Source organism: Cajanus cajan, chromosome 2 (genome assembly GCF_000230855.2).
Source record: "Cajanus cajan strain Asha chromosome 2, NIPB_CcT2T_4, whole genome shotgun sequence".
NCBI lineage: Eukaryota > Viridiplantae > Streptophyta > Magnoliopsida > Fabales > Fabaceae > Cajanus > Cajanus cajan.
This window is the reverse complement of record NC_138518.1, coordinates 74,379,231-74,523,409: the sequence shown is the minus strand read 5'-3', so window position 1 is coordinate 74,523,409 and position 144,179 is coordinate 74,379,231. Positions and strand designations below refer to the sequence as shown.

General features: G+C 30.2%; 15 protein-coding genes across 20 annotated transcripts; 7 read left to right on the top strand and 8 right to left on the bottom strand.

The window, feature by feature from the left end:
- Nucleotides 1–5,536: 5,536 nt before the first annotated feature.
- Nucleotides 5,537–10,623, top strand: HXK1 (hexokinase 1). 2 transcript variants are annotated; one of them, XM_020360075.3, is made up of 9 exons: nt 5,540–5,985; nt 6,804–6,954; nt 7,038–7,220; nt 7,525–7,599; nt 7,788–7,943; nt 8,074–8,172; nt 8,253–8,383; nt 9,609–9,690; nt 9,775–10,623. In XM_020360075.3, exons 1-9 carry the CDS (start codon nt 5,714–5,716, stop codon nt 10,120–10,122), a joined length of 1,497 nt encoding a protein of 498 aa, XP_020215664.1. In that variant the 5' UTR covers nt 5,540–5,713; the 3' UTR covers nt 10,123–10,623. The 2 variants fall into 2 exon arrangements, with proteins under 2 accessions (XP_082925169.1, XP_020215664.1); XM_083069043.1 differs by lacking the exon at nt 9,775–10,623 and having other exon boundaries at nt 5,537–5,985; nt 9,581–9,624.
- A 1,678-nt stretch (nt 10,624–12,301) lies between these two features.
- Nucleotides 12,302–13,486, bottom strand: LOC109799608 (6-phosphogluconate dehydrogenase family protein). The gene has a single exon (XM_020360197.3). The coding sequence runs from the start codon at nt 13,408–13,410 to the stop codon at nt 12,421–12,423; it is 990 nt and encodes a 329-aa protein (XP_020215786.1). The 5' UTR covers nt 13,411–13,486; the 3' UTR covers nt 12,302–12,420.
- Nucleotides 13,487–16,567: 3,081 nt separating this feature from the next.
- Nucleotides 16,568–18,717, top strand: LOC109799469 (tRNA/rRNA methyltransferase (SpoU) family protein). The gene has a single exon (XM_020360041.3). The coding sequence runs from the start codon at nt 16,789–16,791 to the stop codon at nt 18,472–18,474; it is 1,686 nt and encodes a 561-aa protein (XP_020215630.1). The 5' UTR covers nt 16,568–16,788; the 3' UTR covers nt 18,475–18,717.
- Nucleotides 18,718–30,465: 11,748 nt separating this feature from the next.
- On the top strand, nt 30,466–37,395 carry LOC109799647 (Nucleotide-diphospho-sugar transferases superfamily protein). Of its 3 annotated transcripts, XM_020360248.3 has the most exons (14): nt 30,476–30,687; nt 31,681–31,736; nt 31,817–31,991; nt 32,369–32,470; nt 32,710–32,781; nt 33,129–33,245; nt 33,360–33,437; nt 33,710–33,772; nt 33,879–33,975; nt 34,954–35,032; nt 35,107–35,318; nt 36,068–36,213; nt 36,699–36,821; nt 36,958–37,395. In XM_020360248.3, the coding sequence occupies exons 1-14, from the start codon at nt 30,604–30,606 to the stop codon at nt 37,117–37,119; spliced, it is 1,566 nt and encodes a 521-aa protein (XP_020215837.1). In that variant the 5' UTR covers nt 30,476–30,603; the 3' UTR covers nt 37,120–37,395. The 3 variants fall into 3 exon arrangements, with proteins under 3 accessions (XP_082925168.1, XP_020215837.1, XP_082925167.1); XM_083069042.1 differs by lacking the exons at nt 36,699–36,821; nt 36,958–37,395 and adding an exon at nt 36,305–36,692 and having other exon boundaries at nt 30,466–30,687; XM_083069041.1 differs by lacking the exon at nt 31,681–31,736 and having other exon boundaries at nt 30,529–30,687.
- A 932-nt stretch (nt 37,396–38,327) lies between these two features.
- On the top strand, nt 38,328–40,655 carry LOC109799641 (senescence/dehydration-associated protein At3g51250). Its single transcript, XM_020360241.3, has 5 exons — nt 38,328–38,891; nt 39,326–39,456; nt 39,554–39,720; nt 39,818–39,902; nt 40,361–40,655. Exons 1-5 carry the CDS (start codon nt 38,328–38,330, stop codon nt 40,527–40,529), a joined length of 1,116 nt encoding a protein of 371 aa, XP_020215830.1. The 3' UTR covers nt 40,530–40,655.
- A 583-nt stretch (nt 40,656–41,238) lies between these two features.
- Nucleotides 41,239–45,390, top strand: LOC109799736 (initiator tRNA phosphoribosyl transferase family protein). Of its 2 annotated transcripts, none has more exons than XM_020360359.3 (7): nt 41,239–41,653; nt 41,731–41,852; nt 42,453–43,116; nt 43,380–43,474; nt 43,568–43,676; nt 44,276–44,335; nt 44,974–45,390. In XM_020360359.3, exons 1-7 carry the CDS (start codon nt 41,362–41,364, stop codon nt 45,195–45,197), a joined length of 1,566 nt encoding a protein of 521 aa, XP_020215948.1. In that variant the 5' UTR covers nt 41,239–41,361; the 3' UTR covers nt 45,198–45,390. The 2 variants fall into 2 exon arrangements, with proteins under 2 accessions (XP_020215948.1, XP_020215947.1); XM_020360358.3 differs by having other exon boundaries at nt 41,244–41,653; nt 43,374–43,474.
- Nucleotides 45,391–47,314: 1,924 nt separating this feature from the next.
- Nucleotides 47,315–56,493, bottom strand: LOC109799395 (putative protein phosphatase 2C 6). The gene is made up of 4 exons (XM_020359941.3): nt 55,564–56,493; nt 52,937–53,224; nt 52,336–52,441; nt 47,315–47,916 (listed from the first exon to the last, which is right to left on the bottom strand). Exons 1-4 carry the CDS (start codon nt 56,173–56,175, stop codon nt 47,594–47,596), a joined length of 1,329 nt encoding a protein of 442 aa, XP_020215530.1. The 5' UTR covers nt 56,176–56,493; the 3' UTR covers nt 47,315–47,593.
- Nucleotides 56,494–64,147: 7,654 nt separating this feature from the next.
- On the bottom strand, nt 64,148–66,471 carry LOC145955189 (uncharacterized). Its single transcript, XM_083069897.1, has 3 exons — nt 65,018–66,471; nt 64,643–64,814; nt 64,148–64,543 (listed from the first exon to the last, which is right to left on the bottom strand). Exons 1-3 carry the CDS (start codon nt 66,469–66,471, stop codon nt 64,148–64,150), a joined length of 2,022 nt encoding a protein of 673 aa, XP_082926023.1.
- Nucleotides 66,472–66,474: 3 nt separating this feature from the next.
- On the bottom strand, nt 66,475–68,670 carry LOC145955188 (uncharacterized). Its single transcript, XM_083069896.1, has one exon. It carries the CDS (start codon nt 68,668–68,670, stop codon nt 66,475–66,477), a length of 2,196 nt encoding a protein of 731 aa, XP_082926022.1.
- A 12,607-nt stretch (nt 68,671–81,277) lies between these two features.
- On the top strand, nt 81,278–82,582 carry LOC109804468 (agamous-like MADS-box protein AGL29). The gene has a single exon (XM_020366298.3). It carries the CDS (start codon nt 81,462–81,464, stop codon nt 82,002–82,004), a length of 543 nt encoding a protein of 180 aa, XP_020221887.1. The 5' UTR covers nt 81,278–81,461; the 3' UTR covers nt 82,005–82,582.
- Nucleotides 82,583–89,799: 7,217 nt separating this feature from the next.
- Nucleotides 89,800–90,933, top strand: LOC109804492 (agamous-like MADS-box protein AGL29). The gene has a single exon (XM_020366328.3). It carries the CDS (start codon nt 90,213–90,215, stop codon nt 90,747–90,749), a length of 537 nt encoding a protein of 178 aa, XP_020221917.1. The 5' UTR covers nt 89,800–90,212; the 3' UTR covers nt 90,750–90,933.
- A 20,614-nt stretch (nt 90,934–111,547) lies between these two features.
- LOC109804603 (agamous-like MADS-box protein AGL29) lies at nt 111,548–112,375 on the bottom strand. Its single transcript, XM_020366456.3, has one exon. It carries the CDS (start codon nt 112,251–112,253, stop codon nt 111,720–111,722), a length of 534 nt encoding a protein of 177 aa, XP_020222045.1. The 5' UTR covers nt 112,254–112,375; the 3' UTR covers nt 111,548–111,719.
- Nucleotides 112,376–116,712: 4,337 nt separating this feature from the next.
- On the bottom strand, nt 116,713–118,329 carry LOC109803123 (agamous-like MADS-box protein AGL29). The gene has a single exon (XM_020364572.3). The coding sequence runs from the start codon at nt 117,436–117,438 to the stop codon at nt 116,926–116,928; it is 513 nt and encodes a 170-aa protein (XP_020220161.1). The 5' UTR covers nt 117,439–118,329; the 3' UTR covers nt 116,713–116,925.
- Nucleotides 118,330–120,579: 2,250 nt separating this feature from the next.
- On the bottom strand, nt 120,580–126,072 carry LOC109803677 (NADP-dependent malic enzyme). 2 transcript variants are annotated; one of them, XM_083069039.1, is made up of 20 exons: nt 126,056–126,072; nt 125,633–125,868; nt 125,057–125,177; nt 124,901–124,975; nt 124,387–124,538; nt 124,197–124,302; nt 124,024–124,089; nt 123,489–123,584; nt 123,305–123,376; nt 123,131–123,214; nt 122,956–123,054; nt 122,704–122,751; nt 122,543–122,596; nt 122,358–122,456; nt 122,178–122,267; nt 122,002–122,079; nt 121,582–121,656; nt 121,394–121,484; nt 120,994–121,122; nt 120,580–120,902 (listed from the first exon to the last, which is right to left on the bottom strand). In XM_083069039.1, the coding sequence occupies exons 2-20, from the start codon at nt 125,782–125,784 to the stop codon at nt 120,814–120,816; spliced, it is 1,776 nt and encodes a 591-aa protein (XP_082925165.1). In that variant the 5' UTR covers nt 125,785–125,868; nt 126,056–126,072; the 3' UTR covers nt 120,580–120,813. The 2 variants fall into 2 exon arrangements, with proteins under 2 accessions (XP_082925165.1, XP_020220950.1); XM_020365361.3 differs by lacking the exon at nt 126,056–126,072 and having other exon boundaries at nt 125,633–125,951.
- A 6,462-nt stretch (nt 126,073–132,534) lies between these two features.
- LOC109804287 (uncharacterized) lies at nt 132,535–133,477 on the bottom strand. Its single transcript, XM_020366092.3, has one exon. The coding sequence runs from the start codon at nt 133,432–133,434 to the stop codon at nt 132,907–132,909; it is 528 nt and encodes a 175-aa protein (XP_020221681.1). The 5' UTR covers nt 133,435–133,477; the 3' UTR covers nt 132,535–132,906.
- Nucleotides 133,478–144,179: the final 10,702 nt, after the last annotated feature.

Sequence of the window (144,179 nt, the reverse complement as noted above, 5' to 3'; positions counted from 1 at the left end):
GGAATATAAAGATAGGTGCAGCATAAGTTAATTAATTGGGTTTGGGTATGAGAAGGTGTTTACTATCCTCCATTTAGGTTAATTCCAAGCGTATAGTTTAGTGATAGGGGTTAATCTACGTTTAAGTAAGGTTAGAAATTGTAGTTGCGTTAAATCTTGGGGTCAACTATCCTACTCTTTGAGGTGTCTTCAATGTAGCGAGGAGATTAATCACTGTTATCAATTAATGGATACTCCAAGAATCAAATAAAAAATAAAAAATCCTCCATTTGGGTTGATAATTCTATCCTAACTAGTGGTGTTAAGACGCGTTAGGAACTTTATGTAATAAAATATCAGACCACTAAAACTAATCACAATATAGCCTATTTTACCTTTTCATACCAACAAAGACCTACGTCCTACCCTCATTGAAAACGATCTCTCTGTTATATTATAATAATAATAGATATCCCTCTTAATAATAATATTAATAATGATTTAATTTCATCACTGCACATATAAAAATGAATATCGACAGAGGGATATCATTGGTTGATGTAAAGAAGATATACCAAAAAAGAAATATTTCTTAAACATGTTGTTAAAGACTTGATCTATAAATTTGTATGTATGTATGAAAATATTATATGTTATGAGATATAATTTCTTAAATAAAATTTAATCTGAGAAATTAATTTATAATTCTCGATTAAGAAAACACTGAATTAATTATAAAAAAAAATGAAAGGATATCACCGAATTTTTTGACGTGTCTTGGTGGATTCAAATGATTTGGTTACACGTTTTTTTATACATGAATTGGTTACACTTCCCAATCAAAACCTGGTTGCACCCAACATGCGGAGAATGAAACCTAACGATAGATAACCTACTCTGTAATCTGTATGTAACAATGGATCTTTTTTATTATTTCAATTTCATCCACGACTTTTTTTATATTTCTTTTATACACAAATTATTATTAGATAATTAGATTTTCTCCCGCCCAATCTCATAAGAGCTCGGCCAACCTGAACAGAGAAAAATATTATATTTTTTCACGCTCATAGACTTATGTACTACCAATTCGGAACTCATAAACTGTTAATTAGTTGTTTACAAGGGTTTATATATATATATGTGCTTAAAGATAATCACCTAAGAGATAATCTAATTTATGGATAAATTTCATCATTTATATAAGGGGTAACTAAAACACTTTTAATTAAATTTAACTCTTCTAAAATGAGGGAATGCATTTTAAAAAATAAAGTGCAATCACAATTATTAATTATAAAATTAACAATTAAGATTTAAAAGAAATATCTTATAAAATAAAATCTAAAATTTATTATAATATTAATCTTTAATTTTTTTAATTAATGGTCATTATTGTACTTTGTTTTATAAAGTATAATTTTCTTGTTTTAGAAGAGTTAATCTCTTTTAATTTAATCATTTTTTTTAGAATTTTGTGTATTTTTTTATTAAATTATATTTTTAGTCTCTTTATTTTTATTGATTCACAATTTTATAGAGACATTTAATCCCTGTGTTTTTTAAAATATGAAGTTATAGTCTTACCGTTAATTTAATGTTCATTTTAGTTATTAAATTTTAACGTTATTTGTTGACATGTCACCATTTAAGTAATGTAATATTTAGTGACTTGAAATATAAATGACATTTGTAATGACATGTTATCTTTATTACACTTAACGGACTAACTATTAGTAGCGAAAAAAAAATACTATAACTACTTGGGATTAATATATTCACATCACCTATTTATGTATGATAATTTATATATATATATATAACAACCAAAAAAATTAAAGCAACTATACAAATATGTGTGTGCAGTAATCCATTCATTGTGAAATAAAAATCATAAGTTGTTAGTTAAGTAACTACAACAAAACTCCATATTATCACCAATAGTAGCATTTCGCCAATAACATGACTCAAAAAGTCATCGGCATCTAGCCTATCCCTATCTTGCTTTCATGTAAATACAATTGTTGCAGTTGAATTGCTAGGAAAACATATATACAAGGGTAAACTATATTTCAAAAGAAACAACATATAACAAGTATAAAAGAAAAATGCATCTATATTGTTAGCAACCTGAAGATGTAAACTATCTAACATGCACCTCATGGCTTACATCATACAACACTCAATATGACGTCAACACATCTGAAAAGCAAACAACTTAAGAAAATCAAACTTACACCACAACCACACCACACCACACAACCATGTAATCACCAAAGCATATGAACAACACCAAGTAACATCACATCACATGCATACACCTCAACTAATACATTGTCACACATTCACTTATGAATATCTCCTACAATACTTGAGCAACCTAAGTAGCTTGACCCCACCAAACCAACCACTCACTTCCATGTCTTACACACTTGCTAGATCGACAACTAAATTAGAATACTAATCTCCTATCATATGATTTCTCGAATGTCTCCACTTAGACTAGAAAAGTCCAGTACCATCATTAAGTGTAGCATAACTTGGGTATGAGCTTACCACGATATTAACATGCATTAATTAGACCCTTATGAATTATAGCCCAATTAACTATCATCGCGATATCATGCACCTCTCCAATAATTGGTTAAGAGTTGTCGCTCTTAACTTCATACATTACTCCAACATTAACTAAGGATCTAAAAAAGGCTCAACAATCCACTCCAAGTGTTAACGCATACTCATGAGGATTTTTCAACAACTAGTCTCCTAAAGTGCCACACCAATATTCACACTATGGAATATCCAACTTTTGAAAATAATTTTTTCTCTATTCCTAAGTCAATCAACATGCCTAATGCTTATAACACTTTCAATATCAACACCTCAATGAGTCCACAAATCATGATTGAATGCCTAAATGCCTTAAGGCGTTCTCAGCATCACACCTCAACAACATACATCTATATGCATTATCCTAGTTCAATGGATATAAATCTAACAACATTAATCAACTTGTAACATACCAATACATCTCAACACATTCAACCATAGAACCATTTATATGTATTACCTCGTATCAATATACATATCATAAACAACACCTTTCAGTATACAACATGAAATAGATTCATCTAACCTATTCATGATCACCAATTAATCAGATAAACAATATATTATTATAAGGCAACCCTTGCTCAACGCTATCTACCTTACGCTTGGAGCCATTGAGACATGGAGCCCTCTATCTTTCCCACACCTAGTGTTATTCAACTCACGTCGAGCATGGCTAAGGTAGAAAACCTCTAGACTTTCACACTTGGTGTGACAAAGTCCTATACTTGGTCCCAAACTAGATAGAGATGAGTTTCTCCCCTCACATATGATGCATCTCATTTGGCGCTTGGTACCAATTCAAGCAGAGTCAATTTCTTACCTCACACCCGACGCCATTCAAACCATGTTCTGCGTGACCAAGTCTGAAACTATTCTCTCTCCTCACACTCGACGTTACTAATCTTGTACTTGACGTGAGCAAGATAGAGACCCCTAATTTGAGCCACACTTGGTGTCATAAAGGCACACTCAATGCTACAATTAGTTTTGCTCTTAATAGACCTCGAATTTGGCTCAAAACACCCAAAGAATAGGAGATTCCAAGTATGCAAAGCAATATAACACCTATATACATCATTCGTATCTCAAGTTGCACCAAAATGAATGCATGCAATAACAACTCCAAGAAATCACCAATATTCATATTCATGAACTTAAACCACCCAAGTTTCACAAATAACAATCCACACCTCCAAATCATTCATACAATCATGCATTAATTGAATTCAAGGCACATACAACTCATCAATACATTAAAAATATAAGTTATAGCTTCCTTTATGCCTCAACTCCAAGCGAGGAGATGAAGAAGGAAAAAAAAGATCAGTCTCGAGCTTTGAGTGAATACAAGCCTCACGCCTACACCACCTTGATTTTTAGCTATTCGACTTCGAATCAACAATTAACAACAATCCTTACTCACTCGGGAGACCTAAAAAATAGAAAAGGAAGGATCAAATTTCATTTTTTTTCCTTTAGTTTATTTTTTTTATGATTCTCAAGAGCTGAACTTATAAAGTTTAACTTAAAAAAAAAATCTTATATACTTTTTCCATCAATTTCAAATTGAACCTCTCTTAAGAGAAACATTCTAAAGATTCAAAAACTCTCTAGGAATTTCTTAACTCTTAGAACCCCTCAACAATAGACTCCAAAACAACACATAACACATACTTGTTGATAAAATAAAATAATTAAGAATAATGTACGATATTACAACATTGATGATATTTAAAAATGAAAAAAGATATAAAATAATTTTGTATGTATTTATTTTATTAATAAAATTTTATTTGTATTTTAAAAAAATATTATTTTATTAAGTAATAAGTAAATATTAAAACATAATGATTAGTAAAAATAAATTTGATGGAATGACTAAAATTTCATATTTATAAAATTAGATAAACTAAATGTTCATATTTTAAAACAGAGAGAACAAAATTGCAAGTTAATCAAAATAGAAGAATCAAAAACATGATTTAACATTATTTCATATATCTATACCTATTATAAAATGGATATATTTTAATAACTACTATTTTGGTCTCCACTTTTTAGTGGACTTGAATGTAAAAAAAAAAAAGATTTCTTATATATTATACAATTTTTAATATTTGTCTGTATATAATTATTAGAGGCACGAAGTGCCTTAACCCTTCTAGTAATATATAAAAGGATTTGAATCATGTAAAATGAAAAAAAATCACTTTAAATAATAAAGTGTATTAATAACTATTAATTAAAAACTAATAATAAATATTATAATTAATTTTAAATTTTATTATATATATAATTTTATCACACTCCTCAATCAATTTTTAATTAATTATATCAAATATACTTTATTATGAAGTTAACCCATTTACTTTAAAGGAAATAAATCCCGTATGAAATTATTAAAAGTTTAGCCGCTTGAAAAAGAAAAAGAAAAAACAAACAAACAAACATGCGAGGTATGATCAATAATAATGTAACGTGGTTTCATTTCGTTTTTTTTTTCTTCTCATATCTCACGTTATTTATTTATTTTTTTAAAATGAGAGACTTTTATAGTTTTATGAAGCTGTTCTCATTTAAAAATTTTAAAGTGATGAAGTAGTTACACTTACATTATTGCTTGAATCCTTGAACAAAACAAGGATTTTTCACAAAAACTAAAGAATCAAGCCAATTATTTATTAAGAAGTATAAAAATACTATTATTCATAAAGAAGTATAAAAATTCTCATTCGATATTTTTTAAAAAAATCTTATTTTTAATTCATATATAAATTAATTTTAATTTTTTAAAAATACTTGTCCAAACAATTCTATATTTAATTTGCATATAAAAGGGAAGAGAGACAGATCTACAAATATTTTATCCGATATTTCGTGCGTTTAAATATTATTATATTATTAATTGGTGTATCTGATATAGTAAATGTGTGTGTCTGTCTGATTTCATTTCACCTCTCTTTCCTAACCCCAAACGCCACGCCACTGTCATTTTCTCACAAATCAGAATGTGTTATGTGCATGTGCACCAATAAGATCGAGAATCTCTCACTTCCCCCATTAAAATCCAATCTGGGTCTCTCCCCTCTCAGGACAAAGCTTCCGACTTTGCGGGATTCGGATGGGGAAGGTCGCCGTCGGAGCTGCGGTTGTATGCGCCGCCGCCGTTTGCGCCGCCGCGGCGCTCGTCGTGCGCCACCGCATGATTAGTTCCCGTAAGTGGGCCCGCGCCGTGGCGATACTGAAGGAGTTTGAGGAGAAGTGTGGGACCCCAATTTTGAAGCTCAGACAAGTGGCTGATGCCATGGATGTTGAGATGCATGCGGGTCTCGCATCTGAAGGTGGTAGCAAGCTCAACATGTTGATCAGTTTCGTCGATAATCTCCCAACTGGGTTCGTAGATTTATCTCATCTCATCTCTTTTTCATCATTGGTTAGCTTTGTAATGTTAATATTAATAAAAAATGCATTTTTTTCTCCTAATTTGGCGTTTTTCAAAATTTTATATTTTTAAAAAGAGAGATAACTGTTAGAGACACTCCGGAGGGCTGAGATGTCCCGGATTTGTGGACTGTATGTTTGTCCTGCTCCTTGCAACGTTGATCTAGTTATTTTATTTTACATGAATTTCTATTTGACTTTTTTTTTTTTAATCTGATAGTTCAGTAGTAGTTGGTTTGTTTATACTTTTTGGCCCCATTCTCAAACTGAATTTTGTATGTAATTCAGTAAATATATGTAAATTACCTTCACTGTGATCATATTTTGGTATTGGCATATATAAAAAAAAAAAGATAGATGATTAGAGTTATTTTATTTTATTTTATTTTTAAATCTGGGGTTTTGAAAATGAAGCGTGATTTGTATATTATGATGGTTCAGATGATACTGAAACTAGCACTTCAGAATTTACATCATTAAAACGGGATAATTTACTAGGAAATTAGTCATGGTAATGAAACTACCCACTTGTTATTGGTTCTGTCGGCTGGATGGATGATAATGGTTCATTCCTAAAGCATTTGATTGTTTATATTGTGTTTTGAAGAGTCTGCAGTCAAGATGCAGAGAGAAAGAGAGTGTGTATGATTAAGTGTTACACTGTGATTGTCTTCACATAGATAACAAAATTATATATATATATTTTTATTAATTTGAAGTTGTTATTCTTAAAGCTCGAGTCATTCTTTACCTTGTTCCATTATTTACAGGGATGAGGAAGGACTCTATTATGCACTGGATCTTGGTGGCACAAACTTCCGGGTCCTTCGAGTACATTTAGGTGGGAAAGATAATGGTGTTATTGGCCAGGAGTTTGAAGAAGTATCAATTCCTCCACATTTGATGACTGGTTCTTCAGATGTAAGTGTGTTGTGGTTATGAGAAAATCTGTCAGAGTATTAAGCTTGCCTACACTTTGATGCATGTTCATTATGTTGCTACAGGCATTATTTGATTTTATAGCAGCAGCTCTTGCCAAGTTTGTTGGTTCAGAACCAGAAGGTTTTCATCCTCCCCCTGGCAGACAAAGAGAACTGGGTTTTACATTCTCATTCCCAGTGAGGCAAACATCAATTGCATCTGGGACTCTAATAAAGTGGACTAAAGGTTTCAATATTGAAGATGCGGTAAGTCTTGTTACCTTGATTATATTATATTCAGTATTATTTGTGCTGCTATTTTTCTTGTCATTTATTTATACTTTTAGGTATAGTACAGAAACTTGCACGAGTCTCTCATTTTGACACACCAACTGCCTCCCTACTATTGTATTAATTTTTGTGAGTCCATGTACAATATTTACCTCATTATAGCCATAAGATCTCTTTCTGTTTTCAGAGAGAACTCTCTTCTCTTCTACTTGGTTTCTCTTTGTTTGTCAGATATTCTCTGACCGAGCTTGATAATCTGACAGTTATTCCATGGTTGTAGGTTGGTGAAGATGTGGTGGGAGAACTAACCAAGTCCTTGGAAAAAATTGGCCTGGACATGCGGGTTGCTGCTCTAGTCAGTCTCACTCTCCTCTCTTTAGGATTTCTTTATTTTTTTGTAGCCAGGATTGAGCATGATGATTGTGTCTGACAGAATTTTGGGTTATAAGGTTATGTGGTGTCAGTTTTTGTTTATTTCAAGTAATTCTTGATTGCTTTATATCTTAAACTGGAAATGAAACATAACTTGGTGATTTGATGTAGGTTAATGATACCATTGGAACATTAGCTGGAGGCAGATTCTACAATCAGGATGTCATTGCTGCTGTGATTCTTGGTACTGGGACAAATGCAGCATATGTAGAACGTGCACATGCTATTCCAAAATGGCATGGCCTTATACCAAAATCAGGAGATATGGTAAGTAGGTTATGAATATATATGAGACTTAATTTATTGCGTGATAGTGTTGTTTACTGTGATACTGAGTGGCAGGTAATGAAATAATTAGTCATTGACAAAGCATGCTGATTACTTTTAAATATTATAGGTTATAAACATGGAGTGGGGTAATTTCCGATCATCACATCTTCCTCTAACAGAATATGATCAAGCTCTGGATGCTGAGAGCTTAAACCCTGGAGAACAGGTAATAATCATCTACTATATTCATTTGTTCAATTGACCAATGTAACTCTAATTCTAACATTATTCCACTACTATTCACAGATTTTTGAGAAATTGATTTCTGGCATGTATTTGGGGGAAATTGTAAGGAGAGCTTTGTTGAGGATGGCTGAAGAAGCTGACTTTTTTGGAGATACAGTTCCCCCCAAATTGAAAGTTCCGTTCATACTTAGGTAATATAATTTATACCACCAAACATAGTTGTTAATAGCTGCTGATGTAGCGGAGTGGAGCAGCCAGAGGCTGCTATTCCAGGCTGCATTCTTGTGTAGCAGGAGTCACAACTGTGAATAAGGGCCGTTATCCCAAAATTCATGGTCATTGTGGCTACTGGCTACTAGTGTTGACTGTTGATGTGTGTGCATATCTACCTTGCCAATAATGTGTTTGGATAATCATTTACAAAATTGATTGTAGTCAAAATTGATTTTGAAGTGAGTAACTTTTTCTTTTTATTCTAAAAGCTGGTTAGTAGTAAAATTCTATATAAATTTTTTATCCAATCCAAAAGTTACCTAAAGTTGTTTTAACTTAAAATGAATTTTGATCTCGATCAAATTTTAAGGTGTGGCCAAACATTTGAGCATTTACGTAAAATCACATTAGCCGGTAGTTTAATGTGATTGTGGATGATCTAATGTGAATCCAAACACACACTTAGCATGGTTGTTTAATTGGATGAATTGCACAGAAATCTGAGCAAATTAAGATTCATGCACTATTTAGACTTCACGTGGACCGATTCAGTATCATTTATTTAATTTTTTTATAAAGTGCTGTTCCCCTTTTTTCTATTTCAATCTCATTTCCCAGGATTGCTTGATAAATTCTTTTAATCGTAGCCACACCATTAGCCAATTCGTGAATCCTTTTTCTTTTCTAATTTTTGAAACTTGTAAATCAAGACAATAATGTTGCAAAACAAGATGGGGTTGTCATTGCCTCTTTTAGGATCTGCTTGGTTGTTGGAAGGAGAAGTGGGGATGGGAGAAAAAGTGAAAATGGAGGACAAAAAGGTTTACTGGTTTTTAATTCTGCGTAAATCATGGGGGAAATGGTATGATTAAAATATTTCCATCCTCATTTATTTTAGGTAAAAGCATGGATATATGAAAATAAGCAAAACATAGGTTTGGAATGCAAATAGTGAGTGACCTATGGATGATAGTTTCTGCTAAGAGTGGAATGCAAATAGTGACCTTTTCATTTTCAGTTCTTTCTTTGAAATCTCATACCAATCAATTTTAAAAATGGTATTCACTCTTCGTTTTCATTTTCATCCCCTTGTTTACACCATGCTAAGGCTACCTGTTACTCCTTGTTGGGTTGTATAAAGCTTCATTGCAGCACATCATTTTTGTGAATTACAGCCTTGAGTTTTGACGTCATTTTTATTAGGACGCCTGACATGTCAGCCATGCACCATGACACAACATCTGATCTGAGAGTGGTTGGAAACAAATTAAAGGATATATTAGAGGTATGCATTCTGATTATGTTAAGGGCATTACAGCAATCCCAAAAGGAAATATATTGGTTTTCTTACAACCATCCTTTTTGTCAGATCTCTAATACATCCTTAAAAATGAGGAAGATTGTTGTGGAGCTCTGTGACATTGTTGCTACACGCGGCGCTCGCCTTGCTGCTGCTGGTATTTTGGGCATCCTTAAGAAAATAGGAAGAGACACAGTTAAGGTTGGGGAGAAGCAAAATTCAGTGATAGCATTGGATGGAGGATTGTTTGAGCACTACACTAAATTCAGAGTTTGCTTGGAGAGTACACTGAAGGAATTGCTGGGAGATGAGGCAGCTGAGACCATTGTCATTGAGCATGCTAATGATGGCTCTGGCATTGGAGCAGCCCTCCTAGCAGCTTCTCACTCTCAATATTTAGGAGTGGAAGAGTCATGAATTTATTGGCAAGTGAAAGACGTGTAATACTAGTTTCATTTTTTGCATAGGTAATAGATCAACACATTGAAGCAATGATGCCTTGGTTACTGGTCCTACAGACCATAAAAGGATCTGGGGCATTCATTATTTTGGTTGCGGCTTTATTTCTCCTTCATTAAGGAATAATATCAAAGACAAAACTTAGGTACTATTTTTATATGTGGTTGATGTTGTTTTTCAATCTGAATTAAAGTTTTATTTCGATAATATGCATAAATGTATGTTAATGAAATCTACATTAAATACAATTGCATATTATTAAGATAAAACTTCAATTCTAAACCACACTTAAAGTACTATACTTACGTTTTGTCTTAAACTTAATTTGTGAGTGACTAGTCACCTTTTGCGGAATGTAGCCAATGAGAATAAATCAGGACTTACTGTATTGACAAGCCTAAATATTCTTAATTTGAAGCTTTTCTGAGTTATCAATGAAAAGTAAAGATATTTCTGACAGAGCATCTTGGAATGTAGCCAATGAGAATAAATTAGGGTTTAAGCTTTTCTGACAGAGCATCTTGGATTTTTTTTTCGTTGTTCACCCGATAAAAGTAAAGATATTTCTTTTTATCATAAGCGTGTCTGTTGGTTCATGTCTGGAGAAGAAATAAGAGTGCTCACGAAATAATAGCTGCATTATTGGAGATGCATTTGACAAATTACTAACGGTAAGAACATTGCTGTATGTCTTCTATAAAAATCAGCTAACGGTATTTTTTGTCTCAATTTAATTCCAACAAAGAAATCAAGACAAAACTTTGGGTGGCAAATTCCTTTGTCATCATTCTATATATCGGACACTTGGATGCAAGAGGAGCCTATATCTACCTAGTCTTAATGGTCCTTATCAACAATCCTTTCTTTAATTCCAATTTTTGGAACGCAAGTTATTGTAAATAATAAATATACAGGCAAGTTAGGCCAATGAATCAAAAAAGTACTGGTAAATTAGGAACGAAGACTCAGATCTCTCTTTAATTTCAACCTGTGTCCACTTTCAGAATTCCCCATTAAATTTTGGATTAGCTTTTATGTTCTTGTGAGCGAATTTGATGGAGGCTTTAGGTTTGGTTCATGCAGAAGTGGTTCTTCACTCCTTGTTTTTACTTCTCGCTCATAGAGTGATAGTCATAGGTTAAGGTCATTGTAATACTAGCACTCTCGTAAACGTCATTTTATTGGAAATGTTGAAGAAACATTTTCTCATTGCAAAGCATGACAATAATGGTGTAAATTATGAAGGAGAAGGTGAAAAAAAATAAAATTAATAGAGAAGACAATGAGATAAATGGTCAATTTCATCAAAATTGTTCATTCGATCTTCATTCATTTTATCTGTCTACATACACACGTGTCTAATGTTTTCCTTGGGAGAGGGACAAGAATCGACTAAATTAAAGATAATAGATAAGAATTAATTTAATAAAAAATAAAGCAAAATTTATAATTATTTAATAAAGTAAAATTAAGTAAAAAATAGAAAAAAAGTGATATTTTAAAAATATATTTTATATAAAAATAAATTATTTAAACAACTACATTTTTATTCTTTATTAACTTTTTTTAAATATGCATTTAGCCAATAATATCTTCAAACATATTTTTGTGAAAAATTAGACATAATTCAACTTATAAAATAGTAAAATTAAATCTATATAGACTTCATCACAATATCTTCTCCAATCCACTTAAATTTTCTCCTCAAAACACAATTTTTTTTAAAAATTATTTAATAATTCCTCTCCTTTTTTCCCATTCCCTATTAAATATCCTCCTTCAATCACAACATAATTGAATGACGTAGGTTAAACTTGTCAAGTCAGTTCTTCAAAAGGTGACATCATATTATGAGCTTCAAATGAAAAAACAATTAATTTGTAATTTCACATACCATTTTAGTTTTTTTTTTTCTTTTTTAACAACACATTTCATTTCGTCAAGGTTAACCAACCCCTACAATTTGATCAACCAAATTGGTGCTTCACTATCGCATTCATTATATTTCCTTTATTCTACCCCATACCGCATCCTCAAATTGTAGACTTTCTTTCAGACAAGAAACTGGCGAAGGTCAAATGAGTTTCAGTTTTGCAACATTTTGAATAGCCGAAAGCTTAAAGAGTATTAGTAGACATTAAAAAGACAAGAGTGTGAGTTGAATTAAACAAGCATAGGGTTCAAATAAAAGCATTGTACGTGAGTAAAAATACAGAATAGGAATAGATAGATAGATAGATGGTTGTTGTCGAGTTTTCAGGCATTGGAGGGAGAAGGAAGAGACAGGGAGAGATTGTTGAGACGCTCAAGGACCAAAATAAGAGCCTGAGTGCCCAAATTACCTTCACCATGAGCCTTAAGCGAAACGTAAAGCTGTTGCGCCAGAGCCAAGCCAGGCAAAGCAATCCCCATATTCTCACACTCCTTCAGACAAATCCCTAAATCTTTCACAAAGTGGTTCACATAGAACCCCGCTTGCAAATCCCTCTTCAGAATCCTCTTCCCGTACAAATCAAGCGACCGGGAACCGGCAGCGCCGGTTGAAATGGCCTCCAGGTACAGCCCCACATCGAGCCCCGCCTTGTGCGCGTACACCATCCCCTCCACCAACCCCACCATCGTCGACGCTATCGTCACCTGATTCGCCAGTTTCGAGAATTGCCCCTTCCCACTCCCTCCCATGTAGTTAACCTTCCCAAGAACCGAAAACAACGGTTTCAGATTCTCCACCGTCGACTCTTCGCCGCCGGCGAAGATCGCTAGGGTTCCGTTCCTCGCGCCGAGGTCGCCGCCGGACACCGGGGCATCCACGGAGTGGCAGCCCTTGGCGGCCGCGGCGGCCGCGATTTCGACGGCGAGGGAGGGCTCCGAGGTGGTCATGTCGACGAGGACGCCGCCGGGGCGGAGGGCGGCGAGGGCGCCGGTGGCGGGGTCGAGGAGGACGGAGCGTACGTCGGAGGGGTAGCCGACGATGGAGAAGACGACGTCGGAGCGGGCGGCAACGGCGTTGGGAGAGGCGGCGAGGTGGGCGCCGAGGTCGACGAGGGGCTGGGCCTTGGCGAGGGTGCGATTGAAGACAGTGAGGGAGTAGCCGGCCCGGATGAGGTGGGCGCACATGGAGTGGCCCATGACGCCGGTGCCGATCCAGCCCAGGCGCGTGTTTGATGGGCTTATGGGCTCGGAGGGTGCCATGAAGCGGCGGATGATGGAAGTGTGAGAGTGGCGGATTCGGCGTAGTAGTGACATGTTTCTTGTTTTGTGTGCCACATATATATATAACTATTATTTTCGCCTTCCATTATCCTGTTCTCATGTTAACCTTCGCCCTTGCCAAATTTTCTATATCCAACTAAATGAATTCTATACTCTTTTAAATCAATCAATTTGTATCTAAGTTAAATAAATTTTATAAATTGTGCTATATTATATTTTTAGTATTTATATTTTATTTTATATTTATTTTAATTTTATATTATTTAAAATATTTATTTTAATATATATATATATATATTTATATTTGGATCAATTTTAATTTTTTTCTAAAATAATAGTAATTATTAATTTTACGACATGATTTTAAAATAATTTTTACTAATTTAAAATGTAAAATTTATAATATTAAATTTAATTATATAAAATTGTGAAACTTAATTGATGTTTGAATTAATATAATGAAAGTCGTGTAAAAACATATCCTACAAACAACTTAAAAATAATATGAAGTTATATTTTTAAAATTTTTGATTTATTTTTATATAATTTTTATTATGTTTGAAATATTTATTTTATTCAAATCAAAATTGTATTAAATATTTTTTTTATATAAGTGATAAGTTTCAAGTATCGAATTAATAAAAAATAATTCAAAATCATATCTTAAAATTGAAAATAATTATTATTTTAAAAAATTAAATTGGTTTAAATTTAAGTGATAAAAGATTAAAATAAATATTTTAAAAAATAAAAGATTAAAATAAATCTAATAAATATGATAAAAGATCAAATGTATAATTTAGTCTAAAATTTTAAAAATTTATTTAAGTTCTAACAATTATTGTTTTTAATTTTTGGTTCTTTAACATTTATTATTGTTACTACTTAAATCTTTGAAACTAAAAGGGAAAAAAATGTTAATTTTAGATACTGAAATGAAATCATTAAAAAATTTAAAGATTTATTTTAATTATAATTATTAATATAATAAAGAGGTACAATTCTGAATTAAATTATTTGTTTTTATATATATTTTTAGAGATTTTTTTTACAAGTCTTATATTTAATATTTTTAAAGTTAGATTAGTCATCAAATTGATGAAAATACTATTTCAAAGTTTAATTATCTAATTGTGATTAAATCATGATGAAATTGATATATAATTTAATAATAATGTTTAAAAATGTACTCCCTCCGTTTTTTTTTCATAGTCGTTTTGTCAGAGTTTGTTGTTTTTTTTTCATTGTCCTATTACTAAAATCAATGAGTTATTAATTTTTTTCTTCTATTTTTACCCTTGATAATTAATATATGTTTCCTGAACAATGTGTGTATTTATTTTTAATGTCTACCTAATTTTTCTCCAACTACTCATATAAAGTTAATGTACATTTATAAGAGCAATATGTTCCCAACAAAATACTATAAAAAAACAAAAAAAAATGGACAACTATTTAATGGAGTAGTTCAACAGTCTAAAAAATGCAAAAAAAAATAAAGGATAAAAGAAAATAAGTAATAAACATTTTTGAAAACTAAAATATCAATAATTTCCTTAAATCTCGTACAAAACCTTAAACGACTATAAAAAAAACGGAGAGAGTATTATAGTATATAATGTTAAAAGGAACATGATATTCAAAACTTTATAACATTGTACTGACTTCATAACTTTAAAAAGACATGGCAAAAAAAGTGAAAGCAATGTATTCACTTTCAATTTTTTAATTTTGGCACGTGATTTTAATTGAATAAACCTAGACAAATTAGAATTAGAATTATAATTACTGCAGTGGCATATCGAAATTAGAAATATATATAGCTAAAGTGCAGTGCTAAACAATATAGATAAATCGGTCGTGTGTGACTATTTTTGAGCAATTCACTCAAGATATTTTTATAAAAAGAAAACATAAATTTCTATGGTTTTAAAAATTAATATGCAGCAACATGATACATTGTAAAACAAGAAAAAAAAACAGAAGGTACCAATAGTTTGATACAATGTAAAATACAGAAGAAAAAAACTGAGCTGTAAGAACATATTGGACTATAGCCAGATCAATGTAGAAAGTAATATTTGAATTTCACTCATGTGAAAAGTAATATTTTTTTATTAAAATTAAAGTTTTATCATTGATTTTTAAGTTATTCATGTTTCATACCCAATTTAAATTTTATTAGCATTTTCACTCTATTTTTTTTATAAGAGAAATTTTATTTATTACTTATTTTTATTATATTTAGCTTATCAACTCTATTTAGCTTATTAAAAAAGTCACTTGAGCTAAGCCATAAGCTCCACTGGGAGCTTTTGACTTTTTTAAAAGATTAAAAAAATTTGACATGTAAACACCATTTTTGAATAGCAAATAACTGCTGTGTTGATAAATAAATTTTCAAAAAGTCTTTTTAACATGTACTCAAGAAGAAGGAAGTTAAACAATATGAACAATAATTATTTTTATTATTTTAGAAATATAAGGTTGACAAACTATTAATAAAAGGTAATAATTATATATATCTATGGAATGTATTTTCCAAGAAAATGAATGAGTGTATTAAAAATAATTTATTGAGAAAGTCAGGAGAATAAGAGTTTCATTATATAAGTTGGAGATATAATAATATATACTTATTTCAATTTAATTAAAAAAATAATACAAATAATATTGAAAAATTATTGAACAACATTAGCTATATACTTATAGCTATATATATATATATATAAATTCTAGTTATATTATACCGATAAAATAATATAACATTACATTAGCTATATAATGTAAAATATTAAATTATATCTTATTACTAATTAAAATGATATAATTATATTAATATTTTTTAAGAATTATATTAAGATTTAAAAATATATTTTTACCAAATATAAATTTACCATAATTAACATTAAAATTTAATAATTAATTATTTTGATAAAAGTTATCTATATATATGTATATAAATATTATTTTATTTATTTATTTCCTTGTTATCTATGATAGATTTATAGAGAACAGGAGTATTAAATTATTAACGTGAACATATTAAAGGAATCAAAATCCGTAATGTTAAAATATCTTTAGTGCATGTAAGGTCCCAAGAAAAGATCATTAGAGTTATAAAAAAATAAAAGAAGATCATCAGAGGTATAGTCATAGACGAATTGTAGCAAAAAGCAAAACGATGTCGTATAATCGCTGCCTTGCCTATAGTCTCTGTCTGCCCTAATTTATGAATGCACATGAATGTGATGAGGATAAGGCATTTTCATTTTTGAAGACTTCATAGTTCTTGTCCCTTAATCCAATTCACATGCTTGCTCCTTCCTTAATCCATTGCATCGAGACTTTAGATTCTTCTCTGGGTTTTACACTTTGAAGATTCATAGTTCTTGTGTTGCCACAACAACAATGTACACCAACATCTCCAAAACCCAGGCATTTCCTCTCGCCGCTAAAATCTCTTCGCAGCCCAAATGCTTCGCTTCACCCTTCGCCTTAAAGCCCCAATCTTTGCCACTTTCTTTTCATCAAAACCCCATCTTAAGGAACCCCACTTCGCATAAATTTGGAACCTTGGAAATGGGGAAATTAGCAAATTCACACGGGTTAATGCTACAAATTGCTAGAAGATATTATAGTGCAAGAAGTGCTGAAAAGCATCTTCCTTGGTTAGAAGTAGCTAGTGAGGTTAAGGAAGAAGGTAAGGTGATGGAGAAAGCAAATATGACTAGGATCAGTGGCGGCTCTATTCGGGAGGGATCAGCAAAAAAGGTGAGTAGTAAGTCTTCTTGGGAGCAATCCATTGAAAGATTAGATAAAACAACAGTTCCAGAATCTAAGCCTAGACCAGCAGCAGCAACAAAAAGAACATCATTTTCTACGAAAGGTGGTGTTTCAGCTGCTGTTACTAAGGAAAAGAAGAGTGGATTGGTTGAGAGTGTGGGAGAGCATAGAAGTGATAATGGTAAAAGGTATGTGAAGTTTGATGATAATGACGAAGTAGGAGATGATGATGATGGAATGGGAGAGGAGGAGATTGATGATCCAAGGTGGGATAACATAAGGAATAGGTTCAAGGGGGTGGTGGGGGCAACAGTTGGATCAGAGAGACCTGAGTTTCGAAGATGGAATAAGCAAGAGAATTGGGGTAGGAAGACATGGAAAGAGGCTTCTGAATCCACTGTGCCTAAGATTGTTGGCGAGGGAATCTATGGGGTTGGTCCAGTTTTGGCTGCATTGTCAGCTGGTCGAAGGGAAATGTATGCATTGTATGTGCAAGAAGGGTTGGATTTGAGTAGCAACAATAGGAAGAAGAAGGACAAGAAAGGATTTGAGAGAGTTTTGAAACTTGCTGAAAAGCTTGGTTTGAGTGTAAAAGAAGCTTCAAAACATGATCTGAATATGGTGGTTGATAACCGTCCCCATCAGGGTTTGGTTTTAGATGCTTCACCACTAGAGATGGTGAAAATAATGGAACTGGACCCTGTTTCTATTGTTGAAGGGAAGGGTTCCCTTTGGATTGCCTTGGATGAGGTTACTGATCCTCAGAATTTGGGGGCAATAATTAGGTCTGCATACTTCTTTGGAGCTTCTGGGGTGGTGTTATGTGCCAAGAATTCAGCTCCATTGAGTGGTGTTGTAAGCAAAGCAAGTGCGGGCTCTCTTGAATTAATGGAACTGAGATATTGCAAGAATATGATGCAATTCTTAGTGTCTTCAGCTGAAAATGGTTGGCGAGTTCTTGGGGGCTCTGTCTCCTCCAAAGCTATTTCTTTGAACGAGGTTGTGCCTGGTCTGCCAACTATTCTTGTTTTGGGCAGCGAGGGCACTGGTTTGAGACCACTGGTGGAGAGATCATGTACTCAGTTAGTTAGGATTCCTGGGAACATTCCTTTTGACTCGAGCAATAATGAATTGGATGGTGAAAATGGTGGTTTAAATTCTCAGAGCTCTGGTAAAGAGTTCCTGTCATTTTTGGCTGTGGAAAGCTTAAATGTTAGTGTTGCAGCAGGCGTGCTTCTTCACCACTTAATTGGGAAAACGTTAGTAGATTCATTGCCAGAGGAGCATAAACAGATTGACATGTCTGAGTGAGAATGCATCACCTCACTTTATTTAGTCAGATCTCACTTAGTGTTTGTTGATGAAGCACAGTTTTTATTTGTTTGAATACATTGTAGTTCCTCCTTTATCATTTGATCATGTAATCATATTACAATCATGTTATCAAGTTGGTCTGTTCAGCACCGGAGTCAGTTCGCAATTTTGACTGCAATATAATTTGAAGGCAAATAAATGTTACACTATTATTCAAATGAAAGAGAATTGATTAAATTAGATGTTAATGCTCTTTTTGTTATCATATTTAAGTTGTATTAGTTTATGGATTTATATTATTTTTAACTTAAATTGTATTGTTTAAAGTTTCAACGTTAATTTTTCATTATTTCAGCCTTTATAACATTTGAAAATCGAAAGTCATCATTGCTTTTTTTATAGTTATTTTTTTTTATTGTGGTTACCGAATCTATGTGCTTAAGTTTATGAGATGGTTGTTTCTTGTCATGAAATTTGTCCATTGCCTCCATATAACATTAAATTGATGTCTGCCTTATTGTCCTAACTTTGCTTTTGCTGAATCCTTGTGACTCCATGACAAGTGGCAACATTTAACGGGGTCTAATTGCATTTTACCTTTTCAGCTTTTGTTTGTCAAATATACATCAGCCCTCTTGTTTCTGCTTCAGGTTTGAAGTTCTGAAGGACTTTATGGCTTTGGCTTAGACATGTTATTCTTTCTGCATCGGGTGCTTTCTTCATATTGGTTCCAAAATTTATCTCTCATTTTTTATTTAATGCTGCAAAATAGGGTGACAGTTAGTAAAAGTGGCTTACAGATTAAAGTTTTAGACACATCCCCACCTATTGTTAGGCTCCTGGGATATTCATAACCAGAGTTATAGAGAACAGAGATACCATTCCCCACTGTTTCTAGTGATTCCTGGGCTCAATCCACCCAGTACCAGAGCCATGTGGCTTCAAGATCTTGTTTGGTGTCTGTTAGGTTAGGACTGGGAAAGGGGTAGTTAATTAGGATAGTAAGGGTAGTTAGAAATTTAGAATATTTGTTAGTTAAAGAATGTTAGTGACATAAATAAATAGGACTGGAGGGAAGGAAATCTATTCAGATCTGTTATCATTTGTAAGTTGAGCATTAACTCTTTGTGAAGTGGAAACCCTTGAAAGAAAGTTCTCTTTCGTTTGTTCTGTTCTGTTGCAATCAATCAACAAATACAATATTTCGTCCCTTTTATCTATTTTCTGTTCCAGGTTCCTAACAGTCTCATTTGTGAATGTTGAGGTATCTGAATATGGTGGTTGATAATTGTTGCCATGCAGTTGTTGTTCCAGCAGATTCTTTAGGATACACACTAAGTCAGGCGTTTCAACTTTCAAGGTCCTTCAAGAGATGGACCATTGTATAAATTACCTGATAAATTTCAATGCTTAGGTTTGTGGTTTATCCTGAATCTTCTGAAGTATATAATTTCAACATAATATTTGAGCAGTGTCATCCTTCGTGACCTTTGAGTTACACTTTCATTATTACGTTCTTAAAACTATGAAATTATTTTGTTTTGTATAACTTTTTCCTTAATTACAATTAGTGTTTGTTGTGTTGTATCTTCATTTCGCAAAGTTTAGATCTCCCTTTTTCATCACGGCTAATGATGTTTTTGTCTTTATTCCACTCTACCACGAACTTTTGGTTGTGCCCTTAGTTTTTACTTTATTGGTGTTTGACTTAATCTAGTGTTTGCTTTGATGCTGGTGTCTACAGTGGCACCAAGAACGACCCGATTGTAAGAGACGTTCAAAACAAAATTTAAGAGAGAATTTTTATTTTCAATGTACGAAACTCTTTTGTAAGGGCGATCATGGGTTGATTTGAGTTGTGTTACATTAACAATAGGTTGGTTGAGTTGTGTTAGGTTATTGAGTACGAAAAATTAAAAACAAATTATAACATTCTTTCATTATTGAAGAGTAACATAGATGAGAAAGAATTAAGTTCTTGAAGTGAGATAAATTACTGAATTGTGAAGTCTAAAATCTAAATGTTAGTTGTGAGTTTTCAACACTAGAGTTCAACATCCAAACTAAAGCACGTTGAATTTAATTAAATTGAATTTTATCCAACACTAAAACACCCGATCCAAACTATTTGGATTAAGTTGAGTACATGGCTACTCATATTCGAAAACACTCCTATTCTTTTGTAATATATGTAACCTTTTTATTTTATAAAAACTAAAAATAAATAATTTTTTTTAGTTAGTAAAAAGACATAACAAACTAAATCCTAAATCCTTGTTATTCGGTGGTTGCACTTGGTTTGTTCCGCCCCTCTTCTTGTTTGGCCATTGATCTAAGTTTGCCGCATTTCTCTTCTTTGTTTTGTTATGTCTTTCTAGTTGCTTCGTAGCTGTGCTCGGATTTTGGATTGTTCTTGCCCTAACCTTTATGTTTAGGACTTGTTTGTTTTCTATTAAAAGAAAGGCTTAGTAAGCTTTAACGGGAGGGAGTCCTATGTGTTAGAATATATGAAAATATCTTATCATTTATTAGAATGTTTTAGATTATCCTTTAGGATTATTTTTTCTATTTCCACCTGATATCTTATGACTAATTACCATATATCTTTATCTTTTCACATTTGCTTGCCTATTTACTTAGGAATATGATTAATATAAATAATGGTTAGTACTATATGCTTTATGAATAAATCAAATATATCTATATATTACGGTACATCTGAACTAATATCAATAATTCAATGCGAAATTGGGAATCGATGTGAATAAAAAGTTATTGAAAGTTATTGGTTTTAATAATATAATGATTTTAAAAGACATATTTAAGTGTTTTCTAACACCAGTAGTTGATAATACATGAAATTAAATTCTTAATATCAATTTAGCATCTCTTTTTCTCCCTCAATATCCAAAAACAATATAATTTCAACAGTAAACATAAGCTTTCTTTATGAAGGATGAGGGACCAAATTTTTGTTGCACCTGGATGTATTTAAATGTGGGCAGTTATGGCTGTCTATAAGTACCATTTCTCAAGCATGATTGTTTCCAAATACAAAAAAGGTTGATAATAGTGCCCGTCATCCCTGTCCTATCCATTGAGGAAACTATTGCATTTTATACACTATTTTTTATTTTTTCTCTTTTTCTTGAAGCACTTTGAAGGGCTTCTAAATTCTAATTCTTCAATTGGAAGTGACACCATTGTTTCTTGTGCAATTGCCTAATCTCCTAGATGCCCAAAGCCCAATAAGGATTGGACTTGTTTTTGTTTCCTTCCATAAAATTCATTGGCCCTTGCATTTCCTTGTAGGGGTGAGCAACGGGTGGGTTTGGTCGGGTTCGGGTGAAAAATGTCCAACCCGTTGTAAACCAACTTTGAAAAAATGTGACCCATATCCGACCGACTGAGCTTTCGATTTGAGGTGGTTCGGGTTAAAACGGATTCGGATTTAAGCGGGTGGGTATAATCGGGTTTGAATTTTTTTGTAGACCAATTTATCTTAACGAAGGTGAAGCTTAAAACGATAAAAAATATTTTTAAAATAGTGTATAAAAATAGAATGAAGGTAAAAATAGATGGTGTAAATAGATTCGTAGTTGAAACATTTACAAACTAAAGAAGCAAAAATAAAAGATAACAAAATTCATAGTTGTTACATGGAAAAGAAATATAAAGTTAGATTACAAAACCATAAGAAATCACAGTCACACAAAATGTACTCAAAATGGAGATAAGAAGATGGAAAAGAAAGACAAAGAAAGAAGCAAAAAGATAACTCTAAAAATGGACTAGTGTGTTGAGAAGTTGAATGAGGAAGAAGAAGACAAAATAAATATCTAAGTTATGAGAAAAAGGAAAAAAATAAGTTACAAATTGATGGCTATATTATACTTGAAATAAAGACTTTTAAATTTGAGTCATTGTTGTTTAGTTATACAAAAATAATAAAAATTTAAACTTATCTCATTTTCGGTTGGGTTTGGTTTTTAGCGGGTTTAAAAATTCAAAACCGAACCCGCCCAATATAACCCGTATAAAATCAAAATTTTAACCCGATTTACCCATAAAACCCGCCCGAACCCATCCAAAAACAATATTTTTTTTCGGGTTTTTCGGGTTCGGTTCGAGTGTCGGTTTAATGCTCACCCCTATTTCCTTGTGTCCGTTTAATTAAAATAAATAGGATGAATGAAAAATATAGAGATGATTAGAAATAACAAATAAACTAGAAAACAAATTGTTGGATTTAATAGAAATAGAATAAATAAATAAATAAATGAAAGAAAATAGGTGATAAAATATATAGTAGATTCCATACATTTTTTTTTAATCTAATCTCTTCCAAATAAATTCACATTTTTATTTCTTACTTATGTTTTTCTTTCTTTTCTACTCTATTTTTCCTTTAATAAACAAAAGGGTAGTTTTGTCATTATAAGTTTGTAGTAACAAGTGCTAAACTAGTAAGGAGGTGAAGCATATTGTTCCTAATTTTTTGACTACATATTACTTTTAAAGTGAATGGTTTATACCGTCGTTAAATTACAAAGGGCGTATACATAAAAGTTATTGAATTTTATAATAATTACTTTAAAAATAAAATTCACCATAAATTCTAATTAATCAATGATTTAAGAATTACATCAACGGTGTATAAAAATTGAGCTTTTACTTTTTTTTTTTTTTTTAAGTGAAAGTGAATGTCTCCAAACCTGTCACAATCCCACCAGAAAGAAGCTAAAAAACATTGTTCCTACTAAAACCATCGAGGTCACATGGAAGCTGAGTCAACATAATTCTTATATATTATATGTAAATTATAATGAGTGTAAGTTTAAAAATTCACTAAATCATGTATATGTTAATAATTTTTTTATAATATAAATTTAAATGATCTAACCATTGAATTAAGTGATATTATACTTAAAATTATACATATCAAATTTTACATGATTTGAATTTTTTTGATGATTATTTAAAAATAATATTTATACATATTTTAAATAATATATTATACATTAAAATAATATAATATAATAATATAATTAACTACTAAATAATTTTATAATTATATAAAATTTGATACACATAATTTAATTATAATATTATATAATTTAACAATTAAATCGATTTAAATTTATATTATAAATTTTTTTTGAAAATATAATATTAATATAAGTTTTTAGATTTATATTTTGTATTAACGGCATCACACATATATATATATATATATATAATTAAAAACAGAAATTCGAGTTGTAGTATTGACATTTTAAAAATTCAATTACCTAATCCTATTTATGTTTTAGTTTTATCTTTCGTCTATCCTTCTTTTTATACTGCTCTCCATTCAATTTCCTGGATAGATGAATTATCAAATGAATGAATGTGTGCAACTTAATTCTTTACAAAGTGATTCAAATAAATAACCTTCCTTCCCCACGTTTTGAAATCTCCATTTTGGGAAAAAAAATTATCAACTGCATGCATTCCAACTGTACACCAAATAATCTCAAAGACACCATCATTTAATTATATATATATGTATAGTATTATGCTCACCACTCTAAATCCATATTTGTTAATGGAATAGACATTTTGCGTGAAGAGATAGGTTATTAATTAATTGTATGTATGTATAATAGGGGTGTTCACAAAACTATTTAAAACTAAACTTTTTAAATAACTAAACTAAACTAAACTAAAATAAACTAAATTATTTTTTAATAGTTTAAACCAAACTATTACTTTTAGTATAGTTTATAAAACTAAACTATTAAAATTAATAGTTCAGTTTACTAAAACCAAATACAAGCACTGCACATTTACGGAAGCACGGGAGGCTACGGTTCGTCGTTCAAAACTATTAATGTATGTGGTAGAATCATTTTCTCTTAAGCACTGCACATTCACGGAAGCACGGAGGTATTAAAGTCGTAGTGTCATTTTCTCTTTTTTTTTTTTTTAATTTGGGATAAAAAAAGGGGTAAGAATTTGCTACTATTTTTTCCCTTTTTCTTTTTTTGGGTAATTTGGGCCTAGATTTGATGCAATTTATGGTGAAAACCGACGAAAAGGCTTGGTACAAGGTAATTACTTTTTGCACAGCTAATTTTTTCTACATACATAACTTATCTGTCTCATTTTTTTTAAAAGTTAATATGAATTAATTTTAAAATATAGGTAGTTAAAATTTAAGATAAAATGAAGAAAAAAGTAATATAAAAACAATTAATATATGTTTGGATGCAAGCAAAAAGTACTTTTAAACTTAGGTTCAAACAAATCCTTGATGAAAATAATCTTTAACCATATTTTATTTACCTCTAATTTTATTTATTTCTGAACAAACCAAATTAGTTTAAGATAAACAAGAAAGTAGAAGCCAGAATAGCACTGCAGATTCTAACATTGTTTTACAAAAATTATTTTAAATTTAATTTATAATTAATATCAATGATTTGGTAGCTCAATTTAAAAATGTTGATTTTAAATTTATTTTTTTAATATAGTTCAATTTAGTTATAATTAATAATAATTTAATTTATAATTAATAATAATTTAATTTAATTGATATTATAGTTTAGTTCAAACTCCTAAAACTATAGTGCACTAATCTAGATAATAGTTTAGTTTAGTTTAGTCAATATTTATATTAGTTCAATTTAGTTTAGTGAACTATTTATTATAGTTTAGTTTAGTTTTCTTTTAGTTTAGTTTAGTTTAACAATTTGAACACCCCTAATGTATAATAATATTAAACTTTCTTTTTCTTAGCTGAAGGATCAGGCTTATATCTAATTATCTAGAGTCAAGAAGGGTAGGTTAGAATTTTTTATTATTAATCATAAATTGCAAATCACGGTAGAGATAGTTGGCAATAAAATTGAATGGGCCACATGATGAGTAGTATTCCATTAGAATATGGAGAGCAATAGCTGGCAATAGCATGTGATGACAAACCCCATCTCTATCTCTTTCTTGATAGGGAATGCTTCATCTCCCTTCAAAGTTTTTAGAGTTGCAAATGGCTTCAGTTGTGCCACTCTGAATTCAAGGTGCCATTATCATAATCAAACTGGTTATGAATTTATCATTGAACCAACTATTAGGTCACACTGTATTAAAATAATATTTAAATTATGATAATCATATTTGGAATATTGCATGGAATACCACCATGAATTTCAAATATGTCCCATAATATTTAAATTCTAAATTATATTGCCAGACGAGATAAAATTATTATATTATTTTTATTTTTTATATTAAAATATATAATTTAATTTAATATTATTATTGTAAATTTTCTTCTCATAAGAGATATAAGTATTACATTATTTACACTTCACCAATTAAAGAATTATTTAATTGATGTTATTAATACAATATTTTAAATTTAAATTTTTAAATAATATATTTAAATTAAAAATTTATTATTAAATAAATATGATTATTACCAAATTTATACTTATATATAAGTTAATTATATATTGGCGTTTGTTTATAAAAATATACTTATATAAATTGTTTTATAATTTATAATTTATTTAATATTTTAATAATAATTTAAATTTAATTATGTATTTTATTATTTTTAAGTCAAGTGAATGAATGATAATGAATTAAAGATACTTTGAAATATATTTTAATTAAAACTATATTTTTATAAATAATTAAATTAAAAATATTTTTAAAATTTTATAATTATTATTTAATGATATTAAGTTATTATAACATGAGAGTGATAATATAATACTTATATTTATAAAAGATGAAAGTATAATTTATTTAATATTTTAACATATAGAGAGTTAATGGTGTAATAATTACATTTTTAAAAAAATAAAATATATTTTACATAAAAATGTTAAATTAAATGAACTAAACTATAAATTTTAAAATCCTGTATCTTAAATTTTATATAAAAAGATTATATATTTTAACTAAATATCTCACATAATTCTTTAAAAAAAAAATCTTACATAAAAAAAACTAATCGTTCTGGTTTAGTGACTCTAATACTTTTAGTTTTTCAAAACAATTAGTCTCAACATACTTTGTTTATAATGCAAAATTAGGCAAAAGCTACTAATTTTTCCTCATGATACTTGTTGCATTGTTTGTTTTATTACAATGTCTGGAATAGAAGCATGCTTCACGGATTTCTAAATGGGCATTTCTTACAATCAAATCACGAAATTTCTTCTATTGTTTTCTTGTCAATTTGATATTAAACACCATTGGCATTCTCAAATTGTCGAATTGAAGAACTCTAACAATTTTTTTATCTCTCTTAAAACTAGACTAGACAAACAATTTTGCAAAAGTATAGAACATAGTACATTCGAATGCTGTCTGGTGTGCAAAAGTGATCAACTTTGCACGTTATAAAATAATTTATTTCTTATTGCTAATAACAGTTGCATGGAAGTAATAATAACCAAAAAGTGATGGGAGAAGACATAGCACTGTGAAGTGATTAAGTGAAGGGTTTGTCGCTTTACACTCAGAAAAAAAAGTAACATTTAAAAGCGACCTTAGAAAAAAGATTCGGATCCTAGGAAAGGCACCTTCCTTGGATGAATAACCACATGACACTGCAAGCTGCCATTCTTCTCTATAGCCTATCAATAACCACCAATCCAACGGTCCATCCCTCTTCCCTCACTATTTAACTCTCCAAAACAACAAAGTGTGAAATTAAAAAATAAATAAAAATCCTTTTCTTAACATAAAACAACACAACAAACATATATAAAACAAAATAACATTTTTCATCAAAGAATATTCCTATTAAATGCTTCAATAATGCTTGTATCAAACAAGTTCGGTGAAAATAGCTATATGTTTAAACTTGTTTTTGAATTGGGCTAATACCGAACCCCATCAGTTTTCTTTCTTCAAATAATCCGATTCAATAACTACAAAATTGACAAAATTTAATTTCTATTTATTTTGATTTTTTAGTTGGTATATTCATAAGTTCATTTATATTAGTTTGATTTGATTTAGTTCATGCGGTTAACATCGAGTGAATACAAAATTAAAAATTTCAATAAAACAATTTTGATTGATGGAGTGAATACAAAATTAAAAATTTCATTAAAACAATTTTGATTGAAAAGAAAAGACGATAATATGATTAAAAATAATATAATAATAAGTAAAATAGAAAGTGTGTCAATACCTAAAAATATTATTGTTTATATAGATTTTAAATGTGTGACTTAACGAAGTCAATCTAAATATGAAAAATTGTAAGTTGATCATTTTTTTTGTAATTATCTTAAATAAAGTTTCAACCAAAAAAATCAATACTTATATCAGTTAATCAATTAATTTATTTGGGAGCCAACAATTAAATTTCTTCAAATATTTTAGAAACTTGCAAATGAATCCATGATACGTTGAAATATAGCAAACATCAAGTGTAACTCTACAATTTGAAGGTATTGATATTTGCCTTCATTGGTCAAAACCCATTAGTGGCACATTCAAATTCATTTTGGATGTAACTATCTTCCCTTATATTTAAGTCTTTGATTTTGATATTTGTATTATATATCATTATGAGTAAATCATTTTCGTTGAACTTTATTATAAACATATTTTTTTAGAGTTAATTACTTATAAACTGTTAGTATAAACATATTTACTTTTAATAATGACATGTCACAATTAAAATATATAATTAATTGTCATTATAAAAAAAGTTTACACTAACAATATATAGGTGATTCACTTATTTATTTATTTATTATAGTTGTTTATCTATTTCTTCAAATATATCAGAGTTTGGACAAATTATTTATATATAGAGTAAAGTTACATCATTTTCAAAATGTAATGATTTGTTTTATTTGAAGACAAATTAATTCAGTTGTTTATACATTTTGCTAAGGATGTCTAAAATTACTGACCCCTTTTTTTTTTTAATATGTTTATACATGTCCTGCCAATCTTATTTTAAATAAAATGATATAATTTACTTTTGATAAAAAAAAATAGTTTTTTATTTATACTACTAATAATAAAAATACTGATGTTCAATGTATATATATATTTTTTATAGATAATTTCATCATCTTAAATTATAAGAATTAATTACATCTTTTAACCATTTTATATTTTTAATTTATAAAACTTAACTACATATACAATACTTTAACTATAAGTATATACTTTTGAATATATTTTTTATAATTTATATTAACAATATATTTAAATATATAAATTATATTTTAATTTTATTTATATTAATAAAAAAAGTCTTATTTAATTAATATATACGCGTGCGCGCATATATATATATACTTTATTCTACAACTGATTATGAAAATCACTCCTTAATTATAGCAATTATTTATATCTCCTAACAATTTTATTTTTAATTAAAAAAACTCGTTCACATATACAAGAAACAAGTGTTTATGTTTAAATATTTTTATATAACTAAAATTTACAATAAATATATACTTTAAATATATAAAATTTATTATAATAAAATTTTATAATAGATAATTTTTTAAATAAACAAGTTATATTTTAGATTTAAAATAAATAATTTATATTAATGTCAAGAGAAATGCTATTGTTAAAGAAATTTTTTTAAAATACTCTCAGTATAAATGCTTTTTAAAATTATTATTTTGTAAAGTAATTATTAAAATTATTTGCTCTTTATATATATTTTAATTAATTTTTATCATGCATTTTTTTTTAATTTAATCTTTATTTTTAAAAAGTTGTAATATTTGAAGAATCAAAAAGTTATTTAAAGGAATAAAAAAAAAAAAGTGATAATTAAAACAACGAACTTGCATTAAAAAGGAATTTTCTTTGGACAAGTAGATTACAATCTTTTAAAATGGAAAATATAGTTATATATATATATATTTATACGAATAAAAACATATATTCATACTATTTTTATATCAATCACCTATATATAAAATAAAACATTAATATCTATTTTATATAAAGATAATTTTAAGAATTTTTATTTGATAAAAAATATTTAAGATTTTTTTTAATTTTATACCTAATTTAATTTTTTTTTATCATAATTATTTATAAATTAAATTTTAATATTTTAAAGATAAATAAAAATAATCTCATATTATAATATATTATTTATCATAAATAAAATAAAATAATTTATATATTTAAAATATTTATTTTTAAAAATTTAAATATAATTTATATATTAAAATAAATTTTTATTTATATACATAATTTATTTTAAATTTAATAATATATAATAAATATTTAACGTTTGCACAAGCTATATATATATTTTTTTTTTTATCTTGTTTCTTCTAGATTTTTTTAAATATTTTTAAGATATATATTTTCCGGTGAAAGAAAAGATATTATATATATATATATTAAATTATATTTAATATTTCATTGAATATGTTGACCAAGTGTATTGATTTTTTAAAATTAACTTTTAAGTCTTAAAAGAATTAGTTTTATAATTACTAATTAAGAATGTTAATACTTTTATTTGATTAATAATAATTAATGATAACAACATATTTTAAATTTAAGATGATGTGCATCCTTTAAATGGATTGAAGTTTAACTTCACACTATTAAAATATTTTAATACAAACTAACAATTGTTATATAAGAAAATATAGAATTAATCATGCTAAAAATATCATAATGTTAAATTTAAAATATGTTAAAATAATTTTTTTTATAAGAACAAAAATGAAAATGAAATATTTTTTTATAAATTAAAATTAACTAAATTTAACTTTATTTTTTAGTTAAAAAATAATTTTTTGAAGAAATTAATATAACATAATTTTTATGACTTATACATTAATTAACTCATAAAAAATAATTGTATTTTTATTATTTTTGTTTTATTATAAATATATTTAGAAAAGTTTATGAAGTAAAGAACCCTAAAAATATAATATTTGGACATGAGGATTGAGGAATGATGAGTGATAGCGATGATGGTATTTTGAATTTAAATTAAATTTGAGCTGCTATCCTTGAGAGTTAAGTTTCTTTAGCTCTGTTGTTTTCTTTTCTCTCTCTCTCAATGTTGTAAGTTGTTCATCTCCTCTTGAGGCAAATACGTTTCCTTCAGAGAGAGAGAACATGGCAATGTCTTCCTTCGATTTCTTACTCTTCTCTCTCAGCAGAGCTTTTTGTGCTCCTATTGCCGTTTTCTTTCAGATCCAGGTTTTCTACTTCTCTCTTTTTTATCCACCTTTCAGGGGTATTTTCGTCCAATTCTTCAATTACACCGCCATTGCTCTCAGTTCTCTTTACTTGGTCTTCCCGGTTATTACTTTGTTGCTCTTCGATTCGTCAACATATATTAATGTTTTTTTTTCTTTCCCAGCACAATGTGAACTTGTTGCTTTTCACTTTTCAGTATTCTGTGCCAAAACTTTTTCTGCTTGGTTACGATAGAGAATTATGCCTTTTTGTGTATTGTTTTTCTGTGGTTACGGTGAAAAGGTAGATTAAAGTGGCGATGTCTGAGTCAAGTAGTTCCCGAAAGTGTTTTTGGTTTAGCAAATTGGGGCAATTGGAGTTCTTGAATTTGAATTTCTTTATGTTCTGGGTTGCTGTTGATTCCGTTTTCTGCTTCCCGGGAGAGGGTTGAATGGTTTGGTTTTAGCTTGGAAAAGTGACCTAGTTTAACTTGATAGGATGTGGATGGAATTCAACTATAGTTCTAACTCTAAGCGTGAGATTTATCTGTGCAATCTCTATTTTCTCTGTGGAATATTTTTCACATTTTATTTAGTGGAAATATCAGCTTGTGGAATGCTTCCCACCTGTCATTTTCACAGATTTGACATCCATAGTCCCTTTAGTTGGGATATCCCGGTGTAGGCTTTAAATCCACATGTAGAAAAGTTCTACATTGTTGATAGGGTTTTTTCCTTGAGCTGCATATAAAGCTCTTGTTGTGAAATTCCATGTTTGTTGAATGAAGTGGAATCAATGAAGGGGGTAATGGAACCTTCAGTGTCAGCATATGGTCCGTGAGTATTAGTGGCAGTGTTAAATATGATAATATAGCTCTTGCATTTCATTATTGCAGGATAATTGTTTATATAAGTTTCCTTGCAATGAAATCTTTCTTAGAGTTCCTCCTGAATTTTTAAGGGGAAAATCCTGATACCAATGAATGAAAACCTGAGTTTTATGTTTGCTCTTCAGGGATGTTTAATTTGCTTAATACTTGCTCTTGGGTGGGCTTGTGCTGCTTATGTCAGGTAGTCATTGATGTCAAACAGCTTGGAAATATTTTCATTGTCGCATTTGCAAGAAATTTACAGTTTTTTTCCCCTCACAGGAACAGAGAGATCAAACAAATGAAGGATTGTATGAAGATGGGCAATAGCTTTTCTTTCCTTTGTCATGACATTAATGAACTTGAGCACTCCTATCAGGTCAATCTTCCAAGAGTAACAGTGATTATGCCCCTAAAAGGGTTTGGAGAACATAATCTCCATAACTGGAGGAGTCAGGTGAGAACTTGTGGAACACATGCCCCTGGAATTTATTTAAGGTTTTTTTTTTTTTTTTGGTTTCTCTGTGTTGCTTTTTTAGTTTTTTCTTGAATGATATGCTATAACTAGGAAAATTGAAATTTATTTGAATCTTGTACAATTTTATGCATTTTACATACTTTCTCTTGCATTTTCCTAGATTTGTAATTTAAATTGTATGATTTCTTGGCATTGTGGTTGTACTATTAGTTATTCATTTTTGCTGCATAGTAAATAATATTTGGTTGTAATTTTTAATAACTTTTCAGGAGCACTTGAAGTTTATTTGTTAACTACTAACCATTGTTGCTCAATTTTATGTTATTTTTATGTGATTCTGTTCTTTTTAAACGCAGATAACATCTCTATATGGTGGCCCTATAGAATTTCTTTTTGTGGTAGAAAGTACAGATGATCCTGCTTACCATGCTGTATCACGGCTTATAGAAGAATTTGAGGTATAAATAAGCCCACAAGTTCTCTCTCATGTTTATGTTTTTCTTTTCTTTTCCTTTCCACATTCATGTCTGTAATTATTTGATATTAAGTTTTACTGCCTTAAACTCCATAGTCCTTTCAATTATTGCTTTCGACCTGCTGCCCTGTTGGAGCTAGTTGTTCTGTGTTTTGGGCTTTATTCGTTAATGCTGTCTGCACCTCATTCACACTAAATTTGATGTCTGTTTGTTATATGCAGGATGATGTTGAGGCTAAGGTTGTTGTAGCTGGTTTGTCAACAACTTGCAGTCAAAAAATTCACAATCAATTGGTACGGAATTTGGTTGACATATATTTTGATAGTTTTTTTTATTTTTTTTTCAAATACAAAATTTAGCTTTAGGCCATGCTATACTCAGAACTTATCCTTATCTTCCTTATATTTATTTGAAGTCAGTCTAAGTCTATGTTGAAAATGGTGATGTTTCTAGTTGTTGGAAAGCATCTCCTCTACATAACACTTGCTAGGCAAATAGTAATACATTTGTGAAAGACTTGTGTTAACTTATGGACATCAAAATTTTGGGTCATTTTCATCCTTGTTGATTTCCTAGATTGTCCTTGCTAGATGTATTTCACAAATTTCACAAGTGTTACATAGCATTAACATCTGGGCAGGTTGGAGTGGAGACAATGCATAAAGATAGCAAATATGTATTGTTTTTGGATGATGATGTTAGGCTACATCCTGGATCAATTGGAGCACTCACTCGTGAGATGGAAAAGAACCCCGAGGTCTAACTTAAAATTTGTTTATTGTTATTCTTTTTAAGTGTTTAATTAGAATAATTATGATTTCACTTCTCTGAATTATTTTATTAGGGTCTTAACTGCTTTGATGCTTAACAGATATTTATTCAAACCGGATATCCTCTTGATCTGCCATCTGGAAGCCTGGGGAGTTATTGCATCTATGAATACCATATGGTACACAAGCTCCTCTGGCTTTATACCTTCAATCTCTGCACCACATGTTTGTTATAAAATTGTGTTTTCTTTTATTTTCCATTTGGTACAAAATATATAAAACCTTCAAATGAAACTTTGCTAATTGATTTTACTTTAATTTAAGAATTTATTAAATAACTCTTCATTTAGGTTTTTCTTAAATCATAATATATGACAAGATTTAATTATAACAGTTTAATATTATTTTTACTTTTATAATTAATAATAATATTATTATTATTATTTCACAGCCTTGTTCAATGGGCTTTGCAACTGGTGGAAAAACATTTTTTCTGTGGGGAGGGTGCATGATGGTAAGTAGCTTTTACCTTTTATTTATTTATTTTTATTATTTTTTTTTTCCCCCTTAGTTGATGCTTTGAGGAAAACTTATGTTTTAACTATTTATCTTTTCTCCAGATGCATGCTGATGACTTTAGGCAAGATCGTTATGGTGTAGTCTCAGGACTTAAAGATGGTGGATATTCTGATGACATGACACTTGCAGCCATATCAGGTACATTGTTGGTTCTCTTATCAAATGATTTTTATATACCCTTCGTCATCATATATAACAACTTTATCTGTATTGGTCATTGAAAATTATGATTAATTGAAAATTGATCCATGGAGGAGCTAATTCTTTGTCTTCATATACAACAACTTTATCTGTATTGGACATTTGACAAATGTAAGAGTAGTTTCTTGTACTTTTTTGATGCTCGTTTATGCCCAATTTGCAGAAAACTTACGTCGTGTGGAAGTATTTTACTTTTGGGTAATATTTTCTTAATTAAATTCATTGTGCAAGAGACTGCTCCACTCACACATGTGTTTGTGTATATATATATATATATATATATATAGGATTTGACTCTTCTAAAGTGAGGGTGTGCACTTTAGAAGATAAAGGGCACTCTTACAATTGTTGATTATAAAATCAACTATTATGATTTCTGATAAAATTAAATTCTTGCAAAATAAAATTTAAAATTAATTATAATATCAAACTTTGTTTTTTTAATCAATGGTTATTATTGCACTTTATTCTCTCACTTTAGAGGAGCTAGATCCATATTCATGAAAAAATTTCTCAATAAAATTTTCTTCTTTGATTTTTTTGACTTTTTAAGGAAAGGCAATGGGCTTCTAGTAATTCAACTAGGACAGACTATTTTTTTTCCTTAATGGTTTTCTACTTTTCCCCGTAGCATTTCGTTCCTATTTTTTGTGTTTGTTCATTGCTATTGAAATTATAAGGAGAAGTTGGAAAAGAATGAAAAAAGAGAATGTGTGTGTGTATTTCATTAATAAGATTGTGAAGTTTTCTATTAACTACTAACTATTAACATTCCTATTTATAATAATAATATAGGCCAAATAGTACTGTTGTGAATTTTATTACTAGCCCAGCTAAATAAGACTACTAAACAAGAAGTCTCCTAAAAGAATAAGAATCCTAATATTCTAACAACTATTATAATGTATCATACAGGGGCTCACAAAAGGCTCATTACTTCTCCTCCAGTTGCCGTATTTCCTCACCCCCTTGCAAGTGATCTTAATTTTGGAAGGTTTGTGATTATTTCTCATCTTAAATTTTCTTTGCATATTTGATGCTTTAATTTTTTTTTTTTAACATGTGTAGATATTGGAATTACTTGAGGAAACAAACATTTGTTTTGGAGTCATATACAACAAGTGTTAATTGGGTGATGAATCGTGCATTGTTTACTACCCACTGCTATTTGTCATGGGGATTTGTAGCCCCATATCTTATGGCGATGATTCATGTTGCTGCAGCATTAAGATTTTACAGTAAAGAGTTCTCACCTGAAGAAATGACATACACTTCTGGTGGTGAGCACACTACTTTTCTTTTCTAGGTAGGTTGTTAGTGTGTTGATTCATGGATAAAAATTGGCAGGGTTCTGATGCTGAATCAGGGTTATTGTTCAACTTATTTGCAGTGTTAGAAGCCCTCTACTCATCAGCATGTGTGAAATTTATTCATGTTATATAGAATTTAAAATACTTATTATATAAGCACTTTATAAGAACCAGAGGGAAAAAGGTACTGTGTGCTTCTATATATTTTTTGAAAATAAAATTATTTTTCCGAGGGAGAGAAAAAAGTAACTGCAAGCTGTTTAAAAAACAATAGCGAGTGAATTGTGGGGAGAATCAGAGAAGGTTTGTATAAACTGGGGTTAAAATTCTCTAATAGAAAAATGGGCACCAAAAGGGGATATCCCTTTTATTATTAGTATAGATGCTATTTATTTTATGATTTCATTATCTTCTAACTTCTGTGGGATATTATATAAACATACAAACCAGGCTTGTATGTTTACTGCTATCTTATGGTATGGATTATCTTTTTCAATAATGCAATGGGATGATATGAAATTTAAATCCAACCATAACATTCTTTTTCCCATTGTTATATGTTGCATTTTCGCTGGTGACATTTCCATATTTACAATGAATAGACAAGACTTGTCAAAAAGTAAACACAAACGGGTGAACTGCATTATTGATTGAGATGATTTTTTCCATTAAGCTTTACATTATTAGTTCTTGCATTTTGATAAGTGGCTTTTTTCCAGGGTTATCATTGGTGACCTTCCTAGCCATATGCACTCTTGTTGAACTTCTTTCAATGTGGAACTTGACACGGATAGAAGTCCAACTGTGCAATATGTTGTCTCCAGAGGCACCACAACTCTCTCTTGCTTCCTATAATTGGTGTCTTGTAAGTATTTTTCGGTTTTTTTTTTTTTAATGTTTTGGAAAGACTTGAGAGGTATTGTTTATCCTGAATGTCTTGTACATTTTTACTGTAGAGTTGAGTTCCTTTGAGTAAATCTTTATCCACCAGCCTGGTATGCCAATTAAATTGTGTAGGTAATGATGATAATTCAAGGGAAACAATGTAGTATTTTATGACTCAACAAATTCTAAAAATTGATAAAAAGAACAAGTATAATTTTAAGTTGAATCAAACTTAAAGCATGAATAATTGATGTAGGTCTGCCGCATAAAGAATTGACATAAACATGTTGAACATTAAGATCGAGTATAAAATAGAAAGTAATGCATGGTTTTGCGACTTGCAACTATATGTTAGAAAAATTTATACTTGGGGATATGAATGTAATATTATGATATTCAGGATGTGAAATATTAAACAGGCTTGCTACTAGTCGGTAAAGTTAGAAAGTGACTTCTTTTGAACAGGTGTTCATCGCAATGCTGGTGGATAACTTTCTGTACCCTGTTTCTGCATTTCGCTCTCATTTTTCTCAATCTATCAATTGGTCTGGTATTCGGTACTATTTGAAAGATGGAAAAATTAGCAAGGTAAGTTGGTTTAGGCTTTATGTCATCTGTGAGTTCCTTATTGGGGGAGAATCTTGTTTTGTATAAGAAAAGATGAACTTCTGCAGCTGTTTTCTTAACCAGAATATATTCCCATTTCTTTTTAATTGTTTTGCAGATTGAAAGAACTCCAAGAAGCAAGGATATGGGTCCCGTTTTCACAGATTTGGGAGGAAAACATTTATACGGAAAGAAAGGGATGCCTACTAGAGGGTCATTCCTCAGTTCTTTGTCCAGAAGTTTGGCACAATGGCATCAGCCCAAGAAATTTGATAACTAGGAACAAGCTTCATGCAGCCATCAAATTGTCTCGCTCGGGAAGCATGGATGTTGGTAGATCAAATTGATCTCAATTATTGTTTGGTGCATTCATGATTGATTGTTTTAGAGTGTGATAGGAATTGTAGTTCCATTTTTTCATTGCCCATTCAATCCATGAGTTTTCAGCCCAAATCTTTTCCCTTGGGTTGATTTTGTAATTGTAACTGTTCAATGATTTAATTTATGGTATACAGTGATCATGAATTGCAGATTCTACAGGTACCGATTCACATTATTTCCGTCACCTCTTTGAATATAATTCTTTTTACTGAGTCACTTGATTTTATGTTGATACAACATTTAATGATGTATTACTTCGTTAACAATTACATGAAAAGTTACAAAATTATCAAATAAAACTTAAAATAACAGTATATTGAACTGAAATTAAAAGAAACCTCACATTGTGAAATGGTGAAATGTTGAAAGAAAAGAAACAACTAGAACCTTGAACTGCCTAATATTCCTAACAATTAGTGCCTTGCAAAAGGAAAGAAGTGAGGGCAAAATTGCATGGTGAAAATTTCAATGTATACTCAACAAATAAAATATTAAATAATGCACAGGTTATTAAAAAAAAAGTCTTTGATTTCACACTGGGGGCAAGCTGTAACCTGTAATGCTATTGCACGTTTTTCAATAAGGTCTCTATATTTTCCATGAAATATATTCCACCGAAAGTCATATCACCTTAACACCAACTATCTGGAACGATGTTTTTTAAAATGAATTTAGGGTCCTTTTTAAAATTATCAAAACTTTGTAGTTTTGAAATGAGTATTTTTCTATGCAAATAATTTGTATTACTGATAACCTTAATAGCAAGAATTTTATGCATTGATAATATAAAAGTTTTATAGTAATCACAAATTAGTTTATATAATAATTAAATTAATGTTTACAATAATTATTTTGTAAGATACTCCATAACACTACATAAAAATTAAACTCTGATTTTAAATCATCACAATGATTGCAAAAAATAAAGACCTAGTCTACTATTTTTTATCAAAACTACTTAGTTTGATAATGTTAGAGGGAAGCTAAAAGGTCATCAGGAACAGAATAAAGCAACGAACAAAGGAATCCACAGCAACGAAGACTTTCCCCATTGCCTTTATCTCGATTAATATAGCTCCCAAGAAAGACAAAGCACTCAAACCGGTGATGGGGTGCTGCTTCCGTGGCTCCACAACTATGCCATCCATGGAATCCTCCATACCTCTTAGTGTTGGAGAATACTCAGCACTCAAACAAGAAGTTCTCATACAAATACCAACATGTAAAGTTTATCTGATGGATGAAGGAGAAGCTCTTGAACTGGCTCAAGGTCAGTTCATGATCATCAAAACCTTGGAAGAGAATGTGTCTCTGGCTACAATCATAAAAGTAGGAGATGATCTTCAATGGCCTTTGACAAAGGATGAGCCAGTAGTGAAGCTTGATGCTCTCCATTACCTGTTTTCTTTGCCTGTGAAAGATGGTGAGCCTCTCAGCTATGGTGTGACCTTTTCAGAAGCTAGTTTCGGAAGTTTGAGTTTGCTGGACTCTTTTTTAAAGGACCACTCTTGCTTTTCTGGCTTGAAATTGAGCAAGAAGAACAATCTAGATTGGAGGGAGTTTGCTCCAAAGGTTGATGATTACAACCATTTTCTGGCTAAGGCAATTGCTGGAGGGACTGGTCAGATTGTGAAGGGCATCTTCATCTGCAGCAATGCTTACACCAATAAGGTTTTGTTCTCTTGTTAAATTACTAGAGCCATTCAGTGTTTTCCCTATGCTATTTACTTTTTATGGTGTGATGCTCAAACCTTCAAATTTCTTGTGGCTAGAAGTGTCTGACTGTGACAGAAAGACTGATAAAGAGGAGTATTAGCATCGAACTTTTTCAAACATTTATTATTGTTTAAAATTTACTGAAAATTACAAGATCAAAATTGAAACTCTTAAAAAAGATATGAGACTCACAAAATTATGATTTTCAATGAATTTCAAGTACTGATAATGTATTAAAAAAGAGTACGTCACAAATTGTATTACTAGTATTTTCGACCTAATAATGTTGAACAAAATGAAAAAAGAAAGAATGAAAAACAACTAAAAATCTATTTGTAAAGTATACCACTAAATTTTGGCTAAAACTTGATTGGTGGAAAAATCACCAGGTCCAGAAAGGAGGAGAAACGATCCTAAATAGTTCTGCAGGTGAGAAAAATTGTATTGTGGCTAGGGAAAGCATGAGCAACACCACTTCCAGTGCCTCAAAGAAGAACAAGATCAATAAAAACCTCAAACGGTATTCAAAGAGTGACTAGAAACATAAATCACAATTTACTTGGTGCACTTGTGAATGAGTAACTATTAATTGTGTTTTGTATTTGCATATATACTAGAGTGAGGAAGCTGTCCAAGATGACAGAAAAGCTAAGTAAATCTTTGCTTAATGGTGTTGGTATAGTTAGTGGGTCACTAATGGCTCCTGTGGTTAAATCCCAACAAGGAAGGGCATTCCTAAAGATGCTTCCTGGGGAGGTGCTGTTGGCTTCTCTTGATGCAGTCAGTGAGTAAAACCAAGTCAAACAAAACTTTATAACATTGCTTTTGTTTCTAATAACCCGCAACATCATCACTTCTTTGTTTCTTCTCTAATGCTACAGACAAGGTTATCGATGCAGCTGAAGCTGCTGAAAAACAAACTCTTTCTGCCACCTCCAAAGCTGCATCAAGCATGGTATCTAACAGGTAAAGGACGTTTGACTCGCTGAACAATATAGCAGAAATTTATAGTTGGATCTCATTACCACTTGATGCATTAAAATGAACTGCACCTAATTCAAATAATTGATTCCACTTTTCCCTTGAATCCAATCAAATGCAAACTATATATAGGCATTTACTGTGGCATATCCTTTGGTAGTTGGTATAACTCGTGTGTCAGTGTGTCACTAACAGTGCAACATGATTCACAGATAATTTCATCTTTTAAGCATTTGATTAGGAATTTAATTTTCAAACTAGTATATATGAAAAAAAACTCTATTAAAAGATGTCAAATCCTTAAATAAATCTCCATATACCAAAACTCTCATGTGGTCAAAACAAGGGTTAGAAAAAATAAAGTGTTGTTAGTAACAAAATTGCATTATATATTAATATGTAAGTTTTAGAATTTGATTTGATACATGATCCTTGGGCAACAGGTTTGGAGAAAGCGCAGGGGAAGCTACTGAGCATGTGTTTGCAACTGCAGGACATGCTGCTAACACTGCTTGGAATGTCTTTAAGATACGAAAGGCCTTCACTCCAGCTTCTTCAGCAACCAATGGAGTCCTGAAAAATGCTGCCAAGATTCCAAGTTCTAAATATTAAAATCCAATCAAGTTGCTTTGTACTTGTTTCTCAAAGGTGTGGTGTGGACACTATGTTGTGGAGGAATTAGTACCTGTTTTAATCACATCATACTTTTATCTTTAATATCATCAAGCTTTCCTTTCCTGTCTGATGTTTATTAAGTGAAATAGAGATCTCCAATTTTTCTAGAAATGGAGATTTACGCGTGAAAAAATGGATTCTTCTGTTGCATCCTTCCGTTTTAACCCGTTGACTAGCCATAATTGAAGTTTTCAATCGTGTTATCTCGACATGTTTTTATTTATTTATTATTTTTTTATAACTATTTAATTTTATTATATTATGTCATTTTATTTTTGTGTTAGAGTTCATTTTATTATTTAATATACAAGATCTAGATAAGATAGTAATATGAATTTTAATCCTAGACTTATATTTGATATTATTATATATAATTATATATATAAATAGTCACTTTAATTTTTTATATATTAATTAGTATATAAAATAAGTATAAAAATAACTAATAGATATATTATTAAAAATATAAAAATAAAAGGTAAATATTTTAAGGATTTAATGGTAATGCACCTTAGTGTAATTTTTTTTTTCTCAATCAGTAATATATTATTATTTATATAAATTTTAAGATAATTATTATAAAAATTAATAAAATAATAAAAGATGATTTATAATTGAAAACACATTTAAAACTGTTTTACACTGTTAAACGATATTAATTAAGAAAAAGCAACAATGGGTGATGATTTCATTTTTTCCTTTTTGCGAACAAGTGGAGACAAGACAAGATTCGATTGTGTTAGAGGATCCATAGGTGAGAGAAGTAGTTATGGATGCAGAGGAAGAAGGAGCAAAGCAAAGCATTTACAAGGCAGCGAGAAGCATAAAGCGAAGAGACAACAGTTTGTATAACGCACTGAGATCGATATACGAGGACTCGATCTTCGTCTCTGAAATCTCAGAGCTATGGCCGCAGCTCCCTCTCCTCGGCAACCTCCGCTGCGGCCTCTGGTACTCCCGCCGCTTCCACACCACCTGTTACTTCAAATCCACCGACGGCCACACCAACAACTGCTCCTTCACCACCGCACGCCTCAACCTCCACGTCGCCCAACTCGCCGGTACGCTTCCTTTTCATTCACACTCTTCAAAGACGTAACCTTTCTGCTGATTTTTCATCTGGGTCGGTGCTTGCTAGGGCAGAAGGGTGGCTGCATCATCGTTGATTCCACTCGGAGAGGAAAGCGCTTCCCTGATAGCATGTCCAAAACTATACCCATCTGGACCTGTGTTTTCAATCGTGCCATTAGGGACTTTCGTGTGAGTGCATGCCTTTTCACTTTTCATTATTGCTAAGCTAAATACAATTTTCGTCTTTCATCTTATATTAATTGCTACTTTTCTCAGTTAGGGATGTTAGTTTCTTGACAATTGCCTATATGATGAGGCACATCTCACTTTGTTTGTCATATGTCACCCTGTTTAACATGATACAATGGTGAAAAAAAATCAACTTTGTCTAATGGAAACAGACAATTTAATATTTGTTTGGGTAATGTTATTCAAAAGCACTTCTAAGAGAGGAAAAAAAAAAGTTTCACTACAAGTTAAAATCATTAACTTATTCATAAGCTAATTTTTACGAACTCTCCTATAAGTTTTTCCAAAAATCTTACTTTTAACTTGTACATTAGTTGATTTTAACTTTAAAAACTTATTTTGGTTTTCCTTCATATTTTTTTTCTCCCGAAAGTACTTCCAGAACAGTTTATCAAATATGCCCTTAAACTTAACAAACCAAACTGAATAAAAAATAAGATGAGAGATCAAAACTGTTTTTTTAGCCAATATTATTGCTTATATTAAATTGTTAATGTTCCAGCTATGTGATTGATTGATTGCTTTGTCTTCATAAAATAGGATTCTAATGGTTGTCATGAAAGTGCTCTTGATTGGGATTGCTCCTTGCATCTTTCCCTGTGGGTTTCCCAAACCGAAAGAGCTTCCATTGAGGAGCGGTTAGAGGAATGGACTCTGCTACTGAAAGCAAGTGGGGCTGATATTGCTTCCCTTGCTGCTTGCTTGAGGAAACCGTTGCGCCCTCTCTGGATTTCACAGAAGACTGTCATATGGTTAAATGAAGTACCTCACCATGAATCTTGGGACTTCACACCCATCATTCTTGTGTCGGCATCTTCATCAGTTGGCATAAGCCAACACAGGACTACATCTGAGTTCAGCTGGAATTACATACCAGGTGCTGGAGATGACGAAGAAAGCTGGGCTAGGGGCTTATCTCCTGGGCTTTTCTGGAAACATGTATATGATCTTATAAACTCAGGTCCTGATGTGTGTAACCAGAAGGTTGCGGATATGGTTGAAAAGAGTAGAGTATCCCGTGCTTATAGGGGAGAAAATGTGCCACAGGTCACAGTTAAATCCCTTAAGTCAGCCTCTCTTTCACATGAAGAATCATCGGTGACTTATGATGCTTCAAATGTTGTAATTGACAACGAGTCTTCGGAAGATTTTGGAATATCTTGGTTGGGTTCAACTAATTTGGCAGTTGGCACGGCTCAAGCTGGTATGCTTTAGTTAATTGATGGCATCTTATAATCCTTTGGTGCATTTCTTTTGAGGATGCCATGTTGTTTTGAGTTTATAATCACATTTTTTTGAAAGCAGATGGTCTGTAAAATGGAAATAGGTTGGTAAATTTATAGTACATTCATACTTTGGTTGCCTTTTTGTCAAGTCTGTTTTTGATAAGCAGCATCATTGAGCATAGTTTCTTCTACAAAAAAGTTATCTGGCTATGTTCAGCGACCATGTTTGGTGCAGCTGCAGATGCTACTGATGTTGATTGCATATTGAATTGTGATAAGGAGTCCATCTCTGTCTGTCTTCCCAGTGATGACTCATATTTGCATCTTCCAATGGTGGTTAGTATAAGTGAAAGGAACTCTTGCTTTTAGTATTACTGTTATTTTTTTTTTGTGTGGAACTTTTTGCTCATTTTAATCTTTGATGGCCAGACTTCAAAGTTTGATCGATTCTGTTTATTAAATAATCTTCCTAAAGCGGTGAGCTTTGCAAAGTTCAATCTCAGCCGGGGAAAAAGACTTCTAGTTTGTTGTAATAATGGTAATGGCTCTAAACTGAAGTACCCTTTGTCTACTTTGTTTATTTATTAAGTAAGTAGATTATGATTTGTGTGAAACCAAATGACATGTATTCATTCACTTTGGTCTGTTTATAGATTGAAAACAGTTCAATTGTCATTGATAGCACTGTCTCTATAGCAGTCCCATCCCCAGCAGTTTTTAAGCATTTCAATTACTCCCCTTCCCTCATCAAAAGAGAGTAAAAACAAGTTTTGCCATTGTAAATCTTCATCTAGGATTCTTGGAATTCTTTATCCAAATTACCATGTTTGTCTTTTATTTAGTAACTTTCTCCAAACATGAGGATCTTGGACACCCATGTATGGTTTATCTTCTGTTTTCGTGTATCTATGATATTTTCCTGCATACAAAGCACCTTAACAATGTGTTCAGTTATGTTCAGAAGTCACTACCCTTTCAACTTTTATTGTTGTATCCTTATTTCTTCTATCTAACTCTTATCATTTTGAATCTCTGGGGTTCCTTTCCTTAATCCTTCTAAAACATTCTGGTAGTGTAAAAGCAAATTATTGTGTGTTGTACCAAACAACTAATATGTTATTTTTCTTGGCTTTTCAGGGGAAGATATTAGTGTATGTGTTTGTTTAGCAATCTTGATGTCATTATTTGATGAAAAAGGTACGCATATCTATATGTGTATGTGTATATTTCACATTGTTATTGTTACAAAAGATTAATTAAGAAACCCATCTCTGACATACTATAGAATCAACACATCAAAATGTTGCATATTCATCATATCCATTTTCAAGGATACTTGTTAGAATCAATGTAAAATTGATGTTTTTAAACACATCAAATTTGAGAGGAAGAAAGAGAGGAGGAGGAGTTGGAGTTGGGGCGAAGACATTTTCATATTTTTTACTGAAATACTGAAAAATTGACTGTCAAATAGAGTAAATAACCTCATAGGATGTTGAAGTAAATTACGTCATAATTCTACCTCTAATGTAGGCATTCCATTTCTTTATAAAGCATTTTTACTTAATTTTGTTTCCATTACATGTCCATCATGGTGAAACTCGCAAAGTCATTAGGCTTAAATTGGTTCTGGAATAAGTAGGCATGATGTTCCAAGCAATATTTAAGAGAGTATATTTGATAGCAATAGATAAGTCCAGGTGAAGTTAATTGCTCAAAATAGGTTTTTCTGTGCATGTATATTCTTGAATATTGAAAGCTTTGATGCTTTATGAAGATCATGGTTAATTCTATCACTTATCATCTGTCTCTGTTGTTTGCGCCTATTTTTTAAGGTACGTTTGATGATGGAAAATCCTTCAGTGCAACACAAGCCACTAAATGGGATATGAAGCGAAGGCTTGTATATGTATGCAAGTTTGCAACAGATGCTCGACCATCCAGAGGAAATTTGAGGCAAGTTTTTAACTTCCTGATTGGTGGAAAATGCGACCATCATCTGGACACAGTAAGAGACGAGAAATTGGAATTGGAATTGCAAGAACACGTTAATGAATAAATACTTTGGTCATTCCTTAAACTTTTCAAACTTTATACCCTTGATTTCTTTTTTTATAAGTATTTATAAAGAATTTATCTGAACGTGATCTAAAAATGTAACTTTAGCTTTTAGGTTGATGAGTTGATGAACAATGTATTTGGGCAATTGGGCTCATTTATTCTCTGTTGGTATCCGATTCTATTCTTTATTAGTTTTTTTGTGTTTGAGATGTTCAATAAATTAGATGCTTGTTAAACAATTTTGCGTTGGTGTTAGACATCATATAACGATTGTTGAGATCTGTAGTTCACTGTAATCTAACACCTTTGTTTTTTTATTAATTATTTAACAGAGCTAGAGGAGGAGTATAATAGAATTAATCTTTATTTTTCTTTAAATTCTGCAAAAAAAAGTTACAGAAATTAAAGGACGAGCGGGAAATAAAAACAAAATGAAAGAGGCAGATTAAACAAATATAAAAGTACGTAGTACTTCAATCTCACTAGATATTCTTAAATTAAGTATACACAATTTTTAGGCAATTTTATTTTTAAGTTTTTAAATAATAAAAAATAATATTAAAAATTAATTATCCTTATAAATATAAATTTGAGACTTTAAGATTTAAAGATTAAGTATAATATCAGTTAATCTAATTAATATTAATAATTAAATATTTTTATTAAATAAAATATAGAATCATGAAATATTTCGATTCCCTTATAGATAAAAGGGATTGAATTTTTTGGTTTACTCGATTTTTATCCAAATTTATCCTTATAATTACTTTTTTTTACATATTACAAATTTTGTATTCTTTTCTATAAGTTTTATTTTATAATTATCTATATTTTTAATAATTATTTATTATTATATAATTTTATTATTTATCATATTTTAAAAACAATCACAATACACAAATTACGAGATATAATATAGATATGAATTTTTAAAACTTTCTGTCTAGAAATAAATAATGTATATTATAAAGTAGGTGTCTATTGACACCTAAAAAAAAAGTACTATCTATATTATAAGTTGAATGACCTATGTATGTCTTGGTCTTTGCGTGTCTCATGTTTTGATTCTTTTGAAATCTGTATCCCTAAAATAAAAAAATGAAAAAAGAAAAATATGATTACTCTCAAGACCAGATTAATTCATATTTTGACTTATACTAGGCTTCTAATCCCTACTTAATTCTAACATCTGATATAGACATCAATCATGTAAAGATATAAATAATATGATAATCAAATTATATGATGCTTTCATACTAGAGAAGCAATGAATTTTTCCGTTATATTGCAAAACAAACAACATGCATATGATCACTTGATCGGAATAAAGATGACATCAAATCAAATTGTTAAAGTCTCATAATTATATATTTCTTTTGTAATTAACATGTGTTAGAATACAAACAAGTTTTATATCAATAAAATAAGAAAAGAAATAACAATTTATAAAACACATATATACTCGAATAATTAAAAAGTTTTTTAAGTGATGATCAAAAATAAAACCGTAAGAACTTAAATACAAAACAGATAATATCTCATAATTGTAAAATCTTAAAGTACTTTTATCTTATATGTAACAATCCACCATGTGTCCTAAACTTATAACACAAGCAGCAACAAAAAAGAGCAATATCTATCTAAGGGTAACATTAAATAAAAGTTAGGTACTCAATATTTAATATATATATATATATATATATAAAGGAGGATTATGAACTTATGAAATTTATATATATTACTCAGAATTTACTTTGTATATTTCAATCCTCTCTAGACCAACTCTCACACAATTATCACAACTCTAACTTCCACCACAATAAACCTACAACAACAAAATAATGAAAAATACAATACTTAATTATGTTTATAACAATAAACATAATTAAGAAAACATAGTGTGATACCGTATGTTGAAATCAAAGAAAAGAAAAATGAAAGTATTGAATGAATGCAATGAAATGGAATAAAATCCATAATCTTTTATTCCATTTCTTTCAATAAAAACAATTCAAACAATAATAATTTGATGGCATTGCATTTTGTTTTCCGCCGTCTCATCTTTCTTTAATCCACACATAACCGTTCAGGAATCAGGACCAAATGGAAAATAAATAAAATAAAATGAGTACTGATCTAAACTTCATTATAACAAACATGGCCCTAGCTAGTTTCACTTGTCATGAAGCAAATTCTTTTTGCCAATAAACTCTGTACAACAGGTTAGGAGAAACACAAGCTGATGTGATACCATGTAACAATGGGGTCATCAGAAAAAAAAAAAAAAAAAAAAAAAAAAAAAGAAGAAAGGTTTGTTTGTAGATCAACTCTACAACTTGATTATCGTCTCTTTGCCCTTCTCAAGATTGAAAAAAATTTAAGAGAATCAGATTCTTAGGAAATTAAAGAAGGCCTTTGCTGACGTTTTCTCTTTGATTTCAGATCAACAACTATGATTGAAATGTTATCTTTACTATTTCTACCATATGCAATTTCAGTCAGGCTGTCAGCAACAACTTGTGCAGGAGACTTTTCCTCCATTGACAAAGATCTGCGGCGCCTTCTAAGAATGTGGCGTGCCACTTCCCCAACTTCTTCATTGGTCATTACATCCCAAAGTCCATCACTTGCTAAAATTAAGCACTCATCCTCGTCAGTTCTGGCTGTAAAAGTTATCTCTGGCACTGGAATAATCCATGGTCTCAAGTACCGATCACCTGAAACATTATCATTAAGGTAAATACAGGACTAGTTATAGACTTCTTTCAAAGATGTCCAAATCCTAATTCAACTTGGAAGACTGTCTATAGTTTCTACAACAGAAGAAAAGAATAAACACAAAGTTTGCATAGAAACTACACGCATGTAGCCTATATAATCCAGTGTTATGAATACCAAAATACGTTTTTACAATAAATGACCTGAATCTTTGTATGTACACAAACAATTTTAGATCTTGATGTTGCTTCTCTATTTACATATAGAACAAGTTTTCAAAGTAAATGCAAATGTTATCGCTGGAGTTTTTATAATAAAGATAAAATAAGTGATTCATAAGAAATTCAAACTAGGTCAAGCCAACCTGCTTTACAACCATTGACTTCACTCATTTGATAACTCTAACTTCAACAAAGCGCACATATCATAGGAAGAGGACAACACTGATGATTGATGTATTTGATTATGCTTTAAGGGTGATTTATATTAGATTTTGTCTCTTCAAATTATATGGAAGGTTATTGACATTTGTCAGACATATTTTGTATTATATTTTGGATTTTATATTTGTTAGACTTATTTCATAATGATATTTTTAATTGTATAGTTATAAGTATTAATATAGGTATTCATAATGGATGAAAAATGTATTGATATAGGTAAAAATTCAAAATACACAACGAAAATACATTTCTCTTGTGTAATTTGAAGTCATACATAATGAAAAATGTTTTTGTTATGTTTGGAGTTCAACAAAAATGTAATTTCATCAATGATATTTTTAATACATTATTTGTTGTATAAACAGTTTAGAAATTTTCAATTAAGTTTTTAAATTAATTTAATTTATAATTAGGTCCTTCATCTTTTTACATTTTTATAATTTAATCCTCAATGATAGAAATTTATTTACAATCCATGAAATTTCATAAAATGTTCTTGATATATATGGACCATGACACAAAATAATAATCTAATATAGTTGTCCAAATATATATAAATAGATAAAGAACCTAATTACAAATTTCTTTTTAAGTTAAAAATCTAATTGAAATTTTGAAAATAGTTCTGAAAGCAAAGGATATATTAAACCTAAAATAAAATTCCACAAAAAGATAGATTGTGAACTTAACAAACACGAGTGTGAGAACAACTGTTCCGGAATCTGACTCGTTTAACAATGCTCTATTTTATACTAGGCTTACATGAGTCAACTAGGCCCATATGTCAAGCCCTACCTCCAACTCACCTACTTATGTTTAAAGAGAATAGAGTATCATGCTCTTAAAATTCTAATCCTTTAATCATCATATCACACACCCCCCCCCCCCCCCAGCTCCTATGTTTAACAACTCTCGTGCTAGTAAAAGAACTAAATATTAAAGTAAAAGTTTTAAACAATCCAGCCAAAATTTAATATGATTATTGGATGAGTCACGAGAACTATTCATCGATCCAAAAGTCAATAACAATGCCGACTCAACTCAATGTACCTAAAGTTCAGGAAATGTGAAAATAATTCTGACTAACAAGGAATATAGCTACAGTTTGTCCCATTAGAAAGGAAAGTGAACATAATGATTAACTCTATTGCAGCAGTCTGAGGGTAAGCCTCTTGTTGTCTAACTTTCATGCAGCAAATAAGTTTAGCATTAAGAAGCTAATAATATTTATTCTATCAGGTAGATTGGGACAAAACTAATGATAAGAATGTAGGTGCTAGAGTCCCGTTTAGTGTGTGTTTGGTTTAAATTTTTAACGTGATTTATTTTATCACGCCAAAACTACTAGGTGTAGCTTTCGCATCATGATCATTATTTTATGATTCAATTTACGTTTTGGACTTGTGTTCAAACACGTACTTAATAAGCCGGCCTTTTAGATTGGATCTTTCTCGTGAGTACTAACAGTAGGAGAAAACAATGACATTTATATGTCCCAAAACCCAGAACCTAAGAATCAATCATTAGTGTCTAGGTTTAGTCTCTGTAGAATATTGCGAAATGGCAATATATAGACGAGACATTATTGAATTTAGTCAGCAAATTCCAAATTGCGGCAGTTATTATCTTGCGCAATTCAAACTTGTGATGGGGACATCTTCAGGCTAATTGATGATAATTATTTCTAACTCAACCATGGAAGACCATATAATGCAAAGATTTGTGTAAACCAGTTATCCAGTAGAAGAACCCTAACGGGAAAGACCGACAAAAATTGGGAGCTTCTTAATCATAAAATTATTGCTATAATTGAAAATATATTGACAGAATTTTGTTCAAACGTGTATCTACTTATACCAATGCATATGAGTTGTGAATGTAACTTAAATCTTAGATTCAAAAGAAGACTCTCAAGAACAAAGTTTATCTTGTTAGATGATTGGTAAAGTTAGATTATATAAACATTCAAACCATGATCGAACATTTGATTACCTTCAAAGGAATGTTAATCAGCTGACAAAGGTAGAAATGAAAAAAGAAAGGATGATGAATTACAAATTCTTTGGCTACTCACTTCTCTGCCTAATAGTTGGGAGTTGGATAGTTATCATGGATTAACACTATTAGATGAAAGGCTAACATGGATGCTGTAACAGACAGTTTGCTAAATAATGAGTCAAGATGAAAGGAAAAAAGGCTTAATGAATCAATCTAAGCCAATCTTGTTGAAAATTGAGGAAGGGTGAGCAATACAGCCGAGGTCATGGGAAATCGGTTAGGATGATAAATCAATTTGATGCTTGCAAATGCGAACATAGTAGAAGAAGCATGATTGTTGCTAATGGGAAAAAAACACATCATGATGAGAAAGATATGCAAAGGAGAGACAAATGTTACTAAGGATGCAACCAAAGAATTATAACATAGACCATTAATAAGAGAGTGATAATGGTTTGGAAATAACCCCCCCTCTTCCAGCCCCAAAAAAAGACATCATTTTTCAAATGTAAAGGGGTTGCTACTTACATTCTATAAAGACTACCTACCAAGCAAACAACATAGAAGATCCTTCAAAGACCAGAAAGAAGAAACCAAATTTTGGAATTTGTCCATTCAAAGGTTTGCTTAAAGCACGAAAAGTTCTTTGATGGTGCCCACTATTTTGATACCTTAGTTGATAACTAGTCTAAGAAGGTATGTATGTATCCATTAAAGACGGAAATTATTCAAGCTTTCGAAGTTATTTTTGGTTCAACCTTACTTTTTTCTTAGAAGCTTGATCAATTATAGACTACTCATAAAATAGATTAAGTCTGCCAAATTTTACGCAATTAAAAAATTAATACTTCAAACATATGATATAATATTTGAAGTATAAGTAAATAATTGCTATCGAATTACATATCCGAGAATGTCTAAATTATGTAAAATTGTATACATCTCAACACAATGGATCACATGAGTCAATGATTAGATTTATCAAATTCATTTATGATAAAAAAAAATTACTAGAGGTATCATTTATTAAGACAATATTTGATTCAATTTTTTTTTCTTAAAAGTTACCTTAAAAATAAGTTTCAAAATAAGAGCTTTAGAATCAAAGTAGAAGTTGTTTAACCGAGAAAAAAAGGAGAAGACATGAGAAGGAGGAGTGAGAGAGAACAGTAAGAAAGAGAGCGGGAGGAGAGAGAACATAGCAGAGATAGAACAAGGTGAGAAAGTGAGAGAGCTGGGACAGAGAGAAGAAAAGCCAAATGTTATTTTAAAAGTTCCTTTTTCAAAAAGCTACGTTTTTTTTTTTATAAAAGTTATTCTAGTTAATTTTTAAGAAATTTTCAAAAATTGTGTTTACCCAGCATCTCATTTTAAAGATTAAAAAAAAAAGTATAAAAAAACTGAATGAAACACCACCCAAGTTTTAATAGCTGGTGTATAAATAACTTATAGTTTAGATGCCTTTTATTTAATTCTCGATAGATGCATTTTCCCGTTGTCATCACTTACCAGCTTCCTCAATTAGTGTGTTATCTAACGACACGACACCCAACCTCGGACCATTTCCAAGTAACAGGACAAATTAGAAGGTTTTCAACACGTGCTCAGTTCTCCTTATTTAACTCTCTCACATGTCCCTTATCAGGCAGCTAATGCAACGAGTTTCTGTATCTACACGTTTTTTTTCTTTCTTTTAATGACTTATTTATGGTGACACTAGAAAGGAGATTATCATTGTACAGGAGCATAGATTATTACAATAATCACAGGGTTCACATGATCCAAATCATTTTGGGAACAATCCCTAATTACTAGACGATTATAGTCGTTTGCATCGTTTATTGCCTCATAGCAAGAGATTATTGGCCATATTATTGTTGAAAGGAACTTGGTGCCTTAATCAATAGTTCAAAAGAAGAAATCATGTCGCGCAATGTCTTAAAACCTAAGATTGGATATGAAGATAAATCAAGGTACCTATGGCCCTGGACATGGCAAGAACACCAAACACCCTAGCTCCATTCCAGTTTATGACTTTTCCTCCACCTCCTTCAATTCTCAAGAGTTCATCTTGTCTATCCGGCTGTACAAACAAGGACAATGGTATCTCAATTCCGTTAATGAAATTAAAACGAGGGAGTACAAAATACCTTTAATAACATAATTTAATTATAATATTATATATTTTATACAAAAACTTAAAAATCAATATATACAATTTTTTAAAGATGTATTTTAGAGTTACCCTCCTTACATCCGTCCCTTGTTTCGAACATGGCTGCATAGGCGAGTTTTTTCTTTTTTATTTTCAAAGATCCCTTCTCATTAGTTACAATTATCTGAAAATTTCCAAAGCAGTACAGGTGAACTGCTTTTATCTTTTTATTTACGCATTAGTTGACAATAAACTTGTCTTCCATACACATGAAAATTAAAGAATGCATGACAGAAAAAGATAATTTGGCATTATCTGTTGCATAATTTTCCATTTTCAAGAAACCTTAAACGAAACACATGACCATATATGGTCGAAGTTAAATCAAAGTACGAAGATATGTGGGTAATGACTAGACCTTACCTTCTGATCCACTGTTAGGGGGATTGTTTGTGTCCTGCGGCAAAGAACTACCCTTGAGTCGCCGCAGTTGGATGTAATAATTTGGCAACCAGATAGAACCACTACAGAGGCAGTAGATCCTACCATTTCTGGTGCAACTGTGTCAGATAGGATTTCATTGTCAGTCCTGTCAAAACTGTTAGCAAATACGGTTTCCCATCTTCTCTGCCATTCAGCTGCACTTGCCATTTCTCGGTCCCACTCCTCTGCTATAACATCGTGCATTCGCTTGGCACAAAACTTAGCCACCTAGGATGAAATTACCACATATGTTAGGAGTATGGTAAACTACCACGATATGCTCATGGTAAACTACTGATCTTTATTTAACCAAATCAAACGAATCCAGTTGAACAAATTATCACAACATTTTAAGTTTATCCTTATTTAAAGTCAAATTTTACTGTCATATATCAATTGTAGAGATATTAGAAAAGTTTGCTAGTCATGAAGGGTTAAAAAAATAAATACTTAACAATTTGTAATGAGTCCTGTATTAATGACGACGTTCAAATATTTCTAGAAGGGATCTTATAAAAAGGGTATGAGAGAGTGTTAACTTCATCTGGACGGCCAGATACTTCCTGGCTAGATTTTTGTGTTTATGAATACCAAATTTGACATGCGTTCGACTAGAATCAAAGATCACACACAACACAACTCACCTGTTTCCCATACACTTCAAATACAAAATAACGATATGGCTACACCACAGAGTAGCATACAAAGATACTAGAGAATTGTAGAGAATAGAGATGATGCTTTCCGTGATTCAGAGTTTGAAATACATAAAAACGGGTGCAGTTAAATGACCTTTTGTTGACAGTTCCATAGTAGACGTTTACTTTTTTTATTTAAAGATTAGTCCTAAACGTCACATATGATACGATGATCGGCTTCATGTAACTAAACAACACCAAAGGTGTTTCGAGAATGACAATATTCTGGTGAAAAAGAATCCCTAAAATTAAAATGAAAAATTGTTAACTAAAGCATGAATCTTATCTGCAGAGAAGTGTGGATAGCATAAATCTTTCTTCGATAAGAAAGTTCCACATAAACTTTATTTGTTCGGTACCCAACACACAAAATCGTTTTATACATTCGAAGAATAATGTTTTCAACAATTGAGATTAAATCTAGTGACATAAACGATTGTGTTATGCCATTTATTATAATATATATTGGAAATTGGCATTCAGAAGAACATAATATTTTTATGAATAAAGCAGACTAACAACGATCATCATCAGTCAGACCCAACATACTAATATGCCAAAAGTAGTGCCAAGGCGCATAATGAGCGTAGGTCCCACTTACTCACACATGAACAATACACCTTTTCTTTTCGACAAAAAGCTAATCCTTCCATCCTCGTGGCCCAACCTTTCCCCTCCGATCCACCCTCGTTCTCCCTAAGTAGGGTACCGGTGTATGCGAGTTGAATTGGACTCGGTTTAGATGAATTTGCAATCTAATTCATTTAATGAAAATATAAGTAAATTCTAATTAACTTGCCCTTATTTAATATTATAATTTTAAAAGTATTCCTTATATTAAAGTCTAACATACTTTCATTTAATATTTTAGAATGTGTAGAATAAGAGTAATTTCTGAATATAATAATTGTCAATAGTTTTATATGAGAGAAGAAATAAAAGTAATTAAAACTATATCCATTTTCATATACAAGACTCGAGTATTTAATTCATAAGAAGTATAAAAAAAATAATTAATTTAGATGATAATATTAAAATTTTCATATATATATATATATATATATATATATATATATATATATATATATTAAACTTGGTTTTATAAGACTTCTCTTTCTTAATTAATGTGTATATCGTAATCAACTAAAATGCATATTTTTAAAGAATTTATAATTAATATATCATATAATTAATGTTGTCAATATATCTTAGTTAAATTTAATAAATAAATACGTTTAAAAAAAAACTAGAGAAAAATATTAACTAGTGTCTTTAGAGTCTCATCAAAAAAATTAAGCAATAATTTTTTTAATAAAAGCGTAATAGTTCCCTTCACATGATTTTCAATGCATGTTTTAAATAATTTGTTAAAAAAACACCGGACCTTTTTTGTAACAGAATGTTTTTGTTTTCTAGAATCGAATACTCACCCAAACCCAACTCTTTGAAAACCTTGGAATGGCAGCGGCACAAGGTGATGATTTGTCTGTGATAGAAACCACGTCAGATCTCAGTCACGCTAACTAATCCCATTCTTAATTAGTACAAGTATCTGTCCTAGAAGAGAAAAGGGCCACGCCCCTATTATGCACGGTCTATTTACACGTGTCACACCAAAATGAAAAGCACCGTGAATTTATCTCTCTCCGTATGGACCACTCTGCCTATAACACGTGGCCGTTCTAGGCAACGCACCCACCAACCACATTCCCAGTATAATTCATTCCGATACCATTTTTACAGAAAAATAGCAATAAAAACATTCATACTAATTATAAAATTAATCTTTGCGTAGTCACAATCTTTCAAACTTGAGTATATAATTATAATTTATAAATAAATAATTGAAAGAAGGAGATGTAACCGTACCTGAGAGCCACCGTGGCCGTCGTAAACGCCGAAGAAATGAAGTGGAGCGATCTCACAGGAGGATCTGGAGCCGGGAGCCGTACAACCGCCGACATGATAACAGGTGCGAGACATGAATCCCGGAATAACAGCGACGGCGTCCTCCATCTCCTTCCGCCTCCCAATCACCGAAGTGTGTCCCCAACTCACTCCCTTGTTAGTCCTTCCGACGCACTTGTCCCTGGGCGGCGGCGCGAGAGCCGCGACGGGAGGAATCTCGCCGGAGCCGCTGCTGATGGAGGAAATGTCGCCGGAGCTGGTGAGGTTGCGGAAATCGTCGGTGGAGGAAATGGCGGAGCCGGAACTGGTGGAGGCGAACTCGGAGTGGAATCGTTCGAGTTGCTCGTCCTCCTCCATCGCAAACGGTGTCGTGGTTGAGAGAGCAGACAGAGAAGAGGGGGGAAGAAAAAGAAGCGAGGAGGCGATAAAAGGAGCAGAAAGGAGAGGCGAGACAGCGACACGTGTGAGGAAAATGTAAGTTTTGTTGATGGCACACGCATCTATTGTGAATTGTGAGTGGAGAAAGGAAAAAAAGAGAGAGGCACGAACTGCGTCTCCACCTGTCCCCTCCATTGATCTTCCTTCCACACGTTTCTTTTCCTCATCACGCCTCCTTTTTCATCCTCTGCTTCGTGCAGCCCTGCACCCGCTTTCTCAATTACTCCTTTTTCACTCTATGACCTGTGTGATTGGACCGTCCTTATAGTACCACGCTGGATTCGGCTGCACTAGATTCCTCCCCCTCTGTGTATGTGACGTGTAGGAACCTAGGTACGTAAGCAACGGTACTCTGTCTTTTATAGTTTTATTAGAGAAACGCCAGGTGGCGCTTTGTATTAGTTTAGGGGCCTACTCGTTTGGTAAAATTTGACGTGTGAATTAGTTGAACTTAAACGACGATTCCAATTCCTTTTCTTTTTAGAGGTAAATTTTATATGATTTGACTAGCTGCGACAAAGGAATTGGTACCTACAGCCTACAGGTGTTCACTCCTTTCAAGTTAAACCAAAACACCAAGAACGCGTGGATGAATGAATGGCTTTTCATTCAATGTACTATGATGAATCCTTGGATTAGTATTTAATTAAAATTAAGTAGAAAAAGTAATACAGTACTATTGAATATTGATGATGAAAGAGGTTTAAAATTACTTGAAGCCAGGTAGGAGGTATCTGCTTTTGTGATAACACGTGGGTGGAAGGCAGCAACGCCAATGAAGTGCAGTGAATGATTGATTGGTGCTTTCCACGAGTCTTGGGGTGGGAGAGGGAAACCCCCCAAGACAAGGACCTCGAAGGCAGAGATTCCATTCCCTCCCTCTCCAATGACGGATATACCCCTCACCCCTCACCCCTTATCATTTTCTTTTTCAAATAATGCTCCATCATCATATCGTGGGACGACACACAGACCTTGGATCTGTGTCAACCCATGCCTTTTTTAACCCATAATCATTTTCAATATTACTACTTTCTGACCAATATTATCAACTAATAATGTCTCACTCTCACACAACTCAATTACCTTCTTCCATCAATATTTATCAGATTAAATAATTATTACTAGCTAAAACACTAGAGCCTGATTTTCATATATGCAAATAATTTATACAAGTTAATAAAAAAAATTTATCATATTATTCTTTACATTACTAGTAGATATTATTTTCTCAAAAATCAGCATACACTTTTCTTTTTCAAAGCACAAAAAAAAAACTGTATATTTTTTAAATGGATTAATTTGTAACTACTTTTTTATTCATGCAATATTATGGGAAAATATTTTTCGTAATAATGAATATTGTCGCAACATCTGTCGCAACCGAAATCGCGACGGGACGGCGAAAAATAAAATGGAAAAGAGGAGTCGCCACCAATGTTATTTTTATATGGAAAAACATTGGAAAAACCATAAAGTAGAAAACAGTCTACGAAAACCAAATTTTGAGTTCGGGAGTCAATTACGTGTGAGGAAGGTATTAGCACCTCACAACGTTCGTCCTAAGACGATTACCTTTAATTAATTAAACTAATTATTTATAATTTATAAAAATATTTATCTCACTAAAATAATCAAATATATTTTATTTTTTTTGGGCTCGACAAGATTTAATTCTTGCTCCTACGTATCTTCATGTGCAATGAAGAATCAGAGTTACGTAGTTCTTTGTGGAAAATATTTGAGTGTTGACGTTTTTTAATTAAATATTATTTTAGTGAAATATAGGATTCTTGAACCGTCACAGCTCATTCATCCTAAGAATATAGAATTGACTAAAGTGTACACCAAAATCAATTCAATAGAATTATAATTAAAATTATTGTTATAGATGTTATGATCTTAAAATTTCTTGGTAGAACATTTTTTATTTTTACTCTCACTTTTGGAAAAAAATTTAAAGATAAGCTGTCACAACTTACTTTGAATTCCAAAGGTTAAAAAAGATGTCACATCTAATTAACCATTCCTTTAATAAAATTTTGATATAATAACTTCAAATATTTATATTGAATATTGTAATATTATATTTGATTTTTAATCATATTTTAAATTTAGTTTTTTTTTATGATAATAAGTTGTCACAACTTATATCCTTAAGTTCTAGGATTAAATGAATATCACATTCAAATAATCTCTTTTTTATAGATATAATTTATATTATATATTAATAAAATATTACTGTAAATATTATTATTGTTGTTGGTTGTTATAAATATCTAGCACCTTAAAAAAAACTAACTTAATCAATAAAATCAAGTAAACTAATTTTGTTAAAACAAGAAATAGATATTATCATCTAAGATTAAAGGGATACCACATAAAAATAATTTTTTAGAGAAAATAGATATTATTAATTTTTAAAAATAAATTATTATTATTATTATTATTATTATTATTAAAGTAACTATTACTATTATCCAAAGAAAAAAACTAATGTACATAAATAACAAAATAATTTAATCTACCACGATATACTACATTGTTTTCTATGGTTAAAAACCCATTATCATAAAATATTAATATAATGCATACCTTAAAAAATGTGATGTAAAAAGGAGAACATTGAAAAGAATGGAATAAAATAAAATAAAAATGGGCTAAGAACAAAGGAGGTATGATAAGCCTACATGGCTTGATGCAACGTGAGTGGGTGAGAAAAAAAAAGATGGCATTGACCCACTTTGAGCCCACCATGGAACATGAAAACAAGATAGGACAAAAGAATAGGAAAAGAAAGAAAGAAACAAAAGGGGAAAACGAAAAACAAATGGGTCAAGCATTAATTCGTAGCAGCAGGGCAAAAACAGAGAAAAATGAAAAGGAAATCGCCTTCAGTATCGCTGCTGCTGGAAATTGCCTCCGGTGTTGGCATGCGGCAGTGCATGAAGGTTCTCGGGATAACTTATTCAATTGTATTTCCCTACACTATTTTAGTCTCTTGCTTGATCTTCCGCTTGAGTCCTCCGTGCTTCCCCTCGCTCCCTTTTCTCCGTCCTCCCCCTTCATCCTGCCCTCTGTTTTTGTTCTCCTTTTATGGTTCTTCCCCCTCCGCTTTTGGCAACTGCCCTTTTGTTTTTTTTCATTTTTTTTTCTCTCTTTTATCAATTGTTTATAAGCACCGAAAATTTTTTCAAAGCTTCCGTGAAGTCTCCAACTGCTCCCTTTGATCTGTCTCTTTTTTTTGCTACCAGCTTGCTAAGTTTGAAATTTTAAGAATTGTTTTACCGCATGGGGTCCCAAAACCAAGACTTTCTTACTAGTACCAAGACTTTGGCTTCATCTATTTGGCATTTTCTGAGTTTTTTTATAAAAAAAAAAAATTGGTGTTTACAGTTGCCCCTCTTTACTTAACTTTTACCAAATGATATGAGTAACACGAGTTTTCATATCATAGTAGTAAAAGATAAGTAAAGACTTAAACTCCAATTTTGTCTAAAACAAAAGTTGCATGTATTAGAGAAAAGATAATCACGATATTGTAGCATGAACTGGAGAATATAAGATCTAAAAGCAACAAAAATAGTAGACTCATGGTTCCAAACTGTTGGGAGTTAAGATCACGGGGGCTCGAATCACAAAAGAAGGTGAGCGCAGAGCTCGAAACATTAAAAGAATGAGCACCGAGGCTTAAAAGATTGATAGAGTGAGCATAGAGGCTTGAAAATTAAAAGAGTGAGCATAGGGGCTTGAAAGATTGATAGAAGCTTGAAAATTAAAAGAGTGAGCACGGGGCTCGGAAGAACGATAGAGGTTTGAAAATTAAAAGAGTGAGCACGGGGGCTCAAAAGATTGATAGAGGCTTGAAAATTAAAAGAATGAGCACGGGGCTCGAAAGATGGATAGAGGCTTGAAAATTAAAAGAGTGAGCGCGGGGGCTCGAAAGATTGATAGAGTGAGCATAGAGGCTTGAAGATTAAAAGAGTGAGCACAGAGACTCAAAAGATTGGTAGAGGCTTGAAAATTAAAAGAATGAGCACAGAGACTCAAAAGAATGATAGAGTGAGCACAGGGACTTAAGATAGAATGAGCACGGGGGCCCAATCATTGATAAAATGAGCACAGGGGCTCGAAAGATTGAGAGTGAGTGCAAGGACTCAAAATATTGATAGAGGCTTGGAACTTTAAAAGAGTGAACATAGAGGCTTGAAAAGTAAAAGAGTGAGCACGGGGACTCAGACGATTGATAGAAGCTTGAAACATTAAAAGCGTGGACATAGAGGCTTGAAAAGTAAAAAAAAAAGTGAGCACGGGGACTCAGACGATTGATAGAAGCTTGAAAATTAAAGAGTGAGCACGGGAGCTCGAAACATTAAGAATCGGGACAACAACCAAGTAAGTATAGGAAAATTCAAATTTAGAAATTGTAATAAACATTCAATCGGTTCATGATGTATGCATGACATGCAATGAAATGGTTTTAATGGAAAAATAATAACAAGATGAGTTTTGACCTTTCATCCCATTATTATTATTATTATTATTATTATTATTATTATTTTTGCATCATTTTTCCAACCTTTGACCCCCTCACGAGCATGAGTGTTCAGACTGACCTTTTGTCAAATTATTGCGTCGCTAGATAAGCTATCTTGTCTGATAGTACAATTCAAAATTGTCAACATTTGTAATCTTCTCAATAAAGTTAGCTAGGGATCTTTCATTTCTTTGTGACTCTTAGAATCAATCATCGTAATTGAGATATTTTAGCCTATTTTTGACTTTATTTATTGGTTTTTCTTGCATCGCATGTTGCACTTTTAGCATATCATAATGAAATAAACACACAAAAATGACGAATGGTGGGGAATATGGGCTTTTATTGCTTCAAGGAAGAAAGCACAAGTATATGAGAGTGGAGATAAACAAAACAATGGGAGAGTAACATATCATATTTTTGGGGAAAGCAACACTAATTCCCCACATCAACAATTTTGAGAACCCCATTAATTGGCCTCTAAAGGTGTGAAATGCTTGTTGAGCATCTTAATATTGCCTTGGCCTTCCAGTTTGCCCCGGCTTCGCACTTTGGTTGTCATATCTACTTCCTCCTTCTCCGCCTTTCTTTAGAAAAGTTGCATTTGTTAAAGTTGCCCCTTCAGTCTAATGGGTATTTCTTTTATTTTTTTTTTTAGACCTTAACTTTTGCATAGGCCGCTCTTTTCGAGTTTTCAGCCTATCAGGTCACTCTAAATTTTGCCTAAGCTGCCTTTTCAGGTTTTCAGCTTAGCGAGCCTTTTCTTTTTGTTATTATTTTGTGCTCTCCTTTATGCATAGTATTTCTTGATTGCATCAGAGTTTATCGGATTCAACAGATCTTCTCCATCCATATTTGTGAGAATCAAAGCTCCTCCTGAAAAAGCCTTTTTTACCATATAGGGCCCTTCATAATTCGGGGTCCATTTCCCTCTATGATCTCTTTGGGGTGGCAATATCTTTTTTAATACCAAATCTCCTTCTTGAAACTCTCGCGGATGAACCTTTTTGTCAAAAGCTCTCTTGATCCTTTTTTGATATAATTGACCATGACATAAGGCATTCAATCTTTTCTCTTCAATGAGGTTCAACTGATCATAGCGAGCCTGAACCCATTCCGCTTCCTCAAGTTTGGTTTCAGCCAATACTCTTAGAGAAGGTATCTCAACCTCAATGGGAAGTACTGCTTCCATACCATAAACCAGCGAATATGGAGTTGCCCCAGTAGAGGTGCGAACGAAAGTGCGATATCCATGTAGGGCAAAAAAAAGCATTTCGTGCCAATCCCTGTAGGTGACCACCATCTTTTGAATAATCTTTTTAATATTCTTGTTTGCTGCTTCCACTGCCCCATTCATCTTAGGGCGATATGGTGAAGAATTGTGATGTTGAATCTTGAAACTTTCACACAACTCTTTCATCATTTTGTTGTTCAAATTGGTCCCATTGTCAGTAATGATCCGACTTGGCAACCCGTATCTACAAATTAAATCTCTCTTGATGAATTTGACCACCACATTTCTGGTCACACTGGCATAAGAAGCTGCTTCAACCCATTTAGTGAAATAGTCGATAGCAACAAGAATGAATCGATGCCCATTGGATGCTTTTGGTTCTATTGGACCAATCACGTCTATTCCCCACATTGAAAAGGGCCATGGAGCGGCCAATACATTCAAAGATGTTGGGGGAACATGAATATTATCTGCATAAATTTGGCACTTGTGACACTTCCTCACATGACTACAACAATCAGCCTCCATGGTCAACCAATAATAGCCAGATCTTAGGATCTTTCTTGCCATTACATGTCCATTTGCATGTGTTCCAAATGAACCTTCATGGATTTCTTCCATGATTTCCATAGCTTCTTTAGCATCAACGCATCTAAGTAATACCATGTCATGATTTCTTTTATAAAGTACTTCTCCATTTAAGAAGAAACTCATTGCCAACCTCCTTAAAGTTTTCTTGTCATTTTCTGAAGCTCTAGGAGGGTATTCTCTGTCTTTTAGATAGCGTTTGATGTCATAAAACCATGGTTTTCCATCTGGTTCTTCTTCTATTGCTTGACAATATGCTGGTTGACCTTGATTATTTATTCTTATCAGTGGAACCTCTTTTCCTTGACTAATCTTGAACATCGAAGATAATGTAGCCAAGGCGTCAGCCAGTTGATTTTCCTCGCGAGGGATGTGATGGAAAGTTATTTCCTCAAATTGTTCCATTAAATTTTTGATGTATGAGTGGTATGGGATTAATTTAGAATCCCGAGTTTCCCACTCATCTCTGAGTTGATGGACAACCAATGCTGAGTCTCCATAAACTTCTAACACTCTAGCCTTGAACTCCAAAGCTGCTAGAACCCCCATTGCACATGCTTCATACTCTGCCACATTGTTAGTACAATCAAAACCCAACCTTGCAGTGAAAGGGATTAATCGGTCCTCTGGAGTGATCAACACTGCCCCAATTCCATGCCCCAGTGCATTAGAAGCTCCATCAAATAACAACATCCACTTCTTTCTATTTATGGACTCTCCCTCCTCAAACAAAGCCATGATATCTTCATCTGGAAAATCATATTGTATTGATTGATAATCGTCTATGGGTTGATGAGCCAAATACTCAGCCAACGCACTGCCTTTAACAGCCTTTTGGGTTACATACACAATATCATACTCTGATAATAACATTTGCCAGCGAGCGATTCGACCCGTTAAAGCAGGCTTTTCAAATATATACTTGATCGGATCCATCTTGGACACTAACCAAGTAGTGTGACTTAACATGTATTGTCTTAAACGTCGAGTAACCCAAGCCAAAGCACAACAGGTTCGCTCTACCAGAGAGTACCTTCTTTCACAATCTGTAAACTTTTTGCTCAAGTAATAGATTGCTTGTTCTTTTCTTCCATATGCATCATGTTGCCCCAGTGCACAACCCATAGATTCCTCAAGTACCGAGATATACAAAATGAGAGGTCTCCCCGAGGTGGGAGGTACCAAAACTGGAGGGTTTTGTAAATACTGCTTCATCTTCTCAAAAGCTTTTTGACAATCTTCATTCCATATCACTGGTTGACTCTTGCGCAGTAACTTGAAAATCGGATTGCAGGTTGCAGTTAATTGAGATATGAACCTGGCAATATAGTTCAACCTCCCCAAGAAACCACGAACTTCTTTTTCAGTACTTGGAGCTGGCATTTCTAAAATTGCTCTCACTTTGTCAGGATCCACCTCTATACCATTTTCATTAACCACGAATCCCAACAATTTTCCTGACTTCACACCAAAAGTACATTTGGCAGGGTTAAGTCGGAGCTTATACTTCCTTAGCCGCACAAATAGCTTTTGTAGATTTGTGATATGTTCTACCTCCGTCCTGGACTTAGCAATCATATCATCGACATAAACTTCAATCTCTTTATGCATCATATCATGAAACAAAGTCACCATAGCTCGTTGATAGGTTGCTCCAGCATTCTTCAATCCAAAGGGCATCACTTTATAACAAAATGTTCCCCATGATGTAATGAATGTAGTTTTCTCCATATCTTCAGGAGCCAGCCTTATATTTGATTATATCCTGAAAATCCATCCATGAACGAAAAGAAAGCATGTCGGGCAGTGTTATCCACTAGAACATCTATATGTGGCAATGGAAAGTCATCTTTGGGACTAGCTCTGTTAAGGTCTCTATAGTCAACACACATTCGAACTTTTCCATCTTTCTTTGGGACAGGAACTATATTGGCAACCCATTGAGGGTACTTTGCCACTGCAAGGAATCCAACATCAAATTGTTTCTTTACTTCTTCTTTTATCTTTAAAGAGACCTCTGGCTTCATGCGTCTCAATTTTTGCTTAACTGGTGTGCATTCTGGGTTCAATGGCAAGTGATGCTCAACTATGCTAGAATCCAACCCAGGCATGTCTTGGTATGACCACGCGAAGACATCAGCATACTCAAATAACAACTTAAGCAACTTATTTCTTTCTTCCCCTTTTATAGCAACTCCTATTTTTATTTCTTTTTTATCATTTTCATTTCCCAGATTGATTACTTCAAGTTCCTCTTCATGGGGTTGGATCACCCGATCCTCTTGTTCTATCAACCTTTCTATTTCTGGTGGAGTGCTCAGGTCATTGTCATCTTCTTCAGCCTCATTAATGGGGTGATCAAAATCGTGACATGGGATATTAGCGTTATTATTTTTGGCATGGTTATTATTGAATCTGCAATTTAGGGTTGATGAAAGAAAATGAAGGTTGGAGCAATAAATGAGAGAAAAGAAAGATTAAAGGATAGAGAGAACATATGACAAAAAGATCAAAATGCATTTCATTCATATGATATACTGAAAGACAACATGCAAGCCCATTAACAAAAAGTCATACTAAAATCACGGGAATAATTGTAGAGTTTGTGTGACAATTACTTTGAAATTGAATTAAGAGTCACAGGAAATTCAATGATCTTCCAATTATGGAGCTCTTCACATGGATCACACGGACACACAAAGTTGGCGTGATTATCATCATTATCTTCCTTAATCATAGCCACTTGGTCTGCGTGCACCACCCCTCCACTTTGAAAGCTTTGATAAAGATGACAAATGGGAATCCTCTGAACTTTAGGCTCTCGATTCTCTAGACGAGCCAACCTTTTCTCTCTATTTTCTTCTGCCATTCTTCTTTTATCGGCTTGAGTAGGTTTGTACCCTAACCCCCATCGACCCTTGTTTTCTGGCAATTCTATTAATTTCGTGACTCCTTCCAAGCATGTTCCCAACCCAAGTCCTGGCTGATACCCTCCATTCATCATGACCTTTGCAACCATCATGGATGCACTTGATGGTTGTGGACTTCCCATTGGAGATTCAACATAAGCAGTACTAATTATTTCCAATGACTGAAACGAAGTTTCCAAAGCCTCCTCAGCTGCTTCAATATAACGGGTGGGAGCAGGACAACTCACCAACATGTCTTCCTCACCCGAGACAATCACTAGCTTGTCCTCCACAATAAATTTCAGCTTCTGATGTAAAGAAGAGGGAACAACCCCAGCTGAATGGATCCATGGTCTTCCCAATAAACAACTGTATGCAGGTTTAATATCCATGACTTGAAAAGTTATGTTGAAGGTGAATGGGCCAATTTGGACAGGGATTTCGATCTCCCCCATAACTTCCCTTCGTGATCCATCAAAGGCCCTCACAATCATAGAACTGGGTTTCATATGTGTCCCATCACAAGACAATCGATCCAGTGTTGACTTGGGCATCACATTTAATGAGGACCCATTATCGATAAGCACTCTAGCCAAAATGTGATTTGCGCATTTCACAGAGATGTGTAAAGCCTTGTTATGTCCCCTTCCTTCAGCTGGGACTTCATCATCTGTGAAAGTGAGGTGGTTATTGGCTGTAATGTTACCAACAATGCCGCCAAATGTGTCTAATGTGATGTCATTGGACACATGAGCTTCATTCAAGATCTTCATCAATAATTTTCTATGACTTTCAGAATTCATCAGCACTGATAACAAAGATACCCTTGCAGGAGTATGATTTAATTGATCAATGAGCTTGTACTCACTTTGTCGAATAAACTTAAGAAATTCTGAGACTTCTTCATCCGACACTTCCTTTTTCTTTTTCCCCATGACTTTTTCATCATCTCTCCTCTTAACACTTGAAACCTCTTCATTGATAATTGTATTTTCCTTTTGCTTATGGTTTTTTGTCAAGCCTTCTACTCTTAACTCTTCTGGAGTATAGACTCTACCAGTACAGGTCATTCCACCTACTCCTGCGATATTTGTTACGTTGGTTTCTGTAGTGTCAATTCCTTCTTTTTGTTGGGCATTCACATATTCACTTTCTACCTTCATTTCTTAACACCATGGAACCGCCTTAGTGTCCTTGTAATGGAAAGGAGCTGGAATTTGCACAACAAGTGGCTTAAGGGTACTAGGTGTTGACGCGAAAGTGTTTTTTGTGAAAGTGATTACCAGTGGTTTTGGAGTAGTCATGCTGGACTTTTCGTTTGATTGAATCATCAATACATCCTCTTTTGTACGCACCTGGCTCACCTGAACAAAGTTTGAGTTAATCATGCCTTGTAATATTTCCTTGAATTTGCCACATTCCTCAATAGAATGTGTGGTTGTAGGGTGGAAATCGCATACTCCTACTTTGCGAGACTCTCCCTTAATCATCTCATATTTGCACAATTCTGAAAAAATGAATCTCATGGGGGTTCGGATCTTCTCTACTTCTATCACTTGTGGAGTACATTCTTCTTTGATAGCATTAACCGATGAAGTCCCATGACCTGGAAGTGGATTATTTCTTACATTCGGCTCGCTTTCCTTAAAGCTTAATAATCCTGCATCTATCAAGTCTTGTACCTTGTGTTTCAAACCCCAACATTTCTCAGTTGAATGGCCTATTGCCCCAGCATGATATTCACATTTGGCATTTGAATCAAAACCTCTTGGATATGGAGGTTGGACAGGCTTTATAGGAAGAGGCTCAACTAGAGCATTTTGAACCAGATGTGGTAGCAGTTCAGTGTAGGTCATAGGGATCGGAGCTAGAGTCCTTGGTTGATTATTTCCCCTTCTTTGAGCATTATTCACCATGGGAGGCGAAATTGCCGATTGATTTTCTTGGGGTACTTGAAATTGTGGTGGCGCTGTAGGTGGCCGATAAGGCATTCTAGATGGATAAGGTTGCGGGTATGGTGGCAAAGAAACTGCTGCAATTTGTGGGTTATACATATATTGGGGTCTATAATTGGGTATGAAAGAAATAGGATTGTAGTTAGGTCTGACTGGTGTTGTCATCACTGCATTTGTTTCACCTCCTTTCCTCTTATTTGTGGTTTCTAAGGGTTTCTTGATGGTTGTGGATCCTGTTGTCATGTGTGCAATCTTCCCATTTCTAACTCCCATCTCAACCCTATCTCCAATGATGACCAAATCTGAAAAGTTTGATGATACATTTCCAATCATCCTGTCATAAAAGGGGGATTGGAGTGTATCAATGAACATCGTGACCATCTCTTTTTCCAATAATGGAGGTTGTACCTGAGCAGCTACCCCTCTCCATCGTTGGGCATATTCCTTGAAGGTCTCATTCTCTTTCTTTATCATATTTTGTAACTGTGTGCGATCTGGGGCCATGTCCATATTATACTTGTACTGTTTCAAGAAAGCCTCTGCCAAGTCTTTCCATGTGCGTACTCTTCCTCGCTCCAGGCTCATGTACCAACTTAATGCTGCTCCAATAAGGCTTTCTTGGAAGAAGTGAATCAACAATTTGTCATCATGAGCACAGGAGGCCATCTTTCGACAATACATAGTGAGATGATTCCTTGGGCATGTATCTCCCTTGTATTTATCAAGTTCTGGAACTTTAAACTTGGGAGGAATTATAACATCAGGAACCAGACACAAGTCCACAGCATTGAAACCATAATTGTCGAATCCCTCTATGGCCTTTAATCTATCTTCCAACGATTGAAGCTTATCATCATGGGAAATATCTTCCGAATGACGATGGTGTACAATAACAGTTGGTGCAGGAACTAATCCCTGGTTATTAGGAGGCCTTTCGCCATGACTTACATTAGGTGGTGCATGAGCATTTGAGTGGGTTGGAATTTGTGGGTCATTAGCTTCAAGGGTTAGGTTTTGGGTTTGTGTTTGATGTGATGGGTTTAAGGTGGAGGTAGATGGATTACCCTCAGGAATATTAGCCACAGGTGGCGTGTATCCCGGAGGTAAACCATATGGAGGTAATGGAACTTGGCCTTGAAGGTTTGAAGTGGAAACATGATGGTCATTTTCTGAGGTCGTTAGGATGACAGGTGGTGTGTACCTTTGAACATTCGGGTTGGGTTGCGTGCGTGGAGTAAACCCAGGAGGGTAATCAGGTGACTCATGAGGCTGTTTAGACGACTCTCCATTTGCCCCTTTTTTGGATTCCATTGACTGCAACAAGTCCAAAATTTTTCCCATTTGTTCTTTCAACTGATTTACATCTCCTCTCAGCTCCTCATACTGTTGCTCCAAGTCATCTACCATCCCTTCCATGATTTTGGTCTTTGTACGTGTCCCGTAAGGGTGTCGAAGGGATGCTTTCTTTGCCTCAATAATTGATTTCTTTTATAAAACTGTATAAGAAAATTTAATGAGTATGTAATGATATGAAAATGTGACTATGCATCATGTATGTGAAAATGTTAAATTGTTGGAGAGACATAAATCACATGAATCACGTGGATCATCTTTCTTTAATTGTTTCTTAGATCGTCACGTTCTAGATACTAGGTCATGGAATCAGTGGATCTTTGTGATCATTATCAATTAAACTTTTCCTTTAGAATGTCACATTCTAAGTACTAAGCGTAATATGAAACGAGTAGCTTTTGCATGAACATCCTCTCTTAGCTGGCAAATTTTATTAATAACAATAGTATAATACATCATGATAACTTAAATTATTCACCGCTAACAACCATCTCTCTCATTTTTGCTATCATATCTCTACAGTATTCAAGGAAGTCATAAATTTCTTTGGGAGTGGAATGTGGGATTGCCATTCCCTCAGCTCGTTGTAGTAGGTGAGAAGTGTCATGGAGCATGTTTTTAACTTGCTGAACTCGATCCACAAGATTATATGCCCAAATTCTTTGATTTTCTTCATGTATTCCGATGACGTCCCTTAATTGCCTTATTTCTTCCTGTAGGCCCATAACCTGATGATTTTTCTCTCCCAATGTGGCTTGATAGTCCATATTCAGATTGAAATTTAGTCTTTTTTCATCTTGAACTCTACTTTCATACTCAGCCACTACCCTTTTGAGTTGTTCTTTCAAATCCTCCAGTTGTTTTTGTGCTGCTTTTTCAGCTTTTTTGGATGTTTCCCAAGCCTCTCTCCATCGTTCACCATCAACCCTAGCTTGATCACGTTCATTTCTTCGCATCTTTAATTCTGTGGAAGCGGCCTCTAAACAACTGCGGGTATTCAACTTACTTTCTTCTTCAATTCTCGCTCGCTTATTGGCTAGTTCAACACATTGTCTTACTTGGGAAATTTCTCTTTGCATTGCTTGATACTCTTGGCGGGCCTGTATTAACTCCCTCTTCATATCTTCTTTTTCTTTCTCAGATTTAGCCAACTCTTTTTTAAGTTTTTCGACCTCTTCTTGACTCATGGGTTCTTGAATTGGCATTTCTTTAATAACTGGAATAGGACCTTGGAATGGTAATTTAACATGTTGGACTCTCTCATTGAGCCACTGCTGATAACTCAACTCCACATTACAATTTCTTTTTCCCAATTCCCTCCCTTTTTTAATCACTTTATCCCAAGACTGTCTAATCTTGTTAAGCAAATCCAACTCCTTAGTCATATCATAGACCATGAAAGGAGTGATCGAATCTTCAACCGGTGGGCTCCTAATCGGATAACCGAGTTGTCTCAACGCAAGAGAGGGATTGTAGTTTACACATCCTTTTGTACCCATGAGTGGTACGTTTGGGAAATCTCCACATTGACAAATCACTTTATCGATGTTTTGTTCTCGCAAGTACCAAGAAATGGTCTTTTCGCTAAGATTAGCTATGCTGTAAGCCCATTCACTCTTATTTTTAATCTCAATCTGACTTCCTCTCTTGAACATGTAGGATGTGAACCACGAGTATAGTATTGGTATACAACACAAAATTGTCCCACCCTTTTTTTCATGACGCAAGGTAAGAGAATGATATGTATCTGCAAGAATGGCTGGTACAGGACTTCTTTTCTCATGTTTGAAAGCTAAGAAGACATCAATTGCAGCAAAGTCAATAAAGTTTTCAATGTTTGGGAATAAGACAATCCCATAAATAATGAGGGCAAGCACATCCATGAAAGCATCCCATCTCTCATTCTCTGCTAAGCTTAGCGCATGTCGCTCAAGGTTAGTTCGCGAGAAACCTTCAATTCCCCCTTTCGTCTCTTTCTTGCTTGCTAGTTCTCTGACATTAGTCCCTAAGGAGATGGCAACTTTGGCTAATGAAGGATAATGTCCCATGTACATATACGGCTTTTTATTTCCTAAGCCAATACCTAGTATTTGTTCGAATTCCTCAAGTAATGGTGCCAGTTGAAAATCTTGAAAAAGGAAGGATCTCAAGGGAGGATCATAAAATTGGGCTAGGGCAGTGACAGCTCCCTCTTGTACGTCTACTTCCAATAGGTTAAGGATTTTTCCATATCGAACAACAAAAGTTCGTCGCTGACCGCCTTTTAACATGTTACTGAGAGTTCTCAAACTGCTCAAGTTAGTTTGTCTGACCTTTAACTTTAAAGTTTTCCTTAAACCTGATTCCATGACTTCTCGAAAGGTGTTCACAACGACTTAAGTCTTTATGACTCTCCAACAACCTAGAAATGAATGCAGCATGCTATCAATGAAGTTATCTATTTTATTTTATGGGATTCTTTTTGAAATGCATGATAGGATGTAAGAGTTTATTTTTTTAAAATTTTCATGAAATGAAATGCATGATACTTGTTATGAAATGAAAAAAAAAAAAAAAAAATTTATGTTTTATGTAATTTGAAAATAGAGGTAGAATATTGCTCCTGTGATACTTAACAAGGGCATTCCTAAGTTGAAAGCTCTATAGACCCCTAATATGTGTTCCTCTCAAAAGGGTGGGACTATGGTTCTAAAACAGGTTCCTAGAGCCAATAACCCTTCTTAGGATATTAATCACAATAATAGATAAACTATTAGAGATGATAATACCCTAGAAAGGATCAAACTCTAGGTGAGGCCTTCATAATAACCAAACAAGATGTTCATCAAGAAGGTTACTACTACTCAACCTCTTACTTATCATAAGTTGCACTCAAGTCCGGGCATAGGACCCCACTCATAAACGTGTGTGAAATTGTGTAAGTGAAGTGTGTGAAAGGAGCAGTCCTACACTATCCAATCTACAAAACACAACACAAATGATATAGAAAATAAAATTCTTCTACCCTAAAGTTCAAATTACACAACACATATTTAAAATTAATGCAAATAAAATAAACAACAAATAAGAGACATAAACCAAAGATAACAACAATAATAAAATAAAACAAAAGTGAGAAAAGCATTTTTAAAAATTATTAATTAGTTTAACTAATTATTATAGGCTCGACTCTCAAACAGTCCCCAGCGGAGTCGCCATCTGTCGCAACATCTGTCGCAACCGAAATCGCGACGGGACGGCGAAAAATAAAATGGAAAAGAGGAGTCGCCACCAATGTTATTTTTATATGGAAAAACATTGGAAAAACCATAAAGTAGAAAACAGTCTACGAAAACCAAATTTTGAGTTCGGGAGTCAATTACGTGTGAGGAAGGTATTAGCACCTCACAACGTTCGTCATAAGACGATTACCTTTAATTAATTAAACTAATTATTTATAATTTATAAAAATATTTATCTCACTAAAATAATCAAATATATTTTATTTTTTTTGGGCTCGACAAGATTTAATTCTTGCTCCTACGTATCTTCATGTGCAATGAAGAATCAGAGTTACGTAGTTCTTTGTGGAAAATATTTGAGTGTTGACGTTTTTTAATTAAATATTATTTTAGTGAAATATAGGATTCTTGAACCGTCACAGCTCATTCATCCTAAGAATATAGAATTGACTAAAGTGTACACCAAAATCAATTCAATAGAATTATAATTAAAATTATTGTTATAGATGTTATGATCTTAAAATTTCTTGGTAGAACATTTTTTATTTTTACTCTCACTTTTGGAAAAAAATTTAAAGATAAGCTGTCACAACTTACTTTGAATTCCAAAGGTTAAAAAAGATGTCACATCTAATTAACCATTCCTTTAATAAAATTTTGATATAATAACTTCAAATATTTATATTGAATATTGTAATATTATATTTGATTTTTAATCATATTTTAAATTTAGTTTTTTTTTATGATAATAAGTTGTCACAACTTATATCCTTAAGTTCTAGGATTAAATGAATATCACATTCAAATAATCTCTTTTTTATAGATATAATTTATATTATATATTAATAAAATATTACTGTAAATATTATTATTGTTGTTGGTTGTTATAAATATCTAGCACCTTAAAAAAAACTAACTTAATCAATAAAATCAAGTAAACTAATTTTGTTAAAACAAGAAATAGATATTATCATCTAAGATTAAAGGGATACCACATAAAAATAATTTTTTAGAGAAAATAGATATTATTAATTTTTAAAAATAAATTATTATTATTATTATTATTATTATTATTAAAGTAACTATTACTATTATCCAAAGAAAAAAACTAATGTACATAAATAACAAAATAATTTAATCTACCACGATATACTACATTGTTTTCTATGGTTAAAAACCCATTATCATAAAATATTAATATAATGCATACCTTAAAAAATGTGATGTAAAAAGGAGAACATTGAAAAGAATGGAATAAAATAAAATAAAAATGGGCTAAGAACAAAGGAGGTATGATAAGCCTACATGGCTTGATGCAACGTGAGTGGGTGAGAAAAAAAAAGATGGCATTGACCCACTTTGAGCCCACCATGGAACATGAAAACAAGATAGGACAAAAGAATAGGAAAAGAAAGAAAGAAACAAAAGGGGAAAACGAAAAACAAATGGGTCAAGCATTAATTCGTAGCAGCAGGGCAAAAACAGAGAAAAATGAAAAGGAAATCGCCTTCAGTATCGCTGCTGCTGGAAATTGCCTCCGGTGTTGGCATGCGGCAGTGCATGAAGGTTCTCGGGATAACTTATTCAATTGTATTTCCCTACACTATTTTAGTCTCTTGCTTGATCTTCCGCTTGAGTCCTCCGTGCTTCCCCTCGCTCCCCCTTCATCCTGCCCTCTGTTTTTGTTCTCCTTTTATGGTTCTTCCCCCTCCGCTTTTGGCAACTGCCCTTTTGTTTTTTTTCATTTTTTTTTCTCTCTTTTATCAATTGTTTATAAGCACCGAAATTTTTTTCAAAGCTTCCGTGAAGTCTCCAACTGCTCCCTTTGATCTGTCTCTTTTTTTTGCTACCAGCTTGCTAAGTTTGAAATTCTAAGAATTGTTTTACCGCATGAGGTCCCAAAACCAAGACTTTCTTACTAGTACCAAGACTTTGGCTTCATCTATTTGGCATTTTCTGAGTTTTTTTATAAAAAAAAAAAATTGGTGTTTACAAATATTTTTCCTACTTTCATCTTATGCATGTTGGCTCAAAAAGGGAAAAAGAAAAAAAAAACTTTTTACGAGAAGATGAAATTGTTCAATTAATGTAACATTAATGTAACATGATCCATAATAATGTGTTACTTTTTGTTATAAAGTAGCTCATCTAATTACATTTTTTTATCATAACTAATCTAATTATGTGTGAAATTACATTCTCCAATACTTCAATGCTTAGACACATTTTAAAGTACACATTTTAAAGTTCAACATTTTTAAAATTTAAAAGTATTTCTTTCATTTATATATTTTTTTTATCTTAATCCTAATTTTTTTTTCATAAATACATTCACAAAACTATTTCAAACACATTATCATTAATGTTATTAGTACCACTATTATTACCATCATTATTATCACTAATATTGTATATAAAGACTAAAACAAACATGTTAAAAGTAGTTATTCACAGGTTCAATATATAAGATTAATTAGTAGGCACAAAAGAATCTCAAGCGTGTGGTTCAGCGGTAAGGGTTGATTCACGCTTAAGTAAGGTCATGGGTTCAAATTCTGCCTTGTGTATGTAACTGCGTTAAATCTTAGTAGGCACAAAATACAATATTTTTAAATATAAATTAATAATTTAATTAAAGTATGAGAGTGCATTTACCTGCCTTAACAATAATGTAGATTTACCACTAACTATTACTACCATTACCTTGTCAATGTTATTAAATACCAATGTTATTGTGAGAATTTTTTTTATAAAAATAATTGAAAATCTTTTTTTTTTTTTTTAAACAACCAATAATAAATACCACGTTGGATATCAAAATTAGTTTAGAATGAGATAAGATTTTGTGAAAAACAAAACTCACGATTGGTGTAATGACCCGCCTGACCGTCACACAACAAAACATCATAGCACCACACAGAAAAGAACATGTATATATATAAGCAGCTAAAATATATACACAAGGTCTAGCCTAGGGCTTAAAATCAATATACAAAATACAGTCAAAATAGCCAAACTAGTGGCCAAAAACAACAAAAGTAACTCCATCTGCCAGTTGCAGACATGCCTCAAGCACACCAACCTATCCCTGTTCTGCTCCCATACATAGTATGATCATTGCAATCTAAACCACATGGAAACAACAAAGGGTAAGCTAGTGAAAAGAATCAGCATATATATATATGTATATAAGTACAACAATTATAAACAACTACAGCTTATCAGCGCATCATCTAGTTCAGCAATCATCAGCATACAACTCATCACATATACAACTCACATCATTAAGCAAAAACAACAGCAAACAAACAATGCGTCGTCACGCATATTAGCTTGGAGATCTCCTACAACAGCTCAGCCTTACGGCCTACAACAGCTCAGCCTTTCGGCCTACAACAGCTCAGCCTTACGGCCTACAACAGCTCAGCCTTTCGGCCTACAACAGCTCAGCCTTACGGCCTACAACAGCTCAGCCTTTCGGCCTATAACAGTTTATATCAGCATGAAGCACAGTATAATATAACAGTATTAACAGCATACAGCATACGGCACAACTCAACTTTTACAACAATATAGCTTAACATCATAATTCAGCATAAACATCTCACAGCACATCAAATCAGCTCAACAACATTCATCATTGACAGCTTAAATCAACATAAACAACATTCGGCACAGCTCAACTTAACAGCAATAACAGCTTAAACAACATACAACACAACCCAGCTTAACAACAATAACAGCTCAAACAACATACAGCACAGCTCAGCTTAACATTATTAACAACATGATCAACAACTTCACAACATACAACATATTCAACACCTAATACGAATCAGCCATCTTGTTTACAACTCATCTATCATTCCAAATTACCCACACAAACAACATCAATCAACCTAAGCACCTAAAACAACTTTCAACTTAACCAAATCACTAATTGTGAAATGACAACCTTCACATAAAATAGCGTATCAGGAGTTATATTACTCCTACCATGCTCATCCTTATCTCATATGAAAGATAAGAAGATTTCCTACAACTCTCATGAAGACACCAAGTCCTAATTTCTTCATCTACCTTTTTAAAAATTCTAAAAACCGCAACAGCTATAACCAATGCTGGCAGCTTGACCCCTCTTCACTAAAACATCCATATCTGGAGTTCTAGAACTCCTTTTTGGGTGATTCCAACGCCATTGGAAAGCTAACATCCAAGGCTACAACTTTCATGAAGACTATAAAGTCAAATTCTGAAATCAAACGCACGGCCGGCGCATTAAAACCACGCCCGGAGCAAATCTCAACCAGAGACCTACATAGGTCTTTGCGCCCGGTGCAATATCAGTAACAAAACACAAGACTCACGTCTGATAGTGCGCCCGGCGTGGTTCTCCCCACGCTCGGCGTGATTCACCCAAGGATTCCCTATTTCAAATCACGTCCGACGTGAAGAACTGTGCCCGACGCAATTTCAAACAGTAACTCTCACCACTTCGAAAAATTCAACCAATACCTGCTAATCACCCAGCTCAAACACATGCAATCCATAAAATGAACTACATTTACATCATACAGCTCAAAAACCATCTCTTTTTCAACATGCAACCATCAAACGTGTAAAAATCCTCATTTTTCCCAATTTTCCCGAAACCCCGAAAATGCACAACTCATCAAATCTGACCATCAATCTCCAGAAATCAAACAACATTTGAGTTCCCACACACATTCTCAACAAATCTGCACAAAACTAACTTCCCTTACCTCGGTGAGAAGAAATCTGAGCTCCCGGGAAGTGGAAGAGAAGAAAAGGAGAAGGAGAAAAGGATTTCGGCTTCCAGCTAGCTCCAAACGTCCGTGAGTTGAAAAAGATGGATCCCTTGAGCACAAAACACCTCAGCCTAAGAGTAGAATCAGAAGACAGAATGGGGCAAAGAGAGTATTAGAGTGAAAGTGAAAGTGAAAGTAGTGAGGAAGAGAAAAGAGAAGCGGAAGAATGGGGTCTCACAATTGGTTTGTTTGAAACTAATTCTCGTAGTTTTCATCATTTTAAATCTTTCAATTATTTAAAAATATAAATATTCTATCACATTTTTTCCCCAAAATTATATGTATCTTTTATAAAAAAAATAATTATATTAGTGAAATTTTTTCGTAGATAAAATTTAAATTTAAAGAAATCAAACATCAATCATGAGTTTTTTTTTATTAATAAGGAATTATATTGAGGACGTACAACAGGGTTTAAATTTAGGATCGCCTGTATATTACTCCAATTTTCCTTTATCGCGGAGGTATAACAACTTAGTTTTTTTCTTTTCTTTTAACATAAAACAACTTAGTTAATTGAGTATGATAGGTAAGTTATGTTAAATATAGGCTAAAAACCTATTTTTGGTCCCTTATAATAATTGTTTGTTTCAATTTAATCCCACTTTTATTTTTGGTATCAATTTGGTCCCTAATAAATTAATTGGTTGCAATGTCGGACTTTCGTCCAAATGATTATAACAGAGTTAACTGTTGGTCACGTGGATGCCACGTAAATGCATACATGGATGTCAAATTTCTTGAATACACCTGGAACCAGAACGGGCCGTTCTAAGTGCACTCTTCGTGTGTTAATTTTGCATCTGAAACGGGCCGTTCCAGATGCAAAATTAGCACACCATGAGTACATCAGAACGGCCCGTTCTGGTTTCAGAACGGGCCGTTCCAGAACGCCAATTTGTTAAGTGGAGACAATAGAATATTCTATATTATTTTTATTAAAAAATATAATAATTTTGAAAAATATTTTTTTACGGTAAAAATTTTAAAATTACTTATTTTTATAAAATAAAATTATCTTATAAATAGAGTTATAACTTTTCCTTTTTCTTTTTCTGTCTGAAGAATTTAAGTGTCACTTTATAATTTTTTACAACTTATTTAAAATTAGAGGAATAAAATGATAAAAAAATTAATAGAATAAATATAATAAAATTATTAATTTGTTTTCTTTTAGTGTCCTCTAAATTTTTACACTCATTTAAAACAAAAATATTTTATATGTTATTTTGAATTAATTTAACGAAGTATCATATGATTTTTAATTTTTTAAAAAAATTTATAAATTTAATCTATACATGAAAAGCTTTTTAATTTAACAATTAAATTTTTAAAAATTTGATATAGAACATTAATTATTGAGTAGAATAAATCTATCAAGACTTACTCTTGAAGTAAGTAAATTTTTTCTTCATTAACAATGAAGATAATTTTACCACAAAATAAAAAAAAAAATTAAACAATAAATTAAAATATAAAAAAATATTAATGTATTTATTATATTAGATATAAGAAGATAATTAAAATGTAATTAATAATATATATTTTATAAAATTATTAATATTTTATATATAAAAAAAGAATTGAAAAAAAATTTAGTGGGGGCAAGTGCCCCCCACTATGATTAACTTAAATCCGTCATTGCATGTGGTTGTGTGGTGAAATTTAGTCCTGTGTATCCTCTTCCTTTACTTCAGGTTGTACCTCCTCAAGAACATGTTGTTGTTGTTAGGGTACATCGTTAATAACTTCAAGAAAAAATATCATGTCATTTCATCCTTTACTGTATAGTGTCAATTTGGTAGTAAGTGGTTCACTCCAGTTTGACTAATGAAATAAAATCTGCTACCATTGTCTTTAGTGATACACTACATTGTCCTTAATGATACACTGTATAACCCAACTGTTTAGCAATTGAAGTTATCAATTCCCATTGACAATATTACCAAATTCAGTGTTTGAAATGCTTTGTACATTGGGTCTTTTTCTTTCCACGATTCACAACCGTGAACTATAATCATTGATAGTTTGTGTTTGGTATTCTGAAACCAGAACGGCCCGTTTTGGTTGCACTCTTAGTGTGTTAATTTTGCACCTGGAACGGACTGTTCTGGATGCAAAATTAACATACCAATAGTGCACCCAGAACGGTCCGTTCTGGTTTCAGAACGGGTCGTTCTGGTTTCAGGTATTTTCAAAAAATTTGGCATCCACGTGACATCCACCTATGCATCTACGTGACATCTACATGACCAATAATTAACTCCGTTTAAATAATTTAGACAAAAATCTGACATTACAACCAATTAAGTTATTAAGGACCAAATTGAGATCGAAAATGAAAATGTGACTAAATTAAAACAAATAATTATTATAAGTGACTAAAATAGGTTTTCAACCTTAAATATATGATACCAAATTCGATTTTGATAAACATGTGGCATCTATGTTGACAAATATTTATAAAACGTGAGAATTTATTCTCTTAATTTTCTAATTCCGTTCACATTACACTCTAATAAAGTACACTCATTGCTTTTAAAAGCTCCAAATCCGCATCGAACACACGTCCAGTTTCTAAATAAATCAAAGGGGTAAAAATGTCATATTGTTTCATGAGTCATCTATTCTTAGTTTAATTTTTTCAAAGTTTACTTTGTTACGTTAAGTAGTTACAAAAATGTGCCTTTATTGGTTCGATAAATTCAATATTGGATCACAAACTTGATTTGATTAATCATGAAAGACATCGGATTAATAGTTAAGTAATCACATATTAGTTGTAAACTCACTCACGTATTTGGTATTCTTAATCACTTATTTCTCACAATTTATCAATTTATTTTATCACTATCTCTAAATTAATTTTTTAATTATTTTAAAAATAAATTATCAATAACTAAAATTAATACTATATCATAATTTAAGTATTTTTTATTATAAATTTAAAAATATATTTGATTTGTATTTATAAAATAAATTATTTATATAATATTTATTTATTATAAATTTTAATCAAATAAAAATAAACTTATACTTAATACTAATTAAAATTAAAAAAACAATTACACTTTTTGCTTATCATGACTTAAATTATGCAACATCTTTAATTTTTTAACTTTATTTTGTTTAAAAGGAGTTGTTTGACAATTATATTTCGCACTTTAAGACAAACGTGTCAATCTCTCATTGATGACACAGGAAGTTAATCCCCGTATTTTACTATAGAATTAGACAGCAGAGATTTTAAGTTCACTTTTCACAAATTTTAATTCTTCACGCATTAAGTACATTTTTTGAATTATTATTGTTTTGATTACACCCGTTGTTAAAACTTAATGCCATGCATGTATTAACGAATACACACATATAAATCAAGATTATTTGCATATTAGATGTAACATTTTATATATGATAATTTTTATTTACATAATTTGGTGAAACATGTTGAAGACGGATTGAGAAAAAAAAAAGCAAGGATAAGTTCCAACAAATTTAAATGATTATTAATAATTATTGGAGCTTGTTCTTTATTTTAAAATATATAAAAACATGCATTAAATTAACTCACACAAAAAAAAAAAAAAAAAAAAACACATGAGAAATTGGCTTTTCTGGTCATCACACACTCAAAGAAAAAACACCCAAATACATGATCATTATCTTATAAAGTTTAAAACTTTGCATGTTGATAGATAGTTAAAATCAACAAAATAATATGTACAAGTTCTTAGATTTAAATATTGTTGTCATTATTGTAATTGTTTTAAATGAAAATATAAAATTGACTTTAAATGATAATCAATAGCAATTAATTTTGACTCTATATAAAAAATTGAACATTTAGAGAACTAAAATAGGTATTTATTCAATGAAAAATCAGTAAAAAAAAAAAATTAGTCACGTTTAGATTGAGCAGGCTCAAAATAAATATCTTGTTATATAATTCAAATTAACTTAATTTTATTAAAATAGCTTTATTTTTACATAAAAAAAAGTACTTACTAAAATGATGTTTCATACCATTTATTGACTAAATTGTAAAATAAATTATGTTTTACATCAAAAGTATAAATTTTGAGTGATAAAAATAATTAGGTCCATCAATTTTAACAAATAACTAACCAAATAAAACTATACAAACTAAAATTAAAAAATGACGTTAGGTCAACTTAGTTATGTGGAATTGCCCTCATCTAACAAAGGCTATGGATCATCATGTAAGATTTAAGGGCAACACTAATGTAGTAGATTCGTTATTTTCACAAAATAAAAGACAATTCATTTTTTTTTACGAAGTACAAGTTTTAGCAGCTGAATGTATTTTCCTTTCCTATTCTAATCCCAAATATAAGACCTCGAACATATGTTTGGCTTGGGATGACGTTAATAAATAAAAGAGTAGTTGGTGCTAGCTGTAGCAAAACAATAATTTTTTTTTTTAACTTTACAATAATATCAGGCAAATATAGAAATTAGATTTCTTGTTTTCCAATGAATCACAGACGCGTACACATATTTAGTATTAGTATCATTAAATTAAAAAAGAAATAAAACGCAAGTAAAAGTTGTTCACGGGACCAATTTTACAAAACTGGAAACAAACTAAAAATTATCCGTACATAATCGAAAATAATTGGAAATTGTAAATTCAATATTCGAAACTTTGTCCTCTAAATAAAGGGTTGGTGATATCATATCATATAGCACTAGCAGACTAGCAGTCGGTCCCAACTTTAGAAAAACTTTTGTTTTAGTAATTATGACTCTATGAGGGTGAAGTAGCGAAAGAAGCATGGGTCGTCGAAAGATTGAAATTGCAACGGTGAAGGACCCTAACACAAGGCAAGTAACATTTTCTAAGCGTCGAACGGGTTTATTCAAAAAGGCGAATGAATTGTCCATCTTGTGCGGAGCAGAAATTGCTATTCTTGTGTTCTCCATTGGAAATAAGCCTTACTCTTTTGGCCACCCTAGTGTTGAAGCTGTTGTTGCCAAGTATCTTCCACATGCGACCCTTTCAAATGATGTCCAACAAAACAATCCATCTAATGAATTTGGTGACATAGATGGGTTAAATCAACAATTATCTAAAGTTCAGGCCCAAATACTTGATGAAGAAAAGAAGGGTGCAGAGCTTGATGAGATGCTAAAACAACTCCAAGTGACACAACTTTCTCAGTGTAAAGAATTGCAAGGTTCATTTTTAAAGCTCCAATGTAGGGTGAAGGATTACATTGACGCAATCCAAGTGTCAGAGTGCATGATGCTCCTTGCCCAAGGACCACAAATTGGAATAACAAATCAAGTGACTACAAAGAAAAGAAGAAATAGTTGATACGCTGCAACATGTAATTGATCCCCAAGTGTTTTGGTTGCTTTAATTTTAAAAAATTACCATGAAATAAAAATAATTTCCTTTAATTCTCGTGTCAATTTCTGTTATTGTTTGTGAAAGAATTGCATTTTCCTTGTTTATTGAATTTGAATTTATTCTAAAAAATTTAATTTTCAAGAGTTTTACCCTTAAAATAAATACACTCAATTCAGATTTAGTGGGATATCGATCTAATATGATTTCTGGTACTATAAGATCCTTTTATCCTTTGATAACTTGTATTGAATTATCACTGGAAAAGTATAAACCTTGGTGTAAATGTGTAACAAGGATCTACACTACATCATGTTTCTTTTAAAAGTAATCAATATTAGTGTAACAATCAATTTTATCACGGTAAAATAAAATTATCATATACAATCTAATAATTTAAAATTTTAAAATAATTTATCTAAATAAAATATTTTAAAAATAATAAAAATTAAAATCAAAATACTTTAAATATCAAGAATTTAAAATTTTTTGAATTTGTAAATTTTTTCATTCAAACAGACAAAAAGATAATCTTCTAAAAAAAAAAAAAAAACTCCTAGGCATGCTCTGGTGACAAAGAAGTGTCTAGGAATTTCGGACACAAACACAATTAGAGCTCAATACACTTGGTACAAGAGAATAATGAGGATTATTGACACGTGGATTGAAAAGAATGAATGACGATCCTATGGTTAATATTTTTGAAAAATGATGACATAAATTGAAATTGAAAGAACGAAAGAAAAGGAAGAGTTAGATTCATTTTGAATATTTAAAAATAAATTATCAACCTAAAATTATATTATATTATATTATTTAAATGAATTTAACACGTTCCAAGTTTTTAATTTGTGAAATTAACACGTGACTGGAAATGAGTTTGCATCTTCCCGTAAACCAATTTCCTCCCACATGTTTACTCGGCAAGAATTGAAAATTAAAAAGTTTGGAAAATGTGTATTTTTTGAAAGAAAATAAAAAGAGATGTGTAAAGGTAAAATGGAAAGGTGTGTTTAGCAATTTGGCCCAGGCTATTACCGACCAGAAATAGCCTCAAACCATTATGGGCTTGTACACTTTTTTTTTTTTTTAAATAAGTACACCTCCTTTATTTATTTTTAATTTTTTTAAAAAATATTTATAATTTTTTTTATTTTAAAAATTTTTAATTTTACATCTCTAACTTTTAATTTATTATTTTTTCTTTTCACACACCACCTTCCTTATCTTTTCCAGTTTTCACATGCACTATCTTGTCTTTTACTAATTTCTCACCTATTTTAGTGGGTAGTTTTAGTTACCTTGAATTTTAGATTACTCTTTATTTTCTCACCTCTTTCACTTTTTCACATGCACCTAAATCATAGAACTAGTAAGCGACAACATTGTAGGTACGTGTAGCTTTCTCGACAGTTTCTATCAAACTAGACACACATTTTTTCTTCCAACACTTTTTTTCTTTTCACCCTTCCAAAAACCTTAACATTAAGTTTAGTGTTATCAAAAAGACATTTTTACTATTTTAGAGTACTATGCGGATAGTGAAATCAGTGAGAAAACTGAAAGAGAAAGAAAAAAAAAATATATAACTAAAAGAATTAAAATTATCTACTAAAATAGGTGGGGGTGTGCATGTGAAAATAAGGGAAAGATTATGTAAAAAAAGTGTTAAATTAAATATTAAGAGTGTAAAATTAAAAAATTAAAAAAAAAAGAGAATATTTTAAGAATTTAATTATTTTTTTAAAAAGGGATGTACTTATATTAAAAAAAAAAGATATATATATATATATATATATATATATATATATATATATATATATATATATATATATATATATATATATATATATCATGATCCAAAACTCACTGCTTAAAGATGGATCACTCATGAATTGTGATACATTAAAAAAAAAAAAAAAAAGACTTTAGGATCTCTTACACCTTGAATTTATAAATAAAAAATCTTTTTCACATGAAGACTTAAAAATAAAATTAAAAATGCATCATAGTTTACAATTTTATATTAATTTTTTATTAAATTATTTTTTTAAAAATAGCACGCACAATTTTATTAAATTAAAAATTTCGGCATAGGCCGTAAGCTCTAAACGTCGAGAATAAGCAAACAAACATTCATCGTTCATATATACGCCTCTTTTTTTTTTCTTTTTTTTTTTCTCTTTAATTTCAAAATATCTTTTTAATTAATTTTTAAAATAAACTTTACTTTTAAAACTATCTTTTTATTCACTCCCTCTTTACTCTTCTTCTTATACTTCATCCCTCTCGAATCAGTAGACAATCTTCCTTAATTTTTCTTTCTTACTTTTTGGTCATTGATTTCCCACTCTAGCAATCAAAGATAATCACACATCATTTTCATACTTTTCAAATCTTATTTATTCATTATTTACTTTATTATTCTTTAAATTCTTTTTTTTTTTTTTTTACTTCATCTTATTGTTCCTTTCATTGAATACAAGATATAGATTAATGTATTCAATTATATTTAACTATAATTTTTGTAATTTATTTAATATTACTTATACATCAGGTAATTTTTCACGAAAAGAAGAAGGAACTTGGTTTTCTAAATACATTTGTTTAACTAATACTTCATGAAAACGTAAAAAAAAAAAAAAAAATCGTCGTTCTCATAAATTGACAAATCATTTTATTACACTTCTAAAAAGAAATTTTTTAATATAATATTTTATACTTTTGGAGGAAATATGTATTTCATTAATATAAAGAATATGTATTTTTTTACTATAAATTTTTATTGAAGTTAGTGGTCTTTTCTAACCTTACAATAGACATATATATATATATATATATATATATATATATATATATATATTTTAATATCTAATGTTTTTATTGACCAAATCATTATGAGAGGATTTAATATGAGTTTTTAGAAAATGATTTTAGCAATAAATAAATAAAAGAAATTAACTAATTTTTTAATAAAATTATAAGAACTAGCCACTAGCCAAATAATTTACCCAAAATAAAATCTAGATTTTATTAGCATTGCTGCGTAACACAAAGATTGAAAGTGATTTGGATTCTGTTAATTAATGTGTGCCAAACTTCTGACGCTGACAAACCTAACGCAGCGGCAAGCTCCTTGCGAGTATCCATTACTTATGTGTATGTTTATACCAAATACTCATTATAAAAAATAATCATTAATTTATGATAGTATTAAACTATTAATGTTGCCGTAGTACCGTTTCATAACTTTGGTTTGGTTTACACCCTGCATCACAATTCTAAATTTCTATTAATTATGCTATTATATGCTTATGTGTACACTTTTACCACCAAGGAAATAGTTTATTCAAACTCTTATTTTAATGAATAAAAAAATTACAAGGACTATAATAAAAATTGAATATAAATCATATAAATCAATCGTAATTACTAAATCATTAAATTAAGTACAATGCATGGTCGTTTGGATAAATAACATATCAATCTTATTTAATAAAATGTTATGTTACAAGAATTCATGAACAATTTATTTCTAAAAATGTTAATGAAAGTTTGAATAAATTTATAAAATATATTATTTATAAGATATTTTGTAATTATTTAAATAATTTGTATATTATTACTTATTACTTAAGTCCGATTTTAAAAAAAAGTATGAATAATTTATTTTTATTTATCTTATTTTATAAGTATTTATTAGAAAATATTCAAATTTGAATCCTAATACCAGCAAAAATAGTTTTTATTTTATTTTAATTCTCATTCTTTCACTAAAAAATATATTTATATTTTTTTCGTTACTTTTTCTAAAGGTTTTCATTTATTCCTTGTTCCTCTTTATTTTTGTTTCTCCAGAAAGTTTTGATTTCTTTCCCCAAAATTCACATTCTCTTGCTATTGAAAAATCTCATAACTTTTTTTTATAAAAAAAAATAGCACATATGGAATATTTTTTTTTTAATATTTATACAATAAATTTTTTAATCACAATTTTATACAATATATAGAATTGATTTTTAATTTTTAGAATGTATGGTTCTTAATTTTTATTCATATATATATATATATATATATATATATATATATTATTTCCCATATTTTATTATTAATATATTTATTATAAACTAAAATTAGGTGAATGGTGATTATTAATTTTTTATTTTTAATATTATTATGATGTATAATGTCATTTTTAAAATTTATTTAGTTACCTTTTATACTTTGATTATATTTTTAGTCAAAATTTAATTTTGTAATTTTTAAAATGAGATAATATCTTATAAATACTTAAATATTGATATATCTAAACACTTTAAAATTATACAAGTACTTATTAAGTACCAAAAAAAAATACAAGTATTTATTAACATGTATATATATTTAAAATTAATTATTACATAAATATATATTAAATAAGATCTTAAACAAATTATTTGTTTAAACAGACCCTTAATTTATGCAAAAACTTATTGATAATATATCATTCACATAATAATTTTATTTTAATTTTTTATTATTTCATTAAAAATCAATTTATATTCCTTTTTATTATTATCTTTGTTTGGTTCTTCAAAAAAAAAAAGTTGTTTCGCTTTATTTTTTTCGTCTTCGTCTCCAAAATGTTGTCTATCTATATATTCCTCCTAAAATTAACATTACTCTATTATAAAAAATTCGTCATAACTTTATTTTCTAAAATAACACACGTACTTTATTATAAATCTCTTTGTCAAAGGTATATAATTTTATTTTATTTTATTGTCAGTTTCAGTTACTGTTTTACAGTTCTTTTTTTTTTTACTCATTACATAATTTTCATTACAGATCTCAAAATTCATATACTTAAGTATTTTTTTTCTATTTTAATTTTTGTTAATTATAAAAGGTGAACGCATTTAATTAACGGTGACGAATATTATATAACAATATACATGACATATGTCTCAAACTCAAAGTAATGAAATGTTTTAGTACACCGTTAGGTGGCACTGGCAGCTATCTTTGTCCTTAGAGGGGCCAACTAATAAATGTTTTACCATCCTAAAAATGTAGGATCAAATCACATATTACTCGTCAATTATTAAAAAAGAAAAAGAAAAAGAAAAAGATGATAATGTCAAATGGATAATAACAAATGTTGGCGCAACAATTCTAACCCCCTACAAGTCAATAAACAATAATGATATTACGAGAGAGAGAAAGAGTTTGTAGTTTGTAGTTTGTAGAGGCTCACACGCAATCCACCATATATATAAGTATAAACAAGCTTAACCATCATGTTCATGTGTTAGTTCTATTGTGTTGTGTGCAATGGGTAGCGACAACGTTAACCTCACCGTTTCAGAGAGCACCAACAACATTGTGTGGATGCCTCTGTCGGTATCAACATCCAACAGTTCCATAGATTTGGAAGCTTTTGATCTGGACGAGGCTCTCGGCCTCGCGGTGGTAGACGGAGAGTCACGCCGTCCATTTATGGCGTGGGAGAGCTTCGTCTCCAACTTGCCTACCGTTAACCACGTGAAACGGGACGACGTTTGCTCCGTTTGCATGGAAGGGTTCACCCTGCGCAACACGGATGAGGAAAACAAACGAGTCCCGTGCGGCCACGTGTACCATTCAAATTGCATCACCCTCTGGTTGGAGCACTGCAACTCTTGCCCACTATGTCGCCGCCATATCACCTTTTTCTAAGTCAAACCCTTTTATTTTATTATTATTACTTTAGTAAGCCGTTTAGGGGCAAAATATATTAATATTCTCGATCTCACTACTTCAACCTTTGCTTCACCTTTTAATAGAAGTTTTTAATTAATGTTTATTGCGTGTCGTGTACAAAATAGTTTTGTTAAAGTTAATACTGTTTAGATCACTTTATTCTGAAGTTCACTAAATTAAATTAAAATTACTAAATCTAATATTAAAGTGCTATAGTTCCCGGCTATTCATTTTGTAACGGGTTATTTCATTTCCTAAAATATTTTTATTATGAAAATATATTCAATATTATATTTGAAATTGTAAAATATTTTACATTTTCAGCCGATTAAAAATTACCTTAAGCTTATATTAGGTATAAAGTCAAAATTTAAAATATTACTTTATTCATAGTGGGGGTAAGAAAAGAGAAAGTTGTACCTCTTATACCAAAAAAAAAAAACACACACTAAATACAACTTTTAAAATAATTACTAAAATATTAATAAGTTTACTACATATGATAATGCAAAAAAATAATACCATATATAATAACTTAATTAATATGATTGTATGCCAACATAAAATTTATATTATCAATGAAATTTAATCAAATTCTTTTATATATATATATATAGATAATGATATGTTTGTCTTTCAATGATAATTAATAATCATTAATTTTTATTTATATAATAAAATTAATAATATTTGCAGTTTTAGAAGGCTAAAGTAAGTATTTATTCAATGATAAAATAGTAAAAAAAAGGTGCAGTTCACTTGGTTCAAATTTTAAAATATTTTATTATACATAATTCAAATAGATTTAATTTGATTAGAATGGTATTTTTTTTAAATATATACATACTAAAATGACGCCGTTATCTCTCTCTATCTATATATACTTCTAAAAATTGATTAAAAAAAAAAACATTTTCAGTGATGAAAATATATTTTATATGGAATTGACTTCATCTCATAAATGCAATGTCACCTTAAGATTTAAGGGTAGCGCTTACTTTGTGAATGTGTTATTTCATAATAAAAGACAATTCATTTTATATATACAAAGTACATATTTTAGCAGCCAAATGTATATTCTTGTAATTTTGTTCTAATCCCAAATACCAAATATAATAGCTCAAACATATGACGCTAATAACTAATAAGAACGTGAGGAAGAATTTTGAGGCTAAGACAATTTTTTAAAAAAAATACTTAATATAATATTAAATATTAACTTACATATTAATTTTGATAATTTAAAATTCTGAAATTATTTTTGAATATTATTTTAATATTAATCATGGTTTCTTTTTATTTAATTTTGAAAATTAAAGTTATATTTTATTTAATATTTTATATTGATACTTTTTCTTTTCATATATTAACCTTTGATAATGAATTATTATTGAGAAAATTTCAAGTCCCGCCAATTCTAGATCATTAAAAAAGGTCACCCATCATTTATTCACGTACTAAGTCCAATAGTACTGGACGTGATGGGGTATATTGGGAAAAATCCAAGTCCGATATCGACTAAAAATTAGGCAATTAAATAGTGTATAAGTGAAAAATAACTCTCACCTTACAAACTGGTTTTGTAGGGTTGATTTAGACTTAAATTCACTATTCTAAGATGGTCTCAGAGTTATCCTAGATTCTTAAAAATGGGCCACCCACCATTGATATATGTGTCATAGGCATGAGGGAGGTGTATTGAGAAAAACTCAAGTTCCACCAATCATAAATCATTAAAAAGGTATTGAAAAAAACTCAAATCTCATATCGACTAGAGATTAGATAATTGAATAGTATATAAGTGAAAAGCAACCCTTACCTTACAAGCTGGTTTCGTAGGTTTGAGTTAGACTTAAATCCACTATTCTAATAATTATAGTCTAAATTTTTACATAAAAAATTGAATAAACAAAATTGATTAAAAAAAATATACATAAAATTATGTTTTGGAGTCTTAAGAGGAAGGCCTAGATAGCCTTACTAAAAACACGGACCTGAACGCTAATAGATAAAATTTTAAAAAAATTAGGACTAGGCTACTATGTGTGGCTTGTCAATAAAACATTCATTTTATGTTTACAATAATATCCGGCAAATATAGAAATTAGATTTCCTATTTTTCAACAAATTGAAGATGGCTACATATATATTATTAGTATCATTAAATTATAAAAAGAAAGAAAACAGAAGCCAAAATTGTTCTGTGAACAATTTTATGAAATTGGAAACATACTAAAACACTTTCCTTACATGACAAAAAAAAAAATCTGAAATTGAAAATTTCAATATTAGAAATGTTGAACAGAATCTGAAATTGTAAACTCAATATTAGAAACGTTGAACGTTTTTAGAGAATGCGTGTATAAATGAAGGGTTGTGGGATATGATATCACACATATTATTTTTGTTTGAAGTAATTATTATCGGTGCGTAAGAGTAACAGGTGAAGGAATCATGGGTCGTCGTAAGATCGAGATTGTGATGGTAAAGAATCCCAATACAAGACAGGTCACATTCTCGAAGCGACGAACTGGCTTATTCAAAAAAGCGAATGAATTATCCATTTTGTGTGGAGTGGAAATTGCTATTGTTGTGTTCTCTCCAGGGAACAAACCTTACTCTTTTGGGCACCCTAGTGTCGATGTTGTTGCAGCCAAATTTCTTCAACAAGAGTCCGATTCAAACGATGATGCCCAAGAAAACAACCCATTTAATGAAGCTGCTCAAATTCATACCTTGAATCAACAATTGTGTGATGTTCAGGCCCAAATACGTGAAGAAGAAAAGAAGGGTGCAAAGCTTGATGAGGGACTCGAACAATACCAAGTCACACAACCCTCTCAATCTCAATATAAAGAATTGCAAGATTCATTTTTAAAGCTCCAGTGCAGGGTCAAGGACTGTCTTGATGCAATTGAGGTATCAGAATGTATGATGCTCCTTCGCCAAGAGCCAGTTGTGGGAATTACAAGAAGAAGAAGAAAGAATTGATGCTACGCAATATTGTAAATTATATTTTCATTTAATTAAAGTTATTTTCTTCTGTAATCCTTTTGTTTCGATTCCTCTTTGGTAAAGTTAGAGTGTGATGGGAGAAAAAAATAGTAGTAGGTGAACAAGTTTTCTTGTTCATTGGATTTAAAAAAATTACAAACAAAAAAGCTATTTTTAATTATTCTGTCTAGTTCTGCATTATTTCCGAAAGAATTGAATTTTCTTGAACATGATGTTGGATTAGAATCTCACAAATTTATATTAATTAAAATCTAATATGATTTTTTCTTACCGAGATATCTTTTTATAGCGTACGTGTATACAAATCTCATCTTTTCTGAAAAAAAAAATAAAAAGAGTACTCTTACAAATCTTGAGGTGCTAAATAAGAGTAAGAATTTTTTTATTGATAGATTTCTACAAATCTTAAAAGGCATTAAGGTGATTGTTAATTCCACCCAAGGCAGAGCTCTTTGAATGGAGAGTGGATGATTGTTCATGCATTTTCTGTTACAGCAGGAAGAATGAATATCACATGTCCTCTTTTCTTGCAAGGAAGTTGATCATGTGTGGAAAGAGTCCTGCCAATGGCTAAATGCTTACACAGTATTACCTGAAAAACCTGTTATTTGATCAATTTCTGTCTAAAGCAGGAGTAAAACAGTGGAGTGTTTTGTGGTGTGCATTTAGAAACAAAGAAATTACTGCGTGTTCAGGGGAAGGGGCTTTTCATAGACAAAGGTTGATGCATGATATAATTTTCACATGTTGGTCTTGGTTAAAACTTAAAAGAAAATTTTCAAAGCTTTAATTACTCAGTGGACGGTTAATCCAGGACTGTGCATAATTGCAGTTTGATAATCAGTAACACTAGAATATGTGTAATAGCAATACAAAACCACTTTGGTGGAGAGTTGAATTTCATAACATAAACTACCTATTGTCTTATAGGAGTTTTTATTTTATTTTATTTTATAATATTTCTGAATTTCATCTGGTTGGGATGTTCTCTTGCGGGATAAGAGGATATATAGGATTTATGTTCTGTTTAGTTTTCTCTTATGGTTGTGTACTGCATCTTATAACAGTTAAATACTTCTTATATCTTTTATCCTCTTTGATAAAAAAAAAGGTGATTGCTAATTTTAATTTTAAAAAATAAAAGATTAATCAATTAAAAGTAAAAAAATTCTACGTGTAAAGATGAAATAAATAAAAACAAAAAATATAATTCATATGTTTTAAAACATTAAAATTAAAAAAACAAATTGTCCTATACTTAGGTCCACAACCTAGGCCCACAACCTAGGCCCACTCGTTGTTGATAGGCATTCAAAATATATTTGGAATTGTTTGAATAACCACACCCAAAGGCCAAGGGCAGTCACAAACATTGGGCAATAAGTGAGAAAAAAAATCCAACTCGAATTACCTTTGCTGATCCTAAAAAAAAAATTGACCACCACAAATAAATTATACAGGGCATCCCATTTAATGACTAAAAAAATAGAAAAAAGATACTACTTTAAATAAAGATTCTTATGTCCTAAATTACAACTATTAAAAGTTGGAGAAAAAATTGTTGATTATAAAGTCTTGTCCAAATAAATTTAGATAAATAAAATTATCTTAAACTCTAAATAAAAATTTCAAATAACAATTGTATTATTACAAATAAATAAATATATATATATATATATATATATATATATTGTGGTCTTTAAATGTTTACATGGAATGGTAATATATTTAAAATAATTATTACAATGAACTGAATACAAGATAGACATATTATTAGGATGATGTTCTAATCTTGAATCATGAGTGGTCTAATTGTTTTAACAAGGGATTCATGAGAGTGGTTTTTATTTGTTCCATTAGTAACAATCTAATAACACTCTTAGAATTAAATTTGTATATGTATTGTCGATAGCTTTCCGACCAAATTATCTTTAAACTATTGTAGATAACATGAAGTTCAGTCACAAGTGAAGAGTTAATACTTGTTGGGATACAAAAAAAGTTTCACATCATTGGATCATGAGAAGAAATAAAGATTTATAAAACACATATAGTTTTCATTGATACGAGGCCATTTGAGAGATGACCAAAAGCAAAATATGAGGATTTAGGCCAAAAGTGAATAATATCATACTAATATAGAGACGTGTGTGTGAACCTCGAGTATCCAACAATGGTATCAAAGCCAATGGTCAACTAAATGACCAGGTGTGGATTTAGGCCTAAAGTGAACAGTATCATATCAATGAAGAGACATGTGTGTTGTGAATCTCGAGTACCCGATAATGGTATCAGAGCCAATGATCGATCAAGTGACTAGGTGTGGAGGTCAGGCAACGTGTCCATTGATGTGAGCTAACAATGGTAAAAGTATCTAAAACTGATAGGTGACTAAAGCTGTAAGAACCACCACTGAATACTTGGTTAAACCATGGTCTTTTATTTGAGAGGAGGTTTTTTAGGTACAAACAAAGTCCCATATCATTGGATCATAAGGAAAAATAAAGGTTTATAAATCACATACAATCTCCATTGGTATGAAGCCTTTTAAGAGATGATCAAAAAACAAAATCACAAGGGATTAAGTTTAGAGTAGATAACATCATATCAATGTGAGGTAAACACCACTAAAGCAAGCTTTCCCCAAATTACCATGTGAGGTGGGTGTCGAAGTGCTACCTATATAACTTGTACGGATGAATTAATCAAGTTCAAGAGCCTCCAAAAGAACCAATTTTGCTAGTAGATGTTGATAAAAAGTGGACTTCTATTTCCCAAAAGGTTTTGGTGGAGCCATTCTTCTAGGTTGGCTTTCCATCTTGTTCATAATTTTTTTTTACTCAATGTTTGTGTTTGACTTTGGGTCTGGTTGGTGTCTACTTAAATAATTTCAAATGTTTTTTAAATGCTTATCAACATTGAGTGAGCCTAGGTCGTGGATTAGAGTGTAAGACAACACAATAGCAATGAGATTTTTTTTAGCGAGTGTGGGCTTGTGGGCTATTGACATATTATTCTGTAGGTTAATTTATGAATGTGTATACAACCCGTGACCAACCCCTCACTATGAGTTCAACTCAATTAAGTCGGATTCTAATCAAGTTGAATTAAAAAATTTCAAATAAATAGAATTTGCATTTGGTTTGAATTTGTGGTGATTGGATTGATTCATAAATTGTGACTCATTTTGACAGCTCTAATGTTTATTTGAAATTGTTATTTAGAATTTGAGACGATTTTTTTTAATCTGAATTTAATTGGATAAAACTTTATAAACAACAAATTTAATTATAAAATTTAATAAAACTTTATTAATTCATGATATTTCTATTTTAAAAAAATAAAAACAAAATTATTTTCTGAAACCAAGCTACCCCAAATTTTTAAAGGTGAAAACTGAGGTATTAAAAGCAGTACAAATATGAAAATAATTCACTTTTATGTAATATTAATTATTGTATCTATTAAATAAAATATATACATTAATATAAAAAAATGTAAATATATATTTCTTGAGCATATGACTTTTGGTTACAAGTATAGTACTTTTAAAATGAATTTTGGTATGAATCTATTTAATTATACTAAAAATTAATTACTAAATAAAAATATTTATTACAAAAATTAATGTCTTATCAATATATGTGATTTTTATTATTGTTTTATAAATAGTTTGAACATACATTTTTAATTATAAAATTCAAATGTACATTAATAAAATATATACATATAATCAAATCAATATATATATATATATATAATAATTTTTATTCTTAATTAATTTTTTACAAGTTATTAAGAAATATATTACATTCAACTATATATTTTTAAACAAATATTTTTTTATTATTATTCATACAACATTTTTTTATAAAAACAATATTAGATAAATAAAATTAACTTCAACGGAAAGATTGATACAAATTTTAATTCAATCAATTTAACATTAATAAAATATACCATAAATAATTATTCCCTTTATTTTTTTAATTGTCTTTTTTATAAAGTGTAAAATCAAAAAGAGGAGTTTGTCAAAAAGGGATTTGTTAAATTAAAAAACAATTTCGAATCCTTCGAAAAGCTATGAATTTTTATGATAATGAACAATTTTTTAGAAATTATTTCAAACAAAACAGATATCATATTTTGTTTGTAAGATGAAGTGTACCAGACGAACTGCATAATCTATATTAATGATACATTTATTTCTCGTTAAAAAGTCAGATCATTCTTTGAAAAATATTACATTATATTTCTTAATAAATCAAATAAGAAAGCCTCATTGAAGAAAATGAAAATTCGTATAAAGAAAATGTCAAATCATTTTGTGAAGAAAGAAAGATAAAATCTCGGATTACATGGAAAAGATACTACAAAGATTTCTCTATGCTAACACTACACTACCACACTCAAAATAGAAGAAAATGATAATATGTAGCTGCATGAATCAAATAAGAGGTACACGCATCTTGATAAACATTTAATGTTTTATTAAATGCGTCAACTGTAATCTCTAGGATCAATAAGGAAGATAGAAAAAAAAAGTGTTGTAAATAAAGAGAAATATACTTACAAAGCAAACTCACGCAGTGAGATATACAAAGCGGAAGCACTACAAAGAAGATCTTCATCGTAAATCTCATATATAGCTCTTTGTAATTCATTTGTGCTATATTTTTCATAGCATTACGCTTATAAAAGACAAAACTATCCTTGTAACTCTTGTCAAATTTATTTATAAGAGTTGAGCCTAGAGAGACTTGTGAAAAAAATAGTTAGTGTTGAACTGAGAGATGCTTGTGAAAAGAATACTTAGTGATTGAGCCTAGATAGACTTTTTAAAAGAATACTTGTATCTTGTACAAGATAGTAAAACTCAATCGGGTTGAATTGAGAATTGGGCATGGTCTTTGTGATTGAAACGAATCAATATAAAAATACTTGTGCCTCTTCATTTGTTGCTTTTCACTACTTCATCTGATCACTTTTCAGCTTTTGTTTGATTACTACTTTATTGCAAAAATGCAAATTTTTGATATACATTATTCAATCCTTTTCTAGTGTGTATCTTTTTCTCTAACATAAAGAGTTTTGGTTTTTTTTTTATTTATCATTCACTACTAGAATTTCTCTTATTTCATACGACTTTTTTTGCGAATTTTGTATTAAAATCCACAGCAAATATTATTCCTACGAATTTTTCTGCGAAATTTTATCTGCAAGTAATACCTTCGTGGATAATATGTTTTTACGAATTTTAAAATTCGCAAGAAATTTTCCTGCGAAAAAAATCCGCAGGAAAGTTTCCTACAAAAAAATTTTCGCAAGAAGTTCTGCAAGAAAATTTTTTACGAAAAAATCAAAGAAATTATTACAAATTCTATCAATAATTCTTCAACTTTAAAATGGCAATAATTCTTCAACTTTAAAATGTTCACAATGAATTCATTGAAACATTTGTTTTCACGCCTCCAACCTGTGATACATAATCTTTTAAACTCTAAGATTGTGGATTATAAGCCTAACATTCAACCATACAAATCAACTTGTAAGGTAAGTGTTGTCACAACTTATATACTCTTTAATTATTTTATTTTCAATCGATGTGGGACTTGAAGTTTTTTTAAAATATTAAACTTATAAATTTAAATATTTTTTATTTTTCATGCAGATTAAAATTGGTAGGAAAATTCGCAAGAAAAGTTACCTGCAGAATTCTTCTAGCATTTAGTAAACATTACTTGTGAATTTATTTTTGTAAGAAACACAATAAAATTATTACAATATTTCTTGCAAATTTTTATCATGGAAAAAAATTTCCCTACAAATTTTTATCATGGAAAAAAAATTTCCATGATCATTAAAATTATAGCTAAATTTGCAAAAATTTCTTGTAGATTATTTTTCATTAAAAAATTTGTAAGAAATATCTATAAATAATTTTTTACAAATAAATTCGTAAATTTTTTTTGTGAAATTATTATTGCAAGAAAATTCACAAAAAAATTCTGCGAATATTTTTTTATAGAAAAATTCGCAAGAAAATGACACTTTTCTAGTAATGATTTTCAAGGTTCAATATATCATTAACTTTTTTTTGGTTAATTATACTCTTACTTTCTACCTAATTTTATTTAATTTACACATTTATAGTTAAAATTTATTTATTATGGAGTGAAAATTGAAAAAAAAATAAAAGAAACTTCAAAATTATTGTTAAAAAAATATAAAAAAAATATTTATTTGTGTATAATAACCTTAAATGATATTTAGAAAGGATAATATATAGATTTTTCCTCCTATATTGCCTTAATTATTGAATTATTAAATAAAATATATAATTAAATGTAATAATTTTATTAAATGTATTTTAATATATTAATTAAATATATAAAATATAATTTAGACTTAAATCCTTTATTGTCCTTATGTGTGATTTTGGTCTTTCAAAAAGAATTATTGTACATTTGATTCTTCTAGTTTTTAAAATTAAATAATATTGGTTCAATATTAACATATCATCCAAAATTAAATATAAAAAAAATTGATATGTCCATCAGTGACAGTGCTAACAGTTATTTAGCTATGCTAGTTTTCATTTAAGGAACAATGCTATTTTTTATTTATTTATTACTTACATGTTATATGTTTCTTTTATTTAAATTAAATTTTATAATTAATTAAAACATTTTTATTTCAGTTTTTATTTTTAATTTTTAACACTACTATTTCCCTACATGGTTAAGTAACTACTAAGTATTGTGAGTCTAAATTTTTAAATATTTTTAATTGTGAGTTTAAGTAACTACTAATTATTTTTTAATTTTTAATTTTTTTATTACTTACATGTTATATGTTTCTTTTATTTAAATTAAAATTTATAATTAACGAAAACATTTTTGTTGCCGTTTTTAATTTTTTTTAACACTACTATTTCCCTTCATGCATGTAATTAAGTAATTGCTAAGTATTGTGAGTCATAGATACAATAATATTTTTTTGTTTAATTTTAGATAATATGTTAATGATAAATCAATATTGTTTAATTCTAAAAATTAAAGAGACCAAATTTGCAATAAATTTTTTTAGAGAAACAAAGTTGCACAAAGTATAGACAGCGAAAGTGGACTTAAGTCTATAATATATTATCATAAAACATTATTAAATAAATATATTTAATGCACTTACTAAATGTCATATTATAATTAATATATTATTACATTTAATATTCTATTATAATTATTAATTAATATATTATTATAGCAAGTATAATCAGAGACAGATTTACATATAAGAAAGTGAGGGCACTTGCCCTACTACCATTTTGCATATACAAATTTTTTATTATTAAAAAAACAATATATTTTAAAAAATAAAAATTATATTCTAATATATATATATATATATATATATATATATATATATATATAAATTATCATATGTATAAAATATAAATTTGGAAGAATTGTTCATTTATTTGATATTTATCAAATTTTTAAATGAGATTAGTTTTTATATGTGATAAAAAAAAATTTCTTAATAATAAATTAATTTTTTTAAAAAAATTTAATTATAATATATATATATATGTATATTATTTCTCACATATATAATGTAATATAGTAATTTTTTCTATTTATTGTATATGTTAATAAAAAAATTAAACTAGTAAAAATTGTAAGATTGTATACGTTAATTTTAAAAATATCAAAATTGGAAAAACTAGAAGGTTTATGTTCTATTTATAATTTTTATTATAAAATATGTTTTAAAATAAATTAACATCTAAATATTTATATCACATATTAAAAACATGTTTATATCATAAATAAATTAAACTTGATTTTTATAAAATTTAACATATTTATTTTTATATTTTTATTAGTATTAAATTATTATAAAGTAGGTCTTTAAAATTATAATTTTAACCAAATATTTAAAAAATGTCTATGATAGATAAATATGTCATATTTAAAACATGTATTTTTTAAAGAAAGTTAGATTCAAACATATTAAATTATAATATAACATAGTCTAACATAATTTATTTTCATCCTTAATCGTAATTATAAATATAAAAACTTATAAAAATATTTATAAAATATATTTATACTTTTAAAAATTATACATAAATTTTTTAATATTACAAATATATGAATAAATATTGTCCCCACTATCTAAAATTTCTGGATCCGTTACTATGTATAATATATTTATTAATTTTTTTGAAACTCTATTTATTAAATTAAACAACGATTTTAAATGTAATTATTGAATTTATTATTGTTTTACCATAAATTTAAAACTTTTTTTTTTATTTCGAAAGAGTGATACAACTGATTAAGTCTTTTTTTCTTATTAACTAATAATTGAGATCGAATTTATTTATCCTAAATGTATTTTTATCTTAATTTAAATTTTTATGTATCAAAGAAAAACTAAAAATATTTTTGGTTCTAGCATATGTATTCTCAAGTCCACTGGACAAGAACTAATTTCGCTCACGGTACTATGACGACTATAAGTTAAAAACTACTAAATAAACAAAATTTCCTTACTATAATATTAATTATTGTATTTCTTTAATGTAATATATAAATAAATGTAATTATTTTTATTAAATGTAATATATTTCTTAGGTTTTAAAAATATTAATTTTTTAAATTATATGAATTAAAGAGGTCTAACTCAGTTGATTGAGCTAAATGCATCGTATAGTTAGATGTAATTATTGTATTTATTATTTATTTACAATTAATTAAAAAAATTTGTCCTACCATGACTATTTTCTAACTCATTGGGTCAAAGACTAGCTTATAATTTTTTTTTGTCAATTTTTGTTTTTAATCCATGAATAAATTTTATTGATTTTAATCCTTTAAATTTTTTGTCTTGAACAAAAATTTTGACATTAAAAATTAAAATGTTAATGAAAGAAGAAGTTTAAGAACTAAAAATGAAAATCAACAAAAGTTCAGGAACTAAAATAAGTTTTAAAAAAAACGTTGTTCAAAAACAAAAAACAAAAATTGTATATTCATTAATATTTTGAAATCCAAAGCATGTTTAAACAAAGTCAAATTTGACTCATGTAAATAAAAATAAAGCGTGTTATGCCTCACTTATGTGAAAGCAAAGTATATTTTCTCACATAACTACTGGTAAGACTTAAGTATGAAAAACTTGGAATATTAAAAAAAACAAAACTCTTTTGCCTTGCTTAAGTATAAGTGATTATTTGCTTAAGCTATAAAACTTTTCACTTGTTTATCCTCTACCTGTAATTAAAAAAAAAAAAGCCAAACAAATTAAACGTGTCTGATGAAAACTTTATTAAAGCTAGGAAAATTTATATTTTTCCCATTTTTATGAAAATATATTTTATAAACAAGTTTCAAAAGTTAAAAAAAATAAATTCTTATATATATATATACTTGTACAAAAGAAAATACCACATTTCTTCCACTTAAATTTCAATATTTATTTGTTTTATGTCAATAAAGGTAAGAAGCTTTTAATTTAATAATGATGAGGAAATAAAACTTCCAAAGTAGTTTAATGCTTGATTTATAGCTTCGAGAATAGTTGGACTTATAGGGTTATTTCATAATAAAATGTACTTTGAATTTACAAAACAACTTATTTTCAATGTTATTGATCCTCCTATTAGGGATAATTATTACGTAAAATTGCTATCTTTTAATTCCTTGTAAAAATTCTTATTTAGAGAATCCTTATTATATCTCATGCAAATTGCATGTAAAATGTCTTTGATAAGAATTGTATTAATTTCTCGAGGTGAAATTTGATACAGGAGGTAAAAACCAGAAACAAACACACAAAGTCTAGGAATGAAGGTTTTTGAGCAGGTTACATTTATACATGACTTGATGTTGTATTTTCTTAAGTTCGATGTTGGTTCATACTTTTGACAAACTTTACTGGAAACCAATAATATGTGTGCACTCCTTTAATAGGATAGTAGACTACGCAAATTTTAGAAAAATATAAAATAGTGTTCTCTCTCATTTTATATAATTCATCTTATCTTATAAGAAAAAACCTAGTGTTTAGTAGGAAAATAAATTACTAAAATGTTACATGTATAACAAAAATTGTTCAATAATATACCGTATGACGGCCGACCAGGCCGAACACCCGAATCCGAGTGCAGACACCTAAGTCCGTGAACGCTGGAGCCGAACACCCGAACCTACCGATCACTCACAAATCGAACGAATGTGTCGGTGGGCTCGGCCTAACGCAACACTTATGCTAGGATGATTACGGAGAGCTTAATTAACATAATACATCGGATTAGCCCCCTAATTTTTCGGGGCCCAATCCCTAATCACGGCCCAATAAGAACCACTATAAATAGGACCCCATCGAGGTATGTAACTAACTTTCAACTACCGCATTTATTACGCCGAGCACTAACTTGAGCGTCGGAGTATCTTTGCAGGCACACCCCCTCACTTCGGATTACCCGGATAGGAACGAGAAGACCGAGACCCAAGACCCGACCCGTTACAACAAGAATAATCGAAGTGTGTATCTTAACACAAGAACAAATAATTTATACAATATTATTTTTATATATATATATATTTTTATCAATTCACTTATTATGGAAAGAGAAAGATAAACACAAAAATAATGTTGTATTAATTATTATACAATTTTTATTATATGTGTAGTAATTATTATCTTAAAAAAGAAAGTTTAATTCTTTGATAAATAATAGTCAATAATATTTATTAAACCTTAAACATAAGAAATTAATTTCTTGTGATTTATTAAATCCAATAACAATATCACTTGTTTACCTCTACTAGTATTTTCTCTCCCAACTCCCTTCTTCCAAGAGGAATAGGGAAAGAAGGGTTATAGAGACAAAACATAAAAGAACTGAAATTCAAATATAATCTACATGTTTTTTTTTTAAAAGGCAAAATATGTATATGTAGAAGTTGGCAAGACACAAAATGTGACAAACCAAGCAAAACATGCAAGATTCATTGTTGTATGTATAGCAACAGTATCTAACAGAACATAAAATGCTAGTTTTAACATCTAGTCTAATCCCACCCATGCTGATTCATAAGCTTACCATACATATATAACTTCAACTAAGCCAAATACATGCCATAGAAACATAGACTTTATCTAACTAGCAATTGAAAAAAATCTTTTTTTTTTCTTCTTTTCATTTTGACCCATTTTTGTGCACATGCAACTTTATAAAAAGCTATTGCTTGCACCTCCACCATACGCACTAGAAGTCCATACACCATGCAGTCCATATGAACAACTAAACAATACCTTTCTTCGCCCAAAGACAGTCCCTGATGATACATGGAAACTTCAATATATGTGCTTTTCTGTATGCCATGACCGTTAAAATTCTCTCCTAAAGCCACAAAACATTTATCCAAATGCAGCTATACAAGTGTGTGGATAGGGATGGCAATGGGGCTCCATGGGAGCGGGTAATAGTAAACCTGCCTCGCTCCGTTGGATGAAAATTGGTCCTATACCCATCCCATATCCGCGTGGGTATTCATTAAGCGGATATTCATGAATTTCTTGAATACTCATGGATATTTATGGATATCCATGAATATTTATAAATTTTTTAAGAAATTAAAAAAATTATATTACAAATAATTTTAAGTTTATATTTAATGTCATTGCATTATTAAAAATAAAAATTTAATAATGTTAATTTTGAACTTGTATTTAACGTTAATTTTGTTAAAATAATAATAAAAATGCAAGATAATCAATAACTTAAAATACATCAATCTCACAAGTAAGTTAAAGTCTCATCACAAAGCTACAATAATTCAATTTCATAATTCCAAACGAAAGTAAACAACTTAAAATACATAAATCTTATTGGTCCAATAATTAAAACTAGAAAATTAATCAAATTACATCCAACATAATTCTATAACATGCTTAACACATGTTGGTAACTTCATCAACCTCACTTTTGTAAGAAAATAAGATGAGAGTGTAGTTTTAGGATTATGTGGTATAAGGATAATTAGGATATTTAAGAAATATTATTAAACGGGTATCCGCGAGTATGAATATCATCATACCCGCCCCGCCCCATTTATAAACGGGTAAAAAATTATCCGTCAACATTATCCGCAGGTACCTAATTAGTCTATCAATTTATTATCCGTAGCGAATTTTACCCGTAAATACTTGCAAGTGCGGGTATTTTTGCCATCCCTGTGTGTGGATCATTAAACCAGCATGCTAAAAAATAACTAAATCTTCCTGAATTAATTAGCTACCCACTGCCATGACAATATTTTTACCATCTCAACCATATCAGTCACGGAACAGTTTTTTCCTGAGAATACCAAACAGATTTCTACTTTTCCAAATAACCCAAATACTGCAAAACCATATTACATGCCAAATACAAGCATATCTTTTAGGACTGGATATTAAACCTCTAAAATGTGTAAAATGACCTGTTAGCTCACCATGTAGCGGTGCCTGAATTCCCCACCAAACCAGTATTACCTAAACTTGCATAATAGATAATATTCACATTCTACAAATATATGGTTAGTCGTCTCTACCACCAAATTACATTTGGAGCATATATTCTGGCCAGATTGAAGAACCTGCTAACGAGCAAATTGTCTTTTGCTGGTATCGGGTTCTGAAGTAATTTCCAAACAAAACCCTGAACTTTCAAGGGCATTTGTTTTTGCCAAGCTAAATGGATACCCTCCTGTTGCTTCACTTGACTGCATGAACTCAACAATTTATAAGCTGATTTCACGCACAGAACATACACCATTAGCTTTTCCTCTCCAAACCCAAAAATCCACTCCACCCATAAATCACAGAATATAATTTACATGCTACATAGCATTAATTCCTTCTCCTTTTCTTTGTTGTCATCGGTTTTGTTATTCCAACTATTTTTTTTTTTTGGGAAAGGAGCATCATACACTTGGACACCTCCATTGCATCAAGATGATCCTTCACCCTAAGCTGGAGCTCAAAATATGAACCTTGTAATTCTTTATACTCCGCACAAGATGGATAAATCACTGGCTTTATTAAATAAGTCAGTTCGTCCCTGGGCAAATGTAACATGTCTCTGCTAATGTTGATTTTACCAAGACCCATGATTCCTTCACCAGCTTCACACCAATGATTACTTAAAAATAATAAAATAACACAACTCTTAAAGGTTGAAGATATATGTGATATAATATCCCACAACTCTTACAGTCTTACTTATACCCACGTTTTTTGGAAAGTTCAATATTTCTAATGTTGAATTCACAATTTCAGATTCTGTTCAACATTTCTAATGTTGAATTTTCATTTCAGATTTTTTTTTTATCTATGAATGGAAAGTGTTTTTTTTAGTATGTTTCCAATTTTTATTACCAATAGCATTTATGAGATGTGTTGAATATCACATAACAAAATTGACCTCATAACACATTTTTTTTAATTTATAGTCTAATAGTTGTTATTTTTTTTAATCAAAATTGATGGACATGATATATTTTCATCACTCAAAAATTAAATTTTGGTGTAAAAATATAAAAATATTTGTCTTTTAAAACAATTTTTAGGAAAAAAAATCATATAGATATAAAACAACATCCTTTAATTCCGTATAAAAAAAAGTTCAGGTGTCTTCTTTTTTAATTTTAGTTCTACTTTCATCGCTCAAAATTATATTTTTATATTTTCATCACTCAAAATTATATTTTTATAATACACCATTTTTTTAATTATAATTTTGATCATTTTTTACCAAAAAAAAAATGCTCAAAAGATGAGTAATAAAAGAATTGTTAGCATTATTTTCTCCTACACTCTCTTACTAATATTTTATCTATACTATTGTTGAAAACAATAAAATAAAAAAGTTGGTACATTTTATGACTAAATCAAGTAAGAGACTTATTAAATGAGATTCATAACTTACAAAATTTGTAATTTTTAATAAATTTCAATCAATAAAAAAATGTTTGAAAAATAATAGAATTTAAGTGAATTTATTTAAAAGGATAAAATTAAAAAAAAAAACAACATATATATACTAGATCCCGAATCCTCTTGAATTTATTCAAAAGGATGGCATTTAAATCCAAAATCTTACTTTAAAAATTTTCAATTTTGGCACAAATATAATAACAACGTGAGACAATAATTAAAGTGTTTCTTTTGGTCAACAAGGTTTTAGGGTCAAGCAAACCGAAATCCTAACATAATTTTCATGCTACTAGGGCATCAATTCTTTCTTCTTTTTCTTTGTAACTCTTTTTGTTATTATGACTATTGGTTCTTGTGTATGGAGCATCATACACTCTGACACCTCGATCAAGATAGTCTTTCACGTTGCATTGAAGCTAAAAAAATGAATCTTGCAATTCTTTATGTTGAAGGACTTGTGTCACTCAAGCTGTTTTAGTTGTTCATCAAGCTCTGAACCCTTCTTTTTCTTCCCCACGTATATGAACTTGAACACCGTATAGTTGTTGATTCAGCCTTGCCTTGTCATCAAAGCTCAAGGAAGTTATTAGATGGGCTATTTCCTTGAACAATATTATTTGGTGCAACATTTGATTTAGGCTCTGGCTGCAACAGCATCAATACTTGTATTATTCTTGAAAAGGTAAGGCTTGTTCCCACAGGAGATAACAACAATAACAACTTCTGCTTCACACAATATGAATAATTCATTTATTTATTTTTTAAATAAACCTTGGAAAATGTAACTTGCCTTGTGTTAGGATCCTTTACCTCCGTAATCTCAATCTTACGACCATCCATAATTCCTTCACTTGCTTCACATTGATTATTACTTTAAAAAAATACAAGAACAAGAGATTAGAAAGATGGAGTTATTGTAAAGGTTGGGGTACATGATATGATATCTCCACACTTTAATTTATACACCAGTTCAATGTTTCTAATATTGCAATTTCAATTAATTTCTGATTCTTTTCTTATGTATGGGAAGTGTTCAGTATGTTCCCAATTTCAATTAATATTGGCTTTGTATTTTCTTTCTTTTTCTAGTTTTATGATAAATACATTATACATATACATCTTCGATTTGTTGAAATACAAAAAAAATATAAAATTCTATATTTGCTAGATATCTTATTGCATGCTTAAAAAGAATGTTTCATTGTTTGGCCATATCTAGCACCAATTAACTATTCTTTTATTTATTAATGTAGTCACAAAATTGTTTGAATTGTTATATGTGAGATTAGAACAAGAACATATGATCAGTGACATTGGTGGTAGCAGGACGCGAGTGCGGTAAGTGACAGCGATATAGTGGGGAACAATTGTGGTAATGGTGGTGGTATAATAATTATGTGAGCATTTTTTTTACTTAAAAAAAACTGTTTTATAATTAATTGAGCAAAAAAAAATCCCGCTTTTCTTCATCTTATTTGTTCTATCTCATAATTTTTTTTTCAGTAAATCGAACTCAAAATAAATATATTAATTCTATCAGGATTTTTATCAAAATCAAACGGATCGTTTGTCTTACTGTTTATAATTTCTTGACAAAAACTTCAATATTCCATTTAAATTTTTTCCCTAAATTTACGTCGTAATCTTCAAGCAAAAACTATGTATACTCTCTTTTTTTCACTGAATAAGGAGAAATTATACTCATCCTACATGTTTGCATTTCAACTGCAATATAATCACTGCTTAATTACTTCGCTAGTATGTGAAGATATAATCTAACAATAAGGGATTCTGATTTCTGAGCTTAATTATAAATCAAACATATCACATGACTTGTTTGTGCAACACCCTTCTAGCTTAATTATAAATTGAATAGTGTTTCAATGTACCGAAAATGAGTCAAGTTGAATTGAGTTTGGTTTAGCTTGATTTAACTAGATAATATTTAATTTAATTTATAATTTAATATGAATTTGACATAGACTTTTTTTCTAGTTCAAACTCAACTTGATTTAAATTTACTAGCAGTTCGATAGTTTAAATTATATAAATTAAGACTCAATTTTTTATTTTAATCTTATACATTTAAAAAAATTTCAATTTAATAATAGATTTTAGATAAAATGATTGTTTAACTTTTTTTTAAAGATAAAACATAACTTATTTTAGTTTTGTAAGGTTACAAGACATGATTCCAAAAAATATAATTACAACTAAAATTTATATAAATAAACCTTACATAAAATAATAGAAAACTAAATTTATAATCATGAAATTTTAAAATATTCACTTCTTTTATTTTTCTTAATTTATATCTAAGTTTTGAATTTTTTTAAAAATTTTAAAAGATAAAATTAAATAAAAAATTAATTAAATAAATTATATATTTATATATCAAGCCAATTTAGGAACTAAACAAGATGAACTATATGTAATTCAAGTTTAACTTATTTATTTATCGCGACCTCAATTTTAGCTTAAGTTTAACTCATTTGATTTGTGAAAGAAATTTAACAAGTTAACTATTGAATTAAGTTTCAATCTATTTTTGAGTTAGTTCAGTTCATTGTCACCTCTACTCAGATCTCAAGTGTAATACCCCTTTTGAAAAGTTTTTTTTCTTAAAAACAAAATAACATAATCAAATTAAGTTTTTTTTAATTATATAACAGAATATTTTATTTCGAACCAATGGAACTAGACTGTGTTTTGTACTATTTTTTTTCTTCATGGAATAAGTACCTATTTTTGTTTTCTAAAACTACATATAATAATTTTTTATATATAAAGACCGACCTAAACAAAAAGTCACAATCCAATTCAAAAAATCAAAAGCGAATAAAAAATCATAAATTAACAATTTGGTTTACTTTTTAAATTTCCAAAATCACGTGATTTGGTTCAAATTTGGAATTGAATAAGAAATTACTCCAAATCGCAAATATTTGTAAATATATTTTTTTCAAATACATAGTATAAATATATAAAATTGACATATAACATAAAATGTATTTTATAAAATTATAAGTTATTAAAAGATATATTTCTCTCTAAATATATGTTACAATATTTAAAAATATATTTTTATAAAATTATAAGTTACTTAACTGAACTTTAAAATGAAAAAATATGAATTATTTATAACATTTGAAAATAAATTTTTCAAGTGACAAGCTATATGTATGAGAAAATTATTTAATATAATAACTAAAATTGTATTATTTTTTTTTACTAAAATAATAAAACAAGAATTAGTGTCAAATATATTAAGTGACAGAAATATTTTAGTATCTATTTAATTGTTAAATGTTATTTTTTATTTATTTTATAATTTATGGTGTGTATCACTTTGAGTTATAATATTATTTTATTATTGAATGACTAATAGTATTTGTGTTGGATTGCTAAAGACTTGTAATTTTGTGTTCTTGAAAGATTATTGATTAAAAAAATAAAGATTTTTAATAATTTGTAATTTATTACCTTGTGTTGAAATCTTGAAGATAAATGAAAAATTTATGATATTATCATTTAAATAAATTTGTCAACTGTAAAAAAAAATTGTCAATTTGAATTAATGATAAAAATAAAAAATTGTGTTTTTTTTTTGTTTTTTAGTTTGGGTGGACCAATGTGCCCCTTAATGGGGTTGACAAAAATTTCCAACTCACTTTTAGGAAACGGGTCAGCTCACTCATCTTGTTTCTTACGGGCTAATAGTGAGATAGACAAATCCAGATTACCACTCTTTAGGAAGTAGGTCCATGGTATTTGTTGTGACGTAAACAAAGTCTCATATCGTTAGAATAAGAGGATGAACATAAGTTTATAAGGTTTTCATTCAAAAGTAAATCTATAACATTTTAATCTTAAAATAGACAATATCATTTTAATGTTGAGGAAAGAGAACATAGTTGTAAGAACGTTATATCTTTTTATTAGTTTTATTAAAAAAATAAACACATTTAACGTTTTACTATTAATTAGAAATTTATTATAAATTACAATTTTTTTATGAATTTAATTAACTTCATTATTTAATGAATTTTTCTCATTTATATAATTTTTAAATAAATATTAACTAGTAGAAATGTTATAAGGAGCGTGTAAAAGAATATATAATTAAAAAGTTTTGTTACTTAAATTTTATTACTATATATATAAGATTTTATTTTTCATATTTTTCTTCTCCTTTTTAATAAAACATCCTTCTAATTTTTAGTTGCATTAATTATATATATATTTTTTCTAAAATACTCTTATCCAATTAACAATTCTTTTAGACAAAAGATAGTACATGCTTAAAATTAATTGAATAAAAACTCTTTCTTAATAAGAATAGAGAAGATAAATAGACACATAGATATCTCTTTTTCAAACATTAATTAATTAGGTGAAAATGATTAAGTAAAAAGAAAGAATGTTAAATTTAGTAAAATAGTTTAAATTATTGACAAATTTAATGCTTTAAACTAAATCAGCTAATTTTCTTTAGGGAAAATTGCTATAATCTTCCTTGAGGTTTGTTAAAATGACACCAACCTCCTTCTATTTTATTAGTTGACACTCACATCTCTTATTTTATAATTTAGCTTTCACATATAACCTTTTTTATAATGTTAGTTCATTTACATGTTAAAACTCGTTCTATTTTACTATTTGAACTTTTTTCTAGTTGAAAAAAGTGCACAAGGCCATTAGTATGCAATTCTTCTCTTAGCTTCATTCTATTGTGACATATAGTACAAATATAAAAAGAAATGTCATTTACGGATGAGTTAGTAATTAATTATTGGCTAAAAACCTAATTTAGTCCCTTATAATATTTTAAAGTTTTAAGTCTCATTTTAATTTTTGGTTTTAATTTGGTTCCTAATAATTTAAATTACTGCAATGTCGAACTTCCGTTCAAATTTCTTTAACGTCATTTGGGCATTTTTCACGTGGAAAAAAACAAAAATTTGATAATTTTCCACGTGGCAAGTGTCCCATATGTATTTCATGTGTTAATTTTGCATCTGGAATGAGCCGTTCTAGATGGTTTAGGAATGGGCCGTTCCAGATGGTTTAAGAATGGACCGTTTCAGATGCAAAATTAACACACGACGAATTAACACACGACGAGTGTAATCAGAACGAGCCGTTACGATTTCAGAATGGGTCGTTCTAGATGCATTAAAGAAGGAGGAGGAAACCTTGCCACCTATGCATCTACGTGGCATCCATGTCGTCCACATTTAACAGCGTTTGTGGAATTTGGACGGAAGTCTCACATTGATGTGTTTTTAAATTATCGAGGACTAAATTGAAATAATTGAGACCAAATTAAAATTTTTAATTATTATGAGGGATCAAATTAAGCTTTTAGCCTTAATTATTCTCATCTAAAAATCCTATCAATAATATTAATTACCCACAATTAAGTTCAAAAAATTTAAATAATTTCAATTATATTAATTAAGGATGTGAGTCTGCCCCCAATAGTATGTTTCTTCCTAAAATATATATATTAAAACCACCAAAAAAGAAAAGATAACCTAAAAAAATTGCTTAAATAGAGATATAAAAAAAAAAGATAATAGTGAAGAGAGACCAATTAATGAATGAATGAGAAAAGTCATACACATTAAATATTTGTTATTTTCTACCCGAATAATGTTTTAGTTTTATTTATAATTTAAGAAGTTAAATAGAATTAATATTAAGGGAGATTTTTGTTTTTCAAAAACTAAAAGAGTGATTTGTCTGATTAAAACAAATTTTAAGGGATGTCAATATAATTTTTTCTTTTCTTTAAAAGTGTAGTTTAATTGAAAAGACTTTATAATTAACGATGGAATTACTAATTAACTTCTATTTCTAAAATATAGAATTAACAATTTTATTAAATGTAATGTGATATGAATTCAACCCTTTTAGATTATCCAATATATACATGTATCTCGATAATAAAAAAAGTGATGTAATAAAAAAATTAAAAATTTATATTTCCTTTATTCTTTATTATAAAAATAAAAATTTTATACACGTTAAAAAAAATAGTTATTTATATTAAATTTTATTGATTTCATAACATTTTTTAAATAATTTTTATTATAAATGTTAAAAGAAATACTACAACCGAAAAGTTTAGTTAAAATTTACTTATATTAAAAAAAATTATAATAGAGGTCAGAGAAAGAAATTAACAATTATATTAAATGTAATGTTGTAATGTTGATAAGAGTGTTTTTCTTTTAGAAGGGTAATGTGATATGCTGGTATGAGTTGGCACCTATTAAGATTATTCAACATTGACATGTATCTGAAACACAAAAAGTGCAACAACAAAAAAAGTAGCAGTAAAATAATAAAAACTAAAACTTGGAATTAACGATTATATTAAATGTTATGTGACATGAGTTGGGACATTATCCAGTATATACATGTACCTGGATAGAAAAAAAAATGAAAAAAAATAGAAATAATATAGTACAAACTAATTCTTATTTTGCTATCTCAGGATTTGTATAACAGAACTTCTTTATTAGAAGAAAGAAAAGAAAATCACACCAAAAATTTACTAATATGCCTTAACAAGTATAGATTTTATTTTTAAGGATTTTCTTGATTCTCTATTTGATCGAAACGAAAACTAAATTCTTCCACTGCTCACTCATTCAATACGATCTCTTATGATCAGTACCAAAAAGATAATGTTAGATCCTAATTAAATCATCTGAACAAGTGAATTTATTCAAAAGGATGGGATTTAAATCCAAGAACATTACTAAAAACAATCAAAATTCCTGCAAAAATATAATAGCATTTGAGACGATAATTAAAGAGTTTATTTTTGGATCCTTGTAATATTTAGAAATTGAGGCAACAAAACATTATTTTTCTGAAACAAGAGACTTTAGCGAAGATAAATGGGGGCAACAAAGGTTTTGGGGTGATGGTATTGACTATTGAGCATCAGTTCTTTCTTCTTTTCTTTGAAACCCGTTTCTTTATTCCGACAACCGGTTGTTGTGCAAGGAGCATCAAACACTCTGAAACCTCAATTGCATCAAAATAGTCCTTTGTGTTGTGCTGAAGCTGTGAAAATGAATCCTGCGATTCTCTGGGCTTAGAGAGTTGTTTGACTTCATGTTTTCTCAATCTTTCACCAAGCTTCGTAGCCTTCTTTTGTTGCTCAAGTATTTGGGCTTCAACATTAGATAGTTGTTGGTTCAGCATTTCCATGTCACCAACTTCATTAATATTGGGTGAACCATTGCCTTGGACATCATTTGGTTCAAGAAATTTGGCCGCAACAGCATCAACACTAGGGTGCCCAAAAGAGTAAGGTTTGTTCCCTGGAGAGAACACAACAATAGCAACTTCTACTCCGCACAAGATGGATAATTCATTTGCTTTTTTGAATAAACCCTTTCTACGCTTCGAAAATGTAACTTGCTTTGTGTTCGGATCCTTCACTTCTGCAATCTCGATCTTGCGACGACCCATGATTCCTTCACCTGTTTCACACAAATAATTACTAAAAAAAACAAAAACTAAAACTAAAACAAGAACAATAGATTAGAAAGAGGGAATCTTTGAGGGTATGATATGATATCTCTACACTTCTTTATTTATACACACTCTTTCAACAGAATTTTCAACTTTTTCTTTTTGTTAATAAAGTATATATGGGAACTGTTTTAGTGTGTTTCCAATTTTTAAAAATTGGTCCTATGAAAAATTTTGCTGGCATTTCATTCTTTTTTTTTTTTTTAGTTTAATGATAATAATATTAAACACATATAGTATGTTTATATTATCGTGTTTTTTTTTTTCTGTTGAATAAGAAAGTTTTGTAAGATAGTTTTTCCGTTCAACGAAACTTTGGAATTTGGGATGATCTTTAAATAAATATATTCATAGCTAGATCGATTTGTTGAAAAACAAAAAATAAAATTAATTTCTATATTTTTTAGAAATTGTTGTATGGTTAAAAATAATATTTCATTGTTTGGCCTCACTTAGCACCAACTATTGTTCTGTCAATTAATGTCGTCTCAATTTTATTTTTTTTACAACTCATATTTTTTTTGTGTGTATGTTGTTATTTATTTCTGAGATTAGAATATCATTCTCATTTAGTAGGATTTTTAAAAGAATATCATTCTAATTCAATTAGGTTAATTTGAATAATATAACAAAGTATTTTATTTTTTTGCCAACTCAGTCCCACCAAGACTAATTTTTTAGGATTTTTCATCGAATGAATACCTATTTTAGTTTTCAAAAGATAAGAAGATTATTAATTATTTTTTTATACAAAGACATATTTAATGACGGTTGGTTATCATTAAATGAAAATTTCATCATTATGTATTTGTAAAATTATTTAATTAAATATATTGGTAGTATACAAAAAATAGTATTTTTTTTTATATTTTCATTCAAAACATAAATTATTAGTATTATTATGATAAAGATGGTTGACATTTGTGGTAATTGTTTTGAAAATCATATTTAATTTGATTTATAAAAAATTCAGTACACCAATATTATATTAAACTAGATTGTATAAAAATATAATACTATTTTTACGATGGAAATTAAATATTCTTTTAGTCTTTCAAATATTAGTAACTCATTACAGATCAATGGTTGTAAAGTATAGAAAAGTGGATTAGTCTCCAACTAAGGTTTCCATTGAAAGAGGATTCGCACGATTTAATTAAGCTATTTTTGTCGATTAGTTCGTGTTTTATTTTATTATGTGATTTCTCATTTTTTTACTTTTTATCCTTTGTAATACTTTTATTTCTAAACTGATTTTTCATCGAATAAATACCTATTTTAGTTTTCTAAACATATATAGAGAGAGGATCTATCGACACAATACGTAATTCTAAAAATTTAATTCTCCATATTATTTTATTTTTTAATTCTTATAATTTAAAATATACATTTTTAGTTATTATATTTATCTTTTTTAATATATTTTAGTTCCTATAATTTAAAATATATCTTTTTAATTCTTAAACTTACATTTTTTAATTCTTTTAATCTCTATCTGTGTTTTTTATATATATATAATGTTGACTATTTTGTATTACCATGATAGAAGTGTCTTCACTTTTGTAAGGGGAAAAAAGTATCTCAACAATGAGCATGAAATTTGAGAGTACAAAAGAGAAACAAAATATCAAGAGACTTAATTTAGAATAACTTCAACAAAATAAATTTGATATCAAACATATAGTTAAATTAATATTTTAGTCATGTCAATATAAAAGAGAAAACATTACACAAAAAAATTAACAATCAAGATTAAGGACTAAAAAGATTAAAAAATTATAAATATATAGATTAAAAAAATTATATATCTTAATCTATAAGGATTACAAAAAAATAAAAAGATAAGTATAAAGACTAAAAATAATTATTTTAAACTATAAAAACTAAAAGATAAAGTAAGTAAACTATAGAGACTAAAAAAATATTTTAACCAATTTTCATTATACCAAAAATTGTTAAAGATATAAGATTTGATATAACTTTTTAGACCTATACTTAGTGTCAACGAATCTCAGCTCATATATAAATATTATTATTTTATTTATAAAAAATTAATTATTATTGATTATCATTTAATGAAAAAATTATATATATTAATTTGTATATAAAAGAAGTTAATTCAAATACATTAAAAGTATTAAGGTTTTAATATTTTTATTTAATAAAAAATTGTCATATATAGTAAGATTGTTGATACTCTATGTAATTATTTTAAAAGTTATATTTATGATATTTTTAATTGATTTATAGTGTAAAATTATTTACAATGACAAAATATGAAATTTAAACTCTATAAAATATGTATTATTAAATATATTTTTATAATGAAAAATTATCAAATAACTCATTATCACTACAAGAAAAGCTTAAATTAACATCAATCACTTAGCGTCAACCTAAAATCTACGGTAGATTGCATCAATCAGTTAATGCTAAATCGTCACTAAAATATTTTTTTATCAAATTTTTAATTATTTTTCAGGAGAAAAATAGTATGTGTTCACCATAACTAACACTACTAATGTTTGAAAAAAAAAATGTTCGTGTCAGTTACGGTGACACTACTAGTGTTAAAAAAAAAATTGTTAGTGTCCACTAAATCAATACTAAATAGTAATTTATAATTATTCTATTTCAGATAATATCCATCACATATAAACTCTTTGATAATAAGTTTGATTCTTATATCTCGCATACAAAAAGACCGATCATATTAAATTTAATATGATATGACTTGAGATTATCTAATAATAACATGTACATGGATAGACACCAAAAATGCAAAAAGAAGAAAAAAAATAGGAGTAACATAGTAAAAACTAAAACTTAGAATTCACAATTATATTAAATGTAATTATCAATTCTATTAGAAATTTTTTAAAAATTAATGGTTTATTCTAACTTTAGATAATATAATCTTTCTTCGTTACAAAAAAAAAAAATGCTATATGATTTAAGTTTGCACCTTTTAAGATTATCCATTAGAGACACACAAAAAATGTCACATTGTAAACAAAATTATAAATTTTATGAAATTAAAAGACTAAAATCACTACACTAAAATTTAGGGAACCAAGAATTGAATATTACAAGTGAACAAATATATAATTTTCCCAAATATATTACAAGTAACTCTTGTTTAGTTATATTAGGATTTGAAGAACTTCTTTTAAGTAAGAAAACAAATTGTACAAAAAAGTTTTTTTTTTAATTTTTTTAATCTATAGACAAGATTACAAAGACGTGACGGATGATAAAATTTAAGTTCTCTTATTTTTATTTTAACATTTTCTCTCGATTATTAAGCTAACTCTAATGGTTCATCTTTTAGCACTACTAGAAAAATGTCATTTTTTTGCAAATTTTTTTACAAAAAAATATTCGCAAAAATTTTTTGCGAATTTTCTTACAATAATAATTTCACAAAAAAAATTTACAAATTTATTTACGAAAAATAACTTACAGATATTTCTTACAAATTTTTTTATGAAAAATAATTTACAAGAAATTTTTGCAAATTTTGCTACAATTTTAATGATCATAAAAAAATTTCGCAAGTAATGTTTACTAAATTATAGAAAAATTTTGCATGTAACTTTTTCTGCGAATTTTCCTGGCAATTTTAATCTGCAGGAAAAATAAAAAAAATAGATTTAAATTTATAAGTTTAGTATTTTAAAAAAATTCAAGTCTCGCATCGATTGAAAATAAAACAATTAAAGAGTATATAAATTGAAGCAACACTTACCTTACAAGTTGATTTGTATGTTTGAGTGTTAGATTTATAATCTACAATCTTAGAGTTTAAAAGATTATGTATCACATGTTGGAGATGCAGAAACAAATGCTTCGAATGAATTCATTGTGAGCATTTGAAAGTTGAAGAATTATTGATAGAATTTGTAGTAATTTCTTTAATTTTTTTGGTAAAAAATATTCTTACAGAATTTATTGCGCAAAAATTCGCAGGAAACTTTCTTGCAATTTTTTTTTTGCAAGAAACTTTTCTACGAATTTTTTTCGCAAGAAATTTCGCAGAAAAATTTCTTGCAAATTTTAAAATTTGCAAAAATATATTATCTATAAAGGTATTACTTGTAGATAAAATTTCGTAGAAAAATTTGTAGGAACAACATTTCTTACGAATTTTTGTGAAAAATTCACAGGAAAAGTCATATGTAATAAGAGAAGTTCTAGCAGTGTAGTCCTTTAATAAATATAGATTTTATTTTTAAAGGTTTTCTTGATACACTTTTGACCGAAATCAATACTGCATTCTTCCGCTACTGATTCAATACGTGTTAAAAATAAATGGATAATACGATCTCTCAGTACCAAAAAACCATGTTAGATCCTAAATAATCTAAAGGAAGTGAATTTATTCAAAAGGATCGGATTTAAATCCAAAGCATTACTTAAAAAACATCAAATTCCTGCACAAATATAATAACAACATCTGAGACAATAATTAAAGAGTTTATTTTTGGTGCCTTGTAACATTTTGAAATTCAACGAACAGAAAATCATAGATAGCTAGGGGCAACAAGATTTTAGGGTCAAGGAAATTAAAATCTGAACATAATTTTGATGGCAGTGAGCATGAATTGTTTCATTTTTTCTTTGAAACTTGTTTTTTTATGCCAACTACGGGTTCTTTAGCGAGGAGCATCATACATTCTGAGACCTCGATGGCATCAATATAGTCCTTCACATTGTATTGAAGTTCTGAAAATGAATCTTTCAATTGTTGGTGAGAGAGTTGGGTGACCTTATGTTGTTTCATGCGTGCATCAAGCTTCGCGGCCTTCTTTTGTTCCTTACGGATTTGAGCTTGAACATCAAATAGTTGTTTGTTGAGTGTTTCCATGTCAATGTCATGACCAACTTCATTATTTGATTTAGGCTCTTGTTGAAGAAACTTAGCCGTCACAGCATCAACACTTGGGTGCCCAAAAGAGTAAGGCTTGTTACCAGGAGAGAACACAATAATAGCAATTTCTATTCCACACAAGATGGATAATTCATTTGCTTTTCTAAATAAACCTGTTCGACGCTTCGAAAATGTAACTTGCTTTGTGTTCGGATCCTTCACTTCCTTAATCTCTATCTTACGACGACCCATGATTCCTTCACCTGCTTCACACAAATAATTACCAAAAAACAAAAAAAAAAAAACAAGAACAAGAGATTAGAAAAGGGGATCTTTGTAAAGGTTTGGGGTATGATATGATATCTCCACACTTCTTTATTTATACACACTCTAGACAGGTTCAACGTTTCTAATATTGAATTTTCAACTCTTTGTCATTGTTAATTATTATGTGTATTAGGGAAGTGTTTTAGTATTTTTCCAATTTTGTAAAATTGGTCTATGAAAATTTTGGCTTGCATTTCTTTCTTTTTTAAACTTTAATCATACTAATACTAAACACATACGCATCTTCAATTTGTTGAAAAACAAAAAAAATATCTAGTTTATATATTTTCTATAATTAATAATTGCAAAAAAAATCTAATTTCGAATATTTTTCAAAAAGAGTAATTAATTGTAAGCTTAAAAAGAATGTTTCATTGTTTAGCTGCATGTGAACTCAAAATTTTGTTCGAGTTAACATAAATAGCTGCTAAATTATGCACTTTGTACATAATGAATTGTCTTTTACTTTGTGAAAATAACACATCCAACAATTAGTAAGATATACCCTTAATCTTAGAATAATCCATACCTGTATTAGATGAGGTCCGTCAATTCCATACAACTAACCGGACGCAATTTTATTAATTTTAGTTTCATAGTTTTTTTTTTGGTTAAAATTAACGGACATATTTTTATTTTATCAGTCAAAAAGTATATATTTTATGGTAAACATAATTTATCTGATATTTAATCAATTTTCAGAGAATATGTATATGAGGAGAAATCAAATGACACAAATATAATTTTTATCAAATATTATACCACTCAATAAATTTATATTAAATGTAAATTTTGTGAATTTTTTAGTCAATGAAATGAAATATCATACCACCTTGTATATTCATGTCAAATTAAATTTGGTTCGAATTAAACTACAATTTGTAAGTTATCAAATAGTTCATATTTTTGTATATTATAAACATATATATTACGTTAATTTTGATTTATATTGAATTAATATAAAATTATATATATATATAAATTTAGGATAATTTTTTTTAATTTAACAATAAATTTAAAAAAATTCACATTTAATATAAAGTTATTAATTAGAATAATGATAAAATTTATGTTAGTGTCATTTGATTTCTTTATATATATAGAGGGATCAAATTACATTAATATAACTTTATAACTATAATATCATTTAATAATTTTCTATAAAAATTGAAATTTTTTTATCTAGTCGTCGAATAATAATTTTATTATATTAATTTGGATGTTAAAATTATAAATTATCAATAATTATATTTTAATGTATTTTAAAAAGTATATATATTGTAAGTTTTAATTTATATGAATTAGGTATCAAATAATTTTAGATTATTATAAAATTTTATATATATGAGATGAGTAAAAAAAAATTCTAATACAATAATCGATAAAATTATTATTTTTATATAAAATTATTAAATTGTGTAATAATTAAAAAATTTAAATATATAAATTATATTTATTATAGTATAATATTATTTTTTATTATTAATTTATTTTAAAATATTAAAATTTAGTTCATAATTAATTATGAAAAATTAAAATCAAATTACATAAAATTTATATAAAAAAATTCTCTTGTTGGAGAAAATTACTAAAAATATTTTCACATTAAATAATAGTTCGTGTTTAATATATAAAATTTGAGTTTACCCTAAAATTAAATATTTTTTTATTGAAAAAATGCCTATTTTAATTTTTTAAATATACAAATACTAGTATTTTATCTTGTGTAATCCACAAATATTTTTATTATATAAAATTAAAATTTATAATAAAATATACATTAAACATAGTAAACATAAATATTTTTAACATATAAATTATATCTTAAATTTATGATAAATAATTTATATTATAATAAAAAAAATATTTTTATTTATTAATAATTTAAAATAAATTATTAATATTTAATAAATAAATAATATAATAAATAAAAATTGAATTAAAATTGAATTATTATTTTTATATAAAGACATAATTAATTATTATTAATTATCATTAAATGAAAAATTTATAATTATTTATATATAAAATAAATTAATTGAAATTCATTGAATACATTAAAGTTTTTATATTATTATTTAATCCTAAATTTAAATGCATTGAATACATTAAACACATTGATATACTCTGTGTAATCATTTAAAAAGTCAAATTTAGGATATTTTGAATCGGTGCTCAGTGTAAAATTGTTTACGATGTCATAATATAAAAATAAATATTTAATTAAAAATTAATTAACGATATAATTCAATCTCTCAAAATACTAAATATGTATCGTTGAATATATTTTTATCTCTCAAAATACTAAATATGTATCGTTGAATATAATTTTAGAATAAAAAATATTATAAAATAACTCGTTATATTACAAGAAAAGCTTAAATTAGCATTGATTACTTAACATTCACCTAAATACTCAATATTGGTATTGTGAGTCCTCGGCCAATACTGAACTGTCACTAAAATGCTTTTTTTAAAATCAATTTTAATATATTTTAAAATTGTTTCCAATTTGTGATGACCGACTCTATTAATGTTTAAAAAAGTAGAATTGTTAGTTTTGGTCTAACTGATACTAAATAATATTTTTTGAAAATCAAATATAATATATTGTAAAATTGTCCAGTTCAAACTAATAAATTTTAGAACTAGAGTCAATATAGTCGACACTAATGTTTCATCTTAATAAAAAATAAATAAAATGAAATGCTCTTGCATCTCTATCTTCTTTTTAAAATATTTCAAACATGTTTTAGCTACTAATATTAGAAGAAAAAAAATTGCCAGTGTCTGTTAATAATTCTTGAAAATAATATATGTTATATCATTAGAATCAACCAGACCTACACTAATAAATGTTGAAACTAGCTTTGAATGGTCGACCCTAATTTTTCATTTGCACGAAAACGAAACGTTCATCCCACCTCAGTCCGTTCCTTAAATATTCCAATTTTCTCACACATCAAGAATGAGGCATATAGGTGGAAAAAAGAGAGATATAGGAATAAAAAAATAAAAAATAAAAAATAAAAAAACAGAAAGCTATAAATGTGACAAATGATACGATGAAAAACAAGTTAAAAGAGTAGAACTATTATGGATTCTGATAACCATTATGATGTGCATGACATTAAATGAAATGAGGATTTCATAATAGAAAAAAGCAGTGGTCCTGGTTCAATCAATAGCATGAAACCTTTTATTGTTGAATGTGCATTAGAGCACAATAAGAGAGCATACAAGAAACACATGGTTGTTAGAGCCAAAAGCTGAGAGAATGAGTTTGAGTTGTTGCCGCGTTCACCTGTAGTTGCGGTATACAGGGGTATACATGCAACTCTCAGCATTCTTCACAAGATTCTGAGGACGAGGAAGACGAGTAGCCAAGCCTACAAACACACTTGTTTAGTTTCAGGAAACTTCTCTTGAAACAGTTTTAAAAAGAGAAGAATAGAATTTATCCGATCAATGAAGACACACCTAGTTCATATGCCTTGGCAGCAACACTTGCAGCTATATTAGCCGAAATTTTTCTGATATTAGAGAATGGTGGGTAAATCAAGCCCTTTTTGTAGTTCTCCTCGCTCACTTGTTTAGCCAAGGCTTCCGCTGTACAATTCACAACAACAATGTCTATCATTTCTTTCTCAATTTTGCATTATCTATAAGCACTGTAATTTGTGTGTAAGCATTGCCAATCACGATAATTAACTGAAATAAAGTACAAAGTGTTGGAAATCAAAACTTGATACGTTCACGTAATTATTATTATTCCGGTGCTGACATATTCACATATTAATAGGTCACAATCATCTCCTTCAAAGGAACTCAACATCAAGTTCATTGCATGTATATTTCTGAATTTATCATATTCACTTACAGGCTGCTAGAAGCATGTCGTCATGTACTCGAATTGCTCCTGAAATTACCAAACCCAAACCAAAGCCTGGGAAAATGTATGCATTGTTGGCCTGAATTAACAAGGAAAGAATCAGATATAATGTTATACTGTTTTTAACCAATGAAAATTGAAGAGCAATTTGACGAATCTGAACAAGATTTTAAAACCTGGCCAGAAGCATAAACTTTGCCCTTGTATTCAATAGGATCAAATGGACTTCCACTAGCAAAAATTGCGCGACCCTTTTTGTGAACAAGCAAACAAATTAATAGTATTAAAGTATGCAGGAGCGTCAATAAAGGTGTGCCAAAAATTCCAATCGAACCAAACCAAATTATAAAACTGAATGTTTTGAAAAAAAAAACTAACCAAACTACTGTGTAAAAATGGTTCGGTCTGCTAAAAAAAAACTGAATCGAACCAGATTAAAAAACTGAACTGTTTTGAGCAAAAAATGTGAACCAAACTACTTTTTAAAACACTCATTTAGCAATTCGGTTTGGTTCAATTTGGTTTTTGAAAAAATCAAACTATGAATATAAAGTAGATAATCAGGTCTAGAGAAAGACGTGATAGTCAGTTTTTACCTCACTCCACTGATATGCCTCTTCAGCTGTACACTCAGACTGTGACGTTGGATTGGAGAGAGCCATAATGAGAGGTTTCTGCAAGTCAGACATGACAATATAATTCTTGTTTAAAATCATATATCTAAGTATTCACACAAATACTTATCCACAACAAGAGTGAGATAAGGTTTTACATCATTGTTTGAAGCCATAGCCTCAATTACTTCCTTTGTAAATGTTCTTCCGACTCCTGATGATCCAATCAACACTGTAGGCTTGATCACCTGAAAGTGTGTGGTAATTAAGGATAAAGACATAATTTAAGGCAACCTATTGCAATGCAGGCCATAAAATTAAAAAGACTTATTAAACACCTTAACGGCCTCTAGGAGACTGCTAACAGTCTCATGTTCATGAGCCCAAGGCTTCTTGAAGTGTTGAAGTGAATTCTTCCGGGAACTAACAATTAAACCCTGGAACAGAATTAAAAAAATGCTTTAGAAAACTGAATCAAATTAAGAATAAAAAAAATATTATATATACAATGTTTGTCCATTACCTTTGAGTCTACAAGCCATATCTTCTTGCGACTCTCTTCTATAGGTGTCTTAGTCTGCCCCAGAAACAATAGAAATATAAATAGAGCATCGCCAATTGTAACTTAAAATGAACTCAAGAAACCAGTGTTACTGATATATCAACAATAAATCGTTGATTCACCTGCTTTGACATCTCAAGAGCTATTAGCTCTGCTATACCAGTTCCTGCCTGAATCCGTGACAAAAAATATGTTAGAAAAACCGATTTAGTGATTTAAAGCATATGAAGCATAGATAATAAAAAATGAATGATTTAAAATACTCAATGCTATATACTTGTTTATTACTTTGGTTTCCTATATTCACTTCCACAGTATGGAAAGAAGCATTGATAAACAAGTTAAAAATGGGGAAAAACAAATAATCATCTTACTTCTCCGGCACCAAGGAAGAGGAATGTGTGCTCAGCCAAGGTACCACCAGTGAGCTTCAGGGCTGCTACAACTCCAGCTAGAACAACAGATGCAGTCCCCTAAAATAACACGAACAATTAGAACATGGTAACATTATTCAAGAAAATATATTCCAGCTTTTGTGAGACAAAGTACCTGTATATCATCATTGAAAACGAGATGAGTAGTACCATATTTAGCAAGCAACTCAAAAGCATTGCGGTTTGCAAAGTCTTCAAACTGCAAAAATGATTTGAAAGAATCATATATACTAGTTGAAGAACATAGGTTTAGAAGCCACATAAACCATGCATGGAATTTGTTAAGGACCTGTACAAGAACTTTTTCCCCATAGTTTTGTTTGACAGCAGTCATGAACTCATGTAGAAGTTCATAATATTCCTAAGAAAAAACCATTAAAGTTGTCTCAGATCAATACAACTTATTAATGGTTACAATAAAATGATTAAATAATAAAATAATTTTGAGCAAGACGTATAAATGTTATACAAACCTGCCCGGTTGCCCTCCTTTGTCTTAGCCCAATGTAAAATTCATCATTCAGTAATTGCTCATTATTTGTCCCCACATCAATAGTAATAGGCAAACACTAACCACAAAAAATGAAATGAAATGTAAGAAGAAAGGAAGGAAGGAAGGAAGAAAAGCAAATTTCAAAGGAGACATGCATACGTAGCACACTCTCATTTGCTATTGATATTCATAGATATTTCACTAATGCGTATCTATGAAGTATCTAAACTTTGAAAAAAAACATCACGAAAATCAAATACAACTACATACGAGATATAGAAGTGCATATAATATATAAACATGAAAGCATTGTTCCTTGAAGAACCAAAAAGGGAAATCGTCCTCTATTTAGATGCTGATTTCAAGAAAGGAATGAGATTGACACTATTCCTATTTGTAGACAATGGAAAGTGGTTAATAATGATTATGATGTATATCAGATACGGTACTCATATCTATGCATCATAGGATTGCCATTAATAAAATGAGAAGAAATAAAAATGGAAAATGCTTACTGCTGAAGGACGAACTCCTCCTAGTGCTGTGTACAAAGCCAATTTACCAACAGGAATTCCCATTCCCTGAAGCATAACCAACATAATTAATTATGATAAGACTAGCTCATCTACTTTCACCGTGTCTATATTTTCATTGTAAATTAAGGAGTTCAATTCCCCTGCAGAAATACCTGGCATCCAAGATCCCCAAGTCCCAAAATCCTCTCACCATCAGTTACAACAATAACTTGAATACTCCTCTCGGGCCAGTTCTTTAAAACTTCAAGGATTTTACCCCTGCAAATTGCCAACAGCTTTATAACCCTGCATCATATGTGGCTGAAAGTTGCATACTAACACAAGAAAAATATAGAATTTTACTTCTCTTTCAAACTAATGTAAAGACCCTGAGGACGCCTGAATATGCTCCCATATTTCTGGCAAGCCTCGCCAACAGTAGGAGTATATACAACTGGGAGCAATTCCTCCACATTATCAATGAGAAGTTTGTAAAACAGCCTTTCATTCCTCTCCTGTGTAGCAAAACCAAAACAACGTGCTATTTTAATAACTTCTCAACTTTCATATCATCATTTTATATAAGAGGCATGTGTCAATTCTCACAAGTAGATTGATATGTTTTCTATGTTTACAAAACTCAAGGGCATCATGTATTTGCAAAGATATAGTTCAATAAAGAAATAGTTCAGAGAACTACTAAAAGGAAAAAAGAGATCATGAAGGAAATAAATTATTAACTTGTGTTTGCAATTATATGCTACCATTCTTTGTAGACAACTTGACAATGACATGAATAATAACACTGAACTAGAGAAACTAAACAATAAGAAATCTCATGGTGTTCAACGTGACTATAATGTGTTGAAATTCTTGCCTGAAGGTCCATCATTGCGACGTACTTTTGCAAAGGAACCTCATATTGCCTGATGCTGTTCATCAGTTTCTTCCCCTAAAGACAGTAGAAAGAAACAATGAGAATGAATGATAAGGGGGATTATATAAAGCTCTTGGCCTATGAGAAAATAGAAACCTGAAGTTGCTGAGTGCTGACTGTGGGAGGCAGGAGGCCACGCAAATAGTGTGCATCTCTCTCCTTCTCAGTGAAAGCTAACCCTTTGTTGTACTGTGGATCCCTTAGCAAAGAGTACCCACTGCATGCCAGATCAAAAATTCATACTAGAGACTCGGGTATTACTATTTACTAAAAGAGTAAACAGTGTATACACTATACATCAACAAAGGAAAGGATTTTTACGCTATCATCTGATCTATATATAATAAATTTGTTAATTTTTATAATAATTTTCTTAGGATGATTTATAATTGGTTAATAGGGTAAAAAAAAAAAGATTATACTAAACATACATAGAAATTAAACTTGCTAAAATCAACCTAGTAAATCATGATAATAGAAGCAAAGTGGAAATAAAATAAAATACAGAGCTATTAGCCAAGTAAAAACACAGATGAATTCTTTCCATGAAAAAAATAAAAAGAAGCTGCACACAATTGAATTATTAAAAATACTAGAATGTTAATGAGGAAATATAAGCATGAGCATATAGCTGATGTAATGGTTGGTAAAAGAAGTGAGAGTGCATGTGACCTGGCAACCGAGAAAGTCCATGGGGTGACAAGTTGGTCCTCGGTGGCGCGATCCTCGCCGTAGATGTCCTCAACGCCGCCGCTGACGGTGGATCTTGGGCTGAGGTCCAACACTGACTCCCCATCTCTCAAGCCCTTAAGTGTGCTCTCCATTTTTTCTCTGAATAAAACGATGATCCTTTGAACTTAGACACAACACCACTTTCTCAGTCGGTTGAGAACCCGTGTCTCTAGTCTCTACTTCACAAAAGTAACATGTCAAATGAAGATTGCGCAAGTGGGGTGCGTGTGTGTATGTGTCAGTGTGTTATTTTCTATTTGAAAAACCATGCCAAGATATTTAAATAATGGTGTCCAAGTTGACAATTTTCAACAACAAAAAAAACACGTATTAAAGTAATCATGATCTGGGTGAGTTAATTACCGTTGAATGAGATCATTGTGACTTAAGGATAACATAGACGAAGAAGAAGAGAGAGAGTGAGAAAACGAAGGCTTGGTTTGTGTTCGGCGATGGATGACAACGTGAAATACGTGTCCCTCATATGCTTGCGGAAGACTTTTTGTCGCCTGTCACCTGCGTATTCTTTCTTCTTAGATAAAAAGGAAATGGATAATGTTAAATAAAAATAATATATTTTTTACTAATTATTTATTTTAAATTATACTAAATGTAATTTTCTTAGTCAATATTAAATTATATTTTATTATTAAAATCAATAATTTTTTAGAAATATTAAACTTATTTACAATATACAGAATTTGCAGAGAAAATTGTGACTTGTAATGTTTTTTTTTAAGAGTTATTCTGTCTTAAACATGAAAATTAATCTCGTTTAGGATTTTGATGAACATTAAATAAGTGAACTTCATTTTTCAGTTTGAATTTTTTTATATATTTAAAATTTAAGATTTGAATTTAATCACTTGGTTAAGAGAGAGAGGCTGCCACCATTTACGCAAACTCAAATTAGGATTTATTTTTGCAAAACTCAAGTTGGTATGTAACTTAGATAATTAAGTTATTTTTAATATTTTTTTGTCGGTGATATTCTTTCTAATTACATCATTATTTTAATATATATATATATATATATATTGCATTGCAGTTTAAATTGAAACTTTGTCTGATCATTTATCATTCAATTTTTTTCTCTCTTTATCTTTTCTAATAAATAAAAAGCGACCAGTTTTTTTATCTGTGCTATGGTACTTTTATCTCGTAAATAAATAATTTTACGAACACTTTACATTTTTAGTAAAGACAGATTTATTTTTTAAAATTTTCCAAATATCTCAATAGTTATAAAAGTTTTATTAAATTATTTACATGTATCAATATTATATTAGTTTGAGTGAACATAAACTTGGATATTTTAAATAAGACTTCAACTTTAAACTTTGTACATAAAAAAATATAATTATAAAATGTGATTAAAAAATGTAATTAAGAGAATAAATTTTATAAAAGATAAAACTCATAAATATTTCACACCTAAAATATAGTAAAAATATATATTTTTTACTTTTTAATAATATATTATATATTAGAGTTTTTTTTGACATAATTATATATTAAAGTTAAAACATACTTTAAATAAATAAAATCTAAAAGGATATAATGTATGCTTCGGCAAAACGTCAAGTGGGCCTTAATATGAAATTGGGCTTCAACATTTAAAAAAGTTATTTATAATAATATTATTAAAATAATTAAAATAAATTTAAAATATATTTGGAAATGGGCCTAATGTAGGCTGTACAATTGAAACCCTAAACAGAATCAATATTAATTGGGCTATGGAGTTCAAAATAAAGAACAATTGTTTAAATTTGAAAGTTAAAATAAAGAAGATTTGGGTTTCGAACATAACGTGTGCTTGAGAGTGCAAATTGGGCTCGAGAGTTAAAAAATTAGCCTCATGATATATACACCTTTTTTTATATAAGTACAACTCCTTTTTTTAAAAGAAAAATTAAATTTCTAAAATATCTTTAATTTTTAATTTTTTAATTTTGCACCCCTAATATTTAATTTAACATTTTTTTCACAAGTGTTTGTGTTGGTGCTTCATAAAATTATGATGATCCTTGAATTGTAGTTGATGCATGTTCTATTTTATTCTAGAATTAAGTTGTGTATGTTGTATATGCATTGAAATTGTGATGTATGATGATGTTTAAAGTTGCTTATGAATGGGAGTTAATAAAGTTGATTAAGTTGTAAGATGTATGTTGTTTAAGTTGTATATAGTAAGTTGATTTAAGTGGATAAGTTGTATAGGCATGTGGAGTTTGAGATACATGTCTTAGTTATACATAAAACCTAGAGGAGCTTGAAGTTATTTTAAAAATTAAAATATCTCATTGCGTGGATATAAGTTGTGGTGCTCAAAGAACCTAAGTTGAGAACCATTCAATTAGTAATTAAGTTGGCTTTTGAATGAGTAATTGTTTTTAAGTTGTTTCTTCTAGATTTTATAGATCTATATAGGGGATCAGGTTAAGCCATGTAAGTGAAAAAGCAACAAAAAATGTTGATTTGTATAAGGGCATAGTTGGACCATATGTGTAAAAAGATGTATACAAGGTGATCAACTAAGTAAAGTATAAAGTCAAAAAGTAAAATCATTTGTCATTGTTGAAAATGTATATAGTATTTAGAGGGAAGTCGATGGACTAATACCAAATGAAGCTTAGATATTCATGTTAAGGTCATGGTAAGCTTACACTCAAATTGTTTATCCTGACAATAGCACTAAACTTTTCTAATTTAAGTGACATAACCTGATAAATCAATTTAAGTTGGTTACTAGGCACTCTAAGAGGCCTAACATTATATTTACTTAATACATTTTTCTTACTTCATATGCTCCCTGTATATATTATAACTATTTTAAAAAGTCATATCATTTTTTTAAAATAAAATTCATATCACATTTTTATAAAATTAACCATAATAACAAGACTTATTATAGTAAATTTAATTTAATTTATCTTTACAATCAATTGAGAAAGTGTTGTCCAGGTTAAAGGAGAATTTCAACATAAAGATCATTTTAAGTGAACACCGTTATTTACCAACCAGAATAATGCAAGGTGATATATGCATATTTAATATTATCAAAAAAAAAAAAAAGAAGGAGATTGCTAAGATGGTCAAGAATCTCTTACGAAAATAAAAAACGAAAAAGAAAAACCTTCAAGAGACAACAACTAAGGATTGAACTTTGGATTTGATAAGGATCACCATGGTACTATGTTCTGCGTAATTAGAACATTCAATTCTCTTTAATCGTTCTAAATCTCTATGTATCGCTCTTTTTACTCTAGGATTTGAAGAGATAACCTTGGCCCCATCAAATTTAAACCGTTAGTGAATTCGACATGTGTAGTAATATATCATATACTAATAGTTTCCAAATTAAAGGCAATATATCGAACACAAATCTCCACATTTATCGTTCCAACTTGCATGTTTTTTCCTTTGAAATAAAACAGAGAACTTTGCAAGTGTCTATAGACAAGGGGTGCGTATAATGACAAGAATGATTCTTAAATATGGATATGCACGAGTACATTAAAGTGGCTTTTATCCCATTATTACCTAACTAAGCAACAATAGTCTTTTGCCTGCTTAGTGATCCCTAAAGCAGCATGGTCTTTATTTAATTTGTCTTTGACAAAATGACTCTACTGTTGTCGTCGCCACTGCTTTGGGAAGAAATAGACAAACTAATCCACACACCAATTAAAGTTTCCTCAAATAATACTACTGTCCCACTTGTATGCCCATTAGAGAATCACACTTTTGAATCCCACCTGTTTTTATTGCATGCATGTCCCATAACTTTTCCAAATGAATTATTTCAATTCATTCATATTTATTATTACTAATCAATTGCCCGTATTTATGGGTTTTAACTTTTAATTCCCATTTTGTTTTTGTTGTTATTTTTATTAGAGACTGATCACGTATATATAATATATTCTATATATGTATATATATATATATATATATATATATATATATATATATATATGATCCCGTTACAATTGATTCATATGTTAAGGAGTATATGAAGAGAGTATTTTCTCTTCTAGGAAAGTCTTTTCCATGGATATGATTAAAAATCGATTGAATTAACGTACTTAAAAATTTTAGTTATCTACTAACTTGAACTTTGTTGGTAATTTTGAAAGTTAAATACACAACAAAATAATAGCTTAATGATGAGACCCACTTTTATACAAGATTACAAGTTATATAAGTCTTACTTAATAATTACTTTGCATTTTTTAAAACATATTTTTATATCGACAAGATAAATAAAAAACAAAAATACGAAGATACAGATCCCGACTTTTCAGATTCAATAATATTGATGGCACACTACTAGAAGTGCCAGAACAGCAAAACTGAATTATATAACTCTAGTGGTGTTTCTATTTTTATTTTTTAATTGTTTATTTGAGGAGTCCAACAGTGTTCATTTTAAAAAACTGCAAAAAGTGAAGAATATATATGATATGTATCCTTTCCTGTACATAGTTTTCAAATATACACAAATATGTGAATGTGAAATGGTTAAAAAAATAAATTTAACCCTCATCTTTATTTTGTGTGTTTATCTCTTCTGTCATAAAACTTCAGTATTAAAATTTCACTACCGGATACACACTCAAAACTGAGTTATATAAGTGCAACAGTATATTTTGATCATAAATATGATAAATCGTAAGCTTGAATTACTATCATCGATTTAGCGGTGGAATTGGAGTGGTATAGATAACATCTTAAGTTTAAACATTGTAGCATGTTATTATAATCTTTCCTACATATGAAAGAAAAAATAAAAAATTTATTAAAAGGTCGGATATGTGTTTGGAATCAGTGTTTAAAAACCGGATCGAACCGGCTGGTCGGACCGGTTGGACCAGGAAACGGTGGTCTAGCCGGTCCGAATCTTAAGTTAGATCGGTTATGCAGTCGACCCGTTTTAAACTGAATTAAACCGGTAAACCGGTGGGTCAAACCGGTTCAACTACTTTTTTTTCTTTTTTTTTTTAAATTTTTTTAAGCGACCATAAACCACAAAAATAATAATAATAATTGAATCTCTTAATGAAAGAACAAAGATTCTTATTAAATATAACAATGACTACTTATTTTAATATATTTGTTTATATAATATACAACTTAAATAACTTTTATAGTATATTATTAATTTTAAATTATATATTTAATAATATAATATCTATGTAGATATTACATATATTATTCTGTGATATCAATTACAAGCATATTATATATGTACATATTATTTATATTTTAAATTTGTATTAATATACAGTTTAACATGTAATTTTTTTTAATTTTTTTACAAAATAAAAATAAAAATAAAAATAATTTTAAATAAGATAAAAAAAATTGAAATTTAAAATAAGATATGGATTTATTAAATTTTATAAGTATAAAATATATTTAATATGAATATTTTTTAATAAAAATAAATAAAAATCAAGTCATGTGGTTCAACTAATAGTGATCCACCGGTTCAATCTTTGACCCACTGATCCAGTACCTTAACCGGTTCGATGACCGGTCCGGTTTTTAAAACTATCTTTGGAATATTCAGCCATTAGATGGCTCGATACATGTTTTGAGATATTTGATTGTAAGGTCGGATATGCAATTGGGATATTTGACTTGTTAAGAAACCATATACGTTTTAGTGTTTCAACATATTATGAGGTTGAATACGTTTTAAGGTATAAATATAATATACGTGTGAAAAAGTAGATTAATATTATTTCTTTCCATCTCTCTCGTCTCACGTGTCTTGTTTTCCCCAAAATGAAAAAGTCTTTTTGGTATATCATATTTACGGGAGAAATTGGATTGAGTGTAGAAAAATAGTGCTGAAATTAAAAATTGTGCATTTGATTGGTGAGATATAAAGAGAAAGCAAAGAAATATGAGTGAGCTCCATAATATATAATTTCATCACAAAAGTGAATGGAAAATGCAACAAAAATGGGAATTATATGAAACAAAAATACAAAATCAATAAGTTAAAATAGTTAAACTGATTTTTCATTTTACAAGTTATAATAATTATTTTTTATAAATATAGAAAAGATTACAAAGATGGTTACTGTTATAATAATTGTATTTTAAAGTTTTCATGCACATTAAAATGATAATAATAAATATATCATTTTTTAATATATTTTTACTAAAATAACTCCACTCTTTTAATAAATATATTATTTTTAATAGTGACATTTGAATATCTAATAAATGAATAAATTAAAAAAGTTAATATTACATAAAAAAAATGAAAATATAAATTACTTGGGGATAACTTTTAAATGTTAAAATTGACGTTAATTTGATATGGTGAGAATATAATGTGACGTTATTTTTAATAGTGACATTTTGATTTTGAAAAATGTGATCCTTTGCTTCCAAGTTTGAATGTATGGTTCGTAAGAAGTCCATTTATTAAAGATAAATCGTAGGAAAAGAAAGTTAATACTCGTACTAGAACTTCCTACTTCCTAGGAAATGAAAATACCTTACTAAAAAGAGCAGTAAAAGGTTTTAAATAGTACAGCGTACCTCATAAAAAGCAGAAATTTAGAATTAGGTTAAAAATGAAGGAGCAGCAGGATAATAGAGAGAGCAATGGATGGAGAAGAAAGACATAAAGGGTGTAATAAAGGCAATTTCCAAGTCACCAACCATGGAAAGCTGTAAAATAAATTTGTGCACATAACCAATAGGCACGAAACGTAACGCTCTGGCTTTAATCTGCCACTTTAATTTATTGTGCAAAGTCGCAGTAGGTGCAATGCTTTATTGGGAAGGGAGAAATTCCAAACCACTAGAGGAAGACAGGCACAAACAAACACATTTATTTTTTAGTTTTCCTTTCATCTCTTTTTCTTTCCAAGAATCACCAACATTCGGAAACCCAAAAATACAAAAACACATAGTTCCCAATGACTGCAGAGAGAACCGAAACAAGACAGTGTAAGCATAATAAACACAAAATAAGCACCAAGACAAGAACATGAACCCATCCCAAAAAAAAAACAAAAAAAAAACAGAAGGGGGTACATCAAACGAAAGCAACAAAGTCACGTGACTAGTGATGGATGTCAGCGTGCAAATGATCAATCTGATCTGATCATAAAACTTCCAGCATGATGTGAGATGATGGCATGGATATAAATAGAAGTCGTAAAAGTGCATGAGTTATTGTTTTTTCATCTGTTCCAGCAAGTATGATAGGGAGACTCAAGAGGTGCCATTTTTCTTTGCAAGTAGAGGTCTTTATAGAAGTTTTGAATGAATTGTTCGGCGGCGACGTCGACATAGGTATCAGTATCTCCTTGGTCCGTTAGAGGGAAGGGGGAATCCGTGACCCGAAGTTGTTTCCCAATGGGGCTGTTTCGGAAGGCTGGGAAGGGGGAATTGGTGTTGAAGGGGATGGAGGGGGCGGAGAGAGGGCGGTTGTTGCGGCGTTTGAAGGGGATGGCGGGGCTGTTGCTGCAGCTGAACTCGTAGTCGCGTGGGGAGATGAAGGTGTTGGCGTTGCCGTGGGAGCGGAAGGTGAAGAAGGGCATGTAGTAATGGTGGTTGTTGAGTAAGGCCTTTTTTCCGCGTTTGAGGAGAAGGTTGAAGTCGGCCATTATTTTGCTCTTGGCTATGCCCTTTCGCAGCATGAAGAACATGAGTCGCATGATGCTCCACAGCTTCTTTGCCACCACGGGACTGCTTCCCTCTATTTCCATTTGGAGTGATTGGAATGTGTTTTGGTGCGCAATAGGCGAAAGGGGTTACCAGCTATTTAAAGGGGACGACTCAACACTTCTTTAACCCTCTTCAATCTTCATACATACTCTCTTCCATTTCTTTTTAACTGTTTTGCTTTCGAGTAAAAAATCATTTACATTTATTTTCTCTTTTTCAAATTTTAAGATATCATTTATTATTTTATGTAAATTAACTTTTTATTAATTTATACATTCACAATTAATATTTTTTTATTATGAACGTAAAATGAAAGATAATGTAATAAGAATATTTGATAAAAATAAATAAACTAATTTATTATATTTCTTAATTTTTGTTTAAAATTATCATAAAGAAATGGAAGTTGAATTTATACAACTTTTTTTTACGAGACTTATAAAAAAAATTATTAATGTAGTAGTGATTCAAAATTTATTATTAAGTTGTATATTACATTTCTTTTTTTACATTTCTTGACCAAGGAAACTGGTTAAGAGGAGGAAAAAAAAGTATATCGCATTTCTTAAGCATGGAGATCTAACTCAAGTCGATTAAGTAGGATGTATGAGTTGATATAAATTTGTTAATGAATCCAATTAAAAAAATCATATATCTTAAATAAATATCAAAACGTTTTTTTTTTAAATAAAAATAAAAGATTGATTGGGGGGGGGGATCTGAGGGTAGAAGATTGGTTCTTGAATCTTGATACGACAATGACAAGAATGGTTAATTATTTAACATTGTGTGTGTTTGGTGTTGCTGCATTACATGGAAATTTTGTTGGAGTTTACTGGAAGGTCTCCGTGATGGTAACCCATATTTTATTTATTTTAGTGAATTGCATTTAGAGCCAAATATTGACATTGTACAATAATTGGGGAGATGATTTGAGTGGTCAAGACTCAAGGATTAGCATTTGCCGTGCAGATTAAGCAACTCATTAAACGCATCTCAACCGCCAAATCTTTTCCCTCCGTTTTCGTTTTTTATTTTTTCTTCATTTTTTTTTATATATCTAATTCCAGAAAAACGTGATATGTCAACACGTTGACAATATTTTTTTACACATTTCACTTTTCAATTACTTTTTAAGTTCTGTGTGACTTTTTCAAAATAAATAAATTCTATTAATAATTAAGTTTATTTCATCGAAAGTATTCGCAGATAAAAAAAAATTAATGTTTCATGAACCAAGAAGAAAAGATCAAGAAATTTCTGAATTAAAAATTAAACTCATTAAAGAAAAGTCATGTAACAATTTACATAAACAAGAGAAAAGAGAGAAATATAATATAAGAGTTTAATTTTTATATAACATGAATGTAAAATAATTTATACTAAAATCAACTTATAGGTGATTAATATAAAAAGTCAATACACTTATTACATATAGTATTTTTTTTTATTAAATGGTAATGTATATTTCTTTTTGGCAAATCAAAACATTCTCTAATAAAAAACAAATTACTAATTTTTTCAAATTATCAAAATTTATTTAAAAATTGACATTTGTCAACAAACAATTTTTGACACATGCATATAATATTATTTATCAATTGTGTCAGAATTTACGGGTAAATAATTATGTATATGAGTTATTATATAAATGTGATATCAACATTTTCAATAAATCATTAATCACGTTAAAAGGATGACACCAATCATTGATATATATCTTCCAACATAATGCCCGGAGCCAAAACAAGAGATCCATAATCTTCTTGCAATCCCTTTCAAATACACAATCATGGGAGAGGCTTGATTGCTCCCGCCATTAATTAAGTTTCCATTGTACAAGAACGATATAGCACACTCGAGAGTGTAAGATTTGACATTAACATTTTTTAAAATTAAATATCCCAATAAAACTAAACGAAACTATGTAGTAGCTAGAAGCCTAGAACAAAATAATTCTTCATCGTTGGATTGTGCACCACTCAGTTTTAATTAATATATGCCAAATAAACCATAGGAAGATAATGATGTGTCAGGTATATAACGGTACTAGGTATCACACGTTTGTAAACGAATGCCCAGTGGAGCCAAATAATATCTCTACAAAATTGCAATAATGAATCAAAAACAAGTCTTCAACCACTTTGGAAACGTGGCATTCTCGTGGAAGCCCAAATAAAACATGAACCGTACGTAAGTCTAAGTCATGGATTTATATGATTGGGAAAAAAATAGGAGATGTATCTATATTATAGGTGTATTTGTGTTTAAACTAAATATTGTCTTATATAATATATATGTCGCCGTCCGCCAATGTCCAATGGCCACCGAACCTAGCGTGGAAAATTTAATTAAAGATCAATTCTCACATTAATTGAAGATGAGTTGAGTGGATAATATATAAGTTAGAAGAGAATTAAAAAATAAAATTGTTAGCATGTGTAGAAATAGGATATAATGTCATACTATATATTACATCAATTGCAACGATGTAATAGTTAATCCGGTGATATTTTTAAAAATAATGTTTTTTTCTTATATTGGTGTGTTGATATTTTTGAAAATATTAATTTTTTTAATTGATATAGTATGTAACATATACGTGACATTAGTTATGAAATAACAAATATAATATATCATGTAAAAAAATTTCAAATACCTCTTTCTTCTTTTCATGTTTGCTCTTCTTTTCCCTCTCTTGTGTTTTCATTCTATATGTTAACACTTTTTGCTGTTGGACTCTTTTGGGTAGTCCTTTCTCTATCCTGTTACTCCATCACTTGCTCTTCCTTCTATGATATCTTCACCATTCACTCTTTTGACAATGATGTTGTAGAGGTTATGACGCTCTTTTCCCCGTTCAAGCTCACCTAATGTGTGTGATTCTCTACAATGTAATATTTTTCGTTTTGATTCTTGTTGGTTGTTGTGCTTTGATTACTCATTAAGTTACTCATGATTGTTTTTTATCCATAAAAATTATAATAATGATAACAACATTCAAACTTATAACTTAGTGCATATTATTCCATGTATCATTAGGTTGTCGACCTTACTGACTACTCATTATTTAACGAGTAATGAGTGTGATTTAGTTAGTAACACATGTTAAGCTTAAGATTTGAGATTGAATTTTGTAAAAAAAAAATCTTTGAAGGACAAAAAAACTTTGAGATTAGCCTCAACATAATTAGTCTCATAATTGACTTAAAGAGCTAAAATTTATATAGATATCTTCAAAATTTATTAGGAAAACAAAGGGTCTAATTATGATAATTACAAAAAAAATTAATTTTTTTTATATGTAGAATTACAATGATGATAGTATTTGAAATCAAGATATTGGATATATTATTTTAACTCCTCTATCGCTAGATCAATTTTAGTAGTTAAAAAAATGTAACTAATGAAATATTTATGTTATCATTATATTTATGTTTATATATTTAGTTAATTTTTTAAATTTATGATTATCGTACTATGTGAAATCTTTAATAATTTAATATAAACTTAAATAATTTGTTAGTTTATGTTCTTACCGGAAATTTACTGTAGAGATGATCCTCCGAGTAAGATTGGTGAGCCTCCTTTGCTGGTACGCTTGATGCTTCAAGATGGGAGTGGTACCTACAAAAGAGACTCCGATGCTAAAGTTAGGGTTTGTATGAGTGTGAGTCTCGTATAAATAATGCACGCACCTTGGTGTTAATTAGGGTTGTGTTGGGCCTTGGGCCCGAGATCAATTATGATCTGATTAGGATGACGAGCTGACGTCACACAGCGCGTGTCTGAGGTCGTCCTGCGCTGTGGTGCCGGGCTCGGAGCTAGGCTTCGCAGTACGGATAGTACACTAGCCCCCCGAGCTCCGAAGATCGTAGGTCGAGGAGTTAAGACTGAGCTCGTCAGGGAGCAGTGACCTTTCGCGCATGCTTGCCTGTCAAGATGCCATGTGTTGCAACTGTCGCCTCGTTCTCGAGAACGTGCAGGCGGCGTGGTAACAAGATTATATTTTTATCTATTTGATGACGTGGCCTCTTTGGGCCGATGTCGTATTCCGATGTCCATATTTCATGGCCGAGCTGAGGAACTCGGCAATGATGAGTTTACTGCTTGGTCAGGATGGTAAACCTTTGATTGAGTCAATAGATTAGTGAGGGACAAGTCGGCAACTTGGCTGGCCAGTACACTTTCCCCCCAAGCACCGAGTGATGTAAGAGCGAAGGGGCTTCTGAGGAGCTCCCAAATTTGTTGTTTGAAGGTTCGAGCTCGACCTTGGTTAAGAAAATGTGATCTCAAGGTTTGGACTCGACCTTGGCATATCAAGGTTCGAACTCGACCTTGGTTAAGAAAATGTGATCTCAAGGTTCGGACTCGACCTTGGCATATCAAGGTTCGAACTCGACCTTGGTTAAGAAAATATGATCTCAAGGTTCGGACTCGACCTTGGCATATCAAGGTTCGAACTCCACCTTGGTTAAGAAAATATGATCTCAAGGTTCGGACTCGACCTTGGCATATCAAGGTTCGAACTCGACCTTGGTTAAGAAAATATGATCTCAAGGTTTGGACTCGACCTTGGCATATCAAGGTTCAAACTCGACCTTGGTTAAGAAAATGTAGTCTCAAGGTTCGGGCTCAACCTTGGCATAACAAGGTTCGAATTCGACCTTGGTTAAGAAAATGTGATCTCAAGGTTCGGACTCGACCTTGGCATGTCAAGGTTTGAACTCGACCTTGGTTAGTCGTCATGGTTAATGTGCCAATACCGAAAATGTATGAGAATGGAGTTGCTTTGTTGATTTATTTCTGAGGGGTGCCTCGTTAAAACCTTCCTTGGCCAAAAACCCTTTTCTTTAGTGGGAAAAAAGGCTGAGGAGGAAAAAGAGTACATCCCCTGAATTTACAAGTTAAGAGAAATAAAATTTGAGGTGGGTGGGATTCCAAGTTCCAAATTTTCCTTTGGAGGGGTCTGTTCTTGCTTCTCCCCGTAATCGCCAAACAAGGTCGCCAGCTTTAAATGTTCGTGGCCTGACCTTGGTCTTGCTTTCCTTGTGGTTTGTCACGAATTACCTTGTGGAACTCGGCATGCTCCTCCATCTGGATGTACCCAGCAGCGCGAGCTCGGAGCTCGTCCATATCGTGAGGGGCCTCACGGCATAGGCTGTCGACGAAGGGCCCGGGCTTGAGTGCCATGAGCATGGCATGCAGGGCGACCTCAGGGTTCAGATTTCTGATCTTAACCAAGGTGGCTGCAAATCGCTCCATGAACGCCCGAAGTGGCTCGTCGTCGTTCTGTTTGAGGCTGGCCAGGGCGGCCGAAGTGATGTGGTGAGGTCGGCTCGTTGCATACTGCATTGTGAACCGCCTGACCAGAGTGCTGAAGCTGTCGATTTACTCGGCAGGTAGCTGGGTGTACCAGTTGAGCGCGACCCCTTTGAGCGAGGTCGGAAAAACCCTACACAAAATAGCATCGTTATTGGTGTAGAGGTTTACCTGTGTGGTATATAGGTCGATGTGCTCATCAGGGTCCGTCGTGCCATCATAGTGATCGAGGTGGAGAGGCTTCCACCCCTGAGGGAGTGGTGTCTCCATGATGCCGTCCACAAAGGGATGACGACAGAAGGTTGCTTGACCCCCTGTGACATGAGTCGGGGCTTTGCTGACTTCATGGACCGATTTGTTCGTCGGAACATGAGACCGATGCGTGGCAGGTCGTGGAGTCGGTGCCCTAGTCGCAGTTCGGGGCTGAGAGACCGAGTGCCCTTCTTCCTCGTGGAGGTTGCTCGCCTAAGGAGGATGATCAGAGGGGCGCCGAGGGAGCTGGGCGCGAATCCGCTCGTTTTCAGCGCGTAGCGCTGCTAGATCTGCTTCATTGGCGGTCCGCATCGCAGCTAGGTCGGTTTCGTGCTGGGCACGCATGTTTCGCAGATCGGCGTCGTGTTGCTGCCGCATCTGTTCGACCTGGTCGATCAGTCTCCTCAACGTGGCTTCGTTGTCCATGGTAGTTGAGTGGTTTGCGTCGTCTGTGCGTCTGCTATGGCTTCTGGTAAATACCATAAGCGTGGCTGATAAGAGTTGTCTTGATCGGCCCCACGGTGGGCGCCAAATGTTCTTACCGGAAATCTACTATAGAGATGATCCTCCGAGTAAGATTGGTGAGCCTCCTTCGCTGGTACGCTTGATGCTCCAAGATGGGGGTGGTACCTACAAAAGAGACTCTGATGCTAAAGTTAGGGTTTGTATGAGTGTGAGTCTCGTATAAATAATGCACGTATCTTGGTGTTAATTAGAGTTGTGTTGGGCCTTGGGCCCGAGATCAGTTATGATCTGATTAGGATGACGAGCTGACGTCACACAGCGCGTGTCCGAGGTCGTCCTGCGCTGTGGTGCTGGGCTTGGAGCTCGGCTTCGCAGTACGGATAGTACACTAGCCCCCCGAGCTCCGAAGACCGTAGGTCGAGGAGTTAAGACCGAGCTCGTCAGGGAGCAGTGACCTTTCGCGCATGCTTGCCTGTCAAGATGCCATGTGTTGCAACTGTCGCCTCGTTCTCGAGAACGTGCAGGCGGCGTGGTAACAAGATTGTATTTTTATCTGTTTGATGACGTGGCCTCTTTGGGCCGATGTCGTATTCCGATGTCCATATTTCATGGCCGAGCTAAGGAACTCAGCAATGATGAGTTTACTGCTTGGTCAGGCTGGTAAACCTTTGATTGAGTCAATAGATTGGTGAGGGACAAGTCGACAACTTGGCTGGCCAGTACAGTTTATATAATACAATGAGTTTTCTTTTTGTGTATCTCTCTCTTTTTATATATATATATATATATATATATATATATATATATTATCTCTTCAATTTAAAATTATTTTGTTGTTTCTATATATAAAATAAGTAAATTTTAATTTTGGTCATCATAAATTATTTTTTTTGATTTTCATCCCTCTTGATTTTAAATCACTTTTAACCTTTTTAATAAAAACTAAATAATATTAATTTTAGAAATTTAGACAGTTTAAGATATTACATTCTAGCGTGCTACCATAAACACAACGATTGCAAGATGTTATTCGTGCCTTACATATAGTATTCAAAGTGACTTTTTTTGTTCTACCAATTTTTTATATATAAAAAAAATAAAGAGTGAGATTGAAGATGATCATTTAAATTTGATTTAAATATTTTTTAATTCCTTAAATTGAATTAAAATAAATTATTTTTTAATCTTTCAAATTTAAAATTAATTATTATAGTCTCTATAATTTAATATATATATATTATTTTTATTTTTTATATTTAATTTTTTTTAGTAAACCTGTTAAATATTGTTGAATAATTTACTTGTTAGTCTTCATGTTAATAAAAATATTAAATTAAAGTTAATAAATACTACGTAACTGTTTCAATATGATATTTTTAAATATGTTGATAGTCATCTGAATAATTAAAATTAAATTTTTGAAAATTATAAGAATTCAAAACAATAATTTTATACTTGAGAAACTAGAAACAAATTTACCTTAAATTTAAAGTATTAAAAACAATTTTTAAACATTTAAATTGTTATTAAACACATACGAGTATATATGAACAAAAAATAAATGATTTGAAGTCTTTTTTGAATTATAAAAAATTTGTTAAAAAACGTGTGTACGAAGAGAAATGAAATTCATGTTTGTTCTTTAAAAAAAATGAAATTCATGATATGAACAATGAGATAAGAAAATGCTCCTCTTTGCTTAGCGGTTAAATTTTTTTATACTATATTGTATCACTTAAAATTGTTTAGTGAAACGACAAATTATAATCAACAAGAGTGCAGAGGTAAATCTTATTACTATAATTAATCTTAATTATCTAAACAAAGTATTTTCTGTAAAATAAAATTCATTTTCGCTCACTATGTTATGTTTTCACTGAGTCTTTTGATGGAAAAGTGTTTTTGCCTTTTGTAGTTGCGTGTGTGTGTCATTCAACTTTGCTTAAACTGTTACACAGAGTGCGAAAGTAAAGTAATGTTTTTTTATTTTTGGTGCAATAAAGTAATATATTTTATTAAATTATTAAGATACTAACGAGTTTTCTCAGCCTCATTCTCTTCCAAGTGAAAACCTTTGACTTGAAATTTCTTTCTTAGACTCAGATTTGCTAGAGTTCACTTTATAAAATACTTGTCTAAAAGAAGCATTGCACACCCCTTTAATAGAGTAAGCAATTCAAAAAGAAGATTTGGAGTGAGTTAGGGATGCTTATAATTTATAAAAATAAAACAGTCTAAAAAAATTGTGTATAGAAAAATAAAGAATCAATTATATAATAATAATAATAATAATAAATTGGGAGAGAAGAAAAGCAAGGCAATTCCGAATGGATAACTCATAATTCACTTTTTCAATACTTTAAATAATTTAAGTAATTATTCTAATTTAAATACTTGTATGTTGGATTCACTTTAAAATATTTTTAAATTTTTTATTAACAGAGAAACGTTATTAAAATAATTTTAATATATTATTTTGATTCCATTTTATTGTAAATATAAATTTTTTGAAAACCATAAAATGAAAATTTAACTTATTAAATATAATCCTAGATCTACATAATTTTTTTGACTCTCAATACATTTTAATTAATATTACATATTGAGCTGAAAATTATATTGTGAACATTTTATTTAGTAATTTTCGTCCTACTAAATTAGAAAAGAATTATGTAAATAGGCAAAAAAAAGGATGAGAAAATGGGTTATAGAATGAACCTTATATATATAAATTTTTTATATCTTAGATGGTAAATAATATTAAGTTATTTATTATTTTATTCTAATATATATTATTATCAATTGAAAAATATAAATGTAAATGATAGGTCTCAATATTTTTTTTAATACTTTTTGAGCTTAATATATATGTATTGACAAAGTAAATTTGTCTTCTAAAAAAATTTAAACAATTAGTTATGTCGTCATTTCATTTAAATTAAAAAATTAATAGAAAACCAATTTTTTTTCTCTTTCGTGTCTTTTTTTTTCTTTCTAGAATTTATATTCTGAGTAACTTTTTTTTTTAATATGGGAGAGTGGGTGGGAGAGATTGACAAAAAAAAGGGAAATTAAGGTTTTGAGAGTGGGGACTAGGCAGAGGTAGGTGACGAAAGAATATGAGATGGTGAAACTTTAGTTTGAGCGAAATGTTAATAATATGAAACATGAAATTTTATTCTTCTCTTCCTTCTTTCTTTTTTAAGGTGCTTTGTGTGAGTGGAAAGTGAAAGGGACGGGGGTTCAATTTATACCATTTGTGGGCCTCATGGATTTTCTCTTCACTAATCTTGTTCAGACCCATCAGGCCATCACTTCCTCGACACTTGGTGCATGTTTGAATTGAATTTTCAAACTTGATTTTACAATCTCTTCACGTTGAAGATGAATTTTATGTGGAAGCAAAATTTTTTTACTTCAACTAAACGTGAAAATTCACGTTTGCATTGAAACCCAAACATGCAGTCAGCAAAATCCCAAATGATTGCAAAGAAATCATAAAACTAGTGTAGCAAGACACTCCTATTAATACTTTTTTTTGTTTTGATTTTGGGGATGATACACCTCAGAATGACTTATTTTTTGGAGTGGGCTTTTAACACTAAAAACATGTTGATACATGTAGTGAGTTTCCCGAGTGGTGCGTGTGAATTGAGCAAGGGTGGAGGCCAAAGAAAAAAGAAAAATATACATGGAAAGACCTTGGGATTATTGCCATGCTCACAAGTGTTTTATAACTTATATTTGTGTGTATTTATAACATGTTTAAACTATTTTATCCGCTGATTTTAAGTTCTCACTAATTTAGCAATAGGACTCACTAAATGGATTAAATGGGGAATGATATTTGATATATTTATTGACATTCAAAAGTATCATCTCAAATGGTTTACCTATTTCTAATTATTATAAATTATAAAACTATTATTTTAAATTGGATGATTGAAATTTTTTGAAATAAATTTACAATTATGTCCTTTCATTTACATTTTCTTTCTCCTTCATCATCGTCCACATCAAGCTTGCTTCTCTCGCAACGTCTTTCCCAACCCCTTCCTCCTCCCACTAGTATGTTTTATAATAGGCCAAATGTTAAAAGTTTAAAACTTTTAGACTCAAATTAGTTTTGGTTGAAGTGAACTTAAGTCAAACTAATTAAACTTTTCAATCTAAATTGTAATTGATTTCTTAGTTTGAGTTGGGTCGATTATATTTCCTTGATAACTTATATTCACTTGTACTCTTATAAAGACTTAAATATAATATATATGAGACGGTGACCAGTGTGGGAGACCTGCCCAATGCCCATATCCCCCAGCGTAGAAAACTAACATGGCCATCAAATTTATAGATTGAAAAATGAAAGGCTACAATTTTAAAAAAATGATAACGGAATACAATATTTTAAAAAAGTTGCACGTGTTGTGTTTAGGCTCACTATTCAGTTCGATGGTCACTGTTCTTTTTTGTGTTCTGAAGGACACACCACACACATGCTTTGGGACAAACAAGAGTTGAAGAGCAACACAACCCACTCAGCACCTGCCTCCGAACCAACATGGCCTTCAAGAGTGGTTGCACAGAAGCTCATGTTTAGATGAGAAAGAAATGAGAGAGTTCAACACAAAGTGTGACATGCTCATACAACACAACACCTGGACAGAAAAAACATTTATAAGTGAGAAGAATGGACAGAAAAATTAAGATAATTTTTTTTATAATTTATAATTAGTTTATGTATGAATTA

Coding starts and splice junctions, on each gene's coding strand:
- HXK1 (XM_020360075.3), top strand. CDS start 5,714: ATGGGGAAGGTCGCCGTCGGAGCTGCGGTTGTATGCGCCGCCGCCGTT. Junction 6,955..7,037: donor TGATGACTGGTTCTTCAGAT/GTAAGTGTGTTG, acceptor ATGTTGCTACAG/GCATTATTTGATTTTATAGC. Junction 9,691..9,774: donor AATTAAAGGATATATTAGAG/GTATGCATTCTG, acceptor CCTTTTTGTCAG/ATCTCTAATACATCCTTAAA.
- LOC109803123 (XM_020364572.3), bottom strand. CDS start 117,438: ATGGGTCGTCGTAAGATAGAGATTAAGGAAGTGAAGGATCCGAACACA.
- LOC109804492 (XM_020366328.3), top strand. CDS start 90,213: ATGGGTCGTCGTAAGATCGAGATTGTGATGGTAAAGAATCCCAATACA.
- LOC109799608 (XM_020360197.3), bottom strand. CDS start 13,410: ATGTCACTACTACGCCGAATCCGCCACTCTCACACTTCCATCATCCGC.
- LOC109799469 (XM_020360041.3), top strand. CDS start 16,789: ATGTACACCAACATCTCCAAAACCCAGGCATTTCCTCTCGCCGCTAAA.
- LOC109799395 (XM_020359941.3), bottom strand. CDS start 56,175: ATGGAGGGGACAGGTGGAGACGCAGTTCGTGCCTCTCTCTTTTTTTCC. Junction 52,442..52,936: donor CCCTAACAGTGGATCAGAAG/GTAAGGTCTAGT, acceptor TTGTTTGTACAG/CCGGATAGACAAGATGAACT. Junction 47,917..52,335: donor TGCCATGTCCAGGGCCATAG/GTACCTTGATTT, acceptor ATAATGTTTCAG/GTGATCGGTACTTGAGACCA.
- LOC109804468 (XM_020366298.3), top strand. CDS start 81,462: ATGGGTCGTCGAAAGATTGAAATTGCAACGGTGAAGGACCCTAACACA.
- LOC109799736 (XM_020360358.3), top strand. CDS start 41,362: ATGGATGCAGAGGAAGAAGGAGCAAAGCAAAGCATTTACAAGGCAGCG. Junction 43,117..43,373: donor AGTTGGCACGGCTCAAGCTG/GTATGCTTTAGT, acceptor TGTTTGGTGCAG/CTGCAGATGCTACTGATGTT. Junction 43,475..43,567: donor ATTTGCATCTTCCAATGGTG/GTTAGTATAAGT, acceptor TTTGATGGCCAG/ACTTCAAAGTTTGATCGATT.
- LOC145955189 (XM_083069897.1), bottom strand. CDS start 66,471: ATGAAGGTAGAAAGTGAATATGTGAATGCCCAACAAAAAGAAGGAATT. Junction 64,815..65,017: donor ACTCTTAATTCAATTTCAAA/GTAATTGTCACA, acceptor CCTAAATTGCAG/ATTCAATAATAACCATGCCA. Junction 64,544..64,642: donor CCCATGAAGAGGAACTTGAA/GTAATCAATCTG, acceptor TTGTTATTTGAG/TATGCTGATGTCTTCGCGTG.
- LOC109804287 (XM_020366092.3), bottom strand. CDS start 133,434: ATGGAAATAGAGGGAAGCAGTCCCGTGGTGGCAAAGAAGCTGTGGAGC.
- LOC109804603 (XM_020366456.3), bottom strand. CDS start 112,253: ATGGGTCGTCGCAAGATCGAGATTGCAGAAGTGAAGGATCCGAACACA.
- LOC109803677 (XM_083069039.1), bottom strand. CDS start 125,784: ATGGAGAGCACACTTAAGGGCTTGAGAGATGGGGAGTCAGTGTTGGAC. Junction 124,090..124,196: donor TTGGGGATCTTGGATGCCAG/GTATTTCTGCAG, acceptor GTTATGCTTCAG/GGAATGGGAATTCCTGTTGG. Junction 123,055..123,130: donor TTTTCAATGATGATATACAG/GTACTTTGTCTC, acceptor GTGTTATTTTAG/GGGACTGCATCTGTTGTTCT.
- LOC109799641 (XM_020360241.3), top strand. CDS start 38,328: ATGGGGTGCTGCTTCCGTGGCTCCACAACTATGCCATCCATGGAATCC. Junction 38,892..39,325: donor GCAATGCTTACACCAATAAG/GTTTTGTTCTCT, acceptor AAAAATCACCAG/GTCCAGAAAGGAGGAGAAAC. Junction 39,903..40,360: donor TCAAGCATGGTATCTAACAG/GTAAAGGACGTT, acceptor CTTGGGCAACAG/GTTTGGAGAAAGCGCAGGGG.
- LOC109799647 (XM_020360248.3), top strand. CDS start 30,604: ATGGCAATGTCTTCCTTCGATTTCTTACTCTTCTCTCTCAGCAGAGCT. Junction 33,773..33,878: donor TGTGGGGAGGGTGCATGATG/GTAAGTAGCTTT, acceptor TCTTTTCTCCAG/ATGCATGCTGATGACTTTAG. Junction 33,976..34,953: donor GACACTTGCAGCCATATCAG/GTACATTGTTGG, acceptor TGTATCATACAG/GGGCTCACAAAAGGCTCATT.
- LOC145955188 (XM_083069896.1), bottom strand. CDS start 68,670: ATGGTAGATGACTTGGAGCAACAGTATGAGGAGCTGAGAGGAGATGTA.